At 39.5% G+C, this 144,179-nt stretch overlaps 2 protein-coding genes across 7 annotated transcripts; both read right to left on the bottom strand.

Moving 5' to 3' along the window:
• Positions 1–19,830: 19,830 nt before the first annotated feature.
• On the bottom strand, positions 19,831–101,119 carry Pcmtd1 (protein-L-isoaspartate (D-aspartate) O-methyltransferase domain containing 1). Of its 6 annotated transcripts, none has more exons than XM_052718777.1 (6): positions 100,841–100,950; positions 68,337–68,758; positions 46,385–46,487; positions 32,209–32,380; positions 29,562–29,685; positions 19,831–22,966 (listed from the first exon to the last, which is right to left on the bottom strand). In XM_052718777.1, the coding sequence occupies exons 2-6, from the start codon at positions 68,641–68,643 to the stop codon at positions 22,596–22,598; spliced, it is 1,077 nt and encodes a 358-aa protein (XP_052574737.1). In that variant the 5' UTR covers positions 68,644–68,758; positions 100,841–100,950; the 3' UTR covers positions 19,831–22,595. The 6 variants fall into 6 exon arrangements, 5 of the variants coding, with proteins under 5 accessions (XP_052574737.1, XP_052574738.1, XP_052574741.1 ...); XM_052718778.1 differs by lacking the exon at positions 100,841–100,950 and adding an exon at positions 78,634–78,723; XM_052718781.1 differs by lacking the exon at positions 68,337–68,758 and having other exon boundaries at positions 100,841–101,119.
• A 41,486-nt stretch (positions 101,120–142,605) lies between these two features.
• Positions 142,606–143,126, bottom strand: LOC128097539 (low molecular weight phosphotyrosine protein phosphatase-like). The gene has a single exon (XM_052718132.1). It carries the CDS (start codon positions 143,124–143,126, stop codon positions 142,650–142,652), a length of 477 nt encoding a protein of 158 aa, XP_052574092.1. The 3' UTR covers positions 142,606–142,649.
• Between the last annotated feature and the right edge of the window lie 1,053 nt (positions 143,127–144,179).

Here is a 144,179-nt window from a genome sequence, read left to right on the forward strand (position 1 = left end):
TTAGTCATTCTGACTGGTATAAGATGAAATCTCAAAGTAGTTTTGATTTGCATTCCTCTGAAGATAAACAATGTCAAACATTTCCTTAAATGCTTTTCATGTTTCATTTTTCATGTTTTGAGAATTCTTCAGATCTACACTCAATTTTAAATTGGGTTATTTGTGTATGTGATGTCCATTTTTTTTTTCAGTGCCTTATAGATTTTAGATATTAGCCCTCTATCTTCTGTGGGAAAATTTTTTCCCATTCTGTAGCCTGCCACTTCACCCAAATGATGGTGTTCTTTGCCATGCAAAAGCATCTCAGCTTTATGAGATCCCATTTATTGTTGATCATAGTGTTTGTGCTAATAGTGCTCTGTTCAGAAAGTGTTTTCCTGTGCTAATGAATTCAAAACTACTCCCCACTTTCCCTTCTATCAGATTCAGTATATCTGGCCTTAGGTTGAGGTCTTTGATCCATTTTGAGTTGAGTTTTATACAGGGTGATAATTAAGTATGTATGTGAGACCAAAATGAGCCATCTTAGAAATAAGACCAAAATGCTTTCACCCAAAAACTAAGGCCTAAGATTTCTCCTTCTAGGAATAGGCCAATAGTTACTGAAATAAGTCAGTCCAGATTCCAGAAACCAGGAAGTGTAAAAGTACAGAGTCACAAGGTAGTCATGAGGTAATGACTGCCAGACTATGGAATGTCCTCTCCTTGGTTTCCAGGGTAACTGACATAGAAATGCCCCTACCTGAGGGCAGCCAATGAGAAATGGTGGTGGGCAACCACTCCCTTAGAAGTAAGATTAATTCCAGGAAAGGCGCAAAGCTACACAGAGAAACCCTGTCTCGGAAAAAAAAAAAAAAAAAAAAAAAAAAGAAGTAAGATTAAGCCATGATTTCTAGAAAGTCCCTAGAAGCGAGCCAATCAGAATTGTACCCGTACTAGCACCCCTAAATGATGTAACCTTGTGATTTTTTTCCTTTAAAAACTGAGCTTGCAGACAGGCGGGCACTTCCTCCAGCCTTCACTGCGTTGGATGTATTGGACGAAGTCCCTGCCTAGGCTTGTATTGTATATCCAGAATTAAACCTTGCTTTTGCATTCTGGCATGCTCATCTTTGGTGGTCTCTCTGGGGGTCACAATCTGGGCACAACATATTTACATTCTTCTACATGAAGTCATCCAGTTTGACCAATGACATTTGTTGAAGATTCTGTCTTTTTTGTGTGTGTTTCTGGCTTCTTTATTAGAAATCAGGTGTCCATAGGCATGTGTGTGAAGGCTAGACTTGACTTTACAGACTCCATCTTAGGGAAGGGCCACCATCTTAGACCACCTACTGTAATCAGTTCCAAGAAGAATCTTAGGAATGTGCCATGACAACTCAAACAGATACAGGGCAGTAAAATTTAACAAGATCCAGATGCTCCTGCAGACATTCTGTCTGCAATTTATGGTCCTTGAAGATATCCAGATAATCGTGTCAGCAGGTGTGGTTCCCCGCTAAAAGTCTAACCCAACAGTTTCAAATGTGGTTTCACACCAAAATTCTAGACCAATAGTTTTAAAAAAAAATCACCTTGCCACATATCCCTTTTACCCAATCCCTAAAACCACCAAGGCATGTAATTCTCTGCTTGTGTTTTTTTCCTTTAAAACCCTCCAACCCCTGAGCCCTGGACTGCAGCATTTCCCTCCATCAGCTGCATCAGAGCATAAGTTGGCTGCCCAGGTTCGAACCTGACAATAAAGAGACCCTTGTGTGCTTGCATCAAAAACTGACTCCTGGGTAGTCTCTGGGAGTTTCGTGACATGGGTACAACATGTGGACTCATGTCTGGGGCTTCAATGTCTGGGGCTTCAATTTGGTTCCATTTATCAATGTATCTATTTTTATGCAAAAAGCCTACTGTTTTTTACTATTACAGCTTCTCACAGATCAAGGGATGGTTTTATTATGATTATGATATTATTCATGATTGTTTTTGTCATCATGGGTTTTTGTTCAATTTGTGTGTGTGTGTGTGTGTGTGTGTGTGTGTGTGTTTCCATACAAAGCTGAAAATTGTTCTGTAGATGAATTTCTACATGGTCTTATTAAATAAAAAACATGGAGCCAAATATAGGGGTGAAAGCCTTTGATCAGGGAAATAGAGAAAGTCACCAGCCAACCTTACCTTACCAACTCTGCAGCTTCCAAATGCTCATTACTTCCTGTCTACCCATGCCTTTATTGCCTTGCTGTTCTGCCCTCTCATTGGCTATCTTAACCCAGCTACCTCACTTCCTCTTCCTACACAGCTCTGTCACTTTCTGTCTGTCTCTACAGACTTCCAGGCCTCTATGGTTGGTACTGGGATTAAAGGCATGTGCCACCACACTTGTCTCTGTTCCCTAGTGTGGCCTCAAACACACAGAAATCCTGCCTGCTAAGAGATTAAAGGTGTGTGCTGCCTGTTTACTTAAAATGGCTGGCCTTTTCCCCCTGATCTCCAGGCAAGCTTTATTTATTAATGCACAAATAAAATATCTCCACATTTCAGCACAAATAAAATAACATCACATTGTTCTTTCAATTTTTGTGAAGACTGTTAGAATTTTGATGAGGATAGCATTGAATCTGTGGATTGCTTTTGATGGCATGGCCATTTTTATTATATTAGCCCTATGAATCCATGAGCATGGGAGATCTTTTCAACTTCTGATACCTTCTTCAATTTCTTTCTTCATTGTCTTAATGTTTTTTACCATAAAGTGTTCCAGGTTTTTTTTTTTTTTTTTTTTTTGAGGTTATTGTGAAAGGCTTTCCTGATTTCTTCCTCAGCCATTTGTTATTAGTGTGGGTCCCTAGATGTGAGTCTCCCAGCCACCTCTGAATGGCCTTTGCACACTGGAGATCCCTGGATGTGGAGGAACTGGGAAAACATGGTCTTGAGCAGAATTAGGCACAGTTGTAGATGTAATTCTAAACAGTCTTATTAAATAAGAAACACAGAGCCAAATAAAGAGTTAAAAGCCCAAGAGGTCAGTGCACTAGCAAATACCCTTTAGCTTACCAGCTGCTGCCATCCTTCCCCTGAGAAAAAAGACCTACTTCCTGTGTGTCTGTATTTTTTATTGACTTTCTGTTCTACCTTCTCATTGGTTCTAAACCCAACCACATGACTTCTTCATCACTGCCTGTCTATAAAGACCTCCAGGTCTCTATGGTTGCTACTTGGATTAAAGATGTGTGTCACCAAGCTGGTTATGTCCTTGAACACAGACTCTACTTGCCATGTGATCCGATTAAGGGTGTGTGCTACTACTACCAGACATCTGCTAAATGGCTTGCTATTAGCTCTGACCCCCAGGCAACTGTATTTATTAACATACAAATAAAATCATATTTCAGCACAAATAAAATATCACCATACACAGTGGGCAGAAATGACCTGGAGACTGTGTTGGAGGACAGTTCCTTGAGTGTGGGGGGTACGCTAACGACAAACAACAAAACATAAACAAAAGAAAGGAATATACCTAATTTGCATATACAGACTGGATTGCGGGCAGGTAAATGTTAATGACACTCCAAATGAACAAGAGGGGAGTGCAGGGAGGAAGTACTGCATGGAGAGCAGAAGTCAGATGGCAAACTCCTGGTCACATGACTTCTGAGGAGCCAGTTTTCAGGTGGGGAGAGAGAAACTTAACTGACTTTAACATGATATGGCCTTTGTTTCTACGGAGTTGAGTGGGACCAGGCCTGATTTGGGTTGGGAGCAGTCCTACTCTTGCCATGCTGAGAGCATCTGGGGTATGGTCAATGCTCTAGCATCTCTCATCTGAGCTAGGGGCCCACATTTAGTTTATAAAATGGCTACTGATGAGTATTGATTTTGTACCCAGCTTCTTTGCTAAAAGGGTTTATCAGCTGTAGAAGTTTCCTGGTAGAATTTTTAAGGTTGTTTATGTATATAATCATATAATCTACAAATGAAGATCCAATTTGTATACACTTGATTTCCTTCAATTTTCTTATTTCCCTAGCTAAGACTTCAAGTACTACATCGGATAGGTATGAAGAGAGTGGACAATGATGTCTTGTTCCCGATTTTAGTGTAAAGGCTTTGGGTTTTTCTCCATTTAGGTGGATGTTGGCTGTGGGCTTACTTTAAATCATCTTTAATATATTGAAGGATGACTCTTGTATTCCTAGTCTAAGACTTTTATCATAAAGGGCTGTTGGATTTGCCAAAGGCCTTTTTGCATCTAATCAGATGATCATGTAATTTGGTCTTTCACTCTGTTTATGTGGTAAGATCATATTTATTGATTTAAAAATGTTGAACCATTCCTACATCTCTGGGATGAAGCCTACTTGATCATGCTGGATGATCTTTTTTATGAGTTTTTAGATTCCATTTGAAAGTATTTTTTTTTGAGAATTTTGCATCTATGTTCATAAGGGATATTAGTCTATAACTTTCTTTGTTGTGTCTATATGATTTAAGTATCAGAGTAATTGTGGTCTCATAAGAAGAAGTGGGCAATATTCTTTCTGTTAATATTTTTTGGAATAATTTGAAAAATATTGGCATTAATTCTTCTTTGAAAGTCTGATATAATTCCACAGTAAAACCGTCTGGCCCTGGGGCTTTTATAGGTAGAATTTTAATCACTGCTTCTATTTCACTAAGGGTTATAGGTCTGTTTAAAAAGCTTATCTGACCTTGATTTAACTTTGGTGAGTGGTACCTATTGGGAAAATTATTCATTTCTTTTAAATTTTATAATTTGTGGAGTGTACGTTTTTAAAGTATGTCTTTATGATTCTCTGTATTTCCTTGGTGTCTGTTGCTCTGTCCCCCTTTTCATCTCTAAATTTGTTCATTTGGATCTTTTCTCTCTACCTTTTGGTTAATTTGGATAATGGTTTGTCAATCTTATTGATTTTCTCAAAGAACCAATCTTTGTTTCATTGATTCTTTTCTTAATATTTGCTTGTTTCTATTTTATGGATTTCAGCTCCGAGTTTGGTTACTCCTTTTGGGTGTTTTATTTTGGCTGTTGTTGTTCTAGAGCTTTCAGGTGTTCTGTTATTAGAATGATGTCTCTCCAGTTTCTTCATGTAAGCACTTAGTGCTATGAGCTTGTCTTTTAGAACTGCCTTTATGGTTTCCTATAACTTTTGGGTATGTTGTGTTTTCATTTTCATTCAATTCTAAAGGTTTTAAATTTCTTTCCTAATTTCTGTCTTAGCCCATTATTCATTCAGAGTTGAGTTTGTTCAGTTTCCTTGAGTTTGTAAGCTTTCTGTTGTTTCTGTTGTTGATATCCAGCTTTAATCCATAGTAGCCAGATAGGATGCATGGTGGCGTTTTAATTTTCTTGTATCTGATAAAATTTGCTTTGTGTCCACATATGTGGTCAATTTTGGAGAAATTTTCATGAGCTGCTGAGAAGGAGGTATGGTCTTTTGTGTTTGGGTGAAATGTTCTGTAAATATCTGTTAGGTTCATGTGGTTTATGATTTCAGTTAGTTCCAGCATCTTGCTATTTAGTTTTTATCTGTAGGACTTCTCTATTGTCAAAAGTGGGGTATTGAAACCACCCACTATCACCATGTGAGGGTCAATATGTAATTTCAGTTGTAGTAGTGCTTCGTTTATGAACTTGGGTACCTTTGTGTTTGGTGCATAGATGTTCAGAATTATAATATCTTTTGGTGAACTATTCCTTTTAATCAGTATGTAGTGTCCTTCCCTATCTCTTCTGATTAGTTTTGTTGTAAAGTCTGTTTTGTCAGATATTAAAGTGGCTTACACCAGCTTATTCCTTAGGTCCATTTGTTTGGAATCTCTTTTTAAATCCTTTTACCCTAAAGTGATATCTATCCTTGATGTTAAGTTTTGTTTCTTGGATGCAGCAGGATGGACCTTGTTTTCATATCCATTCTCTTAGTCTGTGTCTTTTTATTTGGGAATGAGACAATTGATGTTGAGAGTTATTAGTGAGCAGTGTTTGGTGACTCCTGTTATTTTGTTGTGGTGGTGTAGGTTTTTTCCTCCTTTGATTTTCCAGTCTGAGGTTATTTAGCTCTTATTTTCTTGGGTATAATTAACATTTTCATAGTGAATTTTGCTGCTAGTGCCTTCTCTAGAGCTATATTTCTAAAGAGAACTGCTTAAATTTAGTCTTATTGTAGAATGTCTTTCTCCATCTATTGTGATTAAAAGTTTATCCAGGCATAGTCCTCTGGGGTGGTATCTGTGATTCCTTAGAGTTTATAGAGCATTTTCTTCTGGCTTTCACAGTCTCCACTGAGAATTCAGGTGTTGTCCTTATAGGTCTTCCTTTATATGTTACTTGCTCTTTTCCTCTTGCAGCTTTTAGTATTCTTTCTTCTGTATGTTTAGAGTTTGGGTTATTATGTGTCATAGCGAGTTCCTTTACTAGTTCAATCTATTTAGTATTCTGTATACTTCTTGTACAGGTATCTCCTTCTTTAGGTTAGAGAAGTTTTCTTCTATAATTTTGTTGAAAATATTTTCTGTGCCTTTGACCTGGGTGTTTTCTCCTTCCTCTATTCCTATTATTCATAGATTTGGTCTTTTCATAGTATCCTAGACTTCCTGGATGGTTTGTGCATGAATTTTTTTTTTTTTTATTTAGCATTTTCTTTGGCTAAGGTATCTGTTAGTTATTCAGCTGCGCTGTGTTCTTACCCTGCAAGGAAATTGTAGCTAAAGTTTTCCTGCCTGGCCCACAGTCAGGACAAATCTCTCTCACCTGCCAGTCCCACAGCTGCTCAGACCTGACCAAGTAAACACAGAGACTTATATTGGTTACAAACTGTATGGCCGTGGCAGGCTTCTTGCTAACTGTTCTTACAGCTTAAATTAATCCATTTCTATTAATCTATACCTTGCCACATGGCTCGTGGCTTACCGGCATCTTCATATGCTGTTTGTCACCGAGGTGGCTGGCAGTGTCTCTCTGACTCAGCCTTCCACTTCCCAGCTTTATTCTCCTCCTTGCCTGCCTACACTTCCTGCCTAGCCAATGGCCAATCAGTGTTTTATTTATTGACTAATTAGCAACACATTTGCCATACAGAACATCCCACAGCAGGAAATGTCACGAAACACGACAGAATCCGCTAATAAGAGCTTTATTAAAGATAAAGGGACAGAGAGTAAACAGGCTTGCGGGAAACACGTGTGTGGAGGAGGATGAGGAACCAGGAACATTGCGCTGGATTTTAAAGGCTGGGCATGGACAGATCAACGGCACTACTACACACAGGTGCGTAGATCACATGGCCATGTTGTGTGCCTATGCAGCCAATGGAATGTCACGGATCCTGGTCACTCGAGATGCCCTCACCTGGAAATGGCTATCCTGACCTGGAACTGGCTAGACGGAAGTGTCCAGGTCCACTGGGCATCCTGGTCACACGAGATGCTCTGACCCAGAAATGGCTATCCTGACCTGGACCTGGCTAGGCGGAAGTGTCCACCGGCATATGTGAACATGCCCGACCATGGGGGTGTGTTGTAAACCCTTCAGTATCCATTTCTTCTATCTTGTCTTCAATGCCTGTCTTCCATCTGTTGGTGAAGCTTGCCTCTGTAGTTCCTGTTCTAGTTCCTACAGTTTTCATTTCCAGATTTCTCTCAGTTGGGGCATTATTTAGTAAATCTATTTTCACTTTCATGTCTTGAACTCTTTTATTTTCTTCCACTGCTTGTGAATTTGTTAGTGGATTTGTTCATCTTTAAGGTCCTTGAACATATTCATAATATCTATTTTGAAGTCCTTGTCTTGTACTTCAGCTATATTTAATTTCTCAGGGCATTCTGTAGTAGGTTTGTTAGGTTCTATTAGAGGCATTATTGTCTTAGCTGTCATTAACTGTGCTTTTGTGCTGGTGCCTGTCTATGCATTCTAGGTGTTGATATCCAGTCTTCTCTTTTGGGGTAGATGTTCTGTTCCTTGGTTTCTGTTGTCCTCTCTGGATCTCAGGAACATGTGGTGGCTGTGGGTTGCCTGGATACCTGACACCTGTGGCTACTGAAGGTCCCAGGGAGAATGTATTTCTAGGTGACACAAAGGAATGGGGATGAGTTAGAAGTGGGTGGAGATCCCTGGGCACCAGCCACTCCAGGGAAGACCTGCCCAACTTGGCCCCAGGTTCTGGCCACCGGGCAGGTTCCCTGCTAGCCCCACCGGGAAGGATCCCCTTCTCCAAGACCCCTGGCAGGCCCTGCAGTCTTCACGCCCTGCCCCCACGCCCATCCGCCTGAGTCCCAAGCCTCTTCCTGAGACTTAGAGGCCGGCCCCCAGCTCCCATCTTGCTCCGGACTTCCCTTTTGGAAAACTGGTGAGTACCCTTCCTTGCCCCAGACCCCATCCCTGGGCACCAGCCACTCCAGGGAAGACCTGCCCAACTTGGCCCCAGGTTCTGGCCACCGGGCAGGTTCCCTGCTAGCCCCACCGGGAAGGATCCCCTTCTCCAAGACCCCTGGCAGACCCTGCAGTCTCCACGCCCTGCCCCCACTCCCATCCCCCTGAGCCCCAAGCCTCTTCCTGAGACTTAGAGGCCAGCCCCCAGCTCCCATCTTGCTCCGGACTTCCCTTTTGGAAAACTGGTGAGTGCCCTTCCTTGCCCTGGACCCCATCCCTGGGCACCAGCCACTCCAGGGAAGACCTGCCCAACTTGGCCCCAGGTTCTGGCCACCGGGCAGGTTCCCTGCTAGCCCCACCGGGAAGGATCCCCTTCTCCAAGACCCCTGGCAGACCCTGCAGTCTCCACGCCCTGCCCCCACGCCCATCCGCCTGAGCCCCAAGCCTCTTCCTGAGACTTAGAGGCCGGCCCCCAGCTCCCATCTTGCTCCGGACTTCCCTTTTGGAAAACTGGTGAGTGCCCTTCCTTGCCCCGGACCCCATCCCTGGGCACCAGCCACTCCAGGAAAGACCTGCCCAACTTGGCCCCAGGTTCTGGCCACCCAGCAGGTTCCCTGCTAGCCCCACCGGGAAGGATCCCCTTCTCCAAGACCCCTGGCAGGCCCTGCAGTCTCCACGCCCTGCCCCCACTCCCATCAGCCTGAGCCCCAAACCTCTTCCTGAGACTTAGAAGCCGGCCCCCAGCTCCCATCTTGCTCCGGACTTCCCTTTTGGAAAACTGGTGAGTACCCTTCCTTGCCCCAGACCCCATCCCTGGGCACCAGCCACTCCAGGGAAGACCTGCCCAACTTGGCCCCAGGTTCTGGCCACAGGGCAGGTTCCCTGCTAGCCCCACCGGGAAGGATCCCCTTCTCCAAGACCCCTGGCAGGCCCTGCAGTCTTCACGCCCTGCCCCCACGCCCATCCGCCTGAGCCCCAAGCCTCTTCCTGAGACTTAGAGGCCGGCCCCCAGCTCCCATCCTGCTCCGGACTTCCCTTTTGGAAAACTGGTGAGTACCCTTCCTTGCCCCAGACCCCATCCCTGGGCACCAGCCACTCCAGGGAAGACCTGCCCAACTTGGCCCCAGGTTCTGGCCACCGGGCAGGTTCCCTGCTAGCCCCACCGGGAAGGATCCCCTTCTCCAAGACCCCTGGCAGACCCTGCAGTCTCCACGCCCTGCCCCCACTCCCATCCCCCTGAGCCCCAAGCCTCTTCCTGAGACTTAGAGGCTGGCCCCCAGCTCCCATCTTGCTCCGGACTTCCCTTTTGGAAAACTGGTGAGTGCCCTTCCTTGCCCTGGACCCCATCCCTGGGCACCAGCCACTCCAGGGAAGACCTGCCCAACTTGGCCCCAGGTTCTGGCCACCAGGCAGGTTCCCTGCTGCCCCACCGGGAAGGATCCCCTTCTCCAAGACCCCTGGCAGGCCCTGCAGTCTCCACGCCCTGCCCCCACTCCCATCCGCCTGAGCCCCAAGCCTCTTCCTGAGACTTAGAAGCCGGCCCCCAGCTCCCATCTTGCTCCGGACTTCCCTTTTGGAAAACTGGTGAGTACCCTTCCTTGCCCCAGACCCCATCCCTGGGCACCAGCCACTCCAGGGAAGACCTGCCCAACTTGGCCCCAGGTTCTGGCCACCGGGCAGGTTCCCTGCTAGCCCCACCGGGAAGGATCCCCTTCTCCAAGACCCCTGGCAGGCCCTGCAGTCTTCACGCCCTGCCCCCACACCCATCCGCCTGAGCCCCAAGCCTCTTCCTGAGACTTAGAGGCCGGCCCCCAGCTCCCATCTTGCTCCGGACTTCCCTTTTGGAAAACTGGTGAGTGCCCTTCCTTGCCCTGGACCCCATCCCTGGGCACCAGCCACTCCAGGGAAGACCTGCCCAACTTGGCCCCAGGTTCTGGCCACCGGGCAGGTTCCCTGCTAGCCGCACCGGGAAGGATCCCCTTCTCCAAGACCCCTGGCAGACCCTGCAGTCTCCACGCCCTGCCCCCACGCCCATCCGCCTGAGCCCCAAGCCTCTTCCTGAGACTTAGAGGCCGGCCCCCAGCTCCCATCTTGCTCCGGACTTCCCTTTTGGAAAACTGGTGAGTGCCCTTCCTTGCCCCGGACCCCATCCCTGGGCACCAGCCACTCCAGGAAAGACCTGCCCAACTTGGCCCCAGGTTCTGGCCACCGGGCAGGTTCCCTGCTAGCCCCACCGGGAAGGATCCCCTTCTCCAAGACCCCTGGCAGGCCCTGCAGTCTTCACGCCCTGCCCCCACGCCCATCCGCCTGAGCCCCAAGCCTCTTCCTGAGACTTAGAGGCCGGCCCCCAGCTCCCATCTTGCTCCGGGCTTCCCTTTTGGAAAACTGGTGAGTGCCCTTCCTTGCCCTGGACCCCATCCCTGGGCACCAGCCACTCCAGGGAAGACCTGCCCAACTTGGCCCCAGGTTCTGGCCACCGGGCAGGTTCCCTGCTGCCCCACCGGGAAGGATCCCCTTCTCCAAGACCCCTGGCAGACCCTGCAGTCTCCACGCCCTGCCCCCACTCCCATCCGCCTGAGCCCCAAGCCTCTTCCTGAGACTTTGAGGCCGGCCCCCAGCTCCCATCTTGCTCCGGACTTCCCTTTTGGAACACTGGTCTGGCTGAACCAAGTGTGCGGATAAGGCCAGTAACGAAGCACAAGGAGATGGGCAGACGTCAAGGCAGAAACATATACAACAAAATGAATAGCAATACAGCATCACCAGGCCCTAGCCCTCCTCCAACACCTAGACCTGAACATCAGAAATTGGAAGAAGCAGAAGAAAACAGCCTTATGAATGACATCATGAAGAAGCTAGAGGCTTGTGTAGAGGAAAAGACAAAAAATGTGAAGAACGCTGTAAACAACTAGAGGAAAGGGCAAACAAATTAGAAGAAATCAATAAAGTCCTGGAAGAAAACAATAAAATACTGAGAGAAAATCAAGAAAAATCAATGAAACAAATGAAGGAAACAGTCCAAGACCTGAAAAGGGAAATAGAAAAAATGAAGAAGACACAAACAGAGGGAATGCTGGAAATAGAAAATCTGAGAAAACGATTGGGAACTTCAGATGCAAGTATAATCAACAGAATGCAAGAGATGGAAGAGAGGATCTCTAGCGTTGAAGATACAGTAGAAGAAATACATTCATCAGTCAAAGAAAACACTAAAGCCAACGAAGTCATGAACCAAAATGTCCAAGAAATTTGGGACACCATGAAAAGACCAAACCTAAGAATAATAGGGGTCGAAGAAGGAGAAGAATACCAACTCAAGGGCACAGAAAATATATTCAACAAGATCATAGAAGAAAACTTTCCCAACTTAAAGAAGGAAATGCCTATGAAGATACAAGAAGCTTATAGAACACCAAACAGACTAGACCCCCAAAAAAAGTCCCCTCGCCACATAATAGTTAAACAACTAAACGTACAGAATAAAGAAAGAATATTAAGAGCAGCAAAGGAAAAAGGCCAAGTGACATATAAAGGCAAACCCATCAGAATAACACCCGATTTCTCAATGGAGACTTTGAAAGCCAGAAGAACCTGGACAGATGTAATGCAGACACTAAGAGACCATGGATGTCAGCCTAGACTAATATACCCAGCAAAACTTTCAATCACCATAGATGGAGTGAACAAGACATTCCATGACAAAGCCAGATTTAAACAATACTTATCCACAAACCCAGCCCTACAGAAAGCACTAGAAGGAAAATTCCAACCTAAGGAAGTCAGATACACCCTCGAAAACACAGGCAACAGATAAAGCCACAGCAGTAAACCCCAACGTATAGAAGTACCCACACATCACCACCAAAAAATAACAGGAATGAACAATCACTGGTCATTAATTTCCCTCAATATCAATGGACTTAATTCACCTATAAAAAGACATAGGCTTACAGAATGGATACGAAAGCAGGACCCATCTTTCTGCTGCATACAAGAAACACATCTCAAATTCGAAGATAGACACTACTTAAAAATAAAAGGCTGGGAAAAGACTTTCCAATCAAACGGTCTTAAGAAACAAGCAGGTGTAGCCATCCTGATATCCAGCAAAATAGACTTCAAACTAAAATCAATCAAAAGAGATCAAGAAGGGCATTACATACTCATCGCAGGAAAGATCCACGAAGATGAAGTCTCAATTCTGAATATTTATGCCCCAAACACAAGGGCACCCACATATGTAAAAGAAACATTACTAAAGCTTAAATCACATATAAAACCCCACACATTAATAGTGGGAGACCTCAACACCCCACTTTCACCACTGGACAGATCTCCCAAATTGAAACTTAACAGAGAAATAAAGGACTTAACTGATGTCATGACTCAAATGGACTTAATCGATATCTACAGAACATTCCATCCTAACAAAAAAGAATATACCCCATGGAACCTTCTCTAAAATTGACCACATACTTGGCCACAAAACAAATCTAAACAGATACAAAAGAATTGGAATAACCTCCTGTGTTCTATCAGACCACCATGGTCTAAAGTTGGATTTCAAGAACAACAAAAACTACAGAAAACCTGCAATCTCATGGAAACTGAATAATACCCAACTGAATCACCAATGGGTTAAGGAAGAAATAAAGAAAGAAATTAAAGACTTCCTAGAGATCAATGAAAATGAAGACACCACATATCCAAATTTATGGGACACTATGAAAGCAGTACTAAGAGGGAAATTCATAGCACTAAATGCCCACATAAATAAGTTGGAGAAATCTCACACTAGAGACTTAACAGCATACCTGAAAGCTCTAGAACAAGAAGAAGCACAGTCTCCCAGGAAAAATAGACGCCAGGAAATTATCAAAGTGAGAGCTGAAATCAATAAAATAGAAACAAAGAGAACAATACAAAAAATTAATGAAACAAAGAGTTGGTTCTTTGAGAAAATCAACAAGATAGACAAGCCCTTATCCAAACTAACCAAAAGACAGAGAGAGAGCATCCAAATCAACAAAATCAGAAATGAAAAGGGGGACATAACAACAGACATTGAGGAAATCCAGAGAATCATCAGGTCATACTTCAAAAACCTCTATTCGACAAAACTGGAAAACCTAAAAGAAATGGATAACTTTCTGGATAGGTACCACATACCTAAGTTAAATCAAGACCAGATAAACTATTTAAATAGTCCAATAACCCCTAATGAAATAGAAACAGTCATTAAAAGTCTCCCAACCAAAAAAAGCCCAGGACCAGATGGTTTCAGTGCAGAATTCTACCAGATCTTCAAAGAAGAGTTAATACCAATACTCTCTAAATTGTTCCACACAATAGAAACAGAAGGAACATTACCAAACTCCTTCTACGAGGCTACAATTACCCTAATTCCTAAACCAAACAAGGATACAACAAAGAAAGAGAACTACAGACCGATCTCCCTCATGAACATTGATGCAAAAATACTCAATAAAATACTGGCAAACAGACTCCAAGAACACATCAAAACAATTATCCACCATGATCAAGTAGGATTCATTCCAGGGATGCAAGGGTGGTTCAACATACGAAAGTCCGTCAATATAATACACCATATAAACAAACTCAAAGAAAAAAACCATATGATCATCTCACTGGATGCAGAAAAGGCATTTGACAAAATCCAACACCCCTTCATGATAAAGGTATTAGAGCGATCAGGAATACAGGGAACATACCTAAACATAATAAAGGCAATTTACAGCAAGCCAACAGCCAACATCAAATTAAATGGAGAGAAACTCAAAGCAATTCCACTAAAATCAGGAACGAGGCAAGGCTGTCCACTCTCCCCATACTTATTCAATATAGTACTTGAAGTTCTAGCCAGAGCAATAAGACAACATAAGGAGATTAAGGGGATACAAATTGGAAAGGAAGAAGTCAAGCTTTCCCTATTTGCAGATGACATGATAGTATACTTGAGCGACCCCAAAGATTCCACCAAGGAACTGATACAGCTTATAAACACCTTCAGCAACATAGCAGGATACAAGATCAACTCAAAAAAATCAGTAGCCCTCCTATATACAATGGACAAAGAAGTGGAGAAGGAAATCAGAGATACATCACCCTTTACTATAGCCACAAATGGCATAAAATACCTTGGGGTAACACTAACCAAGCAAGTGAAGGACCTATATGACAAGAACTTTAAGTCCCTGAAAAAAGAAATTGAACAAGATGTCAGAAAATGGAAAGATCTCCCATGCTCATGGATAGGCAGGACTAACATAGTAAAAATGGCAATCTTACCAAAAGCAATCTACAGATTCAATGCAATCCCCATCAAAATACCAACACAATTCTTCACAGACCTGGAAAGAATAATACTCAAATTCATATGGAAAAACAAAAAACCCAGGATAGCCAAAGGAATCCTGTACAATAACACAACTTCTGGAGGCATCACGATCCCTGACTTCAAGCTCTACTATAGAGCTACAGTAATAAAAACAGCTTGGTACTGGCATAGAAACCGACATGTGGACCAATGGAATCGAATTGAAGACCCTGACATTAATCTGCACACCTATGAACATATAATTTTTGACAAAGAAGCCAAAAATGCACAATGGAAAAAAGAAAGCATCTTCAACAAATGGTGCTGGCAAAACTGGATATCAACATGTAGAAGGCTGCAAATAGATCCATATCTATCACCGTGCACAAAACTTAAGTCCAAGTGGATCAAGGACCTCAACATAAATCCAGCTACTCTGAACCTGCTAGAAGAGAAAGTAGGAAGTAGTCTTGAACGCATTGGCATAGGAGACTACTTCCTAAATAGAACACCAGTAGCACAGACTCTGAGACAAACAATCAATCAATGGGACCTCTTGAAACTGAGAAGCTTTTGTAGAGCAAAGGATACGGTCAACAAGGCAAAGCGACAGCCTACAGAATGGGAAAAGATCTTCACCAACCCCACATCTGACAGAGGACTGATATCCAGAATATATAAGGAATTCAAGAAATTAGACATCAAAATGCCCAACAGTCCAATTAAGAAATGGGCTATAGAGCTAAACAGAGAATTCTCAACAGAGGAAACTCAAATGGCCGAAAGACATTTAAGGAACTGCTCAACATCCCTAATCATCAGGGAAATGCAAATCAAAACAACTCTGAGATACCACCTTACGCCTGTCAGAATGGCTAAGATCAAAAACACTGAAGACACCTTATGCTGGAGAGGATGTGGAGCTAGGGGAACTCTCCTCCACTGCTGGTGGGAATGCAAGCTTGTACAACCACTTTGGAAATCAATATGGCGCTTTCTTAGAAAATTGGGAATCCATCTCCCCCAAGATCCAGCTATACCACTCTTGGGCATATACCCAAGAAATGCTCAACCACACCATAAGAGCACTTGTTCAGTTATGTTCATATCAGCATTGTTTGTAATAGCCAGAACATGGAAACAACCCAGATGCCCTTCAACTGAAGAATGGATAAACAAAATGTGGTACATATACACAATGGAATACTACTCAGCAGAGAAAAACAATGGCATCATGAGGTTTGCAGGCAAATGGATGGATCTAGAAAAAATCATCCTGAGTGAGGTAACCCAGACTCAGAAAGACAAACATGGTATGTACTCACTCATAGCAAGATACTAGACATGAAACAAGGATGACTTGTCTGCTACTCACATCACCAGGGAGGCTACCTGGAAAACAGGACCCCAAGAAAGATACAGGGATCACCCAATGACAGAGAAATGGAATGAGATCTACATGAACAGCCTGGACATGAGTGGGGGTAATGAAAGGCGAGGGTTGAGGGAAAGAGAGCTTGGGGGAGCGGGAGATCCCAGCTGGATCAACAACAGAGAGGGAGAACAAGGAATAGGAGACCATGGTAAATAAAGACCACATGAGAATAGGAAGAAGCAAAGTGCTAGAGAGGCCCACAGAAATCCACAAAGACACCCACACAACAGACTGCTGGCAGTGGTCGAGAGACAGCCCGAACTGACCTACTCTGGTGATGGGATGGCCAAACACCCTAATTGTTGTGCTAGAAACCTCATCCAACTACTGAGGGATCTGGATGCAGAGATCCATGACTAGGCCCCGGGTGGATCTCTGGGAGTCCAATTAGCGAGAATGAGGAGGGTTTATATGAGCGAGAATTGTTGAGACCAAGGTTGGATAAAGCACAGGGACAAATAGCCAAATGAATGGAAACACATGAACTATGAACCAATGGCTGAGGGGTCCCCACTGGATCAGGCCCTCTGAATGGATGAGACAGTTGATTGGCTTGATCTGTTTGGGAGGCATCCAGGCAGTGGGACCAGATCTTGTGCTCATTGCATGAGTTGGCTGTTTGAAACCTGGGGCCTATGCAGGATTGTTTGGCTCGGCCTGGGAGGAGGGGACTAGACCTACCTGGACTGAGTCTACCAGGTTGACCTCAGTCTGTGGGGAAGGCTTTGCCCTGGAGGAGATGGGAATGGGGGGGGGGGGTTGGGGGGAAGGTGAGGGGGACGGGAGGGGGGAGAACAAGGGAATCCGTGGCTGATATGTAGAACTGAATTGTATTGCAAAATAAATTAATAAAAAAAAAAAAACCTAAAAAAAAAAAAAAAAAAAAAAAAAAGTGGGTGGAACTAAAAGGCTCCACAAGAAGCAGGTAAGCTAGGTCTGCCACAAGGTTTGGTGGAGTCAAAGAGGAAGGACAGGTCTCTGCAAATGGTCTGCTACAAGGCTGGGGATAAAATGGGGAATTGGAATTTGAGGACTGGAAGATTGAAGATGGACTCCCTGATTCCCAGGCCAGCAGGGCTCCAGGTAAAGACTGCCTTGGGGTACTGGTCCCTGAGACAAATGTGTTAGGGAGGAAGAGCATATACACAAAGAATTTGGATAAGGTCATATAGATGAGGCTTTCTGCCTCCAGGCTCCCTGCTCCCTTTATAGCATTTGAATTGGATATCTGCCTTCTGCAAACATACTCTTTAGCTAACATCCAAAGACAGGGCCAGCTCCAAACAAAGCATCCAAGGACAAGCCATGAACAGAATAGCTGGCCAGAATACCTGCTAGGTGCCTGAAGCCCCTGAATTATGGTAAAACATCCTTTTGAAGATAGCCTGGCTCCTAGGCCAAGTGCCTGGCTCCTAGGTGCATAGCTTTGCTTCTTGTGCAAATCAAGCTCAGAACTCCCCTCCTCTTACAGCCCAAGAGCAAAGCTGTGATGCAAATTGACTAGCTATCAATTTGCTAGTACTCCTCCCCCACCCTGTCAGAAAAACTGTGGCATAGGAAAATAGAGGCAGTTTTATTTTAGTGACTTATAGATTTCTTTACCCAACCACCTGTAAGATTGTAGTTTGAGCACATTTATGATAAGACTCATGTTTTCACCTAACCACTTATAAGAATATATTTCTAGCACATAAATTTCTTTTCTGATTTATTCCAGCCCTTATCTGATTCAAATTCTATTCACTCCCCCTTTGGGTTGCAAATGAAGTCGACCAGGAAGCTTCTGGTGGAAACCTTGAAAGTCTTGTATTGTATTGTAAACATCAGTGTTGCTATTTTGGGGATATAGACTGGTTCCTAGGAGGACAGGCAGAATTATGGTGGCAGATGAATAAACCAGTTGAACCAAACAGCTCCATGTATTTAGATTCTTTTCCCATAAATCATTCGTGCCATTAGTAGTGTCTCTTCGGGGCCCCTGGGAAGGAAATTAAAAAAGGCTGGACCTCAAAATTTCTGAAAGCTGCTTAGCTGTATTGTCCTGTTTATCTCATCACTGTGACTCCAAGGTCTTCCATAGTCCTCCCACCCCAACAACTCTGCTTCAGGATGGTTATGGTCATGTCAAGTTCAGCAGACACTGCTTACACTTTTAGGCCACCCTGGCCTACATAGCAAGCTCCAGGGCAGCCAGGGATACACAAAGTAGATGCTGACTCAAAAACAGAATTCTGCTCTTAGTTGTATCCGTCAGAAAAACACAGCCAGGAGGCATGCACAACAGAATTTCATGAACTATCTTCATGAAAAAGAACTGTCTTGTAAAATAAATGGTGAACTCTGAACTTAATGATATACAGCATATCTCAGAAAGGTAATGTGTAGGGTATGATTCCAGCACATGTGAAGAAAAAGTTATATGAGTATACTAATAAAAGTACATGGTAAAAGAACACCAGAAGGAAGGCTGTATAAGCAGAGCCATCCCAGAGAAGGAAAAAACTGAAAGGCTGGTAAAACTTACAGCAGGACAGAACTGATCATACATACATGTACCTACACATACACTGAATTCAATTTCTCATAATTTGCTTACACTTTATTTTTATCTATTTTTTTTTTTTTTTGAGATGGGCTTTCTCTGTATAGCTTTGGAGCATACATGTCCTGGAATTCCCTCTGTAGACCAGGCTGGCCTTGAACTCAGAAATTCACCTGTCTCTGCCTCCCAAGTGCTGGGGCCACCACCGCCCGGCCACTTTCTTTTTTTTTTTAAAGGTTTATTTACTATGTATACAGTGTTCTACCTGTATACCAGGAAAGGGCATTAGATCTCATTATAGATGGTTGTGAGCCACCAAGTAGTTGCTGAGAATTGAAGTAGGGACCTCTGGAAGAAGAGCCAGTCCTCTTAACCTCTGAGCCATCTCTCCAGCCCTGCTTACACTTTATATTCTAGTATTTTACACTCAACAAAATTCTATAGCTTCAAGGATGGCAAGAGTCAAAAGAAGTTAGATGTCCAAAGATGGATACCCACCCACATTTTTTCAATACACCCAAGTCACTTAGAAGTTACTTTGCAGCAGGCTACATGGCTCAGTGGGTAGGTACTTGCTGCAGATGCCTGACAACCTGACTTCAAGCCCAGCATACACACACAATTTTAAATGTCTCCTTTTGCTGAAAAGCCTTACCTCCTTACTTGGCTTCACAAGCCCCCTTGGAATAGCAGAACAATTAAAGTTTAAGAGAGAGGCATCAATTCCAGAGGGGAGCAATCAGTGGTGAGGACAAGTCCACAACTGGAGAAGTAATTTAACCTTTGATTGACTTCTTTGGGCCACCTTCCAGGACTGCTCACTTATACCTACCCATGCTCCTTGTTTGAATTCTTCTCAACCCAAAGCTCATGTTGATATATTAGAGACAGGACAGGTTTGGGGTCACTAGATTACTGTGTTGTCACCTATGTAGCTACACTGAATAAATCCCTTTCTGCTTTTCTCAATGCCCATTTCTTTAACTGGGGTGTTTAGATAGGAACTGAGTGTTGCCAATGAGGTCAATAGTCAGGACTTCTGCTCTGAAAACTGTGGCTAAATATGTGTATGCACTGTAATTGTTTGAACTCAAAAATAAGAGAAAAAGAAAAGGCATGCCACTGCATAATGCTGTGTAATGATGTGATGTTTATTTAAAATGATTTCCCAATTTGTCCAACAATTTATCACACTTTTACTTTCACCTCAATTAACACACTTTTATATTTTATTTTAACCATGTATGCTATTTATTAATATCCGATTCCAGGATGTTGACCAGTGAGTAGTACACAGTTCAATTAGACCCTTGGTAGCTACGGTGTCCTTGCTGGATTCTTGGGATTTTGGTGATGGTGGCTGCTCCTTCAGGTCCTGTCTCCAACCTGCTGCAAGACTTTAGCAACACACACCTCCACTCAAGGCCTCTTTGTTGTCTTCAAAAGATAAATATAAATGTATTTTTGTCTGTATGTAAGTCCATGAGATTATTTCCCATCATTTTCATATACTCTGTTTTGTTTTTGCTCTTTGAAGAAAAAACTTATTTTTCCTCTGTAACCCCTGATGGCCTCAAGTCTGAGGTATTACTCTTGCCTTGGCCTCAAGTGCTATTCTAGGTGTGAGCCACTCACATATGGCTTACCTTCACTCACATTTTTGTTTATTTCTTTTTACCTTTTTCTTATTTTCTTTCATTTACTTTTATTTCATCGGTAATTGCTACTTCTTTACCTATAAAGCATAACTTTCCACACTCAAATAAACATGATTTCATTAAAAATAAGCACAAACCCAAATATTCTTAATCTAATGGATGAGTCAATAGATAAGTCTGCTTTTCTTAAATTTTCATGTATTCCTACCTTTAAAAGCCAACCATAAAGTCACACCTGAAAAATAAATGAATTTAAAAGAATAAAATACACATTTCAAAAACAAAAAAATGCAATGATCAAGACAATCTACTGTACAATTTACAAAGTCAACAGAAGACAGCATAAAAACAGCCATCTTCAAATATATCCTTAACATCACTCTCCTAAATAATACCATTGAAGATCATGGATTTTCAGATATCTGTACATCAGCTCCAAGAAAAAAAATAAAGAGATGTGGATGACAGGATGGGAAGATTAAAAACTTTTCCCACATAAAACTACATGTGTATCAGAAATTCAAGATTAAACTTCTAGAACAAATTTTTAAACATAAAAGTTTGTTGGTCTGGGGATAAATCTCACAGAGTGCTTGCCTAGCACGCCTTAGGTCCTAGTCCTGGGTTTAATTCCCAGTACCACTTGGGTGGGGGGGGATGTCTTTTTCCTTTTTTGGATAGAAATAAGAGAGGATATTCCTTAGTAATAATTGGACATACCCATTCTGCCAAGAGCCAAATGAATTTCTTCCATAACACTGTCTCTCACATTACTAAAACAGTATCAATTATTTGGGTCAATTTCAAGTTTGAAATATTTTAACTGATTCGTGTATACAGAATTATTGGAGCTGAGTTTATTCAACTATTTGAAACATCATGACTGTGTTTCCTTTGGCAAATCTGAGTGGCTGCTCTGACAGTGATATGGTGAGAATAAGTGAGACACTTGAAATCTTCCCTTTAAAAACACATAATCTGTATGATATTAAGTAGTAAGTAGGTCACATCTCACGTCTTCTTAACAAGGAAGAACTGGGTGCAAACCTTATGAGGAAAGAACTAGTAACAACATGCACTGCCTGTTTTAGCACTGACACCCTACATATGTTAAGAATGTAACAGTAAAGCAAAAAATGAAAACCATTATCATTTTACCAAAGAAACAAAACATAGAAGGGAGGAAATGAGCTTGGTGTGGGTCAGAGATCCCACTATGATTCTGAACCAAATTTTAAACACAAAGGCATCTACATACAACTTCCATGACTATTTATACTGGAAAGATTCAAAACAGAAAAGGTGAGCATGGCCTACCTTGTTAAAGACAAATATCCACATAACTAAAAGTCCCATAAAGTGCTTCAGCAGACTACATCATTCCCCCTGTTACTGAAGGTACCTAATAAGTGAGTCACTTAATGTGACTTACTGTCTGCATTCAGAGGCAAATGAGACAATGGAAATCTTTTAAAATCTAATACTTTATAAGTACAAAAAAGCAATCCTAAATATACTACCTTTTAGAATTCTAGAATATCTGTAAATACTGAGAACACAAGGGGCCCACACAAACTAGCTGTGTTAAGTAGTCATTTCCTACTTTAATATTCACTTGCTGTGCTCTTAAAATCTCTATGAGAGAAGCAGGAATTTTCCCTGTATCTTTTGGCAATAGATTCAAAAAGCAAATGTTTCAGGCCTGTAAAATTTCATGAAGTCTGAAGTTTTTAAAGCTAAATTATTGAATATCTTGAATTATTACTGCACTGAGATGTTGCCTGGAATATGTCTACAACAAAAGTAAGGTAAGCAGATCTACAAGCACTTACTTTCCTTATTAGATAAGCGAACTTACAAAAGAAATGCAAAATGCAATTTAAATAAGCCTATATATGTGTGATAATCTATCAACCTCTTATAGAGTGAAATCCAATGCCCAACACTAAAAATCTGTGAAAAACCAGAAGGGCATTACTGTACACAAAGTCCTGACTACTGATGCATTTCACTTTGAGATCACTGAGCTAAAACAGCATTTCCTCAAGATTTAAGAAAAATAGATTAGGAAACAGACTCTTTTAAATCACTGAATACATCATTTCTGTCATTAAGAGAAATAACTTAAGCTTTTTTCTGCAATAATTCATTCTAATGAAATAATTCTCTAACTCCTAATAAACACTACATTTACAAGAGTAAGGGAATTATCAGTAGGCATTCTTCCTTGTTTTAAGTTATTTGTCTCTAAAATATGTCAAGTAAGCTTTTAAAGACTCAGGGAGCGGCAGCTTCATGATCTTTTCCCTCAGTAAGTTCTGAGGTGGCTCCTCATGCTTCATGGTTTCACTATGATCTTTCTCTTCTTCTTCTTCTTTGCTGTCTTCTTCCATTTTTTCATCCTCTTCACTGTCTAGGGGCTGAGGAATAAGCTGATTACCTACAAATACATAAGTGTTAATTCTTTGTTTAACTCTCTTTCTTTTCCTCTTGGGTGGAGCCCTTTGCGGAATTCCCTTGGCCTGCATCTCATCATTTATGAAGTTTCTAAGCGTACGTCGAATATAAATACGAGCCAAGTCTTGGAGATTCCTGACAGCACATGGGGCTAAAAGCAAACAGAAAAAAGAAAACATTATATACTGTTTGTTTCTTCACAAACTTATAAAAACCCTCAAACTATAAAAAAAAAATATATTGAGAACATTTAATACACAATGACAATGCACACTGAGCAGGGCAGGCAGTACAAAAAATGAGGTGAATATCCATGTTGCTATCTATATGCATGCAGAATGTCAAGAATAATAATAGTAATAATTTAGAAACAGAGTAAGGACAAAATGGTAAGTACATTAGAGATTTTTACCCTGCATATTATTTTATGCTGGTTTTTTGATTGTTTGTTAGATAGAGGGGAGTTGATCACAACCCCATTCATAACTCCAATTCCAAAGGATCTGACACCCTCTTCTGGTCTCTGAGAGACCAGGCATGCACATGTTGCACATGTATACATACAGGCAAAATACTCATACAAATAAATTAAACATAAATGCAATTTTTTACTTAAAAAAATGAATGAATCATATGGAGACAAATACTTAACTGGAAAAAGTCAAGACATTTCAATAGCTGCCTAAACTCTGAAAGCTGTAGGGGGTGCTCACATAATGTGTGTATGGTGGGAGAGAGTAACAGGTAGAGGGAGGCAGAGAGAAAGTAAGCAAGCGTGGACATTGGTTCATGGCAAAGGACCATCAGGTAGGAGTTGTGAATACACAGACTCCCACTATAAGAGGCACTGCTTTAAGACACTAATGTTTACAAATGTATCACAAAGTGGAGGAAGAAGGACCGTACATTCAACTGTACAAAATCCCAAGTGTGCCTTCGATGCAAAACTGTTCAACAAATTACTTAACAAACTACTTGTTAAACAATAGGCCAGTCACATAAGAACTCATTTAGATACATGACTGGCTTAAACTAGAAAAGTTCCTGAATACAAGTAGAATACATTTGTGGAAAAGATAGGTTAAAAAGATGGGAGAAGGGATGAAAAGGGTGAAAAAAAAAGAGAGAGAGAGAGAAACAGAATGTGAAGAAAACAAAACAGCAATCATGTAACAGGTAGTTCTTGCCTAGATGTGCAATAGCTTTCTACTAGCTGGGGCAAAGGCCTCCCTGAGGAGACTGTCAGCCAGAGTCTAAGGGAGCTGAATCACTTAGCAGCCATGAAAATGATCTGGGGCATAGAGAACAGCAAAGCCCTAATAGGTGAATGGGCTTCATGGGCTCAAGGATCATTTACTGTGTAGGTTGTGATGTTTGGAACGGCAGGTCAGTTGAACTCTTGATCAGAGCTATGGCCACAATGACAGGAAGGGGCAAGACAGAAGATGAGAGACAAACAAAATATTGATATATAAGAGAGCACAGAAACAAATTGGCTATGGTGGTTAAAAGCAAAAGTATCAACCAAAGAAAGCATCCAGTGTCTAGCCTAGCTTTGTGGGCAGGAGCCAGTATCAGATACAAACAGGGTAGACACAAAGAGGAGAACATGACAAGAGGAAACTCAAGTGTTTGCCTGTACTGAATCTGAGATAGCTATCGCTATCAAAGGTCATTTCAGGAACAGTATCAGCAAGTACAGGACACAAGAGGGTTGCCAGGACTTCCTCTGGCCTTTGCATATCTGCATAGGCATATGCATCCCCACACAGGTGTACTGCATAACATACATAAAAAAATAAGCATTTTCTTGTACATTATTAAAAGCCTTAATAATATACTTCCCAGTGGCTCAGAAGAGAAACTACAAACAGCGAGAACTATTTTCAGGAAATGAATCTAAGTGACCAAGCTTTTTGTCCATCTACTTTATTCCTCTGGGATAAAATCCTACCAACACAGCTTCAGTTCTGTTCTCGTGCCTAGCTCCTTTCTTGCCTGATTTCTCTCTATATTCATCTACTGTTCTTCCCTCTAAGTTCTGTTTTAATTCTGCCTCATCTAGGTCCTTCTCTCTTGTTCTTACCCAGCTAGTACTTCCCCATCTGGCTCTTCCTCATCTTCCATCTCATACACATGTTCTCTCTGGTCAAAATCCTCCTTATCCCTCTCCGTTCTCCGTCCTCAAGTTCTCAACTCCTTTCTTCCTCTTCATCTCCTTATAACTCTAAATCCTCTCAAGTCTCTGAGGTGTTCAGTTACAAACCCAATCCATAGCAATCCTCCCCCTCCAGCCAGGTCACCAGGCTTGAATTCCTACAGGGTCATAAAGGCAGGTAAGAATTTTCCTCAGGCAGTGACCATCAGGCTTTCTTTTACAACTTGAAAATGGAGTGGTTAAAGGAGGAGGCCAATTGAGAGCTAATGATCAGTTAGTATATCAAGAAGGGGATCTATGTGCTCAGTCTACTTTCCTGGAAGCAGTTAGGTAAGAAATTAGGAGTCTATTAGTAAGGTTGTAAGGAAGGAGGGTCTCACCCTAAATTGCACAAGAAATAAAGCTATCCTCCCGACCTAGGAGACAGGTGTTGTTTCTTTTGGCCTTGGATGCTTGATAGGTATTTTAGATAAACACACTATTAGGAGTTCTTGGAAGCATGCGTAGCATTACAAGAAAATCACTGTAGGAATCAGCTAATATATATACAAAAGCTAAATTATCACCAAGACTTCTTAAGGCATGGCTTGACCTTTGGAGAAGTCCTTGACTTTTCCAAGTAGGCATTTGTGACAGTAGTTCAGTTCCATTACGTTCTCATGCGGCTTGCAGCAACATTTATTTTAAAAAAAAAAAAAAATCTATTTCTTTACAGCCAGACCTAGAGAGTGACACCCTGTCTCATAAAAATAAACAATTAAAACAGCAAAAAGTGAAAGATTGAGAAAATTGATTTATTTAGGTTGAACCATACAAAAACATTTTGGTTTCCCTAAACAAACAAACAAACCAAACCCTAACTTCAAATATTAAATAAAAATATTTTTAAAATATTAATTCCATAGAAACCAATGTGATAAAATTTTATAATTTATTATGTATTCTCTGATCCTGCCTGAACTTAAATATAACCTTCTTTTTGAAATTTTAAATCATATTTCTATGGTTTTATATGCATATAAACAACATACACATAAAACCATGGAAAGAAATATGATTTTAAGTCAAGTAAAAATTGTGATAAATCAAAGGAAAAATTATAACTTCACTTTAATAAGCTACTGAATATGAGCAGTTTTACTGTTAAAAGAGCCATTTGGCACAGGGTTTACATACATATTACTTTTAGGGAGTTTGGGGACCAGTGTTCTAGTCCATTCTAATTCTCTGTAATTATCAGGATAATATTCTATGAACAAAGAGATACTGTGATTTATTTTAGTAGAAATGGAAACTTGCACTTATTCTCCATTCTTTCAAGGAATTTTAGCAAATAGCAATTTTTAAAACTTTTTTATCATTGATTATTATACAAATTTTTGTTTGGGGACAGCAACTCTCAGAATTCTCAACCTACTTTTGGAGACTGCTGTTTACATATGGAAATAATTAATACCCAAAAAGTGCCCTGGGCCTAAGATTAACATCTATCTTTTCATGCCAATCCAATTTCATAAATCCTCCCCCTTTTCCCATGAAAATTATTTCTACTGAAAATGTATTTCAGGGGAAAGATAGATTCCCCTCTACATTCCAACTGATCCTATTTCACTAAGTGTTTATCTGTCTGTCTTCTAGTATGTAGGATGATTGTGTGTGTGTGTGTGTGTGTGTGTGTGTGTGTGTGTGTATGTGTGTGTGTGTGTGTGTTTGCATCTGGACACACACATGCCACAGCACATGTATGGAGATCAGAGAATAGCTTTCAGGAGTTGGTTTTCACCTCCTCTGTGGGTTCCTGGGATGAAATTCAGGTCATTAGCCTTGTTCTGCAAATACCTGTAGCCACTGAGTCTTTGCTGGCTCCTGCTGAGTTTATTTCTAGTTTATATTCATATATACTCAAGCAAATATTCAATAGCCGACAGTCTTATTTGCCATGTCTATTTCTTGTGTAGGGGGATGGAAACAGATACCTTGCACACTGTCCATGCCAATCATCAGTTACATTAGCATGCAATCATTATTTACATCTAAAACTCATAAAAGCTAACCTAAAGGAAGTATCAGATAAAAAAGAAAATAGCTATTGCTACAACTGTGAAGCTTTCAAGAATAAAGCACTTCCACTGGCTACTGCACAAAACTGCAGAGCCTAATAGAAAGAAATGTGCTTACACACAAAGTACCTGCTGCGCATGCATAAGGACACTACCACAGGCACCATGTACCACAGAGGTTTCTATTACTTTCCATTGGGATATGATAAACTAAAGTGTCAAAAATAACCACAATTCTATTTTTTTAAAAAATTGGAGGGAAAACAGCTTTATGTTGTTATTTCTTCTGTTAGCTAGTAATTTAAGTAAGTTCAGTTAGTACAGAATGGCATGTGTATGCAGACTTCATCAAACAACCATAAAACAGGTACAAGGACTCTACACTCATTTGATTGTGGTGCTGGAAAACCAGCACATATTCTTGCTTTAAGTAGTCTGGAAGGATGTGAATGCTGCAGTCTAGTAACTTCAAATTTCTAACAGAATGAGTCTCCTTTTTTCTTTAACCATTCTTATTTTTAGTTTTCCTGTTGTATGTGGATGTTTTTAATATGCTTTGTCTCTTGTACCGTGTTATTACCAAGTCAATAAACAGATTGTTTAAAAGTTGGTTAAGAACAGTTTCTAAATTATGAAAATTTCAAAAATTTTCAGAACTGAGAGCTTAATCTCTTTCTAAATGAGATGAAAATAAAAACACAGGAGTCAAAATGGATGGACTTTATAAATCCTTAAAAGTAGTCATCATGTCTCCCTAGCACTCTCTAGGGTCCAGGTAAAGAAACCTTCAAGCCACTGACATCCCCAGAGAGTGATACCACAGGCCCCATAGGTCTCTGTATCTTCTCTCTCAATTTTCCCAGGCAGAGAAGAGTTTGAGGTATGACTGTGTTAAAAAACAAAACAACAATAAAAAACTGCTGACCACCTATGTCTCTGACACTGCCACAAAATGCATACACAATAGCTAGTCTCTGCTCACCCATGTGCACGCCTCCTGTAATTGGGTGGATGTCTAAGAGAACTATGCAAATCTAAGCTTCTCCCTCTCAATGGCCCTGCTTGGTAATCAATCTGACACAGCAACCATTAAGCTATCTGACCTCAGGAGTCTATCACTCAAATGATAAAAACTGGAAATGGTATGACTTAATGAATTTCCCAGGACTCCCAACACTGTTTTTTACTAACCATTATTACAGGCTACACCCTAAGTCAAGTACTTTAGAAATATACTCCATAATTTTTAAACCATTTCAAGAAGTTCAAATATCAGATGGCTAATAAGAAAATCAAATAAATATTGACAATAAAATGAACTTTCTGTATAAAGCCACACTTCTATGAAATAAAAGCAAATTAAATCAGAGGTCCATCTGTAGTGAAGAATCCTACTTAAGGGTTTAACAAAGCCATGACATTCAAACTTGTTAGCAACATTCTCCCTCTTTCTATTTCAAGGCCTTCTGTGTCCAGGTCAGATGCTCACCACACTCTCCTTGAGACTATTTTCTTGGTATCCAACATCCCATACACTTAGATTCCTTCTTAACCACTGAGTCTTCATGTTTTATCTCTAAATTGGTGGGCCACAGGTCCAACTCAAACCCATCTATCTCCACTCTCCTTAGGTGATTTAATCTATTTCTTGTCCAAGCACAGCTTAAGACATTATCTTTACATTGAAGATTCTCAACTGATACTTCGGCTGTATAGTAGGTTTGCACCCAAATGGTTTCCTGACACTTGTATACTCATAGGCAACTCAACCACAGCCTAAAGAAAATATCTGCTCTCTCTACATCTCCTTCCAAACAATGTATATAGACACATTCAGCTACTCCTTAAAGGGGAAACCAATTCTTTTCCTCCATCCACACTCCCCACAGTGTGGTATTTTTCTGCCTTCAAATAAATCTATCCACACCACCTTCACATTAACTAGTCTACTTCCCCATTTCCTGGTGATAATCCATCTTCCACAGCCCTCAAATATGCTCCTGATATTGAACCTCCCAGGCTCTTCATTAGCCTAACACCTTTATAGTCACTATCTCTGAAAAATGCTGTCACTTGGTGTAGTGAACTTGCCTACAGTCCCAGCACTCTATCCTTGGCTTTACAGTAAACAGGAGACCCTGACTCAAAAAACAAGCAAAATGAAGAAAAGATGCTGCAACAAAATTTTGATCAAGTAGGTTCCTAGATTACATTCAAATCATAATTTTGACCCAGCAGACAGGCCTTCCTTCCTACCACCCTTTGCTGTTTCACAACCAGTTACCAGCTACTTTCTATCACATCACAAACTAGTAAGTTCACAGTTGGTATGATCCATTTCTTATTTCAAAAAAGGAGGTCACAGTGTCTCATACAATATAAAAACTTTTTTTTTATCTGAAGAATCAATCCACTCACTGCATTACTGCTGTATTTAACTCATTATAGTTATATGACCCACCAAATCCAAAACATGAGTGAGATACTATCAGAGACAATCCATTCCTTGCGTTCAAGTATCTACTTACGGAGCCCCACAGAATCCGGTGTGCCATTATCATTCTTACTAGGTTGTACAAGTGGTGCAAAGGAAACAGCAAGGATATTTTTACTTTCCCAAGTGTTTTGTCCAGTCCGCATAATCTGTGTCAACTATTTGGAGTAAAACAAGAAAGAAGCAATGCCATTACCTTAATGTCAAACATTTGGAATAATTGCCAATGAGAAAATAACATTTATATGCAACGAAGTTAGTTCCATTTAAGTATGTATTATAATACAAGGAATCTACTACCCACTCCACAGGAAATGCATGCCTGGTACTTTTAGTATGAACTTACTACTATTATTTAACTACATGGACATAGTATTGAACTGTCCATTATGAGTCACTTATGATGATAATGGAACAGTCCTTATCAGAGACTCACAATTTATCAAACTCCAGAGAATAAGTGTCTGTAGAGTACTCAGACATAAATGGGACATTTATATCACACTTTACCACACTCCCAAGGCTCAGGGACCATCACAGATAAGAGGGCAGATGAATTGTAAGACTCAGAGGTCATGGGATATTGCTACAAAATAGTGTTTTCTGGACATGACAGGACCATGGCATCCTTGGATTCACGGCAGTCGGCTGCAGGTCAACATTCTAGAATTGGGGAGAGGCCCTCATGGGGACCCACCCATAGCTGAGGTAACTATTGACAGGTGATGGCTGCTAAAAAAGGGAAAAGTCAGGTTTCTTTAGGGATGGAGTCCTTGTTAGGTTGACCATGAATGGATGGCCCATTGTATATGAGCAACACTAACTGGACTCTTCAATTTTTTTTTTTTTAAAGGACATGAAGTTAGGAGGGAGACATAGGAGGAGAATCTAGAAGTTATAGAGGGAGTAGTAGATGATGAATATGATCAAAATATAGTTTGTTGTTTGAAATTCACAAAGCATAAATTTATGTATATATGACACCGAAGATGAATTTTTAAAAAGGATTTTTATATATGTGGCCTGGGAAGGAAGGGGAATCTGTATGAGCATATGTGCATATGCACACATGTGGAAGCCAAAGTAGAAAGCTGGAGTTACAAGCATTTGAAAGAAAACCACCTTGTACTTGAGTGCTAGGATCCTAACTTTGATCCTCATGATTGCACAATCATTCTTAACAAACGAGCCATGTCTCTAATCCCAAGGTGGAAACCTGAGTGCAAAAGGAATACCCAAATACAACCAAGGTGAGTCTGTCTGACAGCTTCTACAGGTACCACTAGAGATCTGTACACAACATTGCCTCCCTAAAAAAACAACTGAAATAGGTCTAATCATTTGTTTAGAGCACTGATTGTTAACAAGAGTGTATTTTCATTATTATACCAATGAAATCACTTTACACTCTTCTCTAACAGTGATAAAACAGATTTTAAGCCGGGCAGTGGTGGCACACGCCTTTAATCCCAGCACTCGGGAGGCAGAGCCAGGCGGATCTCTGTGAGTTCGAGGCCAGCCTGGACTACCAAGTGAGTCCCAGGAAAGGCGCAAAGCTACACAGAGAAACCCTGTCTCGAAAAACCAAAAAAAAAAAAAAAACAGATTTTAATTCTAACCTAATTTGATACCACAAACAAATACAGTCAGGGCCAAAGAGATGGTTTGGCTGATAAATATGATTGCTGCCAAACCTGACACCTGGGTTTCATCCCTGAGACCCACATGGCAGAAGGAGAAACCAACTCCTACAAGTCGTCCTTTGACCTCCAAACATGTACATAATAAATAATGTTTTAAGTAATCACAAAAAGGAATGTATCAATTCAACAAACATCTATAGTCTTAGAATGCCTATAATCCCAGCACGCATGTGCTAAGACAGCAAAGTCCTAAATTATAGGCTATCTTGAGATACAGAACAAAATTCTGACTCAGGAAAAACAGACCTTCAAACACATTATTAAAGAAAATCAAACAAGTGAGTAATTTTAAGTGTAAACCTCAGAAGTATTCAAGTAAATCAAGGAAATTGTATGTGTGCATGTGTATTAAAAACCGTGCACACTGTACTCTCACTGCCACAACTTCACACTGGGCCAGGTAGGTACATTTTTTTCTTTTACTATAAATGCCGTGTGTGTGTGTGTGTGTGTGTGTGTGTGTGTGTGTGTGTGTGTGTGTGTGTGTGTGTTGCTAGAGATGGAACTTGCAGCCTCACCTGAGAGGCAAGCCCTCTACCACTCAATCACATCCCTGGTCTTTCTAGAAACATTCCTAAAAAAATTTTAGCATTCTTATCTACTGAGCCATCTTTCCAGCCCCTCAATGAAGATTTCTTTTTTTTAAAAAAATCTTGTTTTATTTATGAGACTAAGCACTTGAAGTCAGCCACAAGACTTCTGAACATGAGACTGAATTCCTTCCAGTTGAGGAACCCAGGGGTAGCTACCTGACCACCTGGGTGAGCTCCAGTCTCTCAATCACACTTCCTCTCCAGCTCTGCTTCACTTTGAAATACTTAAGGATCTCTTTCACACTTCTTTCTATATACATATGTAGATCTATAAAGACATTTCTGCTTCAAAAGTTACAATGTGTCTTTCCCTATCACAGAACAGTAATCCCAATCCCACAACTATGTGGGCTCTCTTGTAACAAATGGGGGACAGAGAAGGTACCTGATCCTCTATAGGCATGACCAGTATTCCCCCAACTTTGAGCAAGATCTTCATGTAGTTTTCATGATCTTTCTGGACTCCAGCTCCACAGTAAATTCGATCATACTGATGACTGTCAGAAGCTATCTGAAGGCAATTACCCACCACAAATGCAGGTTCACAGAATTCAAATCTGTGTGAGAAAACAAACATTTTAACTTCTTTAAACAAAAAGTTAGCTCTCTGACAAATCACCATAACACTGTCCTTGAAACAAGGCTACCAAAATTAATTTTAAAGATAAAATTCAATTAGGAAATTTGATATAAAATATGTGTAGAATTTAACACTGATCAAGTGTATTGTCTTGTTATCTGTGATACAGCACACAAAGCATCAACCTATTCTGGGTGACACTGAAACCTTGATTACGGCATAGAAATGAACATAATAAAAAGCTCATCAAATGATAACCTTGAGAAGCCCCCATATTGATGTTTGAAGATGAAAGTCAACAATAGGAAAAGGCTTCACTTTCTACACTTTCCAGATATTTGGGGCCAGTAGCAAGTAGGAGAGCTCTTCAAGGACTCCTCTCTGCTTGACACTGTTGCTGACAGAAACAGTAGCACAGCTTTGGCCAAGAGATACCAATCAACTGGTCACTGCCCTTGCAACCACTAAGATTAGGGTGCCTTTAATAAAAACTGTGGCCGGGCAACTTACAAGACTGGGACAGAATCAAATGAGTAGTGCTTTCTTAACTGTAGCTTTGGTCCCTATGGAGCAACACAAGAGGAGATGTGGTTTCAAGGTTCATCCAACCAAGTACTCATGGTTACAATATGGTAATTTCATATATCAATAAACTACCTTACACAGGCTTTAACTTTGCTTCTTAAATTCTGTCAACAAAGTGAAAAATACACTATTACACAACATAAAATTAAAACCTCAATGCAAATGCAATCATTTTTCTCCTTAGACCCTGAACTCACTGTATAGCCCAAGGTGATCTCAAACACCATGAAATCCTGCTTCAGCATCTAAAATGCTTTAACTATAGGTGTGAGTCCCCATTTCCAACCACGTCCAATCTTTTCAAACTAATTCTTAACCTTTTAAGTTGATAGTAATAAAATCACATCATAAGATTAAGTCCTTGTTTACAAATGAAATAATTTACAGTAGGAATATGGCATACACTAGAAGATGACCAAATGATTTCAATCAGAACTAATTTTACTTTATAAAATATATCCTGCCCTTTGATAATTAATTGTGAACTTCCTTCATCTTAAATTCTCATTAAAATTTATTATAACAGAGATACATCAATGGACATACATTTAAAGGAGTCCACCAGTCTTGTGCCCTGAAAGTAGGGAGGGGCTGAAGGAGCTGGAAGGTAGGAGAGGAGTTAAAAACAATAATACACACTGTACTCTCATCTCCACACCTTCACACCGAGCCAAGCATATCCATTATTTTACTGTAAATACCACCTCACTGCTTACATTTTCAGAACTCCCTTCCATCATTTTGTCCTCCTGCAGAGAATAAGGGGTTGCTATGAGTGTTTCCCTCAAAGAACCTATATGCTATAAGCTTGCCCCAAGTATGGCAATGTTGAGAGGTAGTAAAATCTTTAAGAAGGGATCCCTAGTAGGAGGTAACTAGATCATGAGGAAACAAACCATCTCAAAGGGATTAATTGTCGAGTCACAGGGGTAGGTTAGTCCGTTATTACAAAGCAAGATCACTCCAAACATGTTGTACAATATCCCCAAATAATGCTCAACATGAGATGCTGTCTGCCATGTCTTGATGCATCAGGAGGCCCCACCAAGGCAGCTTGTGTTGTTACAACACAAACAGGTTCCTAGTCCAGCCACAACCTGTACACACTTTGCTGAATTACTTGCCTCTAATTTCATGTGAGAACCATGACAAAGTATTTCTGTGTCTGTGTGTGCTGTTCCTTTGCTCTACATTCCCCTCACTGGCCATCTTCTATTAATGACTATCTAGTACACTTTCAAGTTACACTTAAAATATCAGCTTCACTGTTTGGGAGGCATCCAGGCAGTGGGACCAGATCTTGTGCTCATTGCATGAGTTGGCTGTTTGAAACCTGGGGCCTATGCAGGATTGTTTGGCTCGGCTTAGGAGGAGGGGACTAGACCTACCTGGACTGAGTCTACCAGGTTGACCTCAGTCTGTGGGGAAGGCTTTGCCCTGGAGGAGATGGGAATGGGGGGAGGGTTGGGGGGAAGGTGAGGGGGACAGGAGGGGGGAGAACAAGGGAATCCGTGGCTGATATGTAGAACTGAATTGTATTGCAAAATAAATTAAAATAAATTAAAAAAAAATTAACTCAAAAAAAAATATCAGCTTCACAATGAAATCCTAATCTTTAAAAGTATTAGTTTACCTATGTCATAGATATTTAGTTTCTCTCAGAGATAAGACTATATAGCCCAACCTCTGATTATTCAAGATAGGGACAAAATATATTTTCTTTTTAGATTTGTTTATTTTATTATTGTATGTGTATAGGTGTTTTGCCTGCATATATATCTATATACCACATGCATGCCTGGTGCCTATGGAGGCCAAAGAAGGCATCTGGATTCCCTGGAACTGGAGTTACAGATAGCTGTAATCAGCCATGTGGGTGTTGGGAATCAAACCTGGGTCCTCTGCAAGAGCAACAAGATCTTAACCAGTGAGCTTCAGTCCCAAAATGTAAGTTTTTGATTTTAAGTAATTATTTTGTGAATCACCTGGGTTTAATTATTTTTATTAAATTTACAATAAGTCCTCTTTAAAAAAGTTATTCTCAGTAAGTTCTATCTGGAAAAACCATAATTCTTATGAAAACTCATTTTAAATAGTAATTTATGTTAATCTTACAATTTATAGATGCACAGAATCTTCAAAAAATCAGAAGATTTTGAATTATTAAACTTCTTTTACAAATCTATTAAATCAACTAAAAACATATTAACAGTTTTGAAAGGTTCCTACTACCCAAAATACAGGGCAGCTTACAGAACTAATACCTAAGTAAAAACACCACTAGAAGTGAGCAACTTACAATTAAAACCACAGAAAATTATTCAAGAATTTTGTGCCTTATTTTAAAATTGAGTGTGTACCTCTGTACAAGTTCCCCCAAAGAAAGTGGTTCCTGTTCATCTAGTTAAGTAGAGTCTAACTTCAGCTCTGGGTGCTCAATGCAAACACAAGCGAATGGACAAACACTAAATAATTCCACTCACTGCAGTATAATTTACATTGTGGTAAGTGTGTTAGCATTTAGAAGAGAAGAATATGACTCCTTAAGTATGAAGGTGAAATGCAACAGACAGACCTGGAGATCAGAGGCTTCTTGTAAAACTAAAAGCTGTGATCTGAAAGGTCAGACTGGACTGTCTAGAGCCACACTATCCAAGATGATAGTCATTAACTACACAGACACTGAGCCCTTCAAATGTGGTTAGCCCAATATGAGTTGCACTCCATGAATAAAATTCATATAAATTTTCAAAGACTTTGTACAAAAAAGTAGACTATTCAAATAATTCTTTTACATTGCATACCAATAATCAATGTTTACGCAGTCACATCAAAGGACAAAATACACAACTGGCCATTTGCTTATCTCAGGCAGACAGGTGGTGCAAGAACTTTCTCCTTAACATAATGTTTTCCCTTTGCAATATTTTCCTGGTTTTTGGTTGTTTTTTGTTTGTTTGGTTTGTTTTGCTTTTGTCATCCCCGAATATGTCTAAATTTAACTGCATCTCTATCACCTATTACAACCCCCCAAATGCATTTATTCCACTAAGGAAAACATGTAAGAAATATATATGCTTTATAATACCTTTTCTAACCACCAACTTTGAATAAGATCTCAAATTACAAACTAAATATGATGATCGCAAAAATCTCAAGATCTGAAGAGAAATTTGCCTAGAAATAGTTACAGGAAAAGTATATGCCCACAGCACTTTATAGTGATATAATAGTTTAGATCATGATGCTGGTTGGTAAATGCCCACTAAATCCATAGTGATATAATGGTTCAGACCATGATGCTGGTTGGTAAATGCCCAATGAATCCATAGTGATGAAATGGTTCATAGATCATGACAATAGCTGGTAATAGTAGCACCATGTATATTGCCCCAACACATGAAAAATCAAGATAACATTTGGCTTTAATGTCATATAACTGAGTATCTAAAACCATGCTCACTATTCTAGTAATAACCTGAATGTTTTCCTTTCTGATGGAGATATGACGAAGTCTATTTACCACAAAGTGTGGATAAAAGCATTTGTTTAGAAGAAAGATTCAATCTCTGATGTCCACTAATACAAATGAAATATAGACTCCTAATTCACTCACTTACTAAAATTTAACATACTAACTTCCTTAAATGGAACACTTAAATTTGAAAGCCTACTGGAACTAGAAAATATTCCAGGGCTGGTGAAATGGCTCCGAGGGTAAAGGCACCTGCTGACAAGCCTGACGACCTGACGACATGGGTTCTGGTGAAAGACAGTACAGACTCCACAAGCTGTTCTCTAACCTCCAAGTCTGTGTCCCACCCACAACAAAATAAATAAAAACATAGTAAGAAAAATAAATTTAAGTCCCAAAAGTATTGTACTGTTTCTAGTAATAAAAATTATAGTTGGGCAGTGGTGGCGCACACACTTGGGAGGCAGAGCCAGGCAGATCTATGTGAGTTCGAGGCCAGCCTGGTCTACAGAGCGAGATCCAGGACAGGCACTAAAGCTACACAGAGAAACTCTGTCTCAAAATCCAAAAAAACAAAAACAAAAACAAAAAAAGTCATAAAAGAGATATACCTAAAACTATGAAATGTTGACAATAAAAACATATATAAAGAATTTGTAAGTCAAATATATAAGAAGTCACCATCAATAAATAAAAAAGAAAACCAGAAAAAAAAAATAAAATTTTCTCCCAAAAGTATTCCCTATTCAACCATTAATTATGACTTAATCTTTGCTACCTATAATACATAAATTTTTCACAATTGGTTAGGAAAAAAACTTTAAAATTACTTACTGTTAAAATTGTAAAGCCTTACATATGGATAGAGACTAATTTTCAAACAAAGCAACTACAGGTGCTTCTGAGTAGCATGCAGTTGAGAACGGGAAATGCCTTAGTAATGTCACAATACCTTTACAATAGCATCCATGAAATAAATTCATACTAGTCTGCTGGAGAATGAATAAGATTCCAAGGCTGACACTTTTTCCAAAAATCTTATCCTTTAAAATATTCTTGTTAAATGGTGGCACATATTTATAGGTATGCTCACTAATATGCACAAGGAAATAACTAAATAACTGAATCAAGACATAGATGGGGAATGCTAACAGTGTTATCTGTTACTGACCAGTAAATTGTAACTCCTATTGATTCTTCCAAGAAGAGTAGAAAACAAGAAAAACAATTCTTAGTTCTTGACTATTCCAAAAGTTGTGCCACATTGTTTCTTTAAACACACAGGGACAAAGCACACTTTAAACCTTATACAATAATTTCTGTGTAATCTAGAAGACTGTAGTAATAAACTGTCTGGAACTTCTGTGTATAAAATGGCACTATGGGTACCAATAAATTACATGTGTAATTCAGGTAAGAATATAATGAAAAAGGAAATCCAAATTCCATTTATTCACACAAATCACACATCAAATGAAATCTGAGAAATGTTAACCAATCTACCAAAATGATAAATATATGATTATATTTAAGAATGGCTCAGGTGTTCTTTCCCTAGTTCTTACATGAAAATTAGATGTTTCTTAAAATGTTGTATCTAAGTTAAAATTAGCGGACATTTTTAATTTAAAAAAAATTCAAAATAGAACCTCTCAAACTCACTTTCCGGAGGCATATTACCAAATAAAAGTTATACTACCAGTTATCTGGATATAGGGGGAAAAAAGCATTGAAGCCTGTCAAACACCACAAGTTCATTCACATGAGGCTTATTACCAATGAACCTGAAAATACAATGACTCTTGTGAGACTCCCATATTGGACCACATTTCACTTAACTCTTACTAAGCTGTACACTAAAAACCATTTATGCAAGAATGCAGAACATACAGACATTTTGGCTGAGGCCAGGATTCCAGTCACTTACCTCAGCAGTGGCTTTCTTTATGGGTGCATGCTGGACTATCTTCATCTCAGACGGATAGATGACTTCGTTCACAGCCCGGACCTTGCCAACTTGCCCATATAATTCTTTTGAAAAGCAGCTAGGAGAGCAGGGTGACCTAGCCTTGCCCTGTAGCTTCCCTCTTAGACGGATAGTCTAGGTCTAGGAGCTGACTGAGAGCAGAAAAAACAACATTCCCCTTCAATACACTGTCAAGTAGGGGCTGGCAATTGTACACCTAGTTAATAGGTGCCAGAGGACACTGTCATTGAAATTGTAGACAATTATTCTAATGGAAGAAAGGAATTTCAAGGACCTGGGAAAGAGTCCTACCTCATTCTCATACCTCATCCAAAACAACCTGACAAATGAATCACAAAATCTTTTTCTTAAAACATCTCATTAAAATACAGTTTGAGTCTTAAGAGCTATGGCCATTTTATTAAAAATAAGACAAAACTTTAAACAGTTCTGCTGGAGTAAAAGCAATGAAAGTATTAAACTCTTGACCTCCAAATAAACCATTCAAATACCTTATAATCAGTAACTAAATTGGTGAATGAAAATTAGAAGACAAAAACTTTACCTTTTCAAATGTTTTCCCTTCCAACTGCACCAAATTTATCTTAGAACAATTCAGGCATTATTTGAAGCAAAGCATTGAAAGTAAATACAGTGGTATGTTTGCTTGCATTGAATAAAAGCATTGTAGAAACCAAAGTACTGAAATGGTTGCTAAATGTTTTCTAGAAAACCTGACAGCTAAGTCATTTAAAGCCATTACATTTCTCCACAGAGATGTTAACATATATAATTAATGACCCTTTTACTATTTTCAAGAACCCTCTCTCCTAGCATCTGATTATTTATCATGTTACAATTTTTTGTCTAGCAAGATGTGGTGGTTCATGTTTACAATCCCAGCACTCTCAAAGCTGAGACAGGAGGATCACAAATTTGAAACCTATCTGAGCAACTTAACAAGTTCCTGACATGTATGCGCACATGCACACACACATGCACACACTGGGAGGGAGGGAGGGAGGGAGGGAGGGAGGGAGGGAGGGAGGAAATTAAAAAAGAAATTAATGTTTCTGAGACAAGGTTTGACTCTGTAGGCTAGCTTGGAACACTCAGTGACTCTCCTGCCTTAGTTTCCCAAGTGCTGGGATTATAAGTATGCCTCATCATGATCAGCTTAAAAGCATATTTTAAAGGGGCTGAGGATGCAGTAGTGGTAGAGTGATCTAGCATGGCTTCAATCCTCAAAAACAAAACAAAACAAAACAAAAAAAAAACTGCTTATAACTTGCAATAATTTGTATATGACTATTTCTGAACACTATTAGTAAGACATACAAACATCTAAAGAGTATTGAGAAATACTGAGTATAATGAACTACAAAAGCAAAATGACTTCAATACAATTCTCTTAAAAAAGACATGAGACTACTCCAGTGATAAAAACTAAACTGTATACTGAAGCACTTAATTTTCAAATATAAATCACTTGTGAAAAATAAACCTTTAATTAATTTTAAGTAAAACCAGGATATTGTTGTTGCCATGCATCAGATACACTTTTGAAAACTATAAAAGATGAAGAAGGCATTGCCTTTCACTCATCCTCCCCTCCAATAAAGGCAAGTGTCCTGTCCTGTACAGTGTGTGTAATCACATCAGCAGTATTGCCTGATTCTTATCTAAAGGATACACATGATACATATTACAGTGCTGTTTTACAGTTTGAAACCAGGGCTAAGATGCTAGGCTATAGTTTATTGGTAGCAGCTTATTTCTAGGAAGAAAAAAAAAAAAGAAAAAGAAAAGCAATGCATTTTAACTGGCCAGAGTCTAAGACAGTGATTCTCAACCTCCCTAATGTTTCGACCCTTTAATACATACAGTTTCACATGCTGTGGTGACCCCCAACCATAAAATTATTTTCATTGCTACTTCATAACTGTTTTTTCTACTGTTATGAATGGTAATGTAAACATCTGATATACAAGATATCTGATATGTGACCCCTATGAAAGGGCTGTTCAATGCCCAGGGGTCACCCACAGATTGAGAATCACTGGTCTAAGACAAAAGACTTACTGATCTGACCACCCACTACTGTTTTCATCACTTATGACTCATTTATGTGCCCAATTACATAGAAATAAGGATCCACTACTCTCTGTAGGAAAAATATGCAGACTATGCTCATTTGGCTACAGATAAAAGAACATTTCCAAAATCTTCTCTCTAGTCATCTGAGAGAAATACAACCTACTAACCTTACAGGAACTTTATGAAGTATGATTCCGAAGAGTCAAATCAACTGTACATGCACATATATACTAAGTAAATCCATACACACAACTATAAGTAAACATTTTATTAATGACAAACTCTTCCATGAGGTCAAAGTTTATAATTCAAGCTTCTTTTAAGATATTCATCCAAGTACTCACAGCTGGAGAGATGTATTTTGTTTACTACATAAATACCGAATTAAGGCAATTTTACTCCCTTAACTTCCTCCCTCTCTTGTTGACTAAATGTAGAGAGCATGAGGTCCTTTTGCTCATAGACAAGCACTAGGGAAACCGCAAATGTTAAACGCACAGGTTGTCTCTTCAACCGAAGAGGTGAATATGTGTTTTCAGCCCTGAAAACTGGGAGTGGATGTAGTTAATAGCCTGGTGGTCTGTGCTATCTGTAGGGCCAGGCCTTACTTGGCTCCCCCAGACTTCTATTTATTTCAGTCATTCTCTCTAGATACTTATGTTGAGCATCATTTCTCAATCAAAAGGTCACTTGTACTTTGTAAAGAGTTTCAATGTAAACATGTCTTAAGCTTTGTTGCACACATGAGAATGAATTAATTATCATCAGGAAACTTTTTTTCCAAAGTTGTAATGAGCTTAAATGTGTCTAAAATAAGCCACTTGGTGTCAGCCTTTAAAAGTTTGACCCATTACCAGCTACTGAGTCATGCTGAACCTGATTTCTTTCTTGCCTCACACAGATCATTACTCTGCTGGCCCTGGTGTCTGCACAGACCCCCCACAACTAAACACCCAATCTTCTCAAAAACCTCAGTAAAGAAGGCCCCAACACTAGTCTAGATTAGAGTGAACTTCTAAAAAATGATCTTTTGGGACTGTCAAATGAACTTCTGGCTCCATGAGTAAAGTTGCTCACTGCCAAATCTGACAACTTGAGTTTGATTCCCAGGACCCAAGTAGTGGGAGATAAGAATTAACACCTGTAAATAGATGTAATAAAAATGTTTAATAAAATAAAAATGATATTTTGTGGTGTGTGAAGACTATTACAGGTTAGTAAACTAGCAACAGTAGGGCACTGAAACTAGAACATGCCAAGTCTATTTGTTTTCTTGATAGCAGAGTCACCTTTTCCTGAAGGGGTCAAAATAACTGGCTGCCATCAGAGACCATTTAGCCCAGGAATCCTAAAAAATCATCTGGTCCTTTGTGTTTAGGAAGACTTTTGAAATCATAGCAGTTCATAAGGAAGTTCAGTGAACACCATCACTAAGGAATAAATCCTTCACTCTAGCTTCCCATGTCCCCAACTACAATAAGTTCTGAGAAGCTGCTTTGAACCATGAACCTGTTCACGCAGTGCTGACATAGTTCAACAGATATACATTAAGAACTCTTTTATTCAAAGAACAAATATGATTTAAGACACGAGACCCAAGTTTGTAGACACCACAAACACACATATTTGTATTTCTACATCATACATTACATATTCTAACACTGGTTAGTTAATAGATCTCTCACCCTCTCACATATGAGAGTTCACCCTGACCTCCAGCAGATATATGTAAGAAAATCTTCAAAGTATAGCATGAAACAAACACAACATGGAGATATTTTTGAAGGAAGGAACTAATGAGAAGGCTCTGGACTCCCTGGATGAAGAAAAACAGAACTGAATTTTAAATATTTGTTTTCTCCATGCTAAATTCTAGAGATGACGAGATACCAATACAAAATTAATGACCCATTTTCCTTGATATCTATTATGCTAATTAATATATATTTTTTCATAACCCTATCTATACACAATTAAATATGAAACTGCTTAGAAGAGAAACTATACATTTTGTAACATGTTTTAATTTTTTTAATTCAAAGAAAGTAGGAATAATATCCCAGACACTAAAAAGAAAAAAAAAATTAAAAGATCATCAAAACACGAATGACAGGAAGAAAATTATTGTATCTTCTAACTGGCTACCAAAATCAAATAGTATAAAGAGAATAAAGCATTAGCCCAATGAATAACCAATCAACTTTGATTACTTAACTTTCTACCAGTTGTTACTTTATGCAAAATGAAGTACTAGCAATTCTTTCAATACAAGACCCATTTGTGATGTGAGATACTGAACAGTTAGTAATATTTCATACCCGTTTTGATGAGTTTGTCAACTTGACACAAGCTAGAGTCATCTGGGAAAAGGGAACCTCAACTGAAAAATATGTCTCCAGCAGACTGGCCTGTAGGCAAGTCTGTAGGACAGTTTCTTGATTTATGATTGATGTGTGAGGGCCCAGCCTACAACTGTGGGAACTGCCACTCCTAAGCTGGTGGTCCTAGGCTGTATAAGAAAGCAGGCTGAGCAAGCCACGGGGAACAAGTCAAGAAGCGGCCCTCCTCCATGGCCTCTCCTTCAGTTCCTGCCTGACTACCTTCAATGATGAACTGGGAGCAGAAATGAACCCCTCGCCAGGCTGGTTTTGGGTCATGGTGTTTACCACAGCAACAGAAACCTGACTACATACCAATGCATCAGGAGTAAAATTAAATTGCCTCAAATGTCTTCTTTTGAATGGATAAACATAAAAATGTTTCCAAAATATATGCTAAACACCTAGTTAACTATGCTAAACATTTAGGTATCTCTTCACTGAATGTTATGGATCATCCTTTCAGGAGTTATTTAAAAACAGGTATAACAGTAACAACAAAAAAAATTTTGAGAAAGAAGGGCTAAAGAGGTATCCCAGTGGATAAGACGCCTGCCATGCAAGTGAGGACCAGAGTTTGCACCCCCCAGAACCATGTAAATAAAAAGCCTGGCAATGGCAGCAGGCACTTAGTTAAGTGCATGAGCTTCAACTTGAGTGGTGAGAGGTCCTATCTAAAACACACAGATAAGGAGTGATAGAGTAAAGAGATCCCACATCAACCTCTGGCCTCTACACATACACACATGCATACCTCCATGCCCACTCACATGAACAAGTACATATACTGCACATACACACACACCACTAAATAATAAATGAGACATTTAAATAGCCTTCAAACTTATTTGTTATGAATTAACAAACTATATAAAAAAATCATTGAAATCATAGTATATTTTACTGTTATCTGGAACCACTTGTTTGATGACTCAAGTTTTCCCTAAGCCTGTTCTGATAATGACCAGAAACTGAACCATCATGTATCAATAGATGAAATGTATTAATAATATGTGATAAACCTTGCTGTAGATTTTGAGCCTTTGTTAATATTACCTTTTGTGATGGTATTATGTTCCCCCAAAATATTGTGCACCTTAATAAACTTATCTGGGGTCAGAGACAGAACAGCCACTAGATACATAGGCTAGAAAATGGTGGCACTCACACCTTTAATCCAAGCATTCCAGAGGTAGAAATCCTTCTGGATCTCTGTGAGTTCAAGGCCATGTTGGAAACAGCCAAGCATGGTGACTCACGCCTTTAATCCCAGAAAGCAAGCCTTTAATCCCAGGGAGTGATGGTAAAAAGCAGAAAGGTATATAAGGCGTGAGGACCAGAAACTAGCATCATTTGGCTGGTTAAGCATTCAGGCTTTCAAGTAGCAGTTCAGCTGAGAGCCATTGGGATGAGGACACAGAAGCTTCCAGTCTGAGGAAACAAGACCAGTTGAGAAACTAGCAAAGTGAGGAAGCTATGGCTTGTTCTGTCTCTCTGATCTTCCAGTGTTCACCCCAAAACCGGGCCCGGATTTGTTTTTATTAATAAGACTCTCTAAGATTCATGCTACAACCTTTACACTTTCTAAGTTAAAATGTATTCAAAAAGTTATGGCAAGATTAAGTTTCAATATTAAAACACATATTTTACAGGCAATTAAACAATAGAAAAAAAATCCAAATAACTAAATAAAAATTAATCTTGCCCACATCTCAAGACTCAGCAACCACATTAGTCATTAGACAGAAGGAAAACAAGGAAGACACAAACCGATTCTAAAGTTTAATTGCAATTTCTTATTAATAATGGGCTAAAAACTTTGATTTCTGTTAAATGTGTTTCTTTTTTGGAATAAATGCATTAGGCAACTGAAAATGGTTGAACAGTATGAATTAAGTGTTAATTGTTCATAAGAAAAGTAGTTCAGGAGTTGGAGAGATAGCTCAGTGATTTAGTGCACTTGCTGCTCTTGGGGTTGGATTCCCAGTGCCCACATGGCACACCTCACAACTATCTATAACTCCAGTGCCAAGGGATCTGACACCCTCTCCTGAACTCTATGTGAACCAGGCATGCCTGTGGTGCACACACAGATATGTAGGCAAAGCACTCATACATGTAAACTAAATCTAAAAAAGAGACAAGTTGTTCAGCAAACTGCTAATTTAACTAGCTGACTTAAATCTATTGTGTTTATTACAGAAAAAAATAAAACCCGAGCATCTGCACACCCTCAATCCCACCTGAAGTGCTGAATAATCCGGGTACAATCACACCTGTTGCACAAGTGCTGAATAATCTGGCTACAGCCACATCTGTGTTGCACAAAAGCTCGCCAGCACAGACTCCAGGAGCTGAGGATTTTGCTATGGAGTCTCAGTTTTGTATTCTTCAACCAGTTCAAGTATCATTCACACCGGGACAGACACAGTGGAGAAAGAAGGCAACATTGAAAGGGCAAGGAGAGGAGGAAGAGAGGCAAAGGAAGGGCAGAAATAGAAAAGACACGCCCTTGCAGACATTCACAGTGTGCTTGGCTTTTAGAACTCTCCTCTAGGTGTGCTCTCTCAAGATGACGCCTCTTGTGGTGGCCCAGAAGTGCTGCCCCATCATACATACACACATACATGGTTTTTCACACTGGCAGTTACAGCCAAGGCTAGTGGTGAGTGAGAGGCCCCTGCCAATAAGCCAATTTGAATTCTGGGTCAGTTTTTACATTGAAATCTTGTTGTACAGTGACTGTATTCTAAGCTTGTGCTTCTTATCCTTTGTAAGGCTTTCTCTATTGGAAACTGTGAGACAGTTATACAGAAAAAATGGCATGCCAAAGCCCTACATGTAATAGGATATTTCAATTCATGGGCTTTATTCTAATTCAAGCAAAAGAGCCCTAGTTCCATAAAATTGTCAAGGCAGAATTTCAACATGATTACAATCCAAATTCACTTTCACTGCTGGCCAAGTATCAACACCTAGGTAATATGTCGTGGGAAGGGAAGCCGGGGTTCAAAGTAAAGAGCTCAATAAAATGGCTTTCTCAAACACAATGCCACAGTGACACACACAGATGTATTTCTACTAAATATATTATGAAGTAACTGAATACTGTAAAGAAAGACCCTTATATGCTGACATACAAATTAAGATACAAACAGAGGACAGACTGTTAAACTATACTATGCAAAAGGTTTAAAATCAGTTACAGCAAAGTACTGTGAGCATAAACATTGTGTTTTCTCTCCAGAGGATACCCATGAGACATTTAATAAGTAAAAGGTCAGTAACAACGTATTATCTATCTATAATTTAATAAAAAAATTACATGGTAACCTTTCTATTTCTTTCTCATTGCATAGCACACTGATTTCTGCTGTATCCACTTAACCAGAATCAATAAGCTGATATCACTGAAAAACAGAAATACTACACATATTTATTAATTTCTCTCACATCAAAACTACAGGTATAAATACTTACTTATCAAAGCTATCGCTATTTTTGATGAAGCTCTCCAATTTTTCCTTGGCATATTCCACCACATCTGAATGAAGTTCAATTCCATGATTTATTCCAAAAGGTCCTGTAATTGTAGCAGCATTTTTACAACAATATTAATGATGCGCCCCCAGAGTTCTAATTTCTGTTTACTTATCTATCAAGTAGCATTAAATGACTCTAAGAAATATGTAAACATGTACAGCTGGATTTTCGAGTTGAATGGAAACCTGTTTACATTGCTTCCATAGAGTAATGGGGAGGAGTGGAATTCACCTGTTTCTGTGACGGAGAAGAGAGATCGAGTGCAGAAGTGAAGAGAGATTAAAAGGCTGAAACCTATAGGTCTCCAAAGACAGTTTTTTGGCAGGACACTATGGTCAAAATAATCACATATCCACATATTCCCAGGTTTAAAGGGTGGTTGTGTTGCTTTGCAGTTCTGAAACTGGGACCAGACCTTCCCCTAGTCAGCGCTCTGTACCTCCAGAGCACTGTTTTGCTAACTAGCTTACTCAAGTCACTATGTAGTCCAGGCTAGTCTCTAACTTGTGATTCTCCTGCTTCTGCTTCCTGAGAAGGGAGGGGAAATACACATGCAACTAAAGTTTGAAGCTTTACCCAGATCTTAACTTACTGATTCAAAATCTGATGGTTCTCAGATGTGTTGTTAAAAGTTCCAGCAAACTTCATGCTTTTCACACCACACTTCTTTTTACACATGATGGTGGCTGGAGAGACCGCCCAAGAAAAGGGCTGGAGGCAAGGGCTTTCTCAGTGCTTGCTATAACTGGCAGCTGATACTGAGATCTAGAACTTGTTATTTTCTAAAGTTACTACTACATGCCCTGTGTGCCCATTATCCTCACAAAGGTAATACTTGATTGCAGTGGACGATGCAAGTTCTCTTTACTGTCGGAAATGGAGCCGAACAGATTTTGTGCTCTACACACTCTTACTCTCATCTAAGAAGTTCCCTATGAAGGTTGTGTTTTCTTCTTGTTGTTTTGGATACAGAGTCTCTCTATGTAGTACCCAACTATTCTTGAACTTAAAGATTCTCCTGCCTCTGCCTCTGCCTTTGCAGTGCTGGGATTAAAGGTGTGTGCTACTTTGCCCAGATTATTGATTTTCCTTAAGGAATCTGTAACTGGGTGTCCTCTACAGTCTGTCACAACACAATGCATATTAGACTTGTTTCTACCAACCACTAAAAACTTTAAAGTCACAAGAAAAAGTCAATTTAGTTGTTCCAAGAGTACAAAAGAACTGAAACAAAATACTCATACAGTCTTCAACACAACTATCAAATGGATATAATGCTTTCTCATGCTAGATTGCTATAACATTATTTTTAGTTGTTTTAAAAAACAGAAAACTCATTTCTACCTAGAGAATGTATTTAGACACAAAAGTTAAATCAAAAGAAAATCTGACTCAGCAAACATAACAGGATTATTTTCCTTTTTTTCCAGTTTGGTGGAGTTTTGTTTTGGGGGCTGAGGGAGGGGTGTGCTGAGACAGGTTGTATGTAAAGCCCAAGCTGGCACTGACTGTTACACAATGGAGAGTGACCTCATGAGCTGATCCTGTCACTACCTCTCAAGTAATGGGATTACATCACCATGCCAACTATTCTGAAATGTTTTTAAAAGTGAACAAAGTAAAGCAATCATAAATACTTCTTTTCTGTTTCCTTACTTATAAACTAGTAAGCCTTTATCTGAAAAGTGGAACTTCAGTTTAACATCATTTACTACTTCGTAAGACTATAAACAGTAAACTGAAGATTCATTAAATAAAAAAAACTCCATCCAAAATTATACACAGAATCCTCTACACAGTAATTTATGTTTAACACATAATCAATCTGAGCATCTTGAGAACTTCAGTTTCCAAAGGAGTGAATACATGTGGGAGAAAGTTCAGCCTAAAAGCTCAGAGGGAAGTCAAGTAGATAAAGGAGGGACTATGATTAAAGTATATTATAATGCATGGAAATTGCCTTGTGCAATCTATACAATAAAATAATAATAATGAGTATTTGCTTTAAAGCTTATTCAAATTAAAGCTGCCTTGACAGTCACCTATAATTGAAGCTGGTGAGTAGAAAAATTTTGGCTGGTGCTTCCATAAAATGGCACTTTTAAAACTGCAGCCATCAGTAGTTGAAACTGTTTAAGAGTAGTCTTCACCCTGTTCTCCTGATCTGTCTATAGATATGGGAGAACACTTACATCAGCCACTTGTTTCTTTCAAGTATCATCTTCATGTTTAACTTAAAATAATAATTACTAAAAATTAAAATTTAAAGATTAGTATCAAACTACAATCACTTAATAATGCATAGTAAGGAAAACACTGTTCTACCAAATTAATCTCATTTTGCTTCTACCTATGATCCATTAAGGTAAAATCTGTAAGAAACTTGTACTTCCATTAAGGTTTTAGGTATACTTTTCATACATTTTATGCAAAAGATTAAGGCTGCATACATAAGACATGAACAAAAATACTGCCAGCATTTATAGTTCCTGTAAGACCAAATGCAAAAGCTAAAAGTCTGAAAATGAGGGTTCCCATTCTGATTTCTAGCTGTCTAATTTACATAAGCGTCTAGACTTGAGACTAGGTCAAAAGGACAAAGAGAGGCTGCTCCTCACTTAAAGATGCTTCCATTACTGTCTGAAAACAAGTTATCAACTTTAAGAAATAAGGTTGAAACGTAAGGAAATTCTTTTTTTTTTGATGTTATAATTACATTATCTCTCCCTTTCCTTTCTATTCTTCCAAACGTTCCCACACTTACAAGTCCATGGCCTTTTCCCATTAATTGTTGTTACATATATACATTACACATAGCAAATCTAGTACATATATATGTTGTTACATACATACATTACACATAGCAAATCTAGTACATATATATTCTTAAACACATAAGCACAACCTTCTCAGTTTATATAATGTTACTTATATGCATGTTTTCATTCTTGACTATTTAGTATTGGAGAACGAATTGGTGTGATCTTTCCTGGAGAAGACTATTTCTCCCACTCTCAGTATTCTTGAGGGAAGACTTTTATTTATTCATTTAGTTTTATTTTATGTGCATTGCTGTTTTGTCTGCACGTACCTCTGTGTGAGGATGTCAGATCCCCTGGAACCAGAGTTACAGACAGTAGACTGCTGCCATGTGGGTAATGTGGGTAACACGGGTCCTCTGGAAGAGCAGCCAGTGTTCGTGGCCACTGCGCAATCTCTCCAGTCCCATCTTAAGGAAATTCCTTAATGTTTCCTCACCTAGCTTGTTTTTCATATTATCTTAATAAAAGACAGTTAATAATTTCAGGAGCAGAGGGTGGGGTGGTCCAGCTGTAACCCCAGCACTCAGCAGACTAGGACAACAAGATCGAGTTTGATGCCTCAACTACATAGCAAACCAGACACAAAAGGTTTGTTTGTTTTCCAGCAAGGACTTTTTTCACAAAACAATATAAATATACACAAAGAGCACATTACTAATAGCTAATACAAACAATCGTTTTAAAATGGAATTGTTTAATTTTAAAGTAACACGAACGCATATCTTTATCAATTAATAATCAAGGAATCATTAACATTGAAGTAAATTTAAAAGATAAAATACATTAATAAAAGGCAGAAATCAGGGACCGTCAAGTGCATGTGCTGCTCTTGCAGAAGACCCAGATTCAGTTCCCAGCACCTATGCTGAGCAGCTCTCAACCCCTGTAACTCAAGCTCCAAGGAGATCTGATACCTCTGGCCTCCACAGGCACCTGCACTCTCATATACATACTCAGAGGCCAGCAGACACAAAGACACAGACACACACACACACAGAGACACACGCTTAAAAACAATGATTAAAAAAAAGGCAGAGCCGAAAAAGCAATGTTACTATATTCACAGAATGTTCTCTCAAGCAGAACACATCAAGTTGTCATGAATGTTTGATGACGCTGATAGTTTCAACTCACACTTCATGTCTTCCAAAAGAGAACCACAGGAAAATAAGACACAGGAAACTATGAAGGCACAGCCAGTGGCTTCTGAAAAGAGACTGAAAGGTCTAGGGTAGGAGGAACCATCTCATCATTATACACCATTAAAATGTGTTTTGCCCCATATGTATATATAACCTATCAACAAAAGCAACAGGCTAGGGCTGAGGAGATGATTTAGGTAAAGGCTTTGCTGTGCAAGTGTGGGGAACCAGTTCTGAATCCCCAGAACCCATGTAAATCCAGGCTCCTTAGCTTGTCTGCAATCCCAGGGTTCCTACCGGAGATGTAAGGCAGAGCAAGAAAGCCAGAAGCTCATAGCCAACTAGCCTGGCTATGTAGCAATGAACAACAGAGATCCAATCTCAAACAATGGGAATGGTGAAGATCAACACCGGAGGCTGTCCTCTGACCACTACAATCACTCCATGGTATACATGCACCGCACCCCATCCGACCCACACACAAAATGTTAAAGCCACACATGCTTCAAGGTCATCTTCAGTTATACGCCAAGGCCAACATGGGTTACAAGAGAACCCGTCACAGGAACAGAGGAAAGAGAGGATAAAAGAAATGGGGGGCGGGGGAGACTACCAACGTTTATATTTTTTAAAAGTATTACCATATACATCAAACACAACAGTAAAAGTTGCCAAGGGAGAAAAAAAGAAACAGTACTCTAGATGAAATGTAAATGTAACTTTGTATTCAATACATCTTGATGTTACTTATTCACATAAGCCAAGGAAGAAAAAATTTTATGAAACAATAAGGCTTCATTTCTATAATATACAGTTTTAAAGAGAAAATACTAACAGTTGATGCAATTTTTTGTTTGTTTGTTTGTTGGTTTTTCAAGACAGGGTTTCTCTGTGTAGCTTTGCGCCTTTCCTGGATCTCACTCTGTAGACCAGGCTGGCCTCGAACTCACAGGGATCCACCTGCCTCTGCCTCCCGAGTGCTGGGATTAAAGGCGTGTGCCACCACTGCCCGGCAGTTGATGCAACTTTTAACAATTAACTTTTAAAGAGAAAATAGAGTCAGTTTATTAAAACAAGTAAGAGTTATTAAGAAATATCTAGTTATTCTATATATTAGAAATTATTTTTAAGACTTACTGAAGCTCATTTATAATAACAAATAACAAAATTCCAATGCAATAAACTCTAAATACCAATTATCTTCTTTTAACAACTGTACCTAGCCCTAACCAGCTCATTTATACATCAGTTAGTCAATAATTAAAGTATACATGTAAAGGTCAATGACACTAGGCATTTTACAGTAACTATTTTCTACTTATAGCTGTGTCACCTTCATGTGATATCCCACAGTTGGACAATGAGATGTGGTACTACAGACACCTGTTTGACAGCCATCAAGGAAACCCAAAAACTTTACATTACACAAATGAGGCTCACTCGGCTTTTAGCATTTTCTAGAAAGCTAATCCATAAAACACAGCCCAAACAAAAAGGACTCCCTAACACATACCTGGAAGAATTGAAGGGAGGAAATGACCAGATCTACAATTTCAGGTAAAAACACTATGGCCAAACAGCACTGCATGGTTGTTCTTCTTCCCCATGGAGCAAACTAGGATTAGTCAATTACTTCCTGAAGACTATTTCTTACCCTAAAAGGAATCCTGAGGATCTACCACTGCTTACTTAAAAGAGCCTCATTTGCTGTGAACTGTAGCACAGGTAACAAACCATCAGAAACTAGGATGCGCCCCATCCCTACATACAGACTGGTCAGCGACACAAGCAACAATAACCTAAATGGAGTTCTAACCATGATGGCACAGGAATAACTTAAAAGCAGGCAAAATTTGACCTGTTAAAAGCCATCATGCCTGGGTCCTACTGCCGACAGGCCAAAGGCAACCCTCTGGGTTGTGGCCTGGTCAGGCTCAAGTAATAACATACAACTATACCCTTCTAATTATTATACAAAGTCCAATCTGGCTTTCTAAATGAACTGATGGCAATTCAAGCTAGTCTTGAATTCTCAGTAATCTTCTTGCTTCTAGATGGGATTTTAGGCATGTATCACCATGCCCAGCTCAGCCTGAGTGATTCTTAAAGATGACTTGAACCATTCAAATCTCTGTGCTCATTTGTAAAGTAATACCAAGACTTAACAACTATTAATATAAAAGCATTTTTGGCTAAACCTTAATATTTACCATAAGGGGGAGTAGATGAATTGGTTATTTGGTTTCTATGAAACCAATATAAAGTTAATGATATTAAAATACACATACAAACCAGGTAGTGGTAGCGCTTGCCTTTAATCCCAGCACTTGGGAGGCAGAGGCAGATGGATCTCTGTGAATTCAAGGCCAGCCTGTTCTACAAAGCTAGTTTGAGGACAGGCTCCAAAGCTACAAAGCAACCCTGTCTTGAAAAACCAAAAAAAAAAAAAAAAAAAAAAAAAACCAAAAAAAAACCCACATATAAAATATCTTTTAATAAATTACATTATCAGTAACTCTAGTTATATAAGATAAGACTTTAGGAAGTGTAAAACTAAAATTGCAGATCATAGATCACAACAGGTAAAAAGTGAATTATAAATGCCAACAATGTGTCAAAACATAAACAGTCAGGTTAAGTAGCACATGCATATAATCCTAGTACCTGGGAAGTAAAAGCAGGAGGATCAGGAGTTCAAGATCACTCTTAGCTACACAGCAGAATATTTGAGCAAACTGTGTAAAGATGTGTTGTTTTTACCTTGCCCGCCTAAGGCACCTGATCGGTTTAGCAAAGAGCTGAATGGCCAATAGCTAGGCAGGAGAAGTTAAGTAGGACTTCTGGGCAGGGATAGAAATTCTGGATGAATCTAGGTGTATGAAGGAGACACCAGCAAGACAGCAACAGAGTCAGACATACAGAATGGAAGAAAGGTAAACAGTCATTTGGCAGAATGTAGATTAATAGAAACAAGTTAAATTAAGTTGTAAAAACTACACATAAACAAGCCTAAGCTAAAGGCCAAGCTTTCATAATTAATAGTATGTCTCCATGTCATTATTTGTGGGCTGGCAATCCAAAGAAAGTTTGATGAGAGAGTTTGTTATATCTGGTGCCCAACGTCTGGCACATATATCCACATTGGGCCTGAAAAAGCTGAAAAAAAGTTCTGAACACAAAGTCAGACACAGCCTCTTGGTGACCACGGTCTCTTAGGCTTGGTGCTCACAGGGTACAGAGGCATGGTTCCTTTAAGAAGCTCTGCTGTGCAGCTGAGCACTTGAGCAGCTGGCACACTACTTGGGCAGGAGACTAGATAGAAACACCTGCCTCAGCGCAGACACAACTTTCCAGAGCTGCGACAGTCGGCACAGCAGTAGCCTAGCAGTTTAAGGTTTGGCTCATGTGGTCAGAGAAACACTGCAGATGAGAAAAAAAATGCCAGATCTAGGCCAAAACACCATCTAAACAGGTACAGTATGCTTGAAAATGTGCTTAGGTGATGAAGAAAAGAAAATGGGTATAGACGTCATAGAAAAATAAATAGTTTAAAAAAATGAAGTCTTTAAAGAAACAGTAAGTAACATAATTAAACCAGTCTATGTATTTTAAGGATATTTTAACTTCAGAAGGGAAGTCAGGAAATGTGCTGCGTTGGAAGAAGAAGTCATAGCTTTTGTTTCCTATAGAAACAAAACTAAGCAAAGGTAGTTAGATTCAAGGATCTCTTTCTGAAAACATTAACAAAGGGATATAGGAATGATTATTTAATCTACTTTTAAACTAAAAGGCAACTATTAATCTCAAAATTTATAAGGATCAGATTTGACCGGGTGAGACCTCCTGAAAATCTTGGCTACAGACATGAAGGAAAAAACAAGAAAAACTACAAGACAAGTGACAAATGGGCTGGTCCCTCTGCATGGGAACAGCTCTGAGATTGAATGAGACATGATAAATCTTGTTAGCTACAGAGTCCTTAGAGTCGGAAGTTTCCCCAGTCCCACCCAGCCCCATGGTCCCGCAGCTGCTTATAAAGTAATCACTCAGAGGCTTAATTACAAACTGTATGAACAATGGCTTAAGTTTCCTGCTAGCTAGCTCTATCATCTTAAATTATCCCATTTCTATTAACCTATGTTTTGCCATTGGCTGTGGCATTGCCGGTCTACTGGCATGTTGCTCCTTGGGCAGCAGGATGGCATCTCTCCTGTCTTTTCTTCATCTTTCTTCTTCCTGTCTCTCTCTTGGATTTCCCACCTACCTATAACCTAATTTGCCATAGGCCAGAGCAGCTTCTTTATTAACCAATCATAGCAACACATATTCACAGCATACAGAAAGACCATCCCACAGCAAGTCCTCATGACATTATTATATGCCATCCTTTCATACAGCATGGATGGAGAATTATATTACAGTATGGATATGCAGTTCAAAGGGACTTACAGAGTTGACAGATAACTTTTACCTACTCAAACATGAAACAAAACATCATCTTTAGCTGCCTTGTACACAACATACATTCCATACCTGTGGTAATGCAGATGTATGTTACCCTTAACATTTTTCAGAAAAAAAGGACCAGACAGTAATACAGACAAGTAGCCCAGGTGATCCAGTCTCTCAGAATGCCTCTGCTTCAGCTTCCTCAAAATTCTACATCTAGAATAACTTCAAAGTGGTTAGCTGAGATGGTAGAGTCTCATAGACTACTCCAGTCAGGACTTCAGATAAGTCCTGCACATTCCAATCACACTGAGACTGGACAACCGCTAGCTCTCCCAGGACTTGACCATTATCTTAATTTTCTCAGGGTCCCCTAACGATGCTGTTGCCCCCAACATCAGCATTTTAAGAACACAATGCCCACATTCCCAAGAGGTGGGGTGACTGATTTTTCGTCATTCAGTGAGTTACGGATGTTTATCATCATTTGGGGGATTGGTTGAAAGTTGTTATTGGTCATGGTGGGGGGGGGGAACTAAGCAAAGGTGGTTAGATTCAAGGATCTCTTTGTGAAAACATTAACAAGGGGAATGATAGGATAAAGAGGTAGATTATTTAATCTACTTTTAAACTATAAAGCAACTATTAATCTCAAATATTTTATACTGGTATAGATTTTTATATATTGACACAAATTTAACATTATTTTTATTTTATATTTCTGTACTCTTAAGGGATTTTTGCATATTGATACAAATCTAAGGTTATTTTTTGTTACAACATACTATATATACACACACACACACAGACACACACACACACACACACACACACACACACACACACACACACACGTTTCTACTCTTGTTTAAGGTATTGTTCCTATGCAGCTCATTTAAAAATTTAATGTGAAGTTCTAGTCCTTGAAAGCTATTATTGCAAAGTGCTTTGGATAATTAAGAAATGCAGATTAGTAGTTAATCATCTATAACAATCACACTTATAGTCATGTTCAGTATGTTTTTAAGGTCAAACAGATATATTTTAGATAGACAGGTGGTCCTCAAACACTTTGGAGATCTACAGAATATGGCACTTAAGATGTTTTAATAACATATGGCTTTTCATGACAATGAGATACATCTGCTTCTGGCAGCACCAATCTACTTCAAAGAAGATGATGGGCATCAAAGAACCTCCGTATGGAGTTTGCTTTCTATGTGGAAAAGCTAGCCATTGGACAAGAAACTGCCCTTGCTTCAGCTGTTGACAATATGCTGTCCAAACTGGAAAAGCAGGACACAAAAGAAGGTGACTACTGAACTTTGCCAAAACAAGGTAGGACAGTCCTTCAAAATTCCTGCTTCACAGGAAAGTCTGTCAGATATTCTAGATCTATAAGCCAAAGATGGATGCCCCAACATTGCAAAGGAACCATGGGTGACTGTCCTAGCAGCCAGATGTCTCTGTCATTTCTATAGTTTGGGAAGTTACTTGCTCTGCATTTCCTGTTCAGTCAGTTACTATTTTATCCTTCTCAGGTCTCTGATGGGATTGAAGACTAGATAGTTATAACATCTTCTTTATTAGTAAATTTAGAAAAGAAACTTACAAAGGAGATGTAAAGTTTATAAGGTTGAGAAACATAAAAGCTGAAGTTGTTTAAGAAAATGCCTTAAGGTCTAAAAGGATATTTTTATGCTAGTAATACAAGTTATGATAGAAAGTGTATAAAAGGTATAAAACTCTGAACTCATTAAGATGAGATAGTTTATCCAAACTTGCCAAATACAAATGGACAGGTCATTGTGAATGCAATCCTTACTTGATAATTGTTCTTACTGTATATAGTTTTATTGTGTTAGAGTTAAAACTTTTCCTTTTTATTCAGACAAAAAGGGGAAATGTTGCAGGATATTTGAGCAAACTGTGTAAAGATATGTTACTGTTTTACCTTGCTTGCCTCAGGCACCTGGCTATTGTAATAGAGAGCTGAATGGCCAATAGCTAGGCAGTAGAGGTAAGTAAGGCGGGACTTCCAGGTACAGAGAGGAACTCGGATGAATCTAGGCATGTGAGGAAGACACCAGTGAGACACTGAGGGAGTGTCAGTCCTACAGATGGAGGAGAGGTAAAAAGCCACATGGCAGAATGTAGATTATAGAAACAGGCTAATTTATGGTATGTGAGCTAGCTTGGAACAATCCTAAACTAAAAGCTTAGCTTTCAATAATTAATAATAAGTCTCTGTGTCATTTTCAGGTTGGTGGTCCAAAGAAAGTCTGAGAGCTTGCTAACCTCAATGCCAACCTAAACTACATGGGCTATATCACCACAATAAAACTAGACATGTGGGTAGATGTGTGTGTGTGTGTGTGTGTGTGTGTGTGTGTGTGTGTGTGTGTGTGTCAAAGTTCCTCACATTCTATCTAACATTGATTAAAGACAACTACTGCCTAACTTTTCCTAAGTCTTGTCATGTAATAGTTTAGTGACTCTACAGATGAGAAACTTAATTCTCCCTTCTCTAGGTTTGGAAAGAGTCTCAAGAAAAGGTCCTAGAACTTACTAACAACATCCGGAAAGGCACCAGACTCTTCTAAGTCTATGGATATAACTACTACTTCCTTCTTACTTCATTTTAGTAATTTTTTTTTTTTTTGTGACAGTGCCTCATGAGTTTTTTGTTGTTGCTACTGGCTTTTTGAGGCATGGTCTCATTGTAGTTCAGGCTGGCTTTGAACTCTTGATTTTGCTATGCAATTAATGATTTTCTTAAATTTATGACTCTCCTGACTCCACCTCACATACACAATTTATGCAGCTTTATATCTTGAAACAAATTATTTTTAACAAAATTTATTTCCCCAGAATTTTCATTGGCTTTTTCTTCCTTTTTTTTTAATGGGACATTGTAAGGTAGCTCAGGCTGGCCTTCAACTTTAATCCCCCTGATTTGTGCTGGGATTATGAGAACCACTACAACGCCCACCTCATATTTAGTACACCTGAAAGTAACCAGGGTCAGCAATGACTGAAGCACTGTAATGGGATTTACTGAGCAGAGTGAAGAAGAGCTAATAAAAGCATTGCTATGGTTCTCTATTGGGCATTCTCAGCAACTGGTATAGGATATAATGTAAATATTTCAGGAAAATATGGTAAATGAAAGAAATTGCAATCTATAACAAAACTAATATAAGAGTAAGTAAATCTTACAAATGAATATATTAGACTCAAAACTTATTTAATAGAAAAATCTTTACAATTCATTAAATATTTTCTTTTTACCTGTAAGGCAAACTTTCTTGTTGCTTCAAGCCAACTATCATCCCTATTGACATCCATCACATAAATATTATTTAAAAATCTAGGTGTCTTTGGGGTTTTATGTTACTGTGGAAGTGGAAAGATCACTGAAGTAAAAGGAAGAAAAGGGGAAGCTATTTAAAAGCATGTCTTTTAATACTTTGGAGCTTTGAGTCCTGGAAATGACTTTGTTGCCTCCTCAACAACTTAAGATTAAAGAGGCTGATACTCAAGCCTCTACCTTCAGTTTAGAAGCAAACTGCACCTTTCACCAAGAGAAACGGGAGGAAAAGAATGACACTTTTGTAGTGTGTGGAAAAGAAATGAGGGAAGGATTGTGTTGAGGACAGGGTAATTTCTTGTGTACGCTGAAGAAGAAATAGAATGTGGACCACATGTGTAAGGATGAAGACTGACAGTACTCTCCAAGTCCATGCCCAGAACTGGGTAGGTATACTCTGAAGTTGTGGAAACTCATGGATCCTTTACATTCAAAGATACTCAAAACAAAAGAGAAATCCATCCTTCACTATAGGTTAAAGCCAAAGAAATTAAAAAAAAAAATGGACAAAGCATTTACAAAAACAAGAGAAGGAGATCTGGAAATTAGACATTCAAGGACAGGGAGAAAGAGTGTTACAAAACACTGTCTTCAGGATATGACATGTCCTGGCACTGACAATCATAAAAACACAGCTGCTGGGGGATGTTTATCTGTATGCTATGAATATATATTGTTCCCATTGATTAATAAATAAGCTGCTATAGCAAGGCAGCTTAGAGGCAGGTAGGAAATCCAAGGAGAGAGAAAGGAAAGAGAAAGGGAAAAACCAGCCTGCCGCCCAAGGAGCAACATGCCATCAGACCAGTAAAGTCACAGAATACCTGGCAAAACATAGATTAATAGAAATGGGTTCATTTAAGATGTAAGAGCAAGAGGTCTGCCATAGGCCATACAGTTTGTAAATAATATTAAGCCTCTAAGTGATAATCTATAAGCGGCTGTGGGACCAAGGGGCTGGGAGAGACCAGAGAAACCTTCCAGCTACACACAGCAGCTGTGGATGTCTACACAAGATCTACATACGACTGTTCCGTCACCACTGTGTTATGGATGAGGGGAAGGGGATGCTCCTGAGGCCCCAACCCTTCCTGATGAGTTATTAGCAGGGGACAGGTGTCATTTTCTTCAGTGGTGTAGCCAATGGGAAGTTACCCATGCACCAGTAAATAGATCCTACTGTGCTCATACACTTAACCCTAATTAAAATCAGTGTGGGGAAAAAAAGAGAAATAAAGACAGAAAGACAGATGAAGAGAGGAAGACTAATGGAAAGAAGGGACTCAACAAGAGCAGAAGAGGGTAGTGAAGGAATACGATCACAACAGATTGCATGAATCTCAGTCTCTCAACCTCTCCCTCTCCCTCTCCCCCTCTCTCTCTCTCTCTCTCTCTCTCACACACACACACACACACACACACACAAATAAAATTCCAGGAATGTAATAGGCTAACTCTGTCAGAAGGCAGACTCAAACAGAATGTTAAGACCAGTTCCAGAGAAGACAAAAACCTCCCTGCAGACCAAGCATGCCTGTGGATTACAATCAACACTGAACCAGCCTAAGAACAACTGCACAACAGGAAGAAATAATTTTATAGCTGTGAGCTTTGATACTACTAGATTGGTTCATGAATTCTTTCACACACACAGGGAAACAAATGCAAAAAGGTAATAATTTTCTGAAAATATCTATTCTATTCTTCTGGTAGTTATGTTCTGTAAAGTCCAGCAGGCATCAATAAACACTGAACCACTATCACTAGGTGTAGTTGTAAGTTTCTCTGGTCCCACATTTCTATGGTCTCACCCGACCCCACAGTCCCACAATCGTTTATAAAATAATCACTCAGAGGCTTAATATTAACTGCAAATTACATGGCCTATGGTTCAGCCTTCTTGTTAGCTAGCTCTTACAACTTAACCCATTTGTATTAATCTATGTATGGCAACATATTCCATGGCTTTACCTGAATCCCATTACATGTTGCTCCTTGGACGGCAGTTTGGCGTCTCCCCTACTTCTCATTTCTTCTCTCACTATCTCTCTTGGATTTTCCCACTTGGCTCCATCCTTCCCTGCCATAGGTCAATGCAGCTTTATTTATTAGCCAATGGGAGCAACACATATTCATAGCATACAGAAAGACATCCCACAGCACTAGGGGACACGTGTGTGTGTGTGTGTGTGTGTGTGTGTGTGTGTGTGTGTGTGTGTGTGTATAAAATAAGTTATAATTTTACATACTAAAAACTCATCCTGATAGAATTTGCTTAATTTTATATCTAAAATGAGCTCAGAATGTGCCTTGTCTAAGAGCCCCATGGACTGGTACCAAGAGTTCAGACTGAAGCTCTCCTCACTGGCCTCAGTGCAATGCAATTTCTTGCCCAATACAAGCAGAAGAGAGGTCAGCCCTGCAACACTTCTGCTGGGAACATACAACAGGAATTCAGTATCTCTGCTCCTATGCACAAGGTCAACAAATGACACCAAAAGTGCTGCACTCATGGGTCACAAAAGCAGTACACTCATGGGAGCTATAAAAGCACTGCATTCGCCAGACTGTGGTAGCATGAGCCTTTAATCCTAGCACTCAGGAGGCAGAGGCAGGTAGATCACTGTGCATTTGAGGCGAGATTGGTCTACAAAATGAGTTCCAATACAGCCAGCTGTTACACAGAGAAACCCTATCTCCAAAAAAAAAAAAAAAAAAAAAGAAAGAAAGAAAGAAAAAGAAAAACACATAATATTCATGGGGCTACAAAAGCATTGCACTCATTGGGAAGGATGCCACAAAAGCAGTGCACTCATCAGGTTTACGACTAAATTTACTCAAACAAGCAAATCCTCGCAAAAAGCAAAAAAGGACCATTTGCTATACAGATGATCCAAATTGGGGGGATGTTAATCCCAAAGATAGTCAGGTGAACCATTTAGAAAACTTTCCTATCACTGAGATTTCCTCATACTTTGTAAACAATGTTTAATGTAATAAAACTAGAGAAGCAATTATTCCAAAAATGAACTATTCCATGCTATGTTATCTGCATACTCTTTGCTGCTATTATTACCGTAAAGGATAATAGTAATAACCATAAAGAAAATCACCAGCATATCAACTTTTAGAGGTAGCAGCAATAACAGGCACAGATGACTCAATATTCTACCAGAGACACTTATGCATCCACGCTCATTGATGCTCTAGTCACAAAAGCAGGCAAATGAAACCAGCTTAGATATCCATCAACTGGACTATTATTCAGCTGTAAAGAAAAATGAAATTAGCAGGAAAATGGATGAAACTGGAGTAAATATAAAACAAGGTAGCCCAGGACCAGAAAGAAATGCTGTGCTCTCTCATATAGGTGCTCCTAGTTTCTAATTGCTACATATATGCATCTAGGTAGAATAACGGCTGCAAAACCAGCAAAGTCCATAAGACAAGAAAAAGGAGGTTTTAAGAGGGGAGTAGAGAAGACACTAGAACACATGAGATGAAGAGAGATGCTGATGGCAAAAGCATACAATGAGGCCTGGACAGATGGTTTAGAGGTTAAGAGCACTAGCTATTCTCCCAGAGGTCCTGAGTTCAATTCCCAGCAACCACATGGTGGCTTACAACCATCTCTCATGAGATCTGGTGCCCTCTTCTGGCCAGATATGGCACCCTCTTCTGGCCTGCAGGGATACATGCAGGCAGAACACTATATCTATAATAAATAAATAAATCTTTAAAAAAAAAAAAAGCACACAATGGTGAAAGAAAAGGCAGGAAGGAGAATGGGCTGGAAATCAAAAGGAAGTAGGTATAAAAATGCCAGAAAGAAGCCTATTACTTTAAAAACTAATTTTTAAAGGGGAAAAAAAAAGAACCATGCTAATAATGAAATGCAGGGTGTTAGGATAGAAAACAAGATGCACAGATGCCTATGTAGGACTAAACAGTAAAGTGTATACAACAAGGCATTTTGACAGCTTAAGTGTGATAAGTCTAAGAGAAAACATTCTTAAAAGATTTGTTCATAACCAAAAGCAAGTCACTTATTAAGAATGATATTCACAATAACTAAAAGAAATCTTTTCTTTAAAAAAATTTTTTTTAATTTTTATTTTATGTGTACTGGTGTTTTACCTGGAAGTATGTATGTCTGTCTTGAAGTTACAGATAGTTGTGAGCTGCCATGCGGGTGCTGAGAATTGAACCTGGGTATTCTGGAAGACCAGTCAGTGCTCTTTTTTTTTTTTTTTTTTTAAAGATTTATTTATTTATTATGTATACTGCATGTATGACTGCAGGCCAGAAGAGGGCACCAGATCTCATTACAGATGGTCGTGAGCCACCATGTGGGTGCTGGGAATTGAACTCAGGACCTCTGGAAGAGCAGTCAGTGCTCTTAACGACTGAGCTATCTCTCAAGTCCCCCAGAAATCTTTCCTTAAAACATGGGATAGAAGATCAAGACTAAAAACAACGCTTAATGTAAAAAATAGAATTTCCCTTAGCACGAAACAAGCCATTTGCAGAATGTGTTCTATCTCATCAGGAACTGGGGTCAGACCACTTTAAAGAGGTCCTTACAAAAACCTGAAGAAACATAAAATTCTATGCTAATAAATGCTTATATTCAAAGCATAAAGGAATACAAACAATAATAACAACTAATAAGTATTTTATATTCCTGGTAGTGGGTTTCTCTGCTGATGTAATCAAGCCAAATTACTAAGACCAGGTTTAATCTGAGCAAAGCATTCCCAGGTAATATTGGACTGGAGCTTAAATACCCTGTAGGTGCAATCTTGAGGAGCTTTGGGGGAGGAGTTGCCACTTGGTGAGCTTTCTGAGAGGGAGCAGGCTTTGGAATGAGTGAGGCTAGAACAGAGCTTTCATCTTAAACAACATGCATCAAATATGGGAAACCTTTGCATAGACATTGCACCAATGCTATGCAAATGACCAACTAGTAGTGACGAGATGCTCACTTCATTAATTATGGAAGTGCCAAACTGAAACTCCAATGAGACAATTCACATCCACTAAGACAGCTACTAAAGGCCTCCTCCTCTTCTCCTTTATTATTTTTATTTTATTTTATTTATCTTTTTAAGGCAGTGCCTCCTGTATCCCAGGCTGGCTTGGAACTTGTTGTGTAGCCAATGATGACCTCGAATTTTTGATCTTCTTGCCTCCACCTCCCAAGTGCTAAATTTTAGGCTTGTAACACCATGTCCAGATTATGGGATGCTCGAGATGGAACCAAGGGCTTCCTGCATGCTAGGCAACTATTCTACCAATAGGCCTCCGCTCCCACTTTGAGACAGTATTTCACTGTGTAACCCAGGTTGACTTCAACCATTGGTCTCTAACATCCCTCTGCTTCAGCCTACCGAATACTGAGTATTGGGAGGGTAGGCATGTGCTACCATGCCCAACTGAAGCTCCATTTTGCTTTTTGTTTTTATGTTTTTTTAACTAAGCATGGCAATTAGCCTAGAGCAAAAGCCAAGACTTAATATCATTTTTAAGATTTATTTTATTTTATTATGTATACAGTGTTCTGTGTGTTTGCCTCCATGCCAGAAGAAAGCATCAGATCTCACTACAGATGGTGTGAGCTGGGAATTGAACTCTGAACCTCTGGAAGAGCAGTCAGTGCTCTTAACTTCTGAGTCATCTCTCCAGCCCAGGCTCAGATTCTTAGAAAGGAGGTGTAGTTCAGTGGTAGAGTAAATGCATGTGTAGCATACACAAGGCCCTAAGTTTGGTCCACACCCAGCAGAGATGGAAATACACAGACCACTGACACAGATATAACACTGAGTGTCAATGAGGATGTTGAAAAAACAAAATCTCAAACTATGTTGGTGGGAATGTAAAACACTGATGCCACATTTTAAGTCTGGCAATTTCTTAAAAAGGCAAATATAATTTTACCTTCAGCCCAACAATTCCAGTTCTAAGATCTACTCGGGAGAAATAAATTGTCCACACAAGAGTTCCTACAGGATTCCCATGGTAGTGCTCCCCAAAAGCCAAAAATAGTAGCTCAAACACCAGTCTACTGTGAATTGATAAAAAGAAAGGGGAAAAAAAAGTACAATGACATTGATTACTCAGTCACAGACTCCAGCATGTGAATTGTGAAGCTACAGCTAGGTGACAGAAACGAGATGCAAAAAACCACTGTGTGATCCCACTGCTATTAAAGGTCCAGAAAGGCAATCTGTAGGTGTAACTGGCTGCCAAGACTACAGTGGGAACCAAAAGTGGATACTACTGAATACAACAGAGGCTTTTAAAGATTAGATCTTGACAAAGTTTATGCAATTCTAGTTTTATTAAAAACCCGAGTTGATGACTTAAAAATGTGTAAACTTTTATTTTATGTGTTTTGGTATTTTGCCTGCATGTGTGAAGTTGTTAGATCCTGGAGTAAACTTGAGGCTGGAGAGACAGCCTGGCTAAGAGTACTGGCTGCTCTTCTAATTCATTCCCAGCACCCACACAGCAGCTTATAACCTTTTTAACACCAGTCCCAGGGGATCCAATGCCCTCTTCTGGGCTCCAAAGGCACGAGGCACACATGTGTTGCACAGATAGACATACATGCTGGCCAAACATTCATACACATACAATAAAAATGAAGGGGAGAAAATGGTAAGCTTTCAGGCACATAAACCATACCTGATTAAAGCAAGAGGAAATGGGGGAGAGCATACACACATGTAAACACTGAGAGAGAACATGTGTGAACAAAGGTAATATAAGCATTCTGAATAAGGATCATTTAGCATCCTGTGATAAAAGGCATGTAGACCAAATAGGATGGTAGCACACACCAGCCCCTCCGAACAAGCTGGCAGTGAGTTCCCTACTTGTAGCCTGCTTTACCTTAGGAGTGCTTGCTGGAGCAATCATCACCGTGTCAGTATCCACAGCACTGGAATGATTCTGGGAATCTCCTTAGTTACTTCTGCTAACTAGAGAATTAGTAAGAGACTAAGAAAAATCTTTAAGTTGGATAAATGTATGTATACATTACTGGTTCTATTATGAACTATAATTTTTGTAGTATAGGTTCTATCAGGAAAATAGGAATACAACCCTTGCCAAAAAGGAACAGAATAGGGAGGAACCACCCCTACCTGAATCAGCAGCTATAAGAATAACAATAATGATGATGGTTTGGTATTTAATTCAATTTTAAAAGGTAAAAGATTTGGGAGGCTTTTTTTTCTCTTCTCTCCATCTTCAACTTAATTACACAGGAACAAAGAAAGTGCTGAGATGTCCTTTGTAAAAATCCTGAGCTCTGGGAAGACAGTTAAGAAGTGTGCAGAACAGAATTTATTTTTAATCTGAAATTGAAAATGATGTTCCAATGCAACATATTAGGATTTGAAGTGATCTACTTTCCAAGTCTGGGGCAAAATTAAATTTATAGATAATTGCTTCAAAATACTTTAATTGTTAAAAAAAAAAATCTGGGATAAAAACAAAAAACAAAACTCTAACTTTTCCTCGCTAAACAAGAATGCTCTATATCCCAGTTTCTGAAGTGAGACAAGAATTCTCAGCCGGGTGGTGGTGGCGGCGGTGGCGGCAGTGCACGCCTTTAATCCCAGCACTCAGGAGGCAGAGCAGGTGGATCTATGTGAGTTCAAGGCCAGCCTGATCTACAGAGTGAGATCCAGGACAGGCACTAAAACTACACAGAGAAACCCTATCTCGAAAAAAAAACAAAAAACAAAAAAACAAACAAACAGAATTCCTTAAGGGGCATCATTTCCCTTGACTGCATATTACCAAATCAAAGATGCCCTGCTCTCCCAGCTTCTGCCTGGATCCCTGTAACAGAACTATGGCAAGCACAAGCTGAGGAGAGAGATTCTGTAAATGTGGCTGCTGTGCAGGGCAGGACCAAACACAATTCACAGCCTCAGAATTACAGGCTATGTGTAAGCACCGCTCCAGGTCCAACCCTCTGATTTAATACACAGAACACAAATCCAAGTATAGGGGCATAGCATAGGGATTCGGCTTCCAGAGCAGATTAATGAATTAACACTCAGCTATAACCACTGCTTCACACATTCTCTTTATGTCTTCCTTTTTAAGTACTACCTTTTTCACCAATTGTACAGTCCTAATAAAAAGAAAAATAACTATACTTTGGTTTTAATTATGCAGGATGGCAAATACATCTTGAGACAGTATCTAGTAGCTGTGGTCATATACTAAGCTACAGGTCCATGGCTTGCTGGACACCAAGAGGAAATACCTAACAAGGGTCTGTTTCCTCCACGCTGGGCCATGAACTAAAAAACAAGATAACATAGTTCGAGGTCTGTTTAAAAGTAAAATTGGTCACAGAATGTAATTATTACAGGTGCCTGGGGCTAGTAAGCCTGCTAATTATGAAACACACCTCATACTGCCTTTGGTTGGACTGATTCCCTAGCAGGTGTCAGAAAGGTAGACCATGGGGAAAAACAGATTAACTGTCTTAAAACCTAGAGATCCTTTTCTCAATGAGCCTCTACTAAACAGAAGTAATAGACACAAGCTGTTCTTTTCAGAGGACAGAAAAGAACATAAAACCAATGTAAGGTTCTAAGTTTCCCTTTTGTGGTAAAAGAAAAATTTAGTGATTTAATGCCATTTTTTTAACCAGCTGAAATCAAAGACTAATTCAGTTGTAGAAAAGACCACATATGTTTTAATGAAACAATTCACAGGCTTCATGACTAAATCACATGACTAGGAAAGCATGGTACAAGCCACTGCTTAGGAAAAGAGATTTCAGCCCTGAAAATACCTGACAGTGACAAACTGCGACTGTATTTACCTGGCCACAGTGGACAGAGCCACCCTATGATAATGTGTGTCATTCTCTACAGCCTTCACTACTCCCCACTACTGTAGGATGACTGGAACATGACTCTTAGGCCTCTAACTTTGGCATATATGTCAACTACTGCACCCGTCACAGTAGATGAGAACTGTTAATTTTCTTTCTTGTAAACCAGTCCTCAGCCATGGATGAAAGGTTTATGCCATACATCTTAATGCTATACCTTAACTGTTCCCACACAGCCCAGTCTGTGTGACGAGTGAAATTAATAGGTTAGTGACTTCATGGATGCTCATTTTCTATTCAACATGTCTTATATAGCCAATGTTCCTCTATCCACAAATTTTTCACCAGTAATCCGAATATCCAGCTTCCTAGCTAGTGATTTCAGATTTAACCTCTCTGTACTTTAGTTCATTCACCTATATAGCAAGATTAATAATAACATATTCTTCAAAGGACTCTTGCGAACACTGAGTTACAGAGTTGAGTACAATACTAGCACTCATTTTGAGTGTTTACTAAGCTCTTCAAAGGCAAAAATCTTGGTCCCTTTTGATCCCTGCTCTATGCCTACACCAGAAACAATGCATGGTACAACAGACAAAATATGCTGCAATATGCCTTCTGTGACTTTTCCCCAGTCTCTTGCTTTGATCCACAAGGTCACATGATCTAAGTCCCACAAGCCTGTCTCCAAAACTGACACAACTACCTTTCCACTTAAAATGGGACACTGATAAGATGGTCAAAAATTGTTTATCAGCAGTTAGAACACTTTACATATTCCTAATACTCCTGAGCTTCTTGCCCATCAGTTACTTTCTTGGAGTGGGGGCCGGAGTGGGAGAGTCTCATGTTTCCCAGGCTGGCCTCAAACTCACTATGTAGTATGATACTAAGGACAACTTTGATTTCTGATTCTCCTACCACCGTGTTGGTATGTGAAATATTGAGTCAAAACCAGGACTTTGTGCATGCTAGTTAAGTATCCAGCCCTAGCTGATTTCAAGCATTGACATACTATATCTTTATCTACCGTAACTAGACACAACAGTGCAAGAGCTGACCAACCATTAGGTTCAGGGCTGGGAAAGAGGAGATTTCAACTATGTGTTTCCACACCTAAGTAAAAACTATAAATAGACACATTCAGACATACTAGATTTAGTTACAAAAACTGTAGGTCATGAAGAGCCACGCAAACTGAGCTCACTTTATAAATAGAAATTTACAAAAATAAAATTACCTAAAATTAAGCCCACCATTGTACTTAAATATCCGGTTCCACTTCCCAGGTTAAGAAAAGATAATCCTGGTTGAAGTTTCAAAGCTTCCATAACTTCAGAATAAATGCAAGGTGCTGACAAGTGTATGTTCCCGTGCTTCCAGGCTAAGTCTTTGTAAGCATTGTCTCTGTAGCCTTCCAGATAGTAATCTCCACGGTCAATGGCTCTGAAGGCTTGCTCTACTCTTTCAGTGCGGATGTACTGAGCTTCTTTAAGGTTATCAATTAAGTCATCATTATCTTCCCCAGCACTCACAGCTCCTCCCATGACAGTATTCAAATCAAATCATAAGTTAAAATATATCGGAATTAGTAGAAATGGCTTCCAATAATGTGTGCTTTTTCTTTTTAATATTGAACTTGATTTCCAAAAAAAATTAAACCTGGAAAAGAGTAAAAACAAACAAGTTTAAATTAATGTGTCATTAATATTTAACTACCATTTTCCATGAATACATTCTGTTCTAGCCACAGTGCTAAATGACTTAAATACACTATTTTACTTAATTCTTTTAACAACCATGGAAGTTAGAAAACCAGGGCTCAGAATTTAAATTAACTAGTACTGGTCCTATATGGTGATCATGATCACATATCCAGAGATGAACTGATCATAACTGCATGCAGTTTAAAATTCAATTAGTTGACTTATTAGTCAGATTTCACGTGGTTACAGGCAGCTACCAGGTGGCTGCCACACTGGACAGTGTTGGTCTAGAAAATGAGACTGCTGCATCTTAGTATCAGACCTTTCCGATTCAAAGCATGGCTCTAAATCACTTAGCCCCATTTATAGTAAGAGTAATCCTGGTTTAATGACTTAAAATTCCTGACCTTAGAAGCTAATAATGTTACATGGTATACATTTTAAATATATTTCATATAATATTTATTACTGAAAAACTAGGAAAAAAAATACAAAAACAAAAAGGAGCCAGGCATGGTGAGAAAGCATTTCTGTAATTCCAGCACTAAGAAATCGAAGGCTGGAGGTTCATAAGCTCAAGGTCAGCCTGAACTTTCAAATTTAAAAAAGCCAGATTCACTGTTTTAATTCATGCACATGTACAAACACAATGACTGCTTTGTTCGAAAATTTTTGTTACAACAAATAATGAGACTACAAGCTTTTATTAACAAGCCTAATTGTTTAGCACTGGAACATCATGCATAGATACACTTAAAACTAAAAGTAAATATTAAAAAAACTCTTGGAATGCTCATTTACATCTGGCATGTCTAGATACTTCAAATAAAAGGTTTCCAGAATGAGACTTCTGGAAGTTAACAGCAGACTGATATCTCTTTGTGGCAGTAACACTATGAAGCATGATCTCGGTGGGAAAGGATGCTATCACTTCACAATACTTTTTTTCACTAGACAGATGGAGGTGGGGCATGGACCATCCATCTTTGTATAAATGAGTTTGAATAAACGACAGCTGAATGAAATACTTCAACATCACACGAGAGAACAATGGGGACACCATGTAAGGTGACCCTGCCCTCTGTAAGAGAGTTCCTTAGAGACTCTGAAGACACAGAAGCCCCAGATTGCTTTTCTACATTACAAGAACAGGGGTCAACAGTACAATGTTGGCTAGCATCACTTCTTTGGGGACACAAGTTTTTTATTTTTCATTTTCTCCCTTTCCTGCATACACAATTAAGAAACTGACCCATGAGTTTCTCTGAATTCAATATACTCATGACTGTATGCAACTTATATAGTATATCCACTATGAAGTATTAAAAATTCTCTATCGCCGGGCGGTGGTGACGCACGCCTTTAATCCCAGCACTCAGGGAGGCAGAGGCAGGCAGATCTCTGAGTTAGAGGCCAGCCTGGCATACAGAGCGAGATCCAGGAAAGACACAAAGCTACACAGAAAAACCCTGTCTCGAAAAAAAATAAAATAAAATTCTCTATCAAGATCCACTCAGATTTCTGCTCAAAGATGCTGTGGTGGTTTGAATGAAAATGAGCCCCCATAGGCTCATAGGGACTGGAACTATTGGGAAGTGTGGTCTTATTCTAGTAGGGGTGGCCTAGTTGGAGAAAGTGTGTTTCTGGGAGTGTGCTTTGTGGTTTCAGAAGCTCAAGCCAGGCCCAGTGTCTCTCTCTTCCTACTCCCTGCCAATCCAGGTGTGGAACTCTCAGCTACCTGTCCAACACCAAGTCTGCCTGCATCCCACCATGCTGATAATGAAGTAAACTTCTGAAATATAAGCCAGTCCCAATTAAGTGTTTTCCTTTATAAAAATTGTCGTGATCCTGGTATCTCTTTGTGGCAATAGAAACCCTAAAGATACCTAACTGCCTGGGGAAGCCAGAAGAGGGCATCAGATTCCCCCGAAGCTAAAGCTGCACAGCTGTGAGCCACCTGACATAGGTGCTGGGAACAAAACTTGGGTCCTCTGGAAGAGTAGAAAGGGCTCTTAATCATTGAGCCAGGTTTATTTTACTTTTTAAGGGACGTAACCTCTAAGTACATCTGTCAACTTTTTCATCTTGCACTGAATGAATCAGTTCTCAAAACAGGAATTTAAATGACATTAGGCAAAGAAACAGTCTCTGTTGGTATCTAATATGGCACTTACCTAACAATTTTACAAGAGTAGTTTGGATTACAAATAGACATTTAATGAATAGCTTGACTATGAAAGATAGAAAAATGATTTCCTTAGTATTAGTTCCAAGGCTTAAGAAGAAAGTGACCCTTCTTAGTTTATCATGAAATTCATCCTGTTCAAAACTACATAGTAGGGGGGCTGGAGAGATGGCTCAGAGGTTAAGAGCACTGACTGCACTTCCAGAGGTCCTGAGTTCAATTCCCAGCAACCACATGGTGGCTCACAACCATCTGTAATGAGATCTGGTGCCCTCTTCTGTTTACATAATAAATAAATAAATTTAAAAAAAAACTACATAGTAGGCATATGATAAACAATGTACACTTTGTATACAGTTATTGCTTCCTCAAGGTGATTGGGTAAGTAATATTTCACCCTCTCAACAATTTCCTCCACACACAAAAGAACTGCAAGAGTCTAACAGAACTTTGCTATGGCAATGATGTACTTTAAAGTATAACATCACAGGGACACAGCAGTATATTCTTGATTGGTCCAGAAATCAGGACGATTATAGTGACTCTTATCTTGTGTCTACAGCACAATCTTAGGACCAAGGACTATCAGCTGGAATTTGGTATTCCAGTACTGGATCTCCACAAACTTATGTTTGTTAACTTGCTGCTGCCATGGGAACAGTGGCAGGACATTCCAGTCACTTGAAACCTGTTTTCCTTTGAAAGGAACTGTTTTAGCTTGTGTCAAAATGCCCTATGTTCTTTTAATTGGTGAAGAAAATATTTTTATGAATGGTTCTGTGTTTAATGTATCATGGCTTAATTGCATTTTAACCAATTATATTTCCCAAATGGATAATCATACTCATGTAATAGTGTTAAAACAACCTTCATTTGTAATATTGCCAGTATATATGAGTGATCCATGGTTTGATGATAAAGGGTTACAAGCGACTGAGGATATTAAGAAAGCTTTAAGCAGACAGAAGTGTACTGCTTGGGGGGCTTGCCACCCAGCTCCCAAATAAATACATGGAGTTGTATTCTTACATATAAACGCCCTCCATTAGCTTGGCTTATTTCTAGCCAGTTTCTCTTAATTTAAATCCTCTTTTTCCTTTCCTCACTCCTCCCTCCCTCTTCTCATATTTCTTCTCCTATTTATCCTCTCTCTCCTGCCAGGCTACTGACTGTTTGGCTCTTTATTAGACTAATCAGACTAGACAGGCAAGGTAACAGCTTCACAGAGTTAAACAAATGCAACATAAAAGAATGCAACACATCTTTGCATCACTAAACAAATATTCCACAGCATATATGAACGTAACATATCTTAAGCTAACATTCCACAACAGTATGGTGTGTGTGTGTGTGTGTGTGTGTGTGTGTGTGTGTGTGTGTGTGTATGTGTACACCCAGGGGTCTGGACCTGGAGTTACAGATGGCTGTGAGCCTCCATGGAATCCAAATCCCTAGAATCCTCAGCTAGATCAGCCAGTACTGTTATCTAGTGGGTCTGCTAAGCCAACTCCAGGCCATCTCTTGGTGAGACAGAGGCAAATATTAATAAATAAACAACTACCACTATTCACTGGCAGAAATCTTTCACAATGTTTTATTACTAAACATCACAATAAGCCAAAAAGAAAGAAGGGAGGACTCTTACCACGTTCACCTTGAAGAGAGAAATCACACATTAAAAAAGACGGAGTGCTGTACTTCAAAAGAGTCTGGAAGAACACAAAATGAGACCTGGACCCAAAGTGAAACTGAAGACAGCTTCCTTAAAGGCACACATGGTGAAAGAGATTGTGTGTTGAGGAACTCAATCACAAAAATAAGACTTTTGAGAAATTACCTACAGCTGGCACTTTCTAGAGTCTTAACAATTTTTCCCTGTAAACCAGTGATTCCTCTTCCTTTTTTTGGCATGGACCCTTTTCCATGGTCTCACCAAATTTATGGACCTTCTCCTACTGAAAAACCAAACAAATTAGAATTTTTACATATAACTTAAGAAGACTCTTAAACACCTCAAAACCCAGAAGACCTACTTCTAATTTTAAAAATCTATTGTAGGCAACATGAGCTAATCAAGAGATTTTTAACAAGAACAGGACAATTTTATCTCCATTTAGCAAATGCTTTTTGGGTGGGCTGTTGTGGAATATTAGCTTAAGATGTTTTACATTCATTTATGCTGTGGAATATTTGTTTAGTGATGCAAAGATGTGTTGCATTCTTTTATGTTGCATTTGTTAAACTCTGTGAAGCTGTGTTACTTTGCCTGCCTAAAACATCTGATTGGTCTAGTAAAGAGACAAATGGTCAATAGCCCGGCAGGAGAGAGAGGATAGGCAGGGCTGCCAGGCAGAGAGGATAAATAGGAGAAGAAATATGAGAAGAGGGAGGGAGGAGGGAGGAAAGGAGAAGGGAAGGATGATTCCAGGGGCCAGCTACCCAGCCACACAGCCAGCCATGGAGTAAGAAGTAAAAAGAAGTATATAGAATACAGAAAGGTAAAAGCACAGAGGCAAAAGGTAGATGGGATAATTTAAGTTAAGAGAAGCTGGCTAGAAATAAGCCAAGCTAATGAAGGGCATTCATAAGTAAGAATAAGTCTCCATGTATTTATTTGGGAGCTGGGTGGTGGGCCCCCAAAGAGTACAAAACAAAACAACACAACTACAATGGGTCAATCTGCCTACAGATCTATGGTAATAGGTCTGACCCCAAGCACTTCAGGGGATGAAAAAATTAACACAGAAACAAAAGATGGTGCATGAATCCATGGCAGGATCCAGTCTTCATGTTCTATTAGGAGACCAGATGTAAACAAAAGGCGACAAGGAAACCCCGGAAATGACCATACAGTGTTCTTCCTTTATCTGTTGTATTTTCTTTTCCCATAATGAGGTGTTAACTCATCATCTCTCATGGTCTGAAATATTAAGTGGAAAACTCCAGATATAAGCAATTCCCAAACAGTCTGATGAAATCCAATACTGCTGTGGTCCATCCCAGTCAGGATGTAAGCCGTGCCTCTACCCAGCTACTGATACTATACCTGCATCTGGCATCCCTCTTGTGGCCCCAAGATTAGAGTAACCCTAATGTATTAGTAGATGGTTACATACTAATGCCAATATTCATTTTCCTTCATCTCATCATGTAAATCCATCACTCATTTTAGCCTTAAGGACACACATAACTGGGAATAAAAGGCTGGAAAAATACTCCAAGCAGATGGTAACCAAAAGAGAGCAAAGAGCCAGGATTGTTGGTTCATGCCTGTAATGCCAGCACTCAGGAGGATCAGGAGTCATATTAAGTATGTTTTTTGAGCATAATGGAGTAAAAACAAACTCAGTTGGCAGGAGAAACTCTGGAAAATTCACAAGTACTTGAAAATGAAACATTAAATGTTCCCTAACAACCTACAGTCAAAGAACTCAAGGAAAATTTTTTTAATAACTTCAAAAAATTGAAACTGAAAAATCAACATCCCAAAGATGCACCAAGTTAGGACAAGAGCCAAGTTACTCAAGAGGCTGAAGCACAAGAGTCACAATTGGGATTAGCTTGTGCTAGCCAGGAGTTGATAAAATTTAAGGCCAACCTGGGAAATAGAGAGATCTTGTCACAAAAAGGAGCCAGGAATGGTGGTATATGTCTGTAATCCCAACATATGGAAAGTAGAAGAGGATCAGAGGCTACAGCCATCCTTGGTTACATAGTAAGCTTGAGGCCAGCCAGGGATATGTGAAATCTTCCTTCAAAACTGAAACTGGAAGCAGAGGAGGGGAAAAGGCTGAGATAAAGCTCAAGGATAGAGTTCTTGCCCAGCATGCACAAGTCCCTTGGTTCAATCCCCAGTGGCTTTGAATCCCTTAGGATCACCATAAGGGATGAAATATCTCGTGGTCCAAGTCTATGATCCCAGCATAGGAGCGGGGTGGTGGGGTGATCTCAAATAGACCACACTGCTTAATTATGATATTTAAACCTAACCCTCATGTAAGGACATGAAGATGGACTGGGGAAGTCACTGGATCTCAATGTCCCTCTCCCCACTGTGGCCATATCAAACAAATCCTGTTATCCTACTTTTCACTATTAACTTGATTTTTAATTGGTTTATTGTAGATGGGTGACCAACCCTGGGCTGTGAGGACACATGCACTAAACTTAACTCTAATAACACAGAGGAGTAAATTTACCACTGTAAAAGGATGATAGGTGAGGGGCAACCACCTCTCCCTAGGACACTGGACAGGTTGTAAACACTGTAAAAACACTATTCATGTCAATATTAAGTTCCCTAAATTCTTACTAAAAGTACTCCTTCTGGTACTCACCTTTTCTGTAAATAAGCAGAGACTAGAGACTCTGGGGCATGGAACAATCTGATTCCCTAATTAGTAGCTATTAGAATTACCCTGGCTGCATGAGCAAAAGGACTATCAATCAGTCTACCAGACTACTACCTGTATGCCAACACCAGATGTTCTGAACACATTGTGTGTGTCTTAGTTACTGTTCTATTGTTGTGAGGAGATACCATGACCAAGGCCATTTATAAAATAAAGCATTTAATAGGGGGCTTGCTTAGTTTCAGAAAGTTAGTCCATAAACATCATGGTGTAGAGCAGAGGAGCAGGCAGGCAAAGCACTGAAGCACTAACTGAGAGGACATCTGAGAGAGAGACAGACAAAGACAGACTGAGCCTGGCATAGGCTTTTGAAAATTTAAAGCCCACCCCCAGTGACATACCTCCTCTAACAACCTCCTAACCCTTCCCAAATGATTCCATTCACGGAGGACCAAGCATTCTAACATATGAACCATTCTCATTCAAACCACCACATCATAAACATAGTGCTATAGCTCTTGAATATGCAGCCTCAGCCAGCACTGTTTCAAACAGTTTACACCAGATTTTCCACTAACACAAGTCTTGGTGAGGTCTAGATGATCCTACAACCATTCCTATCCTGGGTAGAAAGCACTTCCCTGATGACCTATCAAAAAGGTTAATACTACTGTTGTTGAAGAAAAGAACACAAAGCCTCATTTGCATGTGAGGTCTGCTGTAATTAGTGCCAACACCCTTCCTCTGGCGGCAGAAGCAAGCCACTCAGGCTGATCAAAGAGAGTTGGCTAGGAACCACCCTCCTGTGCTGCCTTTCCTCCTGTTGCAACATTAGGCCCTATAATAGATTTCTCTTTTGGGGCCTCCTCTTACCTACTTTCTTAGCAGTGTGGGCTGGTATAAAGAAAGTGCCATCTCAGACAGCAGAGCAGCAGCAGTGCAGTGGAGCAAACAGCAGGCGATCTGACAGCCTAAAAGAGGTACTGAAGAGCTCAGAAGGGGCTATAAGAGGAACAAGAGGAACAACATGCAAAGCTGAGGTTGAAAGACAGAAGGCCTTAAAGAGAAGAGGACCTTAAAGAGAAGAGGCCTTGACTGCTGGAGCTGCTAGGATCCGAGGAATGCCAACATCCTAGGCCTATGCCAGAGCTGTCATGTGTAGATGTGAGAGTCCTAGAACTCAAGCGCTGCACAAGAGAGCACCCACCTGCCACCACCCCTGCTCATTATTGTCAAATGCCAAGGAGTGTAAGAGGTGGCATAACTAGCACTTGAAGAGCTTCTCCCTGCCTACACAGTTTCTATCCAGGTAGAGAAAAGGGCCTCAGCCAGATGTCCAGTAGCAAGACGTCTACAAACCCAAAAAAACTGTACCATACAAATAAAGGGAATGGAATCCTGATCCTGGATGAGGATTGGTAAAATATCCAACCTCAGTACAATTTCCACCAAATTCCAATGCCATTTTCACACACAAAAGAAAAGCAATCCTAAAATACATATGAAACCACAAGACTGCAAACAGCCAAAGCAATGATAAGCAAAAAGAGCAATCCAGAAGGTACCACATGACCTGATTTCAAAATGTACTCCAGTAGCTTCAGTAAGCAAAATAGGATGGCACTGACATAGAAGAAGCAGAGGAACACAATGAATGTGTCAACACCACCACACTAAAGAAAGCACAATCTCTTCAGGAAACTGAGGGGAAAGTGAGTATCCACATAAAAGTTGAAATTAGGTCCTTATTTCACACTACATTCAAAGGTCACTTTAAAATTGATTAAAATTTAACCAGAAAGGACTAAGAGTGCTTGCTGCTCCCACAGAGGGGCTGAGTTCTGTTCAAGAACCCATGTGACTCTCAACTGCATGTTACTCTAGCTCTAGGGAATCTAACACCCTCATGTGGCTTCTGAAGAGGCACCAGCATACACATGGGATACACTCACACAGGGACATGCACGTAAATAAAAATTAAAATAAGAGATTTAAACATGAGACTGACAAACTATAAAACTAATAGAAGAAAATGGAGGAACAGAACATAGTAGATCCTACCCACAATCCCAGCATTCAGGGGACAGAGGCAGGAGGATTATTGCAAGTTTGATCCAGCCTGGTCTACATAGCTAATGTTCCCAACCACCAAGTAAGAGTTAATGGAAGTAACACAGTAAGAGTTAACGGAAGGAAGGGAGAAAGGATAGGAGCTAAGTGCAGGGGCAGGCAGGCAACAGGAGAAATGTTCAACACCTCAACATTCATCTGGGAACACATCTACTGGATGTGACTCCAAAAGCATAGACAACACACATAAAAAATGACTGAGAGGGGGCTAGAGAGATGGCTCAGAGGTTAAGAGCACTGCTTGTTCTTCCAAAGGTCCTGAGTTCAATTCCCAGCAACCACATGATGGCTTACAACCATCTGTAATGAGATCTGGTGCCCTCTTCTGGCCTGCAGGGATATGTGCAGGCAGAACACTGTATCCATAATAAATAAATAAATCTTTAAAAAAAAAAAAGACAGACTAAAGAGTTTTACAGAGCAAAGGAATGATAATGAAAAGACAACTGACACACTAAGAGAGAACATTTCAAAGCATCCATCTGATAAAAGGCTAATGGCCAGGAATATAACTCAGGGGCAAGAAAGAACCCAGCCATGCAACAGGAGCTGAACTGAGCTTTCTTGGAAGAACACACAAATATGTCCACCAGATACACGAAAAATGTTCACCATGATATTCTCAGAAAAACTCAAATCAAAAACCACTGCACTCTCAAATCAAATCAAAACCACCTGTACTCTCAACACTAGGGAAGCTGATGTAGAAAGGTCAAAAGTTCAAGATCGACCTGGGCTACATGGCCAGTCCCTATTCAAAACACACACAGACACACACAGTCACGTACGTGTGTGTGTGTGTGTGTGTGTGTGTGTGTGTGTGTGTGTGCATAGAAACCTATACAAACACATTCAGGAAGATATCACCTCACCTCTGTTAGAATGACTATTTTTTCAAAAAGATAAGAAGTGCTGATGGAGACACAGGAGCCCTAGCACTGCTGGTAGGAATGGTAATTAGCCATTACAGAAAATGTGTAGTGGTTCCTTAGAAAATGGAAAACAGAATTATCAAATGATCCTGTAATCCCACTTACAGATATATATTCAAAAGAACTGTAAGCAATACACTGAATAGGTATCTGCACCCTCACAGTCTTTACTGCACAACCAAATGGGTCAACATGGTATGTGTCATCAGGTAACTGAGTGTGATGTATGTACCTGTAATGTCACCATTTGGGATGTAGAGGCAGGATAGCCAGAAGTTCACAGCTAGCCTCTGAGGGCAGGCTGGGCTACATGAGACCTTATCTAAAAAAAAAAAAAAAAAATTTAAAAGGTCATGTAAATACATGAAATACTGTTCAGCAACATGTCATTACATGTTACCTGGAGAGTATTATACAATGCAATTAAGCCAGACACAGGAAAAGAAATGCTGCAAGGTCTTACATTATAGGGAATCTACAAATGTAGAATTCTAGAAATCAGCTAAATGATTATTACTAGAAGGTAAGGAGGAAGTCCATGAGAAAAGGGAAAATGTTGACCAAAGGATTTGATAGAAAGAATGAAAATGCCCATTTGCATAAAATGGTATGTGGGCCAGTAAGATGGCTCAGCAGGTAAAAGAACTTACTATGCAGGCCTAATAACTTGAGTTCAATCTCCAGAACCCATGGGAAAGAAGTCACATGTGGTGTCACATATCTGTACCCCAGCACTCCTATGACATGATAGGAGACAGATACTGAAGAACTGCCCGGAAACTCACTGGTCAGCCAGCCCACAGTACGCAGCATGTAAAAACAGCAAGACTCTGTCCCAAGACAGGATGGAAGGAAAAGAACTGACTCCTAGAAATTATCCTCTGACTATACCCACCCTCACCCACACCCACACTCACACCCACTGAGGGGGGGAGGGGTGAATCATAATATAATGAACATGCACTCTATATTAAGTATATGAAGTAACAGATTTATTAAGTAGCCTGGTTTTATCACACCATATTACAAATACCAAAATGACACATTATAACTCTGATATTAATTTCTTTTCTTAGTGCTGTGACCAAATAACTACATGGTGTGAGGAAAGTACAGGTCACCCTGGCCAGGGAGTCATGGCACCTGAGCAACTGGAGGTCATGGCTGCAGGGGCATGAGGAGGCTACTGCAAGGGCTGACAGGAAATGGGAGCCAGAGGAAGACAAGCAGGTCGAGATATTATCTCTAAAATTTATCCCATTCCCAACAACCCACTTCCTTCATGTAGGTCCCACCTCCTAAAGGTTCCAAAGCCTCAAAACAGCATTACCAGCTGTAGACCAAATGTCTAAGCATGTGAATGCATAACTAGTACTTACCCATTAAAAATAAAAATATTTAATTTAAAAAATGTTAAGAAAAAAACAGAACCAAAGACAAGGAAAATAATTTCAATGTGTCACTTGTAGGAGGGGAACAGCAGTCGCACTGCTTATGTAGTATAAACAGTGGAAACTTGGCAGCTGATTTCATGTGGACAGTCTCCTCTGCACAGCAGTGGCAGGAGAGAGAGCAGAGGCAAGGCTGGCCACTGGAAACTGAAACCTCATCAGTGACCACAGATGGAAAATGCTATCCAAAAATAACAACTAGAAGAAAACCAGAAGCATGCTCATTATCGATGTTCAATACCTATAAAATAGATAAACCCAGGTTCCCTCTAGTATGCAAGTCAAAGGGTACAAACAGGAAGAAGCCAGAGCTCCAGGCTTCTGTCTTTAGCTCCTGAAGGGTTTACATGAAGTGTTGAAACAAAACTGGCAAGTCGAAGAGGTCACATGGAGAAACTACAAGGGATGTAATAAAGTCAGGTGGAGAATAACTTCTTAAGGAATAAATGCACATTTAACAAGAGTCTAGTGCAGAAAAAAAGTGATCACATGAAAATATTACTAGAACTTCAAAAATGTTCTTTTTACACTATTATATTAATATGTATTATCATACATTCCCTTAAACAGCTACTGTAAACATCATAATATCGACGAACCTGATTCTAACAGTACTTCTGCAGAAAAGTGAACACCAGTGTTCTAGAAGCATTTCTATTAATTTTCTAAGCACCTACATGCTTTAAAAAATTACTTTATTGTTATTATTGTAGGAGGATATGGGGGTACCACAGTATATGCTTGGTAGATCAGAGGACAACTTTTGGGAGTTGGTTCTCTCTATCAACCTACGGAATCCAGGGATCAAACTCAGTCTGTGAAGTGTTCAAGGCAAGACACTTTCTCTGTTGCACAATCCTGCTGGTCCTATAAGCCCTTTAAACACAGCATTAATAGTATACTGCTTATACTGCCAGGTAACTGGACAGGGATTAGTAGTCTTGGAGGTCATTGATGATGGTTTTGAGCCTATATAGTATTGTGTCCTTCCTTAAGAATTAATCCAGGGGGGGCTGGAGAGATGGCTCAGAGGTTAAGAGCACTGGTTGTTCTTCCAGAGGACCTGAGTTCAATTCCCAGCACCCACATGGTGGCTCACAACCATCTATAATGAGATCTGATGCCTTCTTCTGGCCTGCATACATACATGCAGGCAGACCACTGTATACATAATGAATAAATAAATTTTAAAAAAAAAGAAGAATTAATTCAGGGGCCGGGTGGCGGTGGTGGTACATACCTTTAATCCCAGCACTTGGGAGGTAGAGCCAGGCAGATCCCTGAGAGTTCCAGGCCAGGCCTGGTCTACAGAGCCAGATCCAGGACAGGCACCAAAACTACACAGAGAAACCCAGTCTCAAAAAACCAAAAGAATTAATCCAGTAAACCAGGCATTGTGGTGAAGGCCTTTAATCCCAGCACTCCAGAGGCGGAGGCAAGCATGAGGACAGCATGGTCTACAAAGTAAGTTCCAAGACAGCAAGGGATAAAGAGAAACCCTGTCGGAGTGGGGGGCGGGACACAAAACAAAACAAAAAACAAAGCAAAACAAGTCAAGAAAAAGAACTAATCTTGAAATGGTGGTGATGGTGTATTCCTTTAATCCCAGTACTTGGAGGCAGAGGCAGGCAGGCCAATCTGGTCTATAGATCGAGTTCCAGGACAGCCAGGACTACAAGAGAGAAAACGCTGTCTTGAAAAAAAACTTTTTAATCTTGACTGAGCCTGTCAATCACCTGGCCAGGAGTTAATCCTCCATCCACCCCAACAGAAAAGATGATTTAACTGAAGACATGCTAAGGAGATGGGAAATGGGAGATCCTCATAATAAAATGAACCTAAACTTCCCTTTTGGCTCCTCTGATGCCATCTTCACTGGTAAGTTTGCCCACATTTTGAGTTCTAAATCCAGAAAGCATAAGTTTCCCTTCTCTTTATTTCTATGCCTTTTTCTAAAAGCCAAAGCATGCTTTTTCTGACACTCTGGACTTTCTTACTCATTCTCCCCACCTCTTGCTATGCACTTACAGAACATGCCATGCCTGCTTTCTTGCACCCTAACTCAAAAGCCATGACTTTCTCTCCTCCTTTTCTCCACCTCCCTCCTCTCCACAGCTGTAAGATTTGCAGCTCATCTGTACTGCTGTTTTTCCTCAAATACTAATAAAATGGTCCTCAAGCTTCCAAGTCTATTTTTAAGTTATCTTATTAACAAAAGGGAACATAGATCACCACACTTCATTTAGGATTCTCATTTAATAAAACATATATTTTCATGTCATCAAATAGTCTTCCAAAATCCAAAGGCATCATGCTCTACCATAACGGGAACGTGAACTGATTACACCAAAGCTTGTTTTGTCTGTATTAAAATGGCTATTTTGATGTTTCAATAATAATCCTCTAACTTGCACAGTATTAAAAAGTCAGTACTATATAAGTGTCATTTGTTAATTCTATAGTAATCATCTCAAAGGAAAACGTGTCAAATACACCTCAAAAACAACACCTGTCTGTGGGCAGTGTCAACTCAGCAAGTCTCTGGGGTGTCATTTCCACACCTGTGAGTGGGGCACTGTTTCCCAGGACCCTTCTGGCTCAAATTTCCCTACTGTCTTGCCAGCTAACACAGTTGAGTCTCCTCTGCACAGGTGCCCACACGTTGGTATTTCTATTACTTTGGTCACAACTTGCACTGTCCCCTCTTGCCATTTTTCTCTTCCACGAAGAAGAAAAAGTTTTGGAAGTGCTTAAATCCTGTTAAACAATAAAATCAAAGAAAATGCAAAGAGAAAGAAGTGACAGAACAAAGGACTCAATATTTGAAGCAGTTAGCAGTTATGTCTGATAAGAAAGTCATCATTTACAAGTCACTAAATGCTGATTTTTCTCTTCAGCATCTTCTCTCTAGTGTTGGGAGGATGGGAAACAAAGCTCCTGTTCACACATTTTCATCTAAAAGGATTTGGGAAATCGTGCTATTCTTCCCAAATTTAGAGCTGTGGATTAAATCCATTTCGTGTACAGAAGAACTGCTGAGGGTCCATACATCATTAGGGTATCTTTGGGGCTGCTTGGGGATATCTTGTGGAGGGTTAAGTGCTGACAAGTCAAAGTAGGTGGAAAGTAGACAGATGCAGACAGATGTAGCAGGGTGGGAGGAGAACAGAATGGATGCTGACTCACTTTCCTTCTCCCTGAGCTCCCTGAAAGGAGGAGCCAATTACTGCTCCTAGCTGCAACTTTTCTGCAAAAAAGGAGACAAAGCTCAGCAGGCTCCAGTGCAAACGAGAATGTAACCCAAGAGAACACAATGTCTGCAGAGATAAACAAAGAACTCTAAAACCCAGAGAGCTACTGTCCCTGGCATCATGGACCAAGGCAGCTTTGAGTTTGGTGGCAACTGCACCAGAGAAAATATTTTTCTTACTGAGATAGGCAAATTATAAAGAATTACGAAGGAAATCAACGACTAAGCTGTTCACTATTGGCTTACAAAAAACATCAAATTAACTTGATATTCAATGATAAACACAAACTATGTTTTTTTAAAGATTTTTTTTTTTTTTTTTTTCGAGACAAGGTTTCTCTGTGTAGCTTTGCGTCTTTTCCTGGAACTCACTTGGTAGCCCAGGCTGGCCTCAAACTCCCAGAGATCCGCCTGGCTCTGCCTCCCAAGTGCTGGGATTAAAGGCGTGCGCCACCACCACCCGGCTGTTTTTTAAAGATTTATCTTTATTTATGTACATATGTATATATCTGTGTTCTGCCATATGAGTACAGGTACCTAGAGGCCAGAAGAGGACACTAAATTTCGTGGAGCTGGAATTACAGTTATGGGCTCGACGTGGTATGAGACTGTAATAATGCTTCAGGCTTTAAAGCTAACTGATAAGAAAGTCATCTTAAAAGATGAATTTATCATCAGTAGTTTAATGACTCTGCTCAAATGATATTCATTTAGAAAACTCTCACTTAACAATCAAAATGTTTGTCAAAGCTATTTATTTATTTATTTTTTGAAGTAGAGTCTCACTATGTAGCCCTAGCTGTCTTAGAACTCAATATATAGATCAGGTGGACCTCAAGACTCACAGAGATGCCTTCGCCTCTCTGCCTCTGCCTCCAAAATGCTGGGATCATTAAGGGGATGTGACACCACATGAGCTTTCTACCTCAGCAGCTGTCTACTGTGTTTTTAGTATCTTCTACAAGACTGATCCAGTAATTTGAGAACACAGGCTCACTAAGGAAAGAATTTCAGATGATTTTGTCTTTGTTCTAGAAAATTATTGTCCCTGTAAAAAGAATTATTTTGTATTAATTTGACTGGTCTTCAAACCAACAGTAAACTGTTTGACAAAAACTACTCTTAATGGTGCACTTTAAAATTCTGAGTGTGTTTTCAATGAAAGTTATTTAAAACAGTTTCTGAAAGGATACAATTTTTAAAATGAAAAAAGGAAAGCAAAATTTTTAAATAAATAAATAGTAAAGATATTAGATTTTGCTTTTTATGTGGATATTTGAAGTGTTTTGCATAGAAATATTTTGCCAGTTTTCTTATCCAACAAACAAAACTGACTTCCTATTTATGCTTCAGGAACAATGCCCGGTAAAGATTCAGAGAGCACACACCCAAAGCTAAGCTCAATTCCAAGAGTCCTCGAACCAAATTGAGCTAACTAGCAGTTGCTTTGTCCAAGATCACAATTAGGAAGTTTATTAGGTATAAAATAGAAAATCCAATCTTTGCACGTCATTGGAAGGTATCCTAATATAAGAGAAGGCCTAGTCAAACAGTAGAACATAGGAATATAAGGTGACAAGTCCCAATTACTCTTTTAATTTCTTAAAACTGTGTGTGTGTGTGTGTGTGTGTGTGTGTGTGTGTGTGTGTGTGTGTTTGTGTGTGTTATCACAGAAGCTGTAACAGGAAGCCACTCTTTTACTGCTTTTTGTTTGTTTGTTTAATTCTGTTAAAATTGTATAGAAAATTTCTGGATTATCAAGCTCCAAAAAAAAAAAAAGATCTACTTCAATTTATTAAGTATATCTCAACTATATCCATACAGGTTATGGTAGAGTCACAACACTCAGCAAATGTAAGTTTGGCAAAAATTTGGCAAAATTTATGTTAATAGGAATATATCTTTACTAATTTGCTAGACCTATTAGACTAGTGGTTCTCAACCTTCCTAAGGCTGCCACCCTTTAATAACAGTTCCTCACGCTGTGGTGACCCCTAACCATAAAATTATTTTTGTTGCTACTTCATAACTGTAATTTTGCTACTGTTATGAATTATAATGTACATATCTGTTTACTGATGATCTTAGACAACCTCTGTTAAAGGGTCATTTGACCCCCAAAGGGTTCTCAACCTGTTGAGAACTGTTGTATTAAATAAATGTAAGTGTATCAGATTATAACTTCCTATCAAGTTTTCTGTTAATTATGTTCTAACAGAAAGCACTCATTTCTACATAAATAAAAAACAAACCACATTTAAAATAACAATTATTATGCGATGTGTATCTAGCTTAGAGCCCTTATTCTACAACTTGCTAGATGCCCAAATTTAGGAAACAAAATTTATTATCTCATAGGTCTCAGCTAGTATGTGAAAACAGAAGAAAAGAAAGTATTGTATTAATAATACAATAATAATTAATAACAACAGTTACTCCAATTGAGCAAGCTATAGCAGTGTACACACATTAGCATATGTAGCTGAAGTTTTCCTGTGTCCCATCTGGTCCATGGTCAGGACAAATCTCTCTCACCTGCCAGTCCTGCAGCCACTTGGACCCAAGTAAACACACAGAGGCTTATATTAATTAAAACTGGTCAGCCATTAGCTCAGGCCTACCACTGACTAGCTCTACATCTGACATTTAAACTAACCCATAATTCTTATTTATGTTTAGCCACATGGCTTGGTACCTTTTCTCAGTTCTGCCTTTACATCTTGCTTCCTCTGTGTCTGGCTGGCAACTCCTGACTCAGCCTTCCTGTTCCCAGAATTCTCTTCTCAGCTTGTCCCGCCTATACTTTACTTCCTGCCTGGCTACTGGCCAATCAGCATTTTATTTATTAATCAATCAGAGCAACACATTCACAGCACACAGAGTGATATCCATAGCACTTCTCCTTTTCTTTTTTTTTCAAAAAGGAAGGTTTTAACTTTAACCTAGTAAAATTACATATAACAAAACAATTACCAAGCAAGAATTATAGTTATAATAAAATAGGATAAATAATGGAATATTTTCTCTGAGTTTGTCAATTGCAAATGGACTAGAAATTGTTGATGTATTTATTGCTTGTATATATTGTATATAGTTATTGTACTTATTGTATATAGTTTTTCTTATATTAGTTTTAACTTTTCTTTTTTCTTTTTATTAGAATAAAAAGGGGAAATGTGGTGATATTTTATTTGTATGTTAATAAATGAAGTTTGCCTGGAGATGAGAGGTTATAACAAGCCATAAACAGAAATCAGGCCATGGTAGCACACACACCATTAATCTGATCACATGGCAGGCAGAGTCTCTGTGTGTTCAAGGACACAGCCAATGTGGTGATACACGCCTTTAATCCCAGTACCAACCATAGAGATTGGGAGGTCTGTATAGACACACAGTGATGAGACACACAGTGGCTGGGCTTAGAGCCAATGAGAAGGCAGAACAGGAAGGCAATAAAACCACAGGTTAGACAGGAAGGTCTCTCTGGGGAAGCTACTACATGGTGGTAAGCTAAGGCTAGTCATGGCTATTTGCTATTTCTCTGATCTCTTCGGCTATTACCCCTGTATTGGCTCTGTGCTTCTTATTGAATAAGATTGTTTAGAAATTCGCCTACAAGCATACGCTGGTTACTTTTTTGTCAAGATGATACAAACTGGAGTCACCTGGAAAGAGGAAATCTTAACTGAGAAAATACCACTCTCAGACTGTCTGCAACAAAGCCATGGGGCATTTTCTTAATTGGTGATTGACCAGGGAAGGCCCAGGCCATTGTGGGTGGTGCCATCCCTGGGTTGGCAGTTCTGCATTCAGAAAGCAGGTTGAGCAAGCCTCAAGAACAAGCCAGTAAGCAGAACGCCTCAGCTTCAGCCTCCCAGTTCCTACTCTACTTGAGTACCTGCCCTTTAGTTCCTGCTTTTGATGAAAGATTAAGTAAAATAAGCCCTTTCCCCTCAAAGTTGCTTTTGGTCATAGTGTTTCATCACAGCCATGGAAACTCTAAGGCAGTTATCAGGCTCTGTATCTGACTTAACATTCTTCTGACACTATGTAAAACATTAAACAAACCATTAAACTTAGCAGCCTACTAGCTTCCACCAAAAAACTAACAATGTTGTAAGATTCTCCTAATCTATTAGAGTTCAATGCCCCTCACCAATGAATTTAGTACAAAATTGTGCAGCTATTTTACAATGGAGTACATTGTTCAAATTCACATTTATGGGGCAACGTCACTCACATTTGGCTCAGAATAAACTCCCTACTGTTCCTTGGAAGCAAGAGCAGTGTTTATGTTAACACAGTTAAAGTTGTAAGTAGTTTTCGGGGTTTATATGTGAGCAATGAAAGACTGCTGTGGAAATGTAAGGGCTCCCAAAACAAGTAGAAGAATTAGCAGTTCTGTGTCCTCCAGCTCACAAGTTGATCATTATCATCAGCAAAAGGTACACATAGACATACACTTAAATACAAAGAGAAAAGAAATTCAAAAGATTTCACAGAAGTACAATATTGGAGTTCTATAAATTAAGCATAAAGAATATACACAACTTACAGGAAAGTGCAGATGTAAAATGTGTTCAGAAAACAACAAAGACAAGTACAGTTTCTACTTTCTGAGTCTTTCCTTTCACCTACCTCTTTAGATCACAAGAGCTTCTTATGGCACATGGATTCTTTGTTGTTGAATTATGGTGAAAATAGCAGTAACATGAGACTATGTTAATAATAGTCACTATGAACATTTGAAACTGCTCTCTTGAACTTTGAAATCAATTGCACCACAAAGGAAAAGCTATGACCCATTTACTTCTCTGTGTGTATAAACCAAAAGAGAGTACTTTAACATTTCTGAAAAGCAGATCAAGAAAAATAACAAAGGGAGAAAATATAATTTGGACTGAAGGTAGGGCTCAGAGGTTGGATTCCCAGCACCCACATGATGGCTCACAACCATCTGTAACTCCAGTTCTAGGGTATTTGACACCCTATTCTGACCTCTGCAGGCACCAGGCACACATCATGCACAGACAGGCAAACATCCATACACACATAAAATAAAATAAAAAATAAAATAAATGTTTTAACTGTAATAGTTTGCCCTCTCTGGTAAAACTACTCATTCAGGGTCATACTGACAGAACCAACTGGCTACAGCATCTTTTCAATTCACTGTAAAATAAAAGCCACAAAAAGTGGTATTGAGAGATGAAATGCTTTTTGTGTGTTGTTTATAAAACAACAAAACACTTTTTGTTAAAAATAACTCAAGGATAGGTGTAGTACCTTCCAGTGATACAGAGAGAGCTTTTAATCTTATTGATTAAATAAAAGGGAAAAGATAAAACTAATGCCCTGACTGGAGAGATGGCTCCAGAGGTCCTGAGTTCAATTCCTAGCCACTGTATGGTGGCTCACAACCATCTATAATGAGATCTGGCGTCCTCTTCTGGCCTGCAGGCATACATACAGACAGAACATTGTATGTATACATAATAAATCTTAAAAAAAAAAAAGTAATGCCCTAATACTATGACTATTTTCACATTTTTATGTGTGGGTATACAGGAGCAAACAAGAAATAAGCTGTAGATAAGGTGAATAGGAACAGCCTAATGCAAAGGAGAAACTGGCCTCTAAATCAAAAGGAGTCCAACATAACTCTACCCAGAAGCAAAAGGTACAAAAGCTATGTTCCAAAGAGAGCCTAGAGCAGGAACATGTTACCTCATTCTAAATAACTGGGAATTCAATAAGTGGTTCTCAACTTGTGGGTCGCAACCCCTGTGGCAAACCTATATCTCCAAAAACAGTCACATTACGAGTCACAACAGTACCAAAATTACAGTTACGAAGCAGCAAGGAAAATAATTTTATGGTTCAGGGTCGCCACAATATGAGGAACTATATTAAAGGGTCACAGCATTAGGAAGGTTGAGAACCAGTGCATTAGACAAAAGGAAAAATACACTATTTCCAACATTAATGTTAACTAGTAGTTAATGTTTAGCAGATAGCACTGAAGATACTGCAGGAGGCAAAGGGCTTTGCTTCCTGGTTAGGGAAGCAGACTTGGCAGGCTTTTCAAACATCAGCCTCCCACAACACACCAAAGCCCACAAGGTTCCCCTACATCCTTCCCTGTGAAGTATGCAGAAGGAAATCTTCAGCAAATTATCTCTATGAACAACTGTTTCTGCTACTACCATAGGTAAATTCCTGGCAAATTCTACTCAGAATGCATCCAATCAGCCAAGACACAATGTCTGCAAGGCCTAGAGCTCAACCCCTGGGTTAGCTTCTTGCTTGGGTGTTCAACCACAACCCCCAACTTGAGGCAGATTTGAGCCACATATGCCTCCACCTGCTTGTCAGCCAGAGGATAGCCAGGAGTATGAGGCCAGCCTGGGCTACAAAGCACTATGTCTCAAAAAACAAATAAGGGGGCTGGAGAGATGGCTCAGTGGTTAAGAGCACCGACTGTTCTTCCAAAGGTCCTGAGTTCAATTCCCAGCAACCACATGGTGGCTCACAACCACTTGTAATGAGATCTGGTGTCCTCTTCTGGCCTGCAGGGACACATGCAGGCAGAATACTGTATACATAATAAATAAATAAATCTTTAAAAAAAAAAAAGTACTTTTGGCTGTCCCAACATCTCTCTCTTGCTCCTTTCTGCTGCACCCATCTTGACTGAGTTCCATGTAATCCAAGATAGTTCCAACTCTACACCGACAAGGGTTGTCTTATGCTCCTGATCCTCCTGTCTCCATCTTAAGTGTATGCCCCTAACCCCTCAGCACTCTCATATTAGCCAATTCCTTAAAATAAGAAATTCTCCAAATAATCTTTGTTCAAATTACTATTTCTCGTCTTCCTTGTCTGGGACCAGAGAAACAGAACCCTGAAACCAGAATGATAACTATGGGGGCAGTGATCAGGCTTTTCAAGAAAGGAAGATGCAACTAACACCTGGCTTAACACCTGGCCAGACAAAGCATCCACAACCCCCAGTTTGATTTAATTACTACAAACAAGCACTCCCTTTGTCTTGTTAAAACTTAACTAAGGGTTTGCCTCAGATCCTGGCAGAGTTCTAAACACCTGTTACCAGCTTCCATCTTTAAAAAAGCTGTCTATCTATTCTGATCTTGGAAAGGGAGGTGCCCAGAGTTACTAAGGGTACGAGAGCAGCAGCCACCCACTGAATCACGAAGCTCTAATTCAGAAAGCACGTTCTGTCAGATTTCAGAAAGATAGCTTAGTCAAGTGACAGTCAGCTTGAACAGTATTAGCTAAAGTACATGATTTTTCTGCTGCCTATGTCTCCTCTACAGACCTCCCTAATCATTAACACAACTGCATAAGGACAAATAAAACAATGAAACAGGCAGACCAAAAATAGAAATCTCAAAGGAGAAAAGGAACAGGGAATTTGGCAATGCTAAATTCTTGACACAAATGCCAATCATAAACAACAGTAACATCTAATGTGACAAGTTTCTTGTGACATGCTAAGTTGACAGACAAAAAGAACAGACAAAAAACAAACTCCATGGATGTGTGCTAAGTGCCAGAAAGTCTATTATCACACATTGGGGTGTGTTCTATTTGTTTGTTCTCGGTGAGAAAGCATTGTGTTTCAGAGAAACCAAAAATAATAAGGAGTTTGGGGTATTCTTTTTGTTTTTGTTTCTGAAACAGGGTCTTGATTTAGAGCCCTAGCTCCCTAAAAGCACTTACGTAAACCAGGCTGGTCTCAAACTTTCAAACTTGTGACTATCTTCCTCTTTGCTCCCCCAGTGCTGAGGTTACAGGCAGAAACCACCATCCCTGATTAAAACAACATGCTTAAAGACAGCAACTTAAAAAGAAACATACCTTGTAGTAACATTGCTGCATATTAGTTATCTATTTTTAAAAGCTGGCTGTCCAGGGTAGAAATGTATTGTTACATACCTACAGCTCACAAGATAGGTTTTTCTCTAAGAAGAGTGAATATGCACAATTTCCTCCAGAACAAACTTTCCCCTCCAAACTGGGATGACTCCTCATAGGAAATTCACAAGAACTGTAGCTTCCATCTGGCCAGAAAGGCCATTTAAGCAGCTGTGGGTCTTTTGTTGGTTGGTTGGTTTGGTTGGTTAGTTGGTTGTTTCTTTGTTGTTTTTTAACCTCCAACAGAGTCTCCAACAGAGATGGTTTTCAACCTTGAGTCCAGATACCATGGGCAAACTTCTATCTCCGAGAATATTTACATTATGATTCATAACAGTTTGAAGTAGCAACCAAATGATTTTATGGTTGGGACTCACCACAACACAAGGAACTGTATTAAAGGGTCTCAGCATTAGAGAGGCTGAGAACCACTGACTGTATTGAAGGATTGCAGCATTAGGGAGGCCAAGAACCACTGTGCTACAGGGCCACAGCATTGGGGAGGCTGAGGACCACTGTTGTTAAAGGGTCTCAACATTAGGGAGCTGGGGACCACTGTATTGAAGGGTTACAGCATTAGGGAGGTTGAGAACCACTGGTCTGGAAGATTTTAGGGCAGAACAACTACTTCTTCTGGTTTACTGACTGGACAAATATTCCAATGTAATTACTAAATTTCTAGATTAATTCATTGGGAAGGTGGATCCCCACTGTGCGCTTCATATTTAGTGTATCGAAAACCAAACTGTCCTACCTAGCTCCTCACCTTTCACATCATCTATTCTCTGTAATTATTCCCAGTGGCTTTGATAAAAGTCTCCATCACTACCCATAACAATTTTTGCTAGGTTATAACAAAGATAATCTTGAAGATAATCTTATAGTTCTCCCAATTTAAAGCATCATGGACCATTCACTTCCCTAAGGAATAAAATGTTTACAATATACTTAGTAACAATAGTTTTCTATGACTGCCTTAATGAACTACAAAGAACTTAATGGATTAAATCCCAAGTCTGTTATTTTGTAATTGTGGAAGTCACAAGTCTGAATGGTCTCCCCTACAGTAAGGTCAAAGTGTCACCAGGGAAACAATACCAAAAGAATCAGGGCCTCAATTCCAGGAACTGCCACTCACATAGAAACGGTCATTTTTTCCTGAAGCACAGTGGGGAAGGCTATTTCCACTGTACTCTGTGCAGTGTGTGTGAGTGTGTGAGTGTGTGTGTGTGTGTGTGTGTGTGTGTGTGCGCATGTATACGTGTACACACATTTAATTAGTGCTAACTACATATACTTTGTTAAGTGATTCTGCGATACAATAAAACCAGTGATTACTAAATACTTGTAACACAAGTTCCTAATAGAAAAAAAGCAAACTTCTTCCTCGTTTTAAGTAATGAGGCATTTCAGCTACTGAAGCAGTGATTTCACTGGTCCTTTTTAAGAGCCAAGACAATTTCATAACCAGTTATGATACACAGATATCTATACCAACCACTGTGGAAATGTCTTTACATTTTTAATTTCTCTGGTTCACAAAAGAATGAGTTCAAAGCACTCTATTTTCAGGAAAGGAAATCAATCCCATTAAAATGGCTTAGAAGTACTTAGAAGTAACTCTTTTTTTTTTTTTTTTGGTTTTTCGAGACAGGGTTTCTCTGTGTAGCTTTGCGCCTTTCCTAGAACTCACTTGGTAGTCCAGGCTGGCCTCGAACTCACAGAGATCCGCCTGGCTCTGCCTCCCGAGTGCTGGGATTAAAGGCGTGCGCCACCACCACCCGGCCTTAGAAGTAACTCTTTTAGGATAGGATTTACCATGCATGTCAAGCCATCAGAAACTACTGCATGCTTTTCTTGACACTAAAGTCCTACTGATTACTTTTGTTTTCCAAAATTTGTTCTTATGTGTGAATATGAAAACTGACTCTAGCGGTTGCAGATGTAGTCAGCTGGTGGAGTACTCACCTATCTAGCCTGAAGGCCTGGAGGAAATCTCTAGTGTCATATAAACCATGCCTGTACCCAGCACTCAAGAGATAGAATCAACAAGACTGGAAGGTGAAAATCATGCTCAGCTTCATAGTCTGTCAATGCCAGCCTGGGCTTCATGAGACCATTTCAAAAACCCAAAGCATGTATGCATGCATACATGCATACATACATACATACATACATACAATCTAGAAACGATGAGCTGGGTATGGTGGGACACACCTGTAATCTCAGCATTTAGACCATAAGGCAGGTAAACAGTGAATTTGAGTGTTAGGGCTACAAGCCTAGACCATAGAGTAAGACTGTGTACACACACACACACACACACACACACACACACACACACACACTCACAGACACACATAAAATACACTAATGAAAACTGAAAGTACCAGGAGTTACGGGGATGAAATAAACTGTCCTCCCCAAATATCATAAACCAGTTTTTGGAGCTAAAGAATTTCTAAATATTTCCTCCTACTAAACTTATGGCAAGATACAGACAGGTACTGAGTACAACGACAGCAGAACACTGATCCATCTACCTAACACTAAGCCACCAAGTGGCTGACCATGCATGTGCAGAAATTTTCCTGATGTCAGCTGAAGGCTTCAGCACAGCCTGGACTCTGGAAGCACCATTTCCTCATGCACCAAGTTCCACATCAAGGAAAATTTGAGTGCTCACTTTGCATAGTTCTATAATCACTATTTGTCTTATATGGGAGCTAAATGTCAAGCTGAGCTTTTCGTTAGTAGAGGTTCCTCACAATTACCTGGCATGCTACCCCTGGACTGTAACACTGCTCCAATCATTTGTGACTTCTTTATACTTTCCAATATTTCTTCTAAGACTCCCAACCAGCATACGATGTGGAAGCAAAACTGAACAAATGCCCTTTGATTTACTATGTTATTTACAATGTCTACTACAGAATAGGTGATTATAAGAAAAGCAAAGAAGCCAGGCATGGTGGCGTCTGCCTTTGAGCCTAGCAGGAGAGACCGAGGTAGGTGATCTGTGAGGTTGAAGTCAGCCTGCTCTACACAGGGAGTTCCAGGCCAGCAAGAACTTCAGTGAGACCCTATATCAAAAGGAGAAATGAAAGAATAGAGGTTCAAAGTATATAAGCACAAACGACCCATATCTTAAACAAACAAACAAACAAACTTAACCATATGGACTAAATCAAGACATATATACATAGCACTCTAATTAAAAATCTTTTACAAACTGATTTTTATGGGCTGGGATACAGCTCAGTTGGTAAAGTACTCATACGGCACGGATGACGCCCTGAGCTCAATCCCAAACACTACCTAAGTGGTGGAAGGGCACACCTGTACTTAACACACCAGGAAGCAGAGGTGAGGGGGACTACCACAAGTTCAAGGTCATTCTCTACTACATGGGGAGTTTGAAGCCAGCCTGAGATACCTGATACCTTGTCTCAAAAAAAAAGTAAAAAAGCTAATTTTTTATATCTACCAGAAAAACCTTCAAATCCCTATTTATTAAAAAAAAAAAAAAGAAAAGAAAATATCCCATTGCTGTGGGATGTTGTTCTGTATGCTATGAATATGTGTTGCTCTGATTGGTTGGTAAATAAAACACTGACTGGCCAGTAGCCAGGCAGGAAGTATAGGCAGTGCAAGCAGGTGAGGAGAATTCTGGGAAGAGGAAGGGCAGAGCCAGGAGTCACCAGCCAGACACAGAGGAAGCAAGATGTCAAGGCATAACTAAGAAAAGGTACCAAGCCATGTGGCTAAACATAGATAAAAATTATGAGTTAATTTAAGTGTAAGAGCTAGTCAGTAATAAGCCTGAGCTAAAGGACGAGCAGTTACAATTAACATAAGCCTCTGTGTGCTTACTTGGAGGACACGAGTAAGAGAGATTTGTCCCGACCACCTACCGGCTGAGACACAGGAAAACTTCCAACTACATCCCATAATCTTTATTGAAGAAATCAAACTATTAGGTATAAAAAATTTGTATGAATAAATATGTACAAATATATAGCCTGGGGAACCTTAAAATTCTTGGTATTTCCTGCCAGACACAGAATCTAAGAAGTTGCTGTGATTTACATTAATTATATGCTACATTTATAGCACCCCAAGTCTGAAGGAATCAAAAACTATTTACCTTCTGCCACAGCATCACTACAGCCACTTGTCTGGGAGTTTACTCCATTGAAACAGGATATTATGGAGCCTAGGCTGGTCTCAAACTCAAACTCTGAATCTTCCTACCTCTACCTCCAAAGTACTAGAATTACAGACTCCACTTTTATCATTTGCTTGTAAGATACTGATATTCATTGTTCTTCACTTCCTTGCCATACAAGAGGATCCTGGCATTACGTGTGTTTCAGAGTATGTGGTGTGCATGATGCATGTATATATGAACATGTATGTGGAGTTGTGCATGCACATGTATGAATAAGATGGCCAGAGGTAAATTTAGAGTGTATTCATCAATCCACCCTATTGAGGCAGGGTCTCTCACTGAAACCTGGTACTCACCAATTAGTCTAAACTGCCTGGCCAACAAGCCCCTGGGACCCTCCCATCTCCTCCCCAGGGCTGAGTTACAGGCATGCTACTACTGCCCCAGGTTTTCACACAGATCCTCAGGATCTAAATGCACCTCATGCTTGTGCAACAAGTACTTTGCCAACTGAGTTGTCTCTGCAGCCCCTCTCATACCCTTAAGGTGCACAAACATCTTTCTTGTTTATATATCAAAGCCTGAGCAATGACGCTAGCAACCCATGAGCAGAGAAAGCACTACTGAAACAGAAATATCTTTAACTTCCCTTACTTTCCTACTACCAGGCACTTCTTACAGTTCCTATCACCTCTCACAATGCCACACTGGGGACCAAGCTTACAACACATAGTTGTGACTAGTTTCTAGGTGTTAAATATGTCTAAACACTGAGCTACTAAATACATTCAGAATGAAAAACTGGCATGGAAAGCTCTTAACATCTCATTCTCCCTAATTCTCACAAATTCTAGCAAGTACAGACACATGATCCCATACTCTTCACTCACCAGCCATGAGCCATCAGGTCAGAAAAAGAAACAAGAAACATCTGCTCTAGTTAAAAAAAAAAACACAATACCCCAAAGCATGGGGCTTCAATATACTGACTACTTTAAATGCAGAAAACATACTGGAAAAGCCTCAGGAGCAGGCCCTCTGAGTGCCTACCCTTATTTCTCCTGCTCTATTTCCTTCCAAAGCAGGTCAAAGAAATTAAGTATCCCTCTTCCCTAAAGCAGGTTATAGAAATTTAGTTCCTACCCCAAAAAGTGAGTCATCAAATCGGGACATTTTATCATAACCCTCTCCTACCCTCTTGTATTCAGAGCTGGCAATAAAGAAATTCTGACCAATCTTTTCTGAAAGATCCAATTGCCCTCATTCAAGCATACACACCTGTACCAAGCAGAAGGTACAAAGACACCAAGAAGAATCTTTGCAGACAAGTTTGCTTGGCTTTTCCTCCATCACTGCACCTGATCACACCTCTTGTCTAATTATACTTCTATAAGGATATCCATTCTTCAAACCCAAATATTAAACTAGTTTTCTTGGCCTCTGAATCTGTACCACCTCCTGGGTTACATATCTACTAAGTAAATACATACATGCACCATGCTTTTCTCCTGATGGCCTGTCTCCCTACATTTAAACAAAGGTGTTTCATTCTTACATGTCTAATTCAGCTTTTTTTTTTTTTTGAGGAGGTGGGGTTAAGATAAGGTCTCACTTATATATTTATTGCTGGCTGTTTCCTGGAACTTGATTTGTAGACCAAATTGGCCTTGAGCTCAAGAGATCACCTGCCTCTGCCTCCCAAGTGCTGGGATTAAAGTCGTATGCCACCACCGCCCTGCTCTATTTCAGCTTTTAAACTTGTTTTCTTTTCCTATATAAGTTCAACTACTGGGTTTATTTGTTGTTTTGGTGGGGAAGGTGGTCCTAGGGATTGAAACCCAGAGCCTGATGCAGCATCCAATCTGTGTTGGTATTCAGATGATTGAAGCTTCTAGATATACCAAAATGAAAATAGAACCTACATGATTTTGCTCCATCTTTTCTATCTAATTACACAAAGAAGAAAATATGAAGTGGGCGTAATTCAAATACCAAAACAATGATGTCCTGCAAACTTATATATAATACCAAGAAATCAAATATGTAAATAAACTGATTTTTTATAAGCAATTTACCATTTCCTAATAATTTGAATAAGAATTCACATCATCTACGCACCTAGAACAAGAAAATCAAGTTGTTAGACACATAAAACTCCACTAATGTTGTAATGTGTGTGTGTACGTGTCAGGGAAAGAAAGAGAAACAGAACAGACAGAAACAAAGATGTGGCAGCTGAAATGAAATACTTCTTACAAGTCGAAGTAGAGGAGTTTTTCAACCACAGGGTCAATTCTGAACTCACTCTGACATAACACAGGACATGGCTGCTCCTTCCAAGAACTTCATAATCAATTACAGTGGCCAGACGGTGGGGAGGAAACATCACATTACCTAAAGTGTGAACAGGAAGAATCCACCACCATACCCACCAAGATGGTCAGAACTTGTCTTTACATAGGACTTACTTTTAAATATAAAGATGAAAAAAAGATCAAAAAATGAACATTGCATGAGAAAAAAAAAAGTGTGGTAAAACTTAAGTTGACATTCTTTTGTGGGCCAATGCTAAAGTCTGCTACTATGCAAATTCAGTTTTTAAAAAGCACTGGGGCCAGAACAGGCTCCAAAACTACATGGAGAAAACCTCTCTCAAAAAAAGGGAAAAAAGGCATGGCGACAGTAGGCACAGCTAGTAAAGTGAGAATCAAAGCCAAGGACACCCAAGACAGGCAGGAGCATTTGCAGGTGCTGGCGCAGAGCAGGTAGAGCATGCAGTCCTTCACAGCACTTCACATGGGACAGCTCTTCAAATGCAGTGAAACTTCCAATTATGAACTCAGCTATGAACTGAACACACATGGGATTGCTGTACAGTCTAACAAAACTTTCAAGGTGCTGAAAGTTACTAATTATTCTAATTTAATTCCCAGCAGGACACAACTAATAAAGAATACTTATAATTAGGTATTATTATTCCAGCATCTCAAAACTAAGAGAACTGTAACTTCATCTCAGTCTGCATCCACACATCTGACTCTTAAGGAATCTTTCTAAAACACCTTTATTGTTATTGACAGTCAGTTCTCAATCTCATACCCCCTGCCAGCAGTTTGGATTCTTCCTCAAATCCCAACTCTGGAAGAACAACTCCTGATGAAATCTGAAATGGCTGTTCTTAAATCCCCAAGTAGGATTTTAGTACTCTCACATTTTTTTGGTATGTAATAAATTTTGTATTCTGTACCCTGATCAAAACAAAACAAAATTAAACACACACACACACACACACACACACACACACACACACACACACACACACACCAGATGAAAAAGAGAAAGATTAATAATAATCTAAATTGGAGATATACTCCCTTGTGCTTTTTGTTTAAAACACACACACACACACACACACACACACACACACACACACACACACACACACACAGAGGATCCAAAACAGAGTTGATTTATTTCTGACTACTCAAAGGAATATATCCCCAAAAGAATTTTTACACTAAACTAAAAAGCAAGCTTTCCTATCAGCCACAGGACTGCTGTGTTTTGATACTAGGAATCGTGGAGGGCCTCAGGCGTGACAGGCAACCGAGCTCCAACACCAGCCATTCCTCTTAATTTCTGAACACACTAAGCACATTCCCTGACCCTCACTGCTTCAATAACTAAAAGTGAATGGATCTTCTTATATTCTATTAAAAATATTTTCCTAGGCTGAAATAGTTCTGTGTCCCACAAATATGAGACATACCCAATACAGACTATCTAAGAGATGATAGATGGCAAACACTTCACTCCAAACTTGTCATCCTTAACAGGCAAAAACAGCTCAAATCTTTTACTATTCATGGGTTTTTCCTCAAATACTTAACGATCATCCTTTATTTATATCTACAGTAGTCACACCTGCCGTAAATGAAATGATTAATATACCATAAGACACAACCATTACAGATTTTTAACCAAGAAAGAAGCAAATTTTATTTCTTTGTATTCTTTTGAACTTAACAGAAGTTCAGCTATTTTAATATGAAACCACCAGAAACCTCATCTAAAACAACACCATGATAGTTTCCTACACTTATTTCTTTAGACAGTTTTGATAAAGCGGTTTCCTTTCAGCAGGACAAGGTAGAGCCAAAAATGCAGTTCTAGTACTCAGCACACCGCAAAAGCAGAGCAGTTCCAGAGAAGCCACAGGCAGGTACTGGGACATCCACTGACCGACCACAGAATCAGGACTTTATGAAAAAACAGTACCAGCATACTGTTGCCAGAAACAACTAAGACACACCATAGATCTCTTCATGTCTTTTAAGACCAGTTCCTAAAAAAAAAAAAAAAGGCTCATAATTAAGTCTATGATTTAAGGAGAGGTCTGTTTAGAACAAGATGGTTGCCTGTGTTTACATTAGTAGTTTTCCTTCGAAGCCATCAAGATTAGCACAATAATACATTTTTAATGAATAAAGTTAGTTGCAATATGAACCTGCTACCTCTCAGTCCTATTTACTAGCAAGTCCTGCAGTACCAATATCCTTCCTCTTTCAGACTTCTCCCTAGGATTCACCTAGCAAAGTATTTTTAAATCTGTGGTGTTTTTTTCTTATTCGAGTACAAACTTCTAGGCACTGCTTTTCTACCATACTTCCTCATCAAAATTAACCTCAATTTTAAAGAATTAAATGCTACCATATGGTATTAAAACTTTAAAACATGCAATAAAAGTAAACTTTGCATAATCTTCTTTAGGCAGTCATTCCCTCTCATGTAAACTCTAACTGAGCTCTATGTAAATACTATTCGACCTGCGTCATATGAAAGTATCACATGTGGCTTTAGATACTGTGAAAGTCTCAACATATTAAGTTTCGAAATACTGGCTGGTAAGCTTGTAGGCCAGGAACTGCAAGTTCATGTTTGATCCCAGCACCTAGGTGGAGGCAGGAGAAGCCAGGAGTTCAAGGTCAGCTTCCCCTACACAGGAAGTTCTAGGTCAGCCTGGGCTACAGGACAATGTCTCAAGTCACAAAATACACCATCAGTTTTTAAGTGACTTGCTATTGAAAGCGTGAAGTCCATGTTCAATAGCGACATTTAAAAAATAAGGTATGACAAAAAGTAGAGGGATCCGTACTACTGGCCCAGAAATTGATATGCTATATACGATTACAGTTCTTGTCAATAAACACACTCCTTACATACACCGACAAAATCCTGACTGGCTGACTGCATACACTTGGAATTGGGTTAACCCGAGTAGTAGGAGAGTAAACACTGGGGTTGGGGACCAGGAGCCAAAGAGAGGGCAGGAGTCTTGGGTTTTCATTGTTTGGCAACTCTTTTTTTTTTTTTTTTCTTACAAAGCACACACTTTAGTAATGAAACAAACTCCATTGCTAAGAGTATTCCTCCTCCTCCATGCCCAAATTCTTCAGAATTGTAAAAGCATAGCTGTGGTTTCACGACTTTAAAAAGAAAATAGACACGCATAAACGACATAAGATGAAAAACACCTCGGCTGTGCAAAACAGCTCGCTCTGCTTCTCATGGATTCTCCCTGCAGGTGTCTAAAATGCCAAAGCAGCAGACGCTCACCGCACTTACCGAAGACGCAGAAGACGCTCAGACAGCAGCAGCGCCCGCTCCGTCTGCGGAGCTCGGTCCCAGCGTCACGACCTGCGTAGGCGGGAGCCCTCCAGGCCAAAGCAGCGGCAGGCCGGCGGCGGGCGGAGCGCCGCAGACAGAGCCGGTAGGCCGGGCACCGCGTCCGCCAGCGCCCGCGCGGAAGGGCGGGGCCCGACCCCGCGACCCGCAGACCGGGGCAGCAGGACTGTCCCGGCCTCCACCACCGCCGGAGAGGTACGCATGCGCGAGGCGCCGCCGGAAGAAACACGCAGGAGTCAACACGACCCGGGAACGCCCCCCATCCTCAGCTCGGCTGGACTCCGCCCCCTCGCTGATCGCCCCGCCCCTTGACCAAACGACGCGAGACTTGCTGAGCCGGCCGCCCGCCCCCGCAAATCCCGCGAGAGCTCCGGCGGGGTCGACTTTGCGTGTTGTCCGTTTGCCTCGTAGATCCGGACCGGTGGTCGTGGCGACCGGGTGTTTGCGTCCACTCCCGCCCGCGTCGTGTGCCTGCAGTCTGGATGTGTCTCGGTGGCGGGTGGTGGAGCGGACGCCTGCCGACGTGGCGCGCTCCCCTCGGCAGGCGCGACGTGCTGCGGGAAGGAGCGATTGTTGAGAGACGGCCAGAAACAAGCAGGGGAACCCTCCGCAGTAAACACGTTTCTTCGTACTTTGAGACTTCGTGAGGGTTTTTGTTGTTTTTTCTCGTTTCCAGCACATAAAAGACATTGTCTCCCAAATGCTGTAATTTTGTTCCATAATGTATTTCCCTTCAAACCATTGCGATGATTCAAAACCTTTACAGATTTCTTAAGGAAAATTAGAATACCATTGGGTGCCGGTGTCACGGCATCTGCTTGTAATCCCAGCACTTGGGATGGATGGTCAACGCCTGTCTGGACTGCATACGTACATCAAATCCCTATCAAAAAAGCTAAAGTCCTGACGCCTCGGTTACTGCCGCCTAACAATCATGTGCAAAGTGTTTAGAACAGGCTAGTGAAGTCAGCATCCAATGACGAAATGATCACTTGAAATCAAGTGAAGTTGCAGCTGCAGTGACCTGACTTTCAGCACAACTTCTCTTTATTTGGGTTTAAAGTATTACGGTATGTTCAGTGGGCTTTTAGCTCCGAACTGTGGAACGTATTCCTCTGTTCCTTAGTCCGAGGCAGTGGGTCAGGTTCCTTAGTCCCATCTTTGGATCTCTTGCCTGGTTAAATAAAAGCACTCCTCATCGTGTTGGGATCATAGCCTTTCAGGATTAGCTTTCCAGTACTCCAGACTGAAATTGTAGCATGTAAAAATACCTTACCAAGTGGGTGTAATCGCTCATGCCTGTATTGCCTGCAGCTCCGCAGGTCAGGAGTCCAAAGTCATCCTCAAATATATAGTTCATTTCAGGCCAGCCTGGGTAGGTAATATGAGACTGTCTCAAAAAAAAAAGAAAGAAAAAAACAGAAGAAGAATCTTACCATAAACAAATTAAATTCATATGATAATATAAATTAGGAAGGGGTTCTTTTAACAGAGTCCAGGCTGGCCTCAAATTTGAAATCAAATTTGAAATCTCAGCCTTGGGAGAAATTACAGATGTGTTCCCTTCTACCTCTTTTAAAATAGCGATGAAGCTAGAAAACATTCTGGCTTTCTTATTTTTCTACCTTTCATCTCAGTCCTTGTGGGATTTTTTTTTTTTTTTTAAGTAGGCCTTTTTTCTATTGAATTAGAGTTGGACACAGCTTTATCATTTTTCTCACTACTTTCCAAGTGCTGAGATTACAGGTGTGTACCAGTGGTCATGTTTAATAGGAGGAATAATAAGTACTTTGTTTATAAACAGGATCAGGGACTGCTCTTCTGTGTTGAACTGCAAGTAATCATGCAATAACTTTCTATGTCTACACCTCATGATACTCACCACCAGCCCATGTTTCTAATCATTTCCCATGTCTTGCTCTTTTCCTTATTTCTTATGGTTGTATGTATCTTCCCACTAAATTGTAATCCAGGAAGGCTGAGTGCTGTGGGTGCCAAGCTGCTCCAAATCTTGATAAAGTGCTACACTAGTGATACTTTGTATGTTTTATATTGCTCAAATTTTAAATTATTTTATCATCTAGATTTATTTGAAGATTTTAGACTTTATATAACCTACAAACAATTTGTCCTGGGCATTCTTGATCTATTTTTGGAGTAAGTCCTGAGAATAGTAGTAACACTGGCTGTAATAACTTCATTATGGTGATATTTTATTTGTGCTGAAATGTGATTTTATTTGTATGTTAATAAATAAAGTTGCCTGGGGGTCAGAGCTAACAGCAAGCCATTTAGCAGAAGTCTGACTGTGGTAGCACACACCCTTAATCCCCGATCACAATGACAGGCAGATCTCTGTGTTCAAGGACACAGCCAGCATGGAGACACACGCCTTTAATCTCAATACCAACCATAGAGACCTGGAGGTCTGTATAGACAGCCAGTGATGAGGAGGTCATGTGGTTGGGTTTACAACCAATAAGAAGGCAGAACAGAAAGTCAAAAATACAGACACACAGGAAGTAGGTCTTTTCTCAGGGGAAGGACGACAGGGACAGCGAGGGTTAAGAAGGCAGTCTTAGCTCTTGGCTACTGCTCAATCTCTGGGCTTTTAACTCTGCATTTGGCTCTGTATTTCTTATTTAATAAGACCGTTCAAAATTACATCTACACTTCATTTTTCATTCCAGGTAGCTTCAACTTTATTACTAAGTAAAAAAAATACCACAGTGTTTTTTTGGCACTTTGTTCACAAAACCATATAGGTAGAAGCCTTGTTCTATCACAAATGTCCAGCCTGGTGTGGTACTGAAGGCCTTTAATTCCAGCACTAAAGAGGGGAAAGCAAAAGGATCAGTGTGGAGGCTGTGGCAGATGGATCTCTGGGAGTTCAAAAACAGCCTGGTCTATACAGAGTTCCAGGACAGCTGGGGCTACAAAGAGAAATCCTGTCTCAAAAGATAAAAGAAGGAAAGAAAAATAGTGCAAGGCCAAGAGATAGAGAGATGACTTAATTTAGTGGTTTAGAGTACTAGCTGCTCTTCGACATGACCTGGGTTCAATTCCCACATGGCTTATCACAACCATCTATAACTCCAGTCCCAAGGGATCTGACATCCTCTTCTGACTTCCACAGGCATAGAAGGTATGTGGTATATAGACATACATTCAGGCAAACACTCAAAAACACTTTACAATAAAATCTCAAAAAGTATCTTTAGAAAGAATGCAAGGCCATCCCTAGCTACATAGTGAATTCAAAGCCAGCCTGAGCTCCTTGAGACTCAGCCTAAAGCACCCCACCCATTCCCCCCCCAAAAAAAGAAAAAGATGAAATGTTCTGTCATTTAATTGATAAGGCAATCAACAAAATTTATATTTAAAGTAGAAACTATTCTCACATTCCTGGTGGCTTATATTTGACACAGGCATGACCTTGACATTGTCATGTATTTTCTCCAGCCTCAGAATTGGAGATTTCCTTGTGCTGCCCAGTTTATCCCGACACCATTGTCACACAATAGCCCTAGGTAATGGTCTATGGAGCCAAATCTAGTCTGAGGCATGAAGAGTTTTCTCATATACATCATTTCACAGTTGATGTCTGGGGAAAGCCCCAAACTAGAATCCTACTAAATATGGAATGGCTTTGTTTTGTAATTTTATTTCCTTGCAATATTTTAGTCCTTCCCTCCTAAGCCTGACTCCAAACCAATGAGAAACAGACACTTCCCTCTGAAGAACTACCTTTGCTCTGTTTTATTTTTCAATGTTTGATAAAAACAAATCATTTTCTTACTGATTTTAAAATGTGTAAGTTTAGTTTGCTAGGAAGATAATAATTGTCTTAGTCCTGGGGCTAGAGAAATGGCTCAGAGTTTAAGAGCACTGGCTGCTCTTCCAGAGGTCCTGAGTTCAATTCCCAGCAACCATATGGTGGCTCACAACCTTCTATAGTGAGATCTGGTGCCCTCTTCTGGTGTGCAGGCAGAACACTGTATACATAATAAATAAATAAATCTTAAAAAAAATAAAGATAAAATAATAATTGTCTTAGTCCAGCAGGGCTACTACAGTAAAGTACCATAAACTATACCCTATAAATACAAAATTTACTTTTCATCATGCTAAAGCTGGGAGTCCAAGATTGTAACATGATTAGATTCAGAGTCTAGTGAGGGCATATCTTCTGGTTCATCCGTGGCAGTTACTTACTGTGCCTTCTCACATGGGGCATAGCATCTTTCTTGATGGAGCTCCTTATGGATCCACCTTATATACCCTAACACTGGTAATTAAGGTTCATGTGAGTTCTGAGGAGCTCAACTTTCAACCCAGAACACTAATATTTTCTACAGTAGAAGTAGACCTGGGAGCCAGGTGGTGGTGGCACATGCCTTTAATCCTAGCACTCAGAAGACAGAGGCAGGCAGATCTCTGAGTTCCAGGCCAGTCTTCCAGGGATACATAAAGAAGCTCTTTCTTAGGGGGACGGGTGGTGACAGAAGTATACCTGGGAAATAAGTAGCCAGTGCTTCGATCCCCCAGATCTGTTTATGTGTGTGTGTACTTGCTTTTGTTTTTGTTGTTTTGTTTTTAGAAACAGGGTCTCATATAACCCAGACTGGCTTTGAATCTGAATATAACCATAACTTCTGATCCTCTTGTCTACATCTCCAAATGCTGAGATTTCAAGCATGCATGAGTCAATATTTTTATTTTAAAAAAAGGAAAAGAAAGACACCACACAACATTATAAATTTAAATAATATAATAAAATATAAATAATATAAACACACACACATATTATATATATGTATATGTATATATGTGTGTGTATGTATATATATATTTTATATATATATATATATATATATATATATATATATATGTGGGACTTACTACTTTCTGTTACCAAAAGTACTCATAACAAATTTAACTTGTAATGGTTTGGTTTGGTTTTATTTGGTTTGGTCTGGTTTGGTTTGGTTTGGTGTGTGACAGGGTATTTGTGTCCTGGAACTTGCTGTGTAGACCAGGCTGGCTTCACATTTATAGAGATCTGTCTGCCTGTGCCCGCTAGGGGCTGGGATTAAAGGCATTCACCACCATACCCCTTGTTTTGTTTTTTTTTTTAACTTTTTATATGGAGTGAAATCTAAGTGACTTGCATGTAAATTTAAAAATACAATTGATGCTATTCTATGACTAATTCAGAAATCCCTGCCCTGTTAATGTATTCTTCAACATATTAAAGAAACCCCAGAGAAGGCACCAAAATTAATAGATGTCACATTAACAAATGAAAACACTTTGTCTTGTATTAATTTGACCAAGAACAAGCCTAAATTTGAATCCTCCACTTCTTTCCCCATGTCTTCTGAGTGTCTGTAGTCTGTAGTTACTGGTCTGTCTGTACTATATCTGGTGTGTGTGTGTGTGTCTGACTTATCTGTTCCTTTTGCCTGACTATTGTGCTATTTATGTCTGAATCTGTGCCTGTCCCTAACAAAGGGTTTCGCTCTGTATTTATTGAGAAGCATAGAAAACCTGATATGAGAAAGAAATGAGGGATTCTTTGCAGAAGTCTCCAACAGAGTTTTATAAGGGAAGAAGTTATTTCACTGTCCCAGAACAACATTCAAAACTGGAAACATGTTATCTTCCTAAATCTGCATGTTGTTTGCACTATTTATGGGACATTTATTACTAAGATTTCTTCAACCCATTGGCTGAATGATTTTCACCAAATGATTATCACAACACATGCATACACACATATATTATTCTGGGTTGAGGGGATGGAAGAATACATAATTTAAGATTAAAGCTACGAATTTAGTTTTGTTTGTACAAGTCGATTACATGGGAAATCCAAAGTAGATTCCAATTTAAAAATAAATCAAACTTGCTTCAAATTTGGCTCAAATTGTGGTAGTGGTCTTGTTGTGCCCAGGTAGGTCCTGAGACTCCCAAGCAAGACCACCACAGAGCCAATAGTTGATGCAAACACACAGGGGTTTATTGATTACAAGCTCGAGCTTGGGTCCATGTTCCAGCACTCCAATGCATCGGGTGGAGGAGAACAGCCCCCAGCCCTCAGGGTAAGGAGTTTTTAAAGGGAAAAATGGCAAGCAGGGAGGTACAAGCCTTGGCATCTCAGGATTGGGTGAGGGTATGTAATCTTTGAATTCACTGGTTAAGGTCTGGAGGAATTTTCAACAATAGTTATCAGAAAGCCACAAGGACATTTGGAGTCCGCAGATGTTGTTTACCAAAGTTCCTCATTGACAGCCCACCCTGGTGGGGTCACCTTGCCCGGGTCCTGGCAGTTTGTGATTTTTCTTGGAACTATTTGTGGTTTTTACTGGAACCAGGTTCAGCCCCTGCTCAAGTCCAGTTTAAAATGGAGTCTGTCTTGCTCCCTCAGTCTTATTCTTGACGTTGGGATTAACACATGGCCTGAAATGATCGCAAGGCATATTATCAACTTGACTACAAGGTCTAATAACAGTCTTGATTCTTTGGAGTCAAGAGATATTTTCAAAAAAATGTATCACCACACTGTTTAACAAATGACAATAACCCTCACATACATGTATCCACACACATGTATGAATACACACACATACACTCACACATACACTTGGATTTTTTTTTTTTTTTTTTACAATCTATAATTATTCTAAACTACAAATCTAAAATTCTTCAGTAATGATGTTGAGAGGCAATATGACTGACTGGGCTCTAAAGTATCATGATTGTCTGTAGCTAGAGTTTTCCTGACTGGCCCACAGTCAGGACAAATCTCTGACACTCGCCAGCCCCACAGCCACTCAAACCCAACCAAGTAAACACAGAGACTTATATTGGTTACAAACTGTATGGCCGTGGCAGGCTTCTTGCTAACTGTTCTTATAGCTTAAATTAATCCATTTCTATTAATCTATACCCTGCCACGTGGCTTGTGGCTTACCGGTACTTTACATCTTCCTTGTCCTGATGGTGGCTGGCAGTGTCTCTCTCACCCAGCTTCCTGTTCTCTCAATTCTCCTCTCTGTTAGTCCCGCCTATACTTCCTGCCTGGCCACTGACCAATCAGTGATTTATTCATTGACCAATCAGCAACACATTTGACATACAGACCATCCCACAGCAATTGTCCTTGTGGGCTGTCTAGTTAAGACTGCTTTGTCAGCTTGACATACAAACTAGAGTTATCTGAAAGTAGAGAACCTCAACTAAGAAATTGCCTCCATAAGATCATGCTGTGGGCCAACCTGTAGACTCTTTTCTTAATTAGTGATTGATGGAGGAGGGCCCAGCCCATTGTGAGTGATGACATCCTTGGGCTAGTGGTCCCTGCTTCTATAAGCAAGGCAGGGGAAGCAAGCCAGTAAGCAGCATCCCTCCATGATCTCCGCATCAGCTCCTGCCTCCAGGATCCTGCCCTGTTTGAATTCCTGTCCTGACTTCCTTCAGTGATGAACAGTGATGTGGAAGTATAAGCTGAATAAACCCTTTCCTCTCCAACTGGCTTTTTGTCATGATGTTTTGTCACAGCAGTAGAAACTCAGTACAACTAAGACACCTAGGCAGGAGTTTTTTTTCTTGGCTGCCTTTTGATATCTAGTTAAAGGCTGAATAACAAGGTGTATCTCTGAAACGTTAGCCTGTATTTTCATTCCATACTGTTTCCTTAATCTATTTTAGCTATATTTTACGTGTCTGTTTCCTTGCCTTAGTGAAGTGATGAAAGTTTCATCAAGGAAGAAAGGAAACTTAGTATAGTAACCCTTCCACCCCCTAACACATTCAAAGAATAGAAGGAAGGATCCCAACACAAGCAGCTAACCCTGTCACCAAGCACTGCTCCCAAGCAGGTGATTAGGCCTCTGGGAAATGGTGGAGTTGGATAGGCAGGAGTTTGAGGGCATGACTGGTCTAGGAAGGTGGGAGTTTGAATGCATGGTCAGTGCAGTGAGACAGGAGTTTTAGATTTGGGTTTCCACCTTACCACATTTGTTCATGCCCCAAGTTTAGAATGAATCACAGAAGGTTTAGAAGTGAAGACCCATTCACCCAGACACTGGGCATCTTACAGCCTTTAGTACATTGGCCATATATCTGGAGATGGGTCATCTGTGGTGGTTTGAATAGGAATAGCCCCCATAGGCTCATATATTTGAATGCTTGGCATTAGGGAGTGGCTTGATATTAGGGAATGGCACTATTAGGATGTGTGGCCTTGTTGGAGGAAGGAGGTCACTGGCAGTGGGCTTTGGGGTTTCAAATGTTCAAGCCAGGCCCAATGTCTCTCTTTTTCTCCTGCCTGAAAGATCCAGATGCAGAACTCGCAGCCCCTCCAGCACCATGTCTGCCTGAATGCCACCATGTTTGTAGCCATTCTGACAATGAACTCAGCCTCTGAACTGTAAACAAGCCCCAATTAAATGCTTTCCTTTATAGAGTTGCCATGGTCATGGTGTCTCTTCACAGTAATAGAACATTGATAAGATGTCATCTGAACTGTAAAACAAGTTAAATTCTCCATAGAATGTTAAGACTAGAGTTATAATTAACTAGAAATAAATAAGATATTCTAGGTGTTTGGTTGGGACCTGCAGCTCCTGCATGGTCTGGGAAGCCCCAGTTCTGTCTCTCCAAACCTTGCCCAGTGAGAGAATCTCCTAACAAAGGGAAGACACCAAGGAAGCCATTTCCACAGTCTTGGTTGTCTGAAGTTGAAGTCTGAATGTCCCCTGAAGTTGCCAGCAGCCCAAGTCTCTGCCTAAACCTTTCAGCTTTTGATCATACTTGGGCACAACTCGAGCTTGTGTCAAACATCACTCCTTGCCTACAAGATATATAATCTCCCCTGCTTTAGTTCCAGCTTGTGGCTTCTCCAGTCTTGATGTCTATCTAGTACTGCAGAACCAACCTGGGAGTTGCTTTCCTCAAATAACCCTGTTCTACTTTTTCAATTTGGCTTGATCTGGCTTACTGCACCATTAGTACATTACTTACTGTACTATTATTGGGATACAGAATATCTATTACTGGGGTGATCACATTTTCTTTTTTGTTGTTGTTGGTATTTGTTTGTTTGATTGATTTTGACCCAGTGCCTCTGTATTCCAGGCTGGCTGGCAGCTACCTATGAAGCCAAAGATGACCTTGAACTTCTGATCCTCCTGCTGCTGCCATTTAAATGCTGGAAATACAAACATGCACTGCTACACCCAGATTATTCTTGTTAAGGATGGAACCCAGGGCCTCTTTCAGAGTAGGCAAAGAAGCTCAGCTGTGCTACACCCACAGCCTGAACCATCTCATTTTCTAAACAAGGTGTAAGGATAGATACCCGAGGCTGCCCTCTGACCTCCACAAGATCACTGTACATAGCATGCATGCACCTACAGTCACACACATACAAACAAACACACCAAAAGAATTTTTAAGTGCTCTTGAGTATTTGAGTATTCAGGACTCCTCTCATTCTCAGAAATCTTGCTTACTTCATCCTTAAAATTATAATCCCTCTGCTAAAGAACAAACAAACTTTCCAGTGGACAGACATTTTCATTTTTTGTTATTACTTTCATATTTAGTTATAATCTGGGTATAAATCTGTAGGGCCCTGGCTCCCCACATTGAGTAAACTGTTGCCTGTTTGCCGACCTTGACCAGATGTCCTCCCTGCCCGGTCTCCTTCTTCCTGAATGCTCACCAGAGGTTCTTTGTTGTGTATCCTGCATTTGGTGTAAACAGCTTAGATGCAAAAATGTAGAACATTGGGTAGCAAACTTCTGCCCTCTGGGGTTCCTCCATTGTGCTGTAAGCCTGTATTTAAGGTTTCCTCCCTCCTTCAATAAACGGCATTCGGCATTCTGCTATGGCAAATGACTCGCTGTTTCTTGTCTCTATTTTTTAATCCACAGCCCCTCGCTCGGACATGATGAATGGGTGGTGGTAGCGCGGGCACTACCGCAACAAAAATCTCTTAAATCCACAATTTAAAACTATTACTAGAATCGAGAGTTTTATGTTTGTCTGTTTGTTTGTTTGTTTGCTATTTGGGGGCTCTCTCTCTCTCTCTCTCTCTCTCTCTCTCTCTCTCTCTCTCTCTCTCTACAGAATCTACAATGTAACCCAAATTGGGCCTGGCTTGGAGGCACATACCTTTAATCCCAGCACTCAGGAGGCAGAGGCAGGAGGATCTCTGTTAGTTCAAGACCAGCCAGGTTTATATAGTGAGACCCTGCCTCAAAATAAACAACCAAGCCAGTTTGACTGTACAATCACAATCCTCCTGTCTCAGCTTGATCATTGGTGTGGGCACCATACCCAACAGTCTTTAAAGAATTCTTTCCTAACCAGTAAGAGAATCAATAGTAAACAGGAAACAAAACCTACAACATGACTGAAAATATTTTCAGTCTAGAAACATTAACAGTAAAAATAAAAGTCATGCCAGGTGTGGTGGCACACCTTTATGATCACAACAGATGCAGGATGAGGAAGGAGAATTACTTGTCAAAAGCCAGCCAGGGCTATACCTCAAGACTATATCAAAACTTGACAAGTAAATAAAAAGAAGTTATAGGTTGGAAGGGTAATTCAATAATAAATGCTCCTGCCTAGTATTGCAAGGTCTTTGTTCTGGTCCCCAGAACAGTCTAAATAAATAAATAAATGAAAAAGAAAAAAGATACAACAACTGCATGCTTCATAAATCTCTGTGTATGTTGCTATGGGACTAGTAACTTCAGTACTTGTTGGGCTGTTAAGTACAGGTTGGGCTGGCAAGATGACTCAGCTGGTAAAGGATCTTGCTGTACAGGTTAGCCACCTGAGTTCACTCTCTGGAACCAAGTAAAATTAGAAGGGAAGAACTCCAAGGAGGTTTCCTCTGATTTCCACACATATATACTATTGAATGCATGCCACACACAATAATAATAAAATGGAATCTCAGTTTGGTGGTACATTATCTCAGCACTCAAGAATCTGAGACTAGCCCAAAATAAACTAAGGACCAAATTTGCAGCTCAAGGATAAAGCACTTGCAGTATTCATGATCTATTTGGTTCAAAACTCATCACCATAAAAATATACCGTGTACATGTATTAGCAGTCTATTAGTACACATGCTATTGTTGTGGATTGTCTACCTCATGAGTGTCAGGTTTAAAGTCCAAATTTTGCTAGCTGAATGATGGTTTAAAAGATAACAAGACAAGACTTGGTGGCCCACTCCTTTTATTCCAGGAGGTGGGAGGCAGAGGCAGAGGCAGGTGTATCTCTGTGAGTTTGAGGCTACTCTAGTCTACAGATCAAGTTCCAGGCCAGTCATGGCTATATAATGAGACCCTGTCTCAATAAAGCAAAAAATATAAAAACAATTGACTTGTTAACAAGTTGGGTGTGATTATGGGCATTTAAAATATAAATGTATCTAGGAGAATAAAAGAAGGTATCATGTAGTCATTGAGAGCACTTCTGTCTGTATAAGTGCTGTACAATTGTAAAATAATTCCGAACTCCACTTTTTAGATAGTGTTAATTACAAAGGGATTAGGTGGGAAATGACACTGTCTTATCAGTCATTTTAGCTTCTATTTTTACATCTATCTAGAGAGTATTTTTAAAGAATCTTTTATAATTAGTCATATTCTGTGGAAGAAAGCACACAAGTTCAGTGATGTTTAAGCATAGGGCCATTGATCTGCATTTTTAATGAACATGCCACTTAGTAAAAATAAAACCTGAATAAAATCACTGACCCTTATCCTCTGATTCTCAGGAATCCATTAACAACCACTATTCTAATTATTTTACTTTTCTTTTTTGTTGTGGTTTGTTTTTTGAGATGTGAACTCATGGCTCAAACTGACTTTGGACTTGCTATGTAGCTGAAGATTTCCTTGAACTCCTAATCATCTTACCACCATTTCCCACATTCTGAGATTACAGGCATATTCTACATGCCCAGCTATAAAATTCTATACTTTCATTTGGATCTTTGATCCTCTTACCTCTACTTGCTGATGGATGAGATTACAGCATGTACCATTAAGTCCCTTTGGAATGACTAAAACCTCATCAGATTTGCTTGCATACTTGAGGCAGGCAAGCATGGTAAATAATTTACAACCTAGGACTGTTGTGGTGGTATTTTACTTGTACTGAAATGTGATTTTAGTTGTATGTTAATAAATAAAGTTGCCTGGGGGTCAGAGCTATTAGAGCCATAGCAAGTGCGTGGCGGCGGTGGCGCACGCCTTTAAGGACCTGGAGCGCGGTACATACAGGCAGTGATGAGGCAGTCACATGTTTGGGTTTACAACCAATGAGAAGGCAGAACAGCTAGAGTATATAAAGACATACACACAGGAAGTAGGTCCCTTTTTCGGAGAGCTCTCTTGACTGAAGAAGATCCCTGAATCAGGAAGGGTGAGGCTCTTAGCTCTGACCTCTTGGCTTTCTTCTCTGAATCGGCTCTCTGTTTCTTATTTAATAAGACCGTTGGTTACATCTATACCCAACGTGACAAGAATCCATTAAAAACCGCTTAACTTGGCTTGGTGGCAGGTCCGGTTTCCCGCCAGGGCGGCCGGCTCCCTAGCCTGGCCGGGCCCAGGTCGGCTTGGCCACAGGCCAGACTAACCTTGAACTACTTGCTTAAAGCCGGTGCTACAGACAACTCAGGCCTGCCCTGCCGAACATGGCCCCTGCCTGTAAAGCCAACACACGTGGTTGGAGCTTACGGTAGCCAGAGCCAAGGCTTGACTAGGCTCAAGCTGGAACACGTGGCTGGATTCAAGCTCTTAGGCAGAACTTGCGGCTACGGTTCTTGTGTGTTCTCTCTCTCTCTCTCTCTCTCTCTCTCTCTCTCTCTCTCTCTCTCTCTCTCTCTCTCTGGATTCACACCTCAGACACTAGGTGGCTGTTTTGAAACTCCCTCGGATTGGAACTGTTCTACGCGGACTTGGTAAGTCACTTAACATATCAAATATTTTAAAGGAAACTATTTAAAAGAGAAATTTTTTTCCACATTAAAAAAAATGGGTTTTCTGTGTACATTGGAAGAAAATTGGGCTTTGTTTGCAATTTTAAGCAGTCTGACAATGGAACAGCTATATGAGAAGATTAATGTTGAACGAATTATGCATTTTATTACTATGCTTATCCTCATTTTAGTATTTAAAAAGATAGTCAATTTAAGTGCCAGGGTGACAGCTTTAGAAAAACTTGATAAATCTGTAAAAACTCAGACAGAAGAAACTAACAGCGAAGTTGCTTCAAGATTGGATCATAGGGTTACAGAAAGAAAGCCTGTTTTCACACAGTCACCCTTAGTTTGTCCAGTAACCGTACAGCAGTTGCCTGAACAAATAACTACACAAAATATTTGGGATCCAATTGAAATGTTAGATTTATGAAGGTTTAAGGAGGCAATAGTATCTTATGGCATGCATTCCCCATATGTAAAGCAAATGTTAAACTCTTGGTCAACATATAATAGGATTGTACCACAGGACGGGCGGGAGCTGGCACAAGCTGTTCTTGAACCCAGTCAAAGGCTTCAGTGGCTAACTTGGTTCAAGGATGAAGCTAAAAACATAGAAAAACAATGAAGGAATAAAGGAATGCAAGTCTGCCAGAATCTGCTTATTGGAGAAGGTCAATATGCTTCAGCACAAGCACAATGTTTATATGATGTCCAAACCCTAATTTTATGTCAAACAGCAGCCTTGAATGCATGGGACAGAGTTGAGGAATCAGAAAAAAAAAACTGAGTCATTTACAAAGGTTGTACAAGGCCCAAAAGAATCTTTCACAGATTTTTTACAAAGACTGGCTTCAGCAGTAAAGAGAATGGTCCCAGATTCAGAAACTAGTAAGATAATAATTGAATCTTTGGCCTTTGAGAATGCGAATGCAGCACGCAAAACAATAATCAGGCCATTAAAGGCAAGATCTGCACCTTTGGAAGATTGGATTAGAGACACGGTTAATGTTGAAGCTCATGAGCATGATGATACGTCGGTAGGAGAAGCAATTTCAAAAGGTTTGAGGAATGTTAGATGTTTTGGATGTGGAAAGCAAGGACATTTGAAAAGGGACTGTAAACAGGTCATTCCTAGAAACAATGTTTCTTCAAGGAACAATAGCAACAGAATGCCCCTTCCTTCTGGAGTATGCAGAAGGTGTGGTAAGGGAAAACACTGGACCAACGAGTGTAGATCAACAAGGGACAGACAGGGTAATCCTTTGCCTCAGTCTTCAGGAAACTCCCAGAGGGGCCTCATGCAGGCCCCAATAGCAAATCCAGTTCAAACCTTTCCTGCAGTCATAGAGGAAACCCCTACTCAGAGCAATTAAATAACCAAATGCCTATTGGAATAAGTCATGCTGGTCAGGATGATGAAACAGAGAGAATAGAAAATTCAGGAGAAAACATAAAGAAAATTTTTTCGTAAACTTCTATTAATGAACAAAGACCAAAATTGTCAATAAAAATAAATGGTGTTTTGTTGTCTGGTCTGGTAGACACAGGTGCGGACGTTACCATAATTGCACCAGAATTTTGGCATCCAACTTGGCCTCTTCAGGAGGTAAACATTCAACTGTTAGGAATAGGGACATTATCTCAGGTGAAACAGAGTGCAAGATGGCTCAAATGTATAGGTCCAGAAGGACAGAGAGGAAAATTGAAACCATATGTAGCTAACATAGCTATGAACCTCTGGGGTCGAGACTTGTTACAACAATGGAATACTCAGATTAACATCCCTACAATCTCAGAAACAAATCATAAACTAGCACATGTTTCTGGGAGAAATATTAGAAGGCATTATTCTGAGTGGTCACCAGCCATCCATATTATACAAGAACAGGGCACAACAACTGATGATCTTCCAAAAACAACAACAGCTCTACCTTTAAAATGGTTGACAGACAAGCCTGTATGGGTCCAGCAATGGCCTTTAACAACAGAGAAACTCCAGGCTTTAGAAGAGCTGGTAGAAGAACAGTTAAATGCTCAGCATATTGAGGAATCAACCAGCCCTTGGAATTCTCCTGTACTTGTTATTAAAAAGAAATCTGGTAAATGGAGAATGGTAACAGACCTTAGAGCAATTAACAAAGTAATTCAGCCAATGGGCTCTCTACAATCTGGAATTCCTTTGCCTACTCTGTTACCAAAAGGATGGCCTCTCATAGTTATTGATTTAAAAGACTGTTTCTTTTCAATACCCTTACAAGAAAAAGACAGAGAAAGATTTGCTTTCACAGTGCCTACTTATAATAATTCTCAACCGGTTAAAAGATTTCAATGGAGGGTCCTCCCACAGGGAATGTTGAATAGCCCAACTCTGTGCCAATATTTTGTACAACAGCCACTGGAAGTGATATGTAAAAAATTTCCTAAATCTATAATTTATCATTATATGGATGATATTTTACTAGCTGACTCAAATGCAGATACTTTAGAAAGAATGTTTGAAGAAGTAAAGAAAATTTTGCCTTGCTGGGGATTACAAATTGCTCCTGAAAAGATACAAAGAGGAGATTCTATTAATTATTTAGGATATAAAATAGAGCTACTAAAAATTAGACCACAAAAGGTGCAAATTAGGAGAGATAGACTACAGACTCTTAATGACTTTCAAAGATTATTTGGAGATATTTCTCATCTACAAACTATTGTTGGGGTAAAAAATGATGAACTGCATAATTTGTTCAAAACCTTAGAAGGTGACAAGGACTTAAATAGTCCAAGAGAATTATCGCCTGAAGCTGAGAAAGAATTGGCCTTGGTAGAAAAGAAAGTACATGAAGGGCACGTGGATCGTATTGATCCAAAGCTGGATTGCATTTTGGTTATTTTACCTTCTAGGCATTCTCCTACAGGAATATTAATGCAGAGGGAAGATATTATATTAGAATGGATATTTTTACCAAATAAACCAAATAAAAAATTAAAAACTTATGTGGAAAAAATCTCTGACTTGATTTGGAAAGGAAAATTGAGACTTCGTCAATTAGCAGGAATAGACCCAGCAGAAATTGTCGTACCTTTAACTAAGGAGGACATTGAAAAATTATGGACAGAAATTGAACCTTGGCAAAGAGCTTGCAGTAATTTTTTGGGAGAAATTAACAGCAAATATCCCAAAAGCGATAGAATTGATCTTATAAAGAGAGCTGATTGGATCTTACCTCGAATTGTATGGGAAAAGCCCATATCTGGAGTTCGTACATTTTATACAGATACCAACAAACAAGGAAAAGCAGGTTACAAATCAGAAAATTTAAGTAAAGTGGTTCAAAGTCCTTATAATTCAGTTCAAAAATCAGAATTGTATGCTATTCTGTTGGTATTAATGGATTTTTCAAAACCTCTCAACATAGTAACTGACTCTCAGTATACTGAAAGAGTAGTATTACATATTGAGACTGCAGAATTTATCCCTGATGCTTCAGAATTAACTTTACTAGTTATTCAATTACAAGATACAATCAGGAAAAGGAGTCACCCTTTATATATAACTCACATCCGATCCCATACTGGTCTGCCAGGCCCTCTTGCACAAGGCAATGATGAGATTGATAAATTATTGATAAGAAATGTGCTGGAGGCCTCAGGATTTCATAAAAAACATCATGTCAATAGTAAAGGTTTAAAAAAGGATTTTTCCATAACCTGGCAACAAGCCAAAGAAATAGTAAAGAAATGTCCTACTTGTTCCTTCTACAATCAAACGCCATTACCAGCAGGATGTAACCCAAAGGGTACTCAAAGGAATGAAATCTGGCAGATGGACGTGTTTCACTTTGCAGGATTTGGAAAACTGAAATATGTACACCACACTATCGATACTTATTCAGGATTTCAGTGGACAACTGCTTTGAGTTCTGAAAAAGCTGATTCTGTAATCACTCATTTGCTAGAAGTTATGGCCATGATGGGTATACCTGCACAAATCAAAACTGATAATGCTCCATCATATGTCTCTGTTAAAATGAAACAGTTTTTTGCTTATTACAATATAAAGCATATTACAGGCATACCACATAATCCTACAGGTCAAGCAGTTAAAGAAAGATCAAACAGAACTCTAAAGGATATGCTAAATAAACAGAAAGGGGTAACAAAAACCCCCAGAAACAGACTGCATAATGCTCTATTAACTTTGAATTTTCTTAATGCCAATGAGAAAGGAACAACAGCTGCAGAGAGACATTGGATAATAGAAAAAACTACAGAATTAAATCAGCCTATATACTTTAAGGATGTGCTGACCTCAGAATGGAAACCAGGGTATGTGTTACGTTGGGGACGAGGTTTTGCTTTTGTTTCTACAGGAGAAGATAAGCTGTGGGTACCATCAAAATTGATAAAGGTTCGATTTGAACAAGAGAAACCTCTTAATTAGAGGAGGTGATAGTTCTTCAACCAGCATGAACATCCAATTATAACTAACTTATACCAGTAACACATGTCATTTCATTTAATCAGATAATAACCTGCCAAAAAGGAACATCCCCAAAATTAGTCTTGGGGAAAGGTTTTTGTTTTTGTCTTTTAGGAGAATGAAGGTTAAGGAATCTGAGGAACACAGGACAAATGAGGCAACTGAAGAAAAGGGACAAATAATCTATCCCAGGAAACAGAGTGAAACGGCGTACGGGTATATATTATCTAAAAAATTTTATGTCTTCCTAAAGGTTTGTTTCTGCTTTTCTCTAAAAATTTAACACTATTGGTCTTCTTTTTTTTTTTTTTTTTTTTTTTTTTTTAGATTTATTTATTTATTATGTATACAGCATATATGACTGCAGGCCAGAAGAGGGAGCCAAATCTCATTAAAGGTGGTTGTGAGCCACCATGTGGTTGCTGGGAATTGAACTCAGGACCTCTGGAAGAGCAGTCAGTGCTCTTAACCTCTGAGCCATCTCTCCAGCCCCCACTATTGGTCTTCTAATAGTCCCACTTCAATTAAAATTTAAAGCTGACTTTGGAATTGGAGAATGGCTCTCTCCTTCTTTAAACTCAAGCATGTTGTTAAAAGGAAAATGCAAACTCCCTGTATCATGCCAGAATAAAAGAGCCATCTTCTGCTATGGGACAGGAGAAAAGCCAAATTAATTAAGGGACTATTCTATTACTAATCTCAACTCTTTGATTCTATTCTGATTCTTTAAAACTTTTCTTAAAGTATAAATTTTATATCAAAATTTACAAGATTAATATATATGGATATATATATATATATATATATATACATTTTAAACTTTGTTAAGATATGAATGGTCATATAGAGTACTAACTAATTCTAGAAAAAAGGCTTCAATTAGCTGCATATATATATCTTTGTGTTTGAGTCTCTTATCAGTTTTCTGCAGGAAATCACAGCCAGGCCTAACATCAACTGAAGTCTCCAGGAAGAAGTTGGGGCCCCACAACAACAACAATTCCACATGGACAATAATAACATCACTAAGCTGACAAATATCATCTACAGATCAGCTTTGAACTACAAGGTGCTCAGAGCAATTTTGAGATGACTAGCTGAGATGATCCAGTCTCAAAGACTACTTGAATAAGGACTTGAGATAAACCCTGAACTTTGGCATTATACACAGACTGGATAATGAAGGACATAGTTACCTTTCCTAGAATTTGACAATTAACCTAAAATTTTTCTTTCAGGATAAAGATTCATTTGCCCATACCCAGCAGGAAGCAATTTTAAGAATACGACGCCCACATTCCCAAAGAGGTGGTGTGGGCGGGTGGTTTTTTGGTCTTTTTAATGGGTTTTGGGTCTGGGATAATTTTCATTGTTTAGGGGGGTTGGTTACAAGTTGTTGTCAAGGGTTAGGAAAAAGGCTAAGCAAAAGAGATTAGATTTAAGGTTCTTGTTTAAAAAAAAGAGAGAAAGAAAGAAAGAAGAAGAAAAAGACAATGACTAGTTTTAAATACTTTACATTGGATTGGATTGTTTTATATTGTATACAAAATATATATATTGAAATTGATATTGTTAGAAAATGCTATATGTATGTTTCTAATTGTACTTATACCGTTTATTTAACAATGCAATTTTCTGATCCTTGAAGGTTATTATTAACAACTATTAGGATATAAAGAAATGAAAGTTAGTAGTTAGACATTACAATAGAACTTGTAGTCATATTAGATATGTTTTAAAAATTGAGCAGATATATTTTAGACAGGGTCATCTTCAAACCCTTTAGAGAACTACAGAATATGGTATTTAAAATGTTTTAATCACTTAGAAAATTTTTCATTTTTGTTATGATTATGAGCCATGTCGACTCCTGGCAGTACCAATCTACTTCAGAGAAAATATGGGCATTGAAGAAACTGCATATGGAGTTAACTTTCATTGTGGCAAAAGTTAGCCACTGGACAACAAAGTATCCTCGAATCAACTACTGACAAAATGGACAGACAGGACATGAAACAAAGGACTACTGATTCTTGCCAAAACAAGTGTGGTTATGGCTTTATCAAAAGGCATCTTCTGAGGCCAGGACAATATGGCACCATCCCTGAAGTGGCCTTCGCAATTCGGAAAAGGTACAGTGCCCTTTTCTTCGTAGGCAGCTGAACAGGCAGTGGGCCGATGGCTTCTGATGTGCAATGGAACAGCAGCTGAAACAGTTATTCTTGAAGAGTAAGCTCATGCCTCTCAATAGTAGACTGGCATTTGATAGAGGGATGTGGAGAAGAATGGGATGCTGAGATGAAGCCATATATACACAGCCAAGAAGAATGGACAGTTGAATTAAAAAACCATCAACAATTTCCAGAATTTAATATCCTGAATCATGACATGACACTAGTGGAATTCAGGTGTTTCTGGTACATGAACTGCTCTCACCCAATGTGAGGTTGAACTGTTGACCTTGTGTACATCCTACTTCACAAATGAGTCTGTCAGATATGCTAAGCCTATAGGCTGAGGATGATGCCCCAGCACTGCGGAGAAATCTCAGGTGACTGTCCAGGCAGCTGGCTGTTTCTGTCAACTCACAAATTTTTTTTGGAAGTTGCTTGTATGCGTTTCCTGTTTTTATTTTTGTTAGCTAATATTATTTCCTTCTTGGGTCTCTGTGGGAGTTGAAGATTAGTTAGGTATAGTTGAAGGTTAGTTAGTTATAGTTGAAGATTAATTAGGATAGAAAGTGAATTAGATACATTTTGGACTTAACAACATAGGATAGATAATGAAATTATTTTCTCTGAATTTGTCAAATACAAACAGACTAGACACTGTTTAGACATTTATTACTTGTATATATTGTATATAGTTATTGTACTCTTGTATATAGTTTTTCTTTTGTTAGTTATAACCTTTTTCTTTTTTTTCCTTTTTATTAAAATAGAAAAGGGGAAATGTGGTGGTATTTTACTTGTACTGAAATGTGATTTTAATTGTATGTTAATAAATAAAGTTGCCTGGGGGTCAGAGCTATTAGAGCCATAGCAAGTGCGTGGCGGCGGTGGCGCACGCCTTTAAGGACCTGGAGCGCGGTACATACAGGCAGTGATGAGGCAGTCACATGTTTGGGTTTACAACCAATGAGAAGGCAGAACAGCTAGAGTATATAAAGACATACACACAGGAAGTAGGTCCCTTTTGGAGAGCTCTCTTGACTGAAGAGGATCCCTGAATCAGGAAGGGTGAGGCTCTTAGCTCTGACCTCTTGGCTTTCTTCTCTGAATCGGCTCTGTGTTTCTTATTTAATAAGACCATTGGTTACATCTACAGACTGTTGCTAGAGTTTTCCTGCCTGGCCCACAGTCAGGACAAATCTCTCTCACCTGCCAGTCCCACAGACACTCAGACCCGACCAACAGAGACTTATATGGCTTCTTGCTAACTGTTCTTATAGCTTAAATTAATCCATTTCCATTAATCTATACCTTGCCACATGGCTCGTGGCTTACCGGCATCTTCACATGCTGTTTGTCATCGTGGAGGATGGCAGTGTCTCTCTGACTCAGCCTTCCACTTCCCAGCTTTATTCTTCTCTTTGTCCCGCCTATATTTCTTGCCTGGCCACTGGCCAATCAGTAATTTATTTATTGACCAATCAGTAATACACTTGACATACAGACCATCCCACAGCACTTCCCCTTTTCCATCTTATTAAATAAGAAACACAGAGCCGATTCAGAGAAGAAAGCCAAGAGGTCAGAGCTAAGAGCCTCACCCTTCCTGCTTCAGCGATCCTCTTCAGCCAAAAGAGCTCTCTGAAAGGGGGCTACTTCCTGTGTGTTTGTCTTTATAGTCTTTCTGTTCAGCCTTCTCATTGGTTGTAAACCCAATCACATGACTGCCTTGTCACTGCCTGTCTGTAGAGACTTCCAAGTCTTCTATGGTTTTGATTGAGATTAAAGGCATGTGTCTCCAATGCTGGCTATATCCTTTTATACACAGAGATCTACCTAGCTCTGTCTACCAAGTGCTGGGATTGAAGGCATGCACCACCACCACCACACTCCTGCTATGGCTCTAATAGTTCTGACCCCTGTGCAACTTTATTTATTGACATACAATTAAAATCACATTTTAGTACAAATAAAATACCACAATATAGGACTTCACTTGGTTTGGACTTATGCACATACTTGTAGCTGAAGTTTTCCTGGTCCTGCTTGGCACATGGTCAGGACAAATCTCTCTCACCCGCCAGTCCCACAGCCAAGTAAGCACACAGAGACTTACATTACTTAAACTGTTTGGCCTAGTGGCTCAGGCTTCTTGCTAGCTAGATCCTACATCTTAAATTAACCCATTTCTATAAATCTATACCTTGCCACATGGCTTGTGGCTTACTGGTATCTTACATGTTACTTCTCATGGCGGCAGCTGGCGGGTCTCCTTACTCAGCCTTCTACTTCCCAGCATTCTCCTCTCTCTTTGTCCTGCCTATACTTCCTGCCTGGCTACTGGCCAATCAGCACTTTATTTATTAACCAATCAGAGCAACACATTCAGAACATAGAGAACATCCCACAGCACTTCCCCTTTCCTTTTTTTTCAAAAAGGAAGGTTTTAACTTTCACATAGTAAATTACATATAACAAACAGTTATCAAGCAAGAATTACAGTTATAATATCTAGTCTATTTATTCTATCTAGTCTATTTGTATTTGGCAAAATTAAAGAAGATATTCTATCTATCTTATATTTGTGAGTCTAAGGTTTCATATTTATCTTATCTTTTATTATGACTAAGTAATTATAACTATCTAGTCTTCAACTACATCAAAACCCTCAGAAGAATGTAATATTACCTGAGAAATGGGAGAAGGACATAAGCAACTTTTGGGAGTCTTGTGAGAATACACAGAGACAGCTGGCAGCCTGGACAGTCATCCAAAGTTCCTCTGTAAAGTTAGGGCACCTGTCTTTAGCCCACAGGCCTAGAGTCTCTCAGTCACTTTTCTCTGTGTCCTGTAGAATGTCTGGCAGTTTCTTTTGCAAAGCAGGAACCTAAGGACCATTTTGCCAAGCAAAGTTCAGTGGTCACCTTTCTATGGGTCCTGCATGTCCAGTCGATCAAGCAATCCAGGCAAGAACAGTTTCTTGCCCAAATGACTATTTTTGCCAAGAATATAAACTCCATATAGAGTATTTTCAATGCCCATCCTCCTCTCTGAAGTAAATCAGTGCTGCCAGGAGCAGATGTGTCTCACTGTACAGAAAGTCTAAGTTTTTAAAACACTTTAAATGCCATATTCTGTAGGTCTTTGAAGTGTTTGAAGATTATCTATCAATCTGAAATATATCTATGTATACCTAGAAAACTTAACTAACATGGCTACAAGTTTGACTATCATAGAAAACTAATTATTAATCTGTATTTCTTAATTATTCATTACAATTTTAAATGAGTTACATAAACATAATACCTCAAATAAGAGTAGAAATATACATACAGTATAACAATATTAAGTTTAAACTTGTATCAATAAACTAAAATCCATAGCAATGTAAAACATTTTTAAACAAGTTGTTATTCTTTAAAAGTAGGTTCAATAATCTACCCTTTCATCCTGTCTATATCTATACTATCCCCTTTTCTTCTTTAGAAAGAGATCACATTTATAATCAACTTGCTTTAAATAAAAATATTGGTTTTGCTCTGTCCCACACCAGAGGGCTCTTCTGATATTGGACAGAAAAATCTTTCAACATTTTTTTTAACAATATGCTTGTGTATAGAGAAGGAGTGAGCCAATTCCATCTCCAAAGCCAGCTTAGTATAGTGTAGGCGGGATAAGGAGAGAGGAGAATGTGGGAAGTGGAAGGCTGAGTGAGGAGACACTGCCAGCCACTGCCATGAGAAGTGAGATGTAAAGTGCCGGTAAGCCACGAGCCATGTGGCAATGTATAGATTAATAGAAATGGGTTAATTTAAGATATAAGAACTAGATAGCAAGAAGCTTGAGCCAATAGGCCAAACAGTTTAAATAATATAAACATCTGTGTGTTTGAGTCTGATTGGCTGCCGGCCCGGTTGGGACTGGAGATAGCTCCAGCTACGCATACTCCTTTCTAATATTGTACTTACTGTCTTGAGAGCCTTACCTACATGTTGTATGCACACATATACCTCTCTAAATAATGCATCTAGCAACACGTTAGCAACCTAGAATCCCAACCTTCATCGAACTGCCTGTACATCCATCTCTGAACAGTGTGTTACAGTGCTCCTCCCTTTAATGGCCATCAAACATGGACACATTTTGTTTGTAGCAATTAAAAATAGATACAGGACTGTACAAAGCAATTGTGAGTACCCATCTTTTATAATCATACTAACAAATATATAGTGCAAGACTTAAAAACAGGCCAGGTGTGGTGCTGCATGTGTTCAATTCCAACACTCAGGAGGCAGAGGCAGAGGCAGGCCTTTATGTGTTTAAGGTCAGGCTGGTCTACATAGTGAGTTTCAGGTCAGCCAGAGTTATATCATAAATCCCCTATCTCAAAAATAAACATATAGACCAGACTATCTTCACATTTATACCAGTTCTTGTAGTCTGATTTTTCTTTGGGCTGCCAGCTCCCAAATGATGACATAGTGACTTCTTATTATGAAAGCTTGGCCTTAGCTTAGGTTTGTCCCACTAGCTCTTACAACTTAAATTAACCCATTTATTTTAATCCACAGTTTGCCTTGTGGCTTTTTACCTTTCTTTCATTTTGTATGTCCAACTCCCTCCAGATCTCATTGGTGTCTTTCTACATCTATATTATCTCCTGCTATTTCCTCTTTCTGTACCTGGAAGTCCCACCTATACTTCCTGCCTAGCTATTGGCCGTTCAGCTTTTTATTACACCAATCACAGGAATACTTTTTCACACAGTGTACAAATATCCTACAACATGTACTTACCTCCTTACTCCGGTAAGACCCCTTTGAATCCCAAGGCTTCTTTAATCCTTTCTTACTCATACTGTAACATAGTTATCATTGTGTTATAGAGTGTTGAAATTATAGCATGTTGGAGAGTTAATATTAGTATTTAAAATTGGAATAAAAACATTTGTGCTTGACAGTAGCTATGGACATAAAGTGAAATTGGGAACATGTGGTGAATTAAAAGAAAACAAAATAGCCAGGTGTGATGGCACATACTTTAATCCTAGCACTTGAGATGCAGAAGCAGGCAGATCTCTGACTTCTGAGCTAGATGAAACTACACAGTGAGACACTGTTTCAAATAAAATAAAATCAAAATCAAAATAGAAATAGTTTTGGAATTTGTTGTTACTGAATAAATTCTGGCATTATAGAAAGTCACAAATGTGTCTGTCTGTTTTCTGACATACCTTAATCTCAATGCTAAATAATCCTCTTTCATATATGTTACCCAAGTGTTCTGATATAGCAACAGAAAATGAACAAAGGCCATGTACTGATTATCATCTTCAAAATTTAGCATTCTCATCCACAATTGATGTAGAGACTGTTCATTTAGTTCATATTGCTGCTCTCTAATTTTTATTCTTTTGAATTTCCTGCTTCTATCATATCCTTCTTTATTTATTCATGTTCTCATTCTGCAGCTATAGCTGGCCTAGAACTCACTAAGTATCTCACACTGACCTTGAGCTCATGGCAACCCTGCCTTAACCTCCCAAGTGCTGGGATTGTAGGCTTGAGCTTGATGCCTGACCTACCAGTATTATCTTTATAAATATCTACATAAGCAACCTTTCCTGCTTTACGGAGCATCACCTCTCTTGCCTCCCACTCTGTAAGTTGACAGCATTCATTTTCCCACCTCCTCCTGGTCTCTCTTCCCACCTTCCAGTCTCTGCAGTTCTCAATGTCAATGTTACTTTATTATTTATGATAAGATTATAATTAAATTAGAATTGCTCTTCAATCTGAGACTTTATATTGACAATAAAGATTTAATGAGAAGTCTTATTGTAGAATGTGAATCCTGAAGTTTGTAATACAAGCATGCATAAATTTTGCAGCAAATTATGCATAACATATATTAGTGTATTTAAATGGTCTTTTAAAATTAGCTATTACTCCTTCATTTAGACCTGGTGAAAACTTTAGGCAGCTGGGTTTATCCCTTGTAGACTTTCTTTCTGTGACAATTCTGTCAACTTTTGATAATTTCTACTACAGACCAGGCTAACCTGAAATCTATAGAGATTTACCTGCCTCTGCCTTGTGAGCTCTGGGATTAAAGGACTTATTACTATGACCAGTCACACTTTATTATCCATCTTGCTTCTTGCTTCATGTATCAGATGCCATCTGTTAATAGAAACTCTGATCTTTAATCCCAACACTCATGAGGCAGAAGCAGGTAGATGTCTTAAGGTTAAAGTTAATCAGGACAGTCCAGGCTTCACAGTGGTACTGTGTCTCAAACAAATTGGAGTTCATGGGATGTTTTTTTAAAGGATAAGTAGGGTAGATGTGGGAGAAGTTGGGGGTGAATATGATGAAAATAAATTGTATGAAACTCTCAAAGAATTAATAAAATATTACATGAAAAGGAACAAACTAAAGAATCATTTGAAAGATTAAGAGAATTAATTTATACTTTTGGTAGATATTCTGACCCTTTTATGTAATTATAAGCTACTTTTAAAATAAAGGTTGAGTGGTAAAAATTTATGTTCAAGAGTGAAATAAAGAATTACTCCAATATGATACTAAAGATTAGGTCAGAAATATTGAATAAAGGAACCTGTTCCCATTTAAAATACATATATTGATAGACAAGAATCCAATGTAACAGTTGCTAAATCATTTATATTCATTTCATTTAAAACTAATAAAGTTTTTCTTCAACTAACTTAGCCATACATGGCTGGGGATATGGTTCAGTGGGTGACATGTATGCTTCACGGGTATCTGAGTTAGAATCTCCAGAGCCCATGTGAAAACAGACATGGTAGCACAGATCTGTGATCTTAGCACTCCAACAATTCCTGTTGTAGGTAACAAATTCCAGTGTAGAGAAGACAGAAGCACAGCGAGTCCTTGATCCCCACATCTTTCCTTGGTCTTCTCACTTCTTCAAACAAGAAAGAGAGCCTTGACACTTGGATACCTGCCAAGTGAAAAGCTAGGAAAAGCCAAGATTGACCTTGAACTCCTGTTCCTCCTACCTCCATCCCCCAAGCATTGGCGCACACGCCACTGTACCTTCTTCCATGTTAGCTTATCTATTGATATCATTATTCAGGTTGTCACGTAAGCAGCGATATTGTTGAGGAATTGTTGACACAGTGAAACTGAGAGTACGAAATTGATATTATAATGGATCAATATGCTTGCTTAGGAAATATTAAGCTACACAAAGCAGAATTTAGCTAATAGATCTCAAGGATGTGTAATGTATACTAACCAGATTTGGTAGAAGCTTTAGGAAGGAAAAGTCTGCACCTCTATGATAATTAGAGATTAGGTCTGCTGAAAATATGTTTTTGTTACAATTTATTCACTAGGATTTCTTCTAATTGGGCACAACTCTCATAACAAAAGAGACAGCCGTGGCTCACAGTTGGCCATTAGGGCCATCCCCATGTCAAAATGACTATTTTCAAGAGCTGGGAAACAAAGAATTGAGGGTTTATTGTGCAATGGGTACAGATTTTTGTTTTTTTTAGATTTATTTATTTGTTTGTTTGTTTGTTTGTTATGTATACAGTGGTCTGCCTACATGCATGCTTGCAGGCCAGAAGGGGGCACCAGATTTCATTACAGATGGTTGTGAGCCACCATGTGGTTGCTGGTAATTGAACTCAGGACCTCTGGAAGAACAGCCAGTGCTCTTAACTGCTGAGCCATCTCTCCGGCCCTGGTTTTGTTTTGTTTTGTTTTGTTTTTGAGACAAAGTCTCACTATATAGTTATGACTGTCCTGAAGTTTACTATGTATACAAGGCTGGCCTTGAACTCACAGAAATCCTCCTGCCCTTCCCTCCTGAGTTCCAAGATTAAAAGCAAGAGCACCATGGCTAGCTGGGTACAGAATTTTAATTTGTGATAAAACTATTCTGGAAATGGATGGTAGAGTGACTTGCATAGCAATGTGTCTGTGTTTAATATATGTATAATATGGAATTTATAAATGATTGAGATGGTACATTTGATAAGTTTATTTTGAAATAAGAAATATAAGTACACATATGTTCAAATACCTAGTAAAATTTTCTTTGAGTGCTACAATTACACAGAGACAAAGACTTGTAAAGAATGAAAATGGGCTCTTATATAATATCAGTTTTCTAATGATGAAGAAGGAATATCATTGACAGCTATAGCTACTTGAATAGATGTAGCTGGATTTTTCTTTGGGCTGCCAGCTCACAAAAATGACACAGAGACTTATTATTAATTATGAAACTCTGCCTCTATCTTAGGTTTGTTTGTAACAAGCTTTTATAATTTAAATTAATCCATTTCTATTCATCTATGTGCTGCTATGTGGCTCATGCTTTTATCTCTCCTCCTGCATGTCTTGCTCTCTGTGCTTTTCTCTTCCCTGAGACCTGTCTGTCCTCATAAGTCCTGCCTAACCTCTTCCTGCCTAGCTATTGACCATTCTGCTCTTTATTAAATCCATCATAGTGATACATCTTCACACAGTGTAAAGGAATATTCCACAACATTTTTCTCCTTTTTGTCTAAATAAAAAGGAAAGGTTTTAACTCTAACATAATAAAACTATAAACAATAAGAACAATTATCAGGTAAGAAGTACATTCACAATGTCCAGTTCATTTGTATTTGGCAAATTTAGAGAAAATACTCCATTATCTATCCTTTCTTGATGAGTCCAAAATTTTACACCTTACTTTCTATCATGACTAAGAGAAGCTGTAACTATAACTATCTAATATTCAATGCCATCAGAGACCTGAGAAGGATATAGGATTACCTGAGTAAAGAGGAGGTGCAGAACAAACATCTTCCAAAACTAAGAAATGACTTTATGTGGCTGTCTAGACAGTCACATAAAGTCCCTTTGTAACATTGGGGGCATCTATCTTTGGCCTACAGGTCTACAGTATCTGAGAGACCTTTCTGTGAAGCAAGAAGTTTTGAAGGACTATCCTACCCTGTCGTGGCAAATTTCAGCAGTCAAGTCAATTTCTTTTTGTCCTGTTTGTCCAGTTTGGACAGCATATTGTCAGCAGTCAAGGCAAGTGCATTTTCTTGACTGAACTGTTAGCTTTTGCCATAAAGAAAGCAAACTCCATATGGAGGTTCTTTGATGACTATCATCTTTTTTTGAAGTAAATTGGTGCTGTCAGAAGCAGATATGTCTCAATGTTGTGAAAAGCCTTATGTTATTATAATATTTTAAATGTTATATTCTGTAGGTCTTTGAAGTATTTGAAGATCACCAATCTATTTAAAATATATCTCTGTATACCTTGAAAACATACCTGACTATAAGCTTGATTGTTATAGATGACTAACTATTAACCCATATTTCTTTATTATCCTAAAGAGTTTTTGAGGACTAAAACTTTACATTACATTTTTAAATGGGCTGCATAGGTACAATATCTTAAATAAGAGTAGAAACATGTATACAATAAAACAAAAGAACCTTAAATAATATGTATCAAAATACAAAACTCCATACCAATGTAAAATATTTGAGACTAGTGGTTGTTCAAAAGTAGACTCAATAATCCACCTTTTCATCCCATTATTTCTATGAGTATATCCCCCCTTTTCCCTTCAGAAAGAGATTAAATATAATCTCATTTGTTTAGTTTTCTCCTTGACCATGACCAATAAAAGTTTGTAACCAACCCCCTAAATGATGACAAACATCCATAATCCACTGAATGACCTTTTGTGAATGGGCATCATGTTCTCTAGACTGCTTCCTGCTGTCTGGGGGCAATGGCATCTTTGGGGTCCCTGAGAAAATTAGGATGATAGTCAAGTCCTGGGAGAGTTATTTGTAACATTTGTTATACAGTCTTTGTGCCATGGGAAAATGCAAGGCTTATCTGCAGTCCTGACTAGAATAGTCTGTGAGGTTGAACCATCTCAGCCAACAGCCTTGAAGCTGTTCTGGATGCAGAACTCTGAGAAACAGCAACAGAGGCTCTCTGAGAGGCTGGATCATCTGGGTCACATGTTTTCATTGGTATCTGGTCCCCTTGCTCTAAAAACACACAAACTTTCAAAGGTAACATATGTATTAACACAAGTATAAACTGTGCTTTATACACAAACCAGCCAAAGATGATTTTTTTATTTTATGTTTGAATAGGTAAAATATACATCCCCTGTCTTGTAGTTATTTTTAGGTTTATTTCTTTATATCTATAGCTAGGACTTCCAGGGGTTTACCCCTGATCAAATCTGATCTCTATCAACCTGGAATGAATCCACAGCTGTTTGTTTTCTGTGGAACCAAAAGCATAACCTCTTCCCCCAAGGAAACATTTTTTATTTCCATTTTGAAGTTAAGACATTTTAAAGATACACAGGTTGGTTTAATTTAGCAGTTTTCACAATCCAATATCTCTCAGCAGTTATTGTTCACTCACTAGCAATCAAACAATTTAAAGTTAGCAAGACGCCATCTAGGATCTGGACTCTATGTATTTTGCATTTGTACATGGCTTATCCTTTTTGTATTATTTTATTCTCTACTTAAAGATTTTTATCTTATTATTTACAAAGTACTTATTTTTTCTATGACTGTCTATACCTTTTTTTTCTTTTTTAGCCTACACACTGTAACCTGTTAGAGGTTTTTGTTTGTTTGTTTTTTCTAATCTAGTTATGTCTCTATTGAGCATCTGCATCATTTTCTGATCACATGAGACAAATCTTAAACTGCTATGTCAGCAACCGTGGAGCTCAGCTTAGCACACAGCACTGGTGGCTGGCTCTAGCCCACAGGCAGTGGCCATTAGCTGTGTCTCTGTATGCCACCAAGCCTACATGAGACCATAGTCACCAGAAAGCCACATTTGACTCTGTGTTCTGAACTTTTTTTCTAAAGCTTTCTCAGGCCTTATGTGGATATATGCGGCTGGACCTCAGAGCCATTTGTAGCCAGATTTTACTTTGGACCACCAGCTCACAAAAATGACATGGAGACTTACTAGTTATGAAAGCTCTGTCTATAGCATAGGCTTGTTTTTAACTAGCTCTTATAATTTAAATTAGCCCATTTCTATTCATCTATGTTCAGCCATGTGACTCGTGACTTTTACCTATCCTCCTGCAATCTTGCTCCCTCTGCATCTGGCTGGGGACTCTGCCTTTTTTCTTCCCTGAGACCTCTCTGTCCTCAGAAGTCCTGCCTAACCTCATGCTGTCTATGTACTGGCCATTCAGCTCTTTATTAAACCAATCATAGTGACACATCTTCACATAATATGAAGGAATATTCTTCAACAAATAGAAGACTGTTTATTTCTCAAAGAACAGTTATTCTCCATCTTCTATACTATGGTAGCAGTGGAGTGGAGTTATAGTTAAGTGGCAGAGTGCTTGCCTGGCATACACTGGATCTGGGCCTCATATCCCCTCTGCAGAAGCAAAACAAACCCTAGACACCTGAGCCATTTCAAAGCAAATTGTGTGCTGTATTATCACAGATATGAAGTGAGGTGTGAGTATGAGTGTATGTACACGTATGTAAATGGGTAGAAATCCTAGGGCCTCCTATATGCTAAGCAAGCACATGCCCAAGCCCAGGAAATACTTCTTAGAATCATTCAGTGACTAGTTTGCTACATCTGACCACTTTCTCTCACAAAGGTCTTTCTTCTGCTTAGACTAAGTACCATATAGTCCCATTTCTTCATTTTCAGTCTGGGATAGGTTTATTTCTCTTTCATTATATTATGATGCTTATCATTGATTTTTTTAGCAGGGTTTTTCTCTGCTGCAAAGGCTGGCCTGGAACTTGCAGCTATTCTCCTGCTTCATCCTCACCAGTCATGAGATTATAAATATAAGCCATTAGTTCCAGTTTATTATCAATTTAGAATATACTTATAGAAAGAACTTACTGCAGAGCAACATGCCATGGAAGGTGAACAACAATGCTTATTGTGTGGATTATAGCTTTTTGGTTAAGATCGAGTACAGATTGTGTTAAGAGACCACAGGAAACCTTGATGTTTCATGTCTGCATTCTCAAACTTACTGGGAGGTGGAAGCAGAGGAATTGTATTTTCTATGCTATCCCAGGCAACTTATTGAAACCTTTTTTTCCAAATAAAAAGTACTGCAGAGGTAGTTCAGTGATAGAGAACTTGTCTACTGAGTTCAAGGCCCTGGGTTTAGTCTCCAGTAACACAGGCAGAAATACCAAAAACCACATTGAATGAGCAACTATGGTATGAGGCCCAGGTAAGTGTACTACACAATGATCTTATTATCAGCAATTCATTCCTCAGAATGTATCCCCCTTGATAAGTGACTCAGAGCTGCATGTAACAACACATAGATAATTTACCTAGTATATACTGTATATCAATGTATACACCCTAATATACATACACAGACTCATATGTATTTATAAATAGTAAGATATGATGGATTTTAGCGGCGCTCTTACCCTGTGAGGAAAAGTCATGAAACACAACAGAATCCACTAACAAGAGTTTTATTAAGACAAGGAGAAAGGGATAGATGTGATCAGGCCTGCTGAAGGACACATGTTGGAGAAGGGGGCAGGGGTACATGAGGCCTGCCTTTTTAAGGGCCAGCTTGCACCTGCGCACATGGGCCCACGTGGCTACTCCACACATGAGCATGGATCACATGGTTACGACGTGACGTGCGGTTACGTGACCACACAGCACATAGGGCATGGGCTACTCAGAATGTATGACCGGGAAATGACTAGGCAGAAACGACTATTTGTCCTGCCGGGGCATGTGTGACCATGGGGGTGTAGTTGGAATTCCTATCAACATGTACTTTACTGATTTTTGTTTTGTTTTGTGACCTAGGCTGGAATTGAATTTCTAATCCTCTTGCTCAGACCTCCCAAGTGCTAGAATTACAAGCATATATAAATGCACTGTATCTTCATTAACATTATTTTGAGGGGTGGGAAAGAATTATCTATTTTTTGTAAGTTGTTTTTGTCAGGTATTTTGCCATAACAACAAAAAAGTAACTAATATAATCAAGATTAACTACCAAAGGGAAAGGATACTGGGAATTGACCCAGGACATATTTGACAAATGTTCTATCTCTGAGCTATATCCTCAAAGCCTTTTATTTATTATTAATTTAAAATTATTAAGCCATTGTTTTATTAATTATTTTATATATTTTATTAATTCTATGAGAATTTCACATATTCATATGTTTTGTTCACATCTTTTCCTCCTCCTCCTCCTCCCAACCTTCTTGTATCTACCTCCACTCCCTCGAGTTCTTTCCCCAATTCCTGCCCTCTCTTTTTGTTTTCTATAACACACTTTTAGTGGGTAGCCATTCCAGCTTTGATCTGGAAGTTCCCACCCCCATTGAGACTTCGGCAACTGTCACACCTACAAGGCGGGGCCAAGGGAGGCGCTTGGAGACTGGAGATCTGGATGGGCCAGCGCTCTCTCTGTTCCAGGACCCTGAACGGTGGAGGTGGACCGAGCAGAGCTCCAGAGAACACCGCTGGACTGCGATACACCTTCCCCAGATCCCGCGACCTACCTATCCCTTTATTTGTAAGTTACGCCATTAAATAAATCTCCTTTTAACTATGTGGAGTGGCCTTAATAATTTCATCAATACACACTAAATCTAATTAGTGCTTTGCTATGTGCATGGTTGTAGCCTTCTATTGTAGCATGACCAACCTAACACAGGTCATTCTGCTAAGAAAAACTGACCCCCCCCCCCCCCCCCCCCCCCCCCCCCCCCCCCCCCCCCCCCCCGCGCCAAGTCACAACCTGTCAGTAGCTCTTAACTAAGAGTAGTGGTTTCTGAGCCCCTGAATAAATAATTTATAATTTAATAATTGTTTATTTATTTATTTTTGAAGCAGGCTCTTACTCTGTAGCCAAGGCTGGCCTTGAACATGTGGCAGTCTTCCTGCCTCAGCTCCGAAGTAGTAGGACTACAGGTGTGAGCTACCATGCTTGGTGAGGCAATTTTTAAAGAACTAAACCACTGCACTCTGATGCAGGCTCCATTAGACTCAACTGAAAATCAAAATGAAGTTACTTCTACTAAAAATAAAATTAAAATTAAGATGTTACCCAACATTCCAAGAAATCAGGAGAGAAGGAGAAAGCCAAAATTCCCAAACAGGCCAATTTCAATTCTCAGTAGAATGACTAGGCCTGCTTATGAGAATAGTGACCTGAAGTGGCCTGCTCTTACTCAGGTATCTCCCACTGTTCCTCTCACTGTCCTCACCAGGTATGGAAGTAACTTTGAAACCAGTTCTCCTTTGTTGTTTGGTTCTGTACCCTCAACCTTCTTCTATCTATTCCTTCAGTCCCTTTTGCTCAATCCAACAGAAAGACTATTCTGTTTTATAGAATGTAGTATTGGGTGACTCTAGACCAATTATAAAACTTAGTACAATCTTTAGCTTCCAGTCTAATGGTGTTACCTGTAGTCCCAGGAAGCACTCAAGAAACAGGAAGAACTACTGCAAATTGGAGGCCAGTTTAGAATACACATGAGTTCACGACTGGACCAGAGTATCAAGCAAGGACCTGTCAACAACAACAAAGCAGTCTATAGTTGAATTGTTTAGTCCTTTAACATTTACAGAGTAGGTGTGATTACTAACATAGATATAATTAATTGATGTCGACATCTGTGATCTCTGTGGGTTGTGCTTCATTTCACTTATTACTTCAATTACGTTATTCACCTCCATTTTAAAGGTTCCAGATCCTCTAAAAGAGTATTTGTGTGTAAGCTGCAGTCTGTGTGATTGTTAGTAAGTTATACCCACTGAGATAGCACAGAGCAAAACCAAATTTTAAAAAGTGTCAAAACATTGTCAGAATTATCACAAGGTAAGATGCCCAAGAGAAAGACAGTTATTTTCTATAATGAAAGCCAGGCATGTGGGCAGTAAAATCTCACATCATGAGGTTAAATTCCAGTGTCTGAAACTAAGCTATACCTTCAGTCCAAACTATCTATCTGTCTGTCTGTCTATCTATCTATCTACCTACCTACCTACCTATCTACTTTTTTACTTTTTTTGAGTCAGGATCTCATGTATGTAAGGCTGGTTTTGAACTCTATAGTCATGGATGACCTTGAATACCTGATCCTCCTGCTTCCACATTCTGAATACTGGGATTACAGGCATGCACTCCTCTCAGACAGTTTACAATGACAATAGACTGGAAGTTTGCTGGAAAACTACTTTCATTCTTTTAAATTTTTTATTATATCCATTTATTGTGTATGTAGGTGGTGTTGTACCCTTGCCACAGTGAATGGAGGTCAGAGGTCAACTAATGGGTGTTATTTCTTTCATTCTACCCTGTGGGTCCCAGGGATTGAGCTCTGGTCATCAGGCTTTGTGGTAAGTGCTTCTACTGGCTGAATCTTCTTGACAGCTCTATTTTCATTCTTTTAAAGTGTGCCAATGTATGAACTTAAGGAGTTTCCTTTCATATACTCATGGTGATCCACATAGTTTGAAGTAAAACGAATACTATTGTTGTTGTTTGCCAGATGATACCTGCCATAGGAAAAGAAACATCTTAACATAATGCCAAACCCTGAAAAAATCCAAACTCAGGATCCTTAAGATAGGATCTAGACTCAGAACATCAAAGTTGAGCATGGTGTGCTCTCCTGTAATCCCAGCCACTCCTGGAGACTGAAGCAGAAGGGCTACTTTATTTAGTGTGGCAGAATCTCTTGTTGAACCAGGAGCTTACCAAGTAGGCCAATGTGGTGGTTTGAATAAAAATGGCCCCCATAGACTCTTAGGGAGGGATACTATTAGGAGGTGTGGCCTTGTTAGAGTAGGTGTGGCCTTGTTGGAGTAGGTGTGGCCTTGTCGGAGGAAGTGTGTCACTAGCAACTTGCTTTGAGGTTTCAGATGCTCAAGCCAGGCCAGTATCACTCTCTTTCTGCTGCCTTCAGATCTGGATATAGAACTCTCCGTTACTTTCCCAGCACCACGTCTGCCTGCATGCTGCCATGCTTCCTGCCATGAAAATGGAGTAAACCTCTGAACTGTAAGCCAACCCCCAACTAAATGTTTTCCTTTATAAGAGTTGCTATGGTCGTAGTGTCTCTTTATAGCAATAGAAACACTGAGATAACCAGTCTAGCCTGAGAATTTCCTCTCTGTACCTCCTGAGCAGGGAGATTACAGGCCATCATGTTCACTCTCCTTTGATGTGGGTACTGAGGATCTGAAGTCTGGTCCTCACACTTGTTCAGTACATGGTTTATCTACTGAGCTAAATCCCCAGTCTTTTATTTATTTTGAGACAAGATCTCATGTTTCCCAGGCTGGGCTCAAATGTGGTATGTAGCTAAGGATGACCTTGAACTTCTGGGTGCAGCATCAGGCTAGGTTTATGTGATACTGGACATCAAACCCAAGGTTTGTGGTTACTTGGCAATCATTCTAACAACTGAACTATACCACCAGCCTTTTAAAAAAATTACTTTTATTTACTTAGTTAGTTTTAGTTTTTTGATATAGGATCCCACAATATATTCATAGCTGGCCTATTGCCGTACCTGGCTTGGTATTCAATATGTAGCCCAGACTAAGCTTGAACTTATAGCAGTCTTACCTCAACCTCCTGAGTGCTGGAGTACAGGTATGTATCACCAAGCCTGGATGTTTTATGTCTTGATATCACTGTGTAGCCAGGTGGGCTTTGAACTCTTGATTTTTTTTGCAACAGCCTCCCAGCATTGGAATTATAGTTGTGAGCCACCATGCTCTGTAGAATAACAATTTTTTTAAAAAAATAGCCTGGGAGTATAATTTAGAGCACAAATATGCACAGAGCTCCATCTCCAATTTGAAATAAAAAGAAAGCAAAAACTTTCCTGAGCCAAAGCAGAATCGTGGTCCTGTATTGTATGAATCATTGAAGTTACCATTCAAATAACTGTTAATTGGCAGAGGCCCTATAATAGATAAGCAAATGGAGGCAGAGAGGGTTATTAAAACTATAGACTGTCTTAACAAGTTCCTGATGTCAGTGAAGAAGACCTCCTCCAAATGGGAGGAAAGTGGACTGATTCATTGCAGGCAACCCGGCACCACTGAAGGTTAATGGACGCCTGTGTGAAGGTTTTATTTTTTCCCAGTCCCAGCTTCTCCGGTTCCCTTTATGGCCTTACAAAAGTCATTTGTATTCTCTGGGACACTTTTTTCCCCACCTGTAAATGAAGTTTCATTTAATTCTGACTTTCTTTTTTAATAGATTATAGAATGAAGTATGGTGATATTTTATTTGGTTGGTTACAAGTTGTTGTCAAGGGTTAGAAAAAAGGCTAAGCAATGGAGATTAGATTTAAGGTTCTTGGTTTTTTTTTTTTAAAAAAAAGAAAGAAAAGAAAAGAAAAAGACAATTACTAGTTTTAAATACTTTACATTGGATTGGATTGTTTTATATTGTACACAAATTATATATATTGAAATTGATATTGTTAGAAAATGCTATATGTATATTTCTAATTGTACTTATACCGTTCATTTAAAAATGTAATGCGATTTTCTGATCCTTGAATGTTATTATTACCAACTATTAGGATATAAAGAAATGAAAGTTAGTAGTTAGACATTATATTAGAACTTGTAGTCATGTTAGATATGTTTTAAAAATTGAGCAGATATATTTTAGATAGACAGGTCATCTTCAAACCCTTCAAAGATCTACAGAATATGGCATTTAAAATGTTTTAATCACTTAGAAAATTTTTCTTTTTTGTTATGACTATGAGACATGTCGGCTCCTGGCAGTACCAATCTACTTCAGAGAAAATATGGGCATTGAAGAAACTGCATATGGAGTTAACTTTCATTGTGGCAAAAGTTAGCCACTGGACAACAAAGTATCCTCGAATCAACTGTTGACAAACAGGACAGACAGGACATGAAACAAAGGACTACTGATTCTTGCCAAAACAAGTGTGGTTATGGCTTTATCAAAAGGCATCTTCTGAGGCCAGAACAATATGGCACCATCCCTGAAGTGGCCTTCGCAATTCGGAAAAGGTACAGTGCCCTTTTCTTCGAAGGCAGCTGAACAGGCAGTGTGCTGATGGCTTCTGATGTGCAATGGAACAGCAGCTGAAACAGTTGTTCTTGAAGAGTAACTAAGCTCACGCCTCTCAATAGTAGACTGGCATTTAATAGAGGGATGTGGAGAAGAATGGGATGCTGAGATGAAGCCATTTATACACAGCCAAGAAGAATGAACAGCTGAATTCAAAAACCATCAACAATTTCCAGAATTTAATATCCTGAATCATGACATTACACTAGCAGAATTCAGGTGTTTCTGGTACATGGACTGCTCTCACCCAATGTGAGGTTGAACTGTTGACCTTGTGTACATCCTACTTCACAAATGAGTCTGTCAGATATGCTAAGCCTATAGGCTGAAGATGATGCCCCAACACTACAGAGAAACCTCAGGTGACTGTTCAGGCAGCTGGCTGTTTCTGTCAACTCACAAATTTTTTGGAAGTTGCTTGCATGCACTTCCTGTTTTTATTTTTGTTAGCTAATATTATTTCCTTCTTGGGTCTCTGAGGGAGTTGAAGATTAGTTAGTTATAGTTGAAGATTAGTTAGTTATAGTTGAAGACTAGTTAGGATAGAAAGTGAATTAGGTACATTTTGGACTTACCAAAATAGGATAGATAATGGAATTATTTTCTCTGAATTTGTCAAATACAAATGGACTAGACATTGTTTAGGTATTTATTACTTGTATATATTGTATATAGTTATTGTACTTTTGTATATAGTCTTTCTTATGTTAGTTATAACCTTTTTCCTTTTTCCTTTTTATTAAAATAGAAAAGGAGAAATATGGTGATATTTTATTTGTACTGAAATGTGCTTTTATTTGTATGTCAATAAAGTTGCCTGGGGGTCAGAGCTAATAGCAAGCCATAGCAGAGCTGGGCATTCATGGCGCGCGCCTTTAATCCCAGCACTTGGTAGGCAGAACTAGGTAGATCTCTGTGTGGTCAAGGATACAGCCAGCATTGGAGACACACGCCTTTAATCTCAATACCAACCATAGAAGATCTGGAGGTCTGTACAAACAGGCAGTGATGAGACGGTCATGTATTTGGGTTTACAACCAATGAGAAGGCAGAACAGAAAGTCTATATAAAGACAAACACTCAGGAAGTAGGTGTCTTTGGCTCAAGCGGTTAGCTGCAGCAGATGGGTAAGGCTCTTAGCTCTGATCTCTTGGCTTTCTTCTTCGCATTGGTTCTGTGTTTCTTATTTAATAAGATGGTTGGTTACATTTACAATGAAGACTCTTGATTTTCATAGTGGAAAGGCTAGTCCTACAAACCATGGGAGAATCCAGTATTAATGCCCTGGACACTACCATGATTTCCAGAGCTCACATGTTACTTTCAGACTGAGTTTAATTCCCAGAAATTAATTAGACACTTTTTCTCCTCTCTCCAACCCTACTCTAATTCTTAGTCTTAAAATATTATCTCAGCTGGGTGGTGGTGGCACTTGCCTTTAATCATAACACTCGGGAGGCAGAGCCAGGGATCACAGGGGATCTCTGTGAGTTCAAGGCCAGCTTGGTCTACAGAATAAGATCCAGGATAGGCACCAAAACTGTACAGAGAAACCCTGTCTCCAAAAACAAAAAACAAACAAACAAACAAAAAATCTCATGCCATAAATAGGAATAACTAAATTACTTGATGTAAGGTCATTTAGTATACTAAATTTATTAGCAAATTAATTGTACTCAATGTTAATATTGTACAAGTTATTAAAATTTCATTACTAGTAATTTTTAAGAACAGTTTTAATTAATAAGCATTTACTATTGAACATTATGATGCCCATATTTAAGCTGTAATTTCTCCTTATTTAAAATACTTTTCAGTGCTTACCAATGCCTATCTTAAACTAGAAGAATGTTCATATTAATAATATAAAAGTGATGGTAGATTTAGGAAAAGTCTTGTTTGGATTCATTTGTAGAGTCAGTGTACTTTGAGACCAGTCTGGTTGCTGTTGGTGGATTATTACCAAACTTACTCCCATTTTACTGTTTAGGGGTACACTCATGTAATTGCAGTTTTTAAGGCAAAGTCAGCGCCTCTAGGCTCAAATGCCTGTCACTAATATCCCCAGTAAGGAGGTTAGGCCTGATTAAAAAAACAGAGGTTTATTCAGTGTGTTATCACATTTGATAAGAGGAAGCAATAAAGGGATTCTGTGACTCTGAGTTCATCTTTGGGATACTGATATGAGCTTTAGGTTTATACAGAGTAAGAACTGGGTAGGAGGAGCTGTCCATGATGGCACAAGCCTGTAACCCCAGCACTCAAGAGGCAGAGGCAGGAGGGTCCAGACAAGTTGGCCTAAATAGGAGTTACAGTCAGGAAATCGAAAGGTACTTGTAATTAAAGAGTACCTGGAAAGATAGTAGTGTGCTTGATCATTGCCTTCATTCTGGTCCTGCAAGGTCATGCTGCAAAGGTTTGCTGTTATCTCACAGTTGAGATGCAAACTGATTCTGAAATGGTTGTTTCTGCTATAGGATGTGGCTTCCCAATTACAGGTAATTGTCTTCACTTGAGTGTAGTCTGCTCTGTATGTTTATCCATTTCTCGGGGGTAGTCTGAGTTCCATGTCATAAAGATTTATTTACTAGTCTTGTTTTTCTAAGTGGCTCATGCGTGTGAACTAAAGTTGTGGGTGAGGGGGCAGCCACACCTGTGTTAAAGAATCTACGGAGCTGAAAGGTTACAACCTTCTGGTTTGGGAAAGTAGGAATATTGCAGATTATTCTAGGCTCTCTTTGTCCCTTTATGGCCAATTGCTTCTCATCTCTAAGTCTGATCTAACATCCTATGACTACTGATATTAGCTGATACCTGGCTTCTGTGGGCATTTCTAGGTTTAGTGTGGTCCAAAATGAGGAATGGACAGTGGATAGTGGCAAGCAGAGAATAAGAAAGGAGACACTTCCAAGGAAAGTGCTTCAGTGGCTGCGATTTTCTTTCTTTTTTTTCACAGCAATGTGCTTATATTTTTCATCATTTTACTTTCTAACACTGAGAATAAGTACACAAACTTAAAATCAGACCAAATAAAAAGGCACATGGAGGCACTGTTTTAGCTATTTTTTTTTCATTTGTCAATAAGAAAGCAGGCAGACACCAGATATCTATTTCAGTTGTATTTGTTAACTTCCCAGTTTAACTCACATTCTTTTCTGACATATACCCTTATGAATTTGAGGTCATTTTTCTGAAAATGCACTAAAATTACTTATGCTTGCCTGTTAACTTTTTAAAATGCTGATGAAAGAACACTACAAATATACCACTATTGAGGCAAAATAGGAACAAAGCTTAAAAACACCAGACAAAATCCAAGTAAGAGTAAAAATGCTCATTTTATCAATCTGTTGCTCCCATCTCCACTGTATAGCCCATAGTGGCCTGCTGGAATTGCAGGCCTGCATTATCACATCCAGCTTCTCCTCTTTCAAATATTTAAATGCCTTCAGTGTCTGAGTTTAAACTCTTCCAATGTTAAATGGAAGGCTGATATGGATGGAGTTATTGTCACAAGAGTCTAGGACAGAGGTATAAGGCAAGCAAATGGCATCACTGGGAGATGCCCATGCACATACTCTACTTAGATCAGACTACTAAGGCTGGCTGAGCTCAGAGGCTGATCTGGACTTTATAGGTCATTCTTCCTTTATTGGGTTCTATTTTGTTCCATATTTGCTTGTTTCACTATTTTGTAATTAGGACAAGGTGAGAGGTTCAGTTAGTCTAAGAATGCTTAGCCACACCACAAACTGTCTTACTCAAATATTTTTATCCTTCTGAACATATTCATAATTTCCACCTACAGTTATTTTAAAGATGACAGTAAGTCAGATGAAAAGACAGGTGGGGCATGGGGCTAAGGACTGCCACCACCCTTGGGCATGGCTCTGGTGAGTGAGTTGACCAATGGTGGTGGGCAGGACCATCTAGTGAGTCTTCTCCAGGAAGACCTTGCAACACCCGAGGCATTGCTGGTACACCACTTCGAAGTCAGAATCATTGCCATAATAGGGATCTTCAATAATGAGTTGTTTCTGTGGATCACAGCTCCCAAGTAACTCAATTTTAGCTTTGCAGTTTTTAACCTGATTACTTCTTCTATTCAAATCTCTCAGATTGCTTTCATCCACACATAGTATATAATCAAATGTGGCAAAGTCTTCTCTTGTAATCTGCCGTGCAACGTAATTCATGGGGATGCCATGTTTTCTCATGCAGCTCTGCCCAAGATAGTCAGGGGGCTTCCCCACTTCATAGGTGGATGTAGCTGCACTGTTTGTCCTCCAATTATCTGGAACATTTTCATCAGTTACCAATTTTCTGAAAACTGCTTCTGCAGTGGGTGACTGGCAAATGTTACCGAGACACACGAGCAACACTGACTTGGTCCCAACTTCTGCCATCTTTCAGTCGACTGTGATTTTCTTATCTGGTCTGTCCCTAGTCCACATTCAGGGTTGAATGGAAGAGCTTAAAAGTTTATTTGTCCTTTTAGAGAATCTAGTATACCTTTGTTGATTGTGCTGCGTCTTCACTAGTTGTTTTACTTTTTGGCTGGATATTTAAGATCATACATATCCCCCCCCAAATGACCTTTATTTATTTACTTTTTTCAATTGTTAAAATCAGCCAAGTTTCCTCAGGAGCTACTCTTAGGGATAGAGGAGGAGCCCCTGGCTCCTGTCGTTTTCCCCTGCCAGTTGTACCATCTGCTAGGATGGCTCAAGGTCTTGCTGACCATGTGACTCCCTGGAAGTACAGAGGATATATATGTATATCCCCCACTGTGTTCATCCTCCTCTTTTCAGAATGTACACTGGACTTCCATAGCCTCTTGATCAAGATGACAGAAGACTCACTTGAGTTGTAGGATGTTTTTGTTTTTTGAGAGGTCTTCTGAAGCCCAGAAGGACTGGGTGCTTGTTGAGGATGAACATGACTTTGAGTTTCTGATACTCCTGTTTCTACCTCTGGAGTGGCTAGGATTCTAAGACTGTAGCTACTACTCCAGGTTAGGTGCTGAAGACCAAACCAGGGCCCCTGGTATGCTAGAACAGCATTCTATCAACTGTAGGATCTTACATCTGTAGGATCTGTAGAATGCTTTGAAGGGTGTCAAATCAACCCCTAGGACCTAGTTGGCCTAAGAACAGTTCCAATTTGCCTGTTCTCTTTCTGAGATGTATATAAATGTCTCTGTGTTATTTTAACTTTATTTTATGTATACAAGTGTTTTGCCTTCATGTGTGACTGTTTACCATGTGAATGGGGTACCTGCAGAGGCTAGAAGATATCAGACTAAAAGATCATTGTTAGCTGAGATGTCTATACTGGGAATTGGGCCTGGGCCCTCTGGAAGAGTAACCAGTGCTGTTAACCACTGAGACACCTCTTCAGCCCCACAACTTCCACTCCTTGCTGCTGCCCTTTTTGAGACAAGGTATAACACAAATTGC

This window comes from Peromyscus californicus, unplaced genomic scaffold (assembly GCF_007827085.1).
Source record: "Peromyscus californicus insignis strain IS unplaced genomic scaffold, ASM782708v3 Scaffold_5__1_contigs__length_169319896, whole genome shotgun sequence".
In the NCBI taxonomy this organism is placed as follows: domain Eukaryota; kingdom Metazoa; phylum Chordata; class Mammalia; order Rodentia; family Cricetidae; genus Peromyscus; species Peromyscus californicus.

Excerpts from the sequence above, each read along its gene's own strand:
- LOC128097539 (XM_052718132.1), bottom strand. The coding sequence starts at position 143,126 with ATGGCAGAAGTTGGGACCAAGTCAGTGTTGCTCGTGTGTCTCGGTAAC.
- Pcmtd1 (XM_052718777.1), bottom strand. The coding sequence starts at position 68,643 with ATGGGAGGAGCTGTGAGTGCTGGGGAAGATAATGATGACTTAATTGAT. Across the intron at positions 32,381-46,384 it reads AATAGCGATAGCTTTGATAA|ATTTGAATTCTGTGAACCTG; the intron begins GTAAGTATTTAT and ends TTTCTCACACAG. Across the intron at positions 22,967-29,561 it reads ACCGGATTCTGTGGGGCTCC|CCCCATGTGCTGTCAGGAAT; the intron begins GTAAGTAGATAC and ends GTTTGCTTTTAG.